Source organism: Bos mutus, chromosome 4 (assembly GCF_027580195.1).
Source record: "Bos mutus isolate GX-2022 chromosome 4, NWIPB_WYAK_1.1, whole genome shotgun sequence".
Lineage (NCBI taxonomy): Eukaryota > Metazoa > Chordata > Mammalia > Artiodactyla > Bovidae > Bos > Bos mutus.
This window is the reverse complement of record NC_091620.1, coordinates 60,668,144-60,812,322: the sequence shown is the minus strand read 5'-3', so window position 1 is coordinate 60,812,322 and position 144,179 is coordinate 60,668,144.

The window sequence follows — 144,179 nt, the reverse complement described above, 5'->3', positions numbered from 1 at the left end:
GCTTATCTCTTACCTTCTCAATGAAATTTTTCCCAATATTTTTTTAAATGACATAATTCAGAGCAGGTCCACCTGTGAAAATCAATGGAAAAGAGACTTTAATTAGAATGACTAACGATAAACTGTACCTTTGCTTTCTGCTGAAGACTGTTTAACCACTGAGTTCACAATGAGAAGTTTTGTGAATACCTCTGCTCTGAACATTTGTGAATGTTGAGATGATTTTGGTCCTTTATTTATTTATTTTTTTAAACAGTTTTGCGAGTATTTATCTAATATCCTTATGGAAAGCTTAAGCATCCTGAGGCAGAGACCTTGACAGTCTCCTTGTTCCACATCCTATTTTTCCCCCCATACTTTCTCATTGAACTTCTAGCATAATAGCATCCAAAGTGACCTTGACCATGCCTGTATGCCATTTAGTATTCTGTTTGCTGTTGCTTACCTGGTGTGTGTGTGTGTGTGTGTGTGTGTGCGTGTGTTTGAGTGTGTGTGTGTGTTTATATGTGACATACATAGTTTCTAAAACTCTGTATTGTTTCTGAGGTAGTTGATACTTTAAGATGCTGAGGTTTCCTCTCTCCACGCCCCCTATAACTCATTACTTTTCACGTACTATTCTTTTGGCAGTGATGGCTTTCCATAGGGTCCATTATGAGTTTGAAGTTGATATGGTTTAAGAAAAATAATTCAATGAAAAAATTTGTAATAAGGAGCCTAATAGTGACAATTGAATGGAAGCCTGTATTTCCAAGATCCAAATAACTCAGAAAACTATTTGTTTTTTGTTTTGGCAGCAAAACTTGACCTAATTGAACTCATTTGGCTTCAAAGAATGGTATTGGTTTATTTATAGTCTTTATTTATCTTTCTCACTCTGAATATCCATGTAATTTTCTACAGCATTTTTAGTGTTGGAACTTGGGATGCTGTCCCAGATTCTGCTAGGGTGCTGTGACAGTAAATGCATTTTATTACCTTTTTAGTATTTAGAAAAATACAACATTTGAAAGCCCACCTGACCTCAGGAAGCTCAAATAAAGAACTGTAGACTGAAGAACTCTGGTGAGAAAAATCAGCTACACACACACACACACACACACACACACACACACACACACAGGCTTTCTGGTGGTGATAGTGATAAAGAACCAACCTGCCAATGCAGGAGACGTAAGAGACAGGAGTTGGGAAAATCCCTTGGAGGAAAACATGGCCACCCACTCCAGTATTCTTGCTTGGAGAAAGAATCCCATGGACAGAGGAGCCTGGTGGGCTACAGTCCATAGGATTGCAAAGAGTTGGACACGACTGAAGCGACTTAGTGTATATACACACAAATATATATATATATGTTTTCTTAAGTGTTTTTTATCCTTTTATTAAAAAGTTATGTTTGTTTATTTTGGTATTGCTGTGCAGCATGTGGATCTTAGTTCTCTGACCAGGGATTGAACCTGTGCCCCCTGCAGTGGAAGCAGGTAGTCTTAACCACTGGACTGCCAGGGAAGTCCCAGCAATATATTTTTAAATTGAGTACTGGGTTGAAGTGACTTTAATGCCTCAGTGGAGTCAAGTCAGAACTATTTAGTTCAGTGCTTTTCTTTCCATCTCATTTCATAATTGGTAACATCTTAGCACAGTTTGGGAAATTCCTTGCCTAGGGAGAGAAAGGAGATGGGCTAGAATATTCTCTAGAGAAGAGATTATTTTCTCCTTGTTTTTCTTTTTCTTTCTTTATCCCAGCATTATATTTTATTATGGAATGAGTGTAGAAACAATACTGTATCAAATTTAATAATTGTTATAATGTAGTTTGTATTGAAAAATTAGGATATAATAAAACAAGAGAATATTTAATATTCAGACTGATTAAATTACATACAACAAATATTTACAATACTTAATGGTCCTCTACTGCAAGAAAGAGCATGTGCTGGCCTGAAATTTTGCATGCAATAGAAGAAAATCTGTATTGTTCAATCCCTCCAGGTGCAGAACCTTAGTTCTAAAATATGGCTGAGATCGTGCATAGGATTGATGCAGATTTTGTACTGTGGTTCTGGTCATTGAAATATTCTAAGTTAGGTCCATGAATCAAGGCAAATTGCAAGTGGTCAAACAAGAGATGGCAAGAGTGAATATCAACATTCTAGGAATCAGCAAACTAAAATGGACTGCAATGGGTGAATTTAACTCAGATGACCATTATATCTACTACTGCGGGCAGGAATCCCTTAGAAGAAATGGAGTAGCCATCATGGTCAACAAAAGAGTCCGAAATGCAGTACTTGGATGCAATCTCAAAAACAACAGAATGATCTCTGTTCGTTTCCAAGGCAAACCATTCAATATCACAGTAATCCAAGTCTATGCCCCAACCAGTAATGCTGAAGAAGCTGAAGTTGAACGGTTCTATGAAGACCTCCAAGACCTTTTAGAACTAACACCCCAAAAAGATGTCCTTTTCATTATAGGGGACTGGAATGCAAAAGTAGGAAGTCAAGAAACACCTGGAGTAACAGGCAAATTTGGCCTTGGAATACGGAATGAAGCAGGGCAAAGACTAATAAAGTTTTGCCAAGAAAATGCACTGGTCATAACAAACACCCTCTTCTAACAACACAAGAGAAGACTCTACACATGGACATCACCAGATGGTCAACACCGAAATCAGATTGATTATATTCTTTGCAGCCAAAGATGGAGAAGCTCTATACAGTCAACAAAAACAAGACTAGGATCTGACTGTGGCTCAGATCATGAACTCCTTATTGCCAAATTCAGACTGAAATTGAAGAAAGTAAGGAAAACCACGAGACCATTCAGGTATGACCTAAATCAAATCCCTTATGATTATACAGTGGAAGTGAGAAATAGATTTAAGGGCCTAGATCTGATAGATAGAGTGCCTGATGAACTATGGAATGAGGTTCGTGACATTGTACAGGAGACAGATATCAAGACCATCCCATGGAAAAGAAATGCAAAAAAGCAAAATGGCTGTCTGGGGAGGCCTTACAAATAGCTGTGAAAAGAAGAGAAGCAAAAAGCAAAGGAGAAAAGGAAAGATATAAGCATCTGAATGCCGAGTTGCAATGAATAGCAAGAAGAGATAAGAAAGCCTTCTTCAGTGATCAATGCAAAGAAATAGAGGAAAACAACAGAAGGGGAAAGACTAGAGATCTCTCCAAGAAAATTAGAGATGCCAAGGGAACATTTCATGCAAAGATGGGCTCGATAAAGGACAGAAATGGTATGGACCTAACAGAAGCAGAAGATATTAAGAAGAGATGGCAAGAATACACAGAAGAACTGTACAAAAAAGATCTTCACGACCCAGATAATCACGATGGTGTGATCATTGACCTAGAGCCAGACATCCTGGAATGTGAAGTCAAGTGGGCCTTAGAAAGCATCACTACGAACAAAGCTAGTGGAGGTGATGGAATTCCTGTTGAACTATTTCAAATCCTGAAAGATGATGCTGTGAAAGAGCTGCACTCAATATGCCAGCAACTTTGGAAAACTCAGCAGTGGCCACAGGACTGGAAAAGGTCAGTTTTCATTCCAATCCCAAAGAAAGGCAATGCCAAAGAATGCTCAAACTACCGCACAATTGCACTCATTTCACACGCTAGTAAATAATGCTCAAAATTCTCCAAGCCAGGCTTCAGCAATATGTGAACTGTGAACTTCCTGATGTTCAAGCTGGTTTTAGAAAAGGCTTAGGAACCAGAGATCAAATTGCCAACATCCACTGGATCATGGAAAAAGCAAGAAAGTTCCAGAAAAAACATCTATTTCTGCTTTATTGACTATGCCAAAGCCTTTGACTGTGTGGATCACAGTAAACTGTGGAAAATTCGGAAAGAAATGGGAATACCAAACCACCTGATCTGCCTCTTGAGAAATCTGTATGCAGGTCAGGAAGCAACAGTTAGAACTGGACATGTATCAACAGACTGGTTCCAAATAGGAAAAGGAGTATATCATGGTTGTATATTGTCACCCTGCTTATGTAACTTATATGCAGAGTACATCATGAGAAACGCTGGGCTGGAAGAAGCACAAGCTGGAATCAAGATTGCCGGGAGAAATATCAATAATCTCAGATATGCAGATGACACCACCCTTATGGCAGAAAGTGAAGAGGAACTAAAAAGCCTCTTGATGAAAGGGAAAGTGGAGAGTGAAAAAGTTGGCTTAAAGCTCAACATTCAGAAAATGAAGATCATGGCATCTGGTCCCATCACTTCATGGCAAATGAATGGGGAAACAATGGAAACAATGTCAGACTTTATTTTGGGGGGCTCCAAAATCACTGCAGATGGTGACTGCAGCCATGAAATTAAAAGACTCTTACTCCTTGGAAGGAAAGTTATGACCAACCTAGATAGCATATTCAAAAGCAGAGACATTACTTTGCCAACAAAGGTTCGTCTAGTCAAGGCTATGGATTTCCTGGGGTCATGTATGGATGTGAGAGTTGGACTGTGAAGAAGGCTGAGCACCAAAGAATTGATGCTTTTGAACTGTGGTGTTGGAGAAGACTCTTGAGAGTCCCTTGGACTGCAAGGAGATCCAACCAGTCTATTCTGAAGGAGATCAGCCCTGGGATTTCTTTGGAAGGATTGATGCTAAAGCTGAAACTCCAGTACTTTGGCCACCTCATGCGAAGAGTTGACTCATTGGAAAAGACTCTGATGCTGGGAGGGATTGAGGGCAGGAGGAGAAGGGGACGACAGAGGATGAGATGGCTGGATGGCATCACTGACTCGATGGACGTGAGTCTGGGTGAACTCTGGCAGTTGGTGATGGACAGGGAGGCCTGGCATGCTGCAATTCATGGGGTCGCAAAGAGTCGGACATGACTGAGCGACTGAACTGAACTGAACTGGAGGATACAGGCAATTAGACAAATTACCCAATGTGTTACAACAATTCTTATCATCACCATAAACACAAAGTGAAATTGTACCACAAAAGAAAAATTACTGTTGGTTTACAAGGAGATTTTCCAGAGATGACACTTTACCGAACGATCACAAAAGGGATAATATAAAGAAATACGAAGGAGAAAGCCTGGAGGAGTCTGGAGAATAGCTGAACTAAATAACTTTGTGTACTCTCTCCAAACACAGTGTTCTCAATTCTGTGATAGTATTTTCAGATTCAAAATAGAGCAGTTTTATTTTCTCAGTCTGGTTTTCCAGAATCCATTCATTTGTTCAGTAAATATCTGTTGAGTATCTTTCCTGTTCTCTGCTAGGTTAGAATATGGAGCATAGTGACCCAGTGTTTGTCACTGAGGAGCTCATTGTCCCATCAGAGAGAGCAAATAAACAATTGTAGCATGGTTTACAGGGACTGGGCACTGTGATGACATTTTGGCTAATGAGCCATGCCAAATCCTCTAAGTTTCTATTGAAATACCCCTGAATGTAGATACATGAATCTAATTTGGGCAGCAGTGCTACAAACTAAAGAGAAGAACTAAGTTGGTGTCTGGAGAGATTTATAGAAAACTCTGTACTTTACATGCTCTATCTTCTGACCTAGAACATCCCAAATTGCTGTCCCTAAGTTTGAAACTCAAGGATGTTATCAGGTGGAATTGCATTGGAACTGTCAGATTGGTCAGAATAAGGCTCATTTTTTTACAACTATTTCTCTCACATTTTTGGTTATTTTGGACACCCCATACAGCTTTCATAATCTTAGTTCCCCAATGAACCTGGACTCCTTGTGTGGAAGCTTGGACTCCTAACTGCTGTGCCACCAGGGAGTTGCCTACATTTTCTTATTCTATATTGGTTTTCAGACTGTAACGCCTAGGATTCAATGCATATTAGTCAGTGTTCTTAGTGACAAGCAAGAAAAATGAATTCTCTTGTCTTAGACAAAGCATGCACTAGAAGTTTCTTGTATAGTATTTCCTAGGAGGCTTTGAAACTTACATGAGGAGATAATAATGCTCCTAACCAGAATTCCAAACTGCTGCTATTACCTTTAAGCACTGGACAGTGCAGCTTGTACCCCTGAAAATAATGAAATGGGGCAGTGGACACCATCGCTAACATTACACGGAAACATGTGTATTAATAACAGCCAGTGAGGGCTCTCTGTCTAGTTTTTGCTTTATCATGGTAACAGCAACTTTTCTTACAAACATAGTGGGTCTGTAATGCAGGGTTGGAAGAGTTGAGTAGCCAAATAGAAGACAGTGAGTCCATCTCAAGATTAAGGAACAAAAAGAAGCTAGTAACCAGGGCTAGAGGAAAAATGGGTGTTACCAGAGCCCAGAAGAGAGGGAGATTTGATTGAAACTAAAAACAAATGAAAGACTGCCTGGATAAAGTTGAGACCCTGAGGGATAAATCTCCCCAGGAGGTTGAGTTATGGGTGAGATGTGATGGAGACGCTGCCTGAAATAGAATGAGAGAGACACAATTACCCTGCCTAGCTTCTCCATACCTTCCATGTTCCAAATATCCATCATTGCCTTCCATTGTCCTAACCTCTCCTGAAGTTCATTGTAATTTCTTGTGACACAGAGCTAGCTGAGCAGAGAACGGGAGGAAATGGATCTGAGAGAAAATGGGCAAGTCATCTGAACACTGGGAGAGCAAATAGCTGAAACAGTCAACTTCAGTAGAAGTCCTGAGCTCTTCCTCTCACCAGGATTCAAAAGGTGAGAAATTCCCCATTTTAAAGAAGGGATCTAGGTGCCAGGCAATTAAAAAGAACAGTGTATATATTCACTGCACAAACCACCAAGACCATAAATAAGTGTTAGTACAATGACAGTATCTCCTAGGAGAGAAAGTCAACCCAGGGAGAACGTTGTCAACAAGCAAAAGGTCAAGAGTGGGGTTGTGTGGAGTCAGTGGAGCAGTGTTTTGGGATATGCAGTCCTTTGTTCATACAGAACCAAAGTACAGACTGCATGTGACTTACTGGCTTGGTTTAAGAATTCCACAGTCAGAGGCTGTTTGTTTAGCATTATATTCCTATTCAGGGATTCAGACTGACAGTGGAAAATGCCAAGACCATAGTGGTCAGTGAGGATTCCCTCATCTGACTGATGTCACTCTCCATACCTCATTGAAGAATTAATAAAGCAAGAAAAACAATCACGGTTCTGTAGTATGAGGGAAAAGAATAATATCCCCAGAAGATTCAAAGGAGGAACACACTTCTGAAGATGATTTTTTTTTACCAAAAAATGGTCTAACCTTTGCCAAATCCAAATATCATCATCAGTTACTAAAATTGTCTATATTTGAAGCTGTTGACCATCCCTTTTGTCTCAAAACTCTACTGATACTGTGCCATTTATTCATCATGTTCTCTGATTTTTTTTACCTTGATCTTTAATTCTTAGTGTTCTTCATATTTATGTTTTCTACTCATTTCTCCTCTCATGAAATTGTTGAAAAGATATAATTTACTCTCATGTTCAACAGTCACAAATATTTAGTTGACTTCCAAATTAATATAGTACCCTGTTTTCCACCTGCTGTTCTGAAGTCTAAATTCCTAAGAACATGTTTAATATCACTAATTCTGTCCCAAATTAAGCACATTTCCTCTTCTAAAACTGGCTTTTCCTGTGTTTCTTCATTCAGTTAGGGATCCCATTGTCTTCCATTCACTCGGTCAACCTGGAATCCTCCATGTCACTCATTCCCAAATCCAGTCATTTGTAAACTGTTACCCACTTGTTGAAACCTCTTTTCCTGTCTAGTCTTACTCCTATTATCCTAGTCCAGGCCTTTAGCATCTCTTATTGGGTAATTTTTATAGACAACTAACTGAACCTGCATTGTAGGAGACACATGTTTGACCCCTGTCTTGAGAATCAGATCCCCTGGAGAAGGAAATGGCAACCCACTCCAGTATTATTGCCAGAAAAACATCACAGACAGAGAAGCCTAGTGGGCTACAATTCAAAGGGTCACAAAGAGATGGACACAACTGAGCAACTGAATACACATACAAACTAGACCTCCTACCCTTAGGCTCGTTTCCTGATATATTCAGACTTACTAGAAATCTGTTGGAAAAAAATACATTGTCAATCTTACTTTCTTAAAACCCTTTGAGGGAGAGGGTGGGATGATTTGGGAGAATGGCATTGAAATATGTATAATATCATGTATGAAACGAGTTGCCAGTCCAGGTTCGATGCACAATACTGGATGCTTGGGGCTGGTGCACTGGGACGACCCAGAGGGATGATATGGGGAGGGAGGAGGGAGGAGGGTTCAGGATGGGGAACACATGTATACCTGTGGCAGATTCATTTTGATATATGGCAAAACCAATACAATATTGTAAAGTTACATAAAAAAAAAAAAAAAAAACCTTTAATAGTTACTTGTAATACCAGATAAAAACCCTTTCATTCAAATTCCTCAATTGCCCTAACTCTCCAGCTCACCCACTTACATTTACTGTCTCATGCCTCTTCTGTCTTTCTGAAATTGGGTCTACTGTCCTTCCTGCCCCATGTTGTTTTATCATTTGGGAAAGAATATTCCTATCCCATTCCTATAGATTTTACCTGGAAAACTCCTGTTGTCCTTAAAGACTCAGTTCAGGATGGTAGTTTTCAATAGTTCTTTCAGACTAGGTCAAACAGAATTAAATGCTTCTACCATTTCCCCACACTAAGCATAATTAATAATATACCAACAGATTGTGAGCTCCTGGAGAGGACAGGACAGGCCTCATTCATCTTTATATTTGCAAATCCTATCAGAAACTGGTGCATACTGAAAGTTAGATTCTGAATATCTACATATGTGTTCTTTTTCTGATATTTATCAGCTAAGTGACCTTAGGAAAAATAACATTTACCTCTTATTATCTCACTTTTTCTTATCTATCAAATGGTTTAATAATAATTTGTATGTACTTACCCTGTGTGGTTGTTATGGTGTTCAAATGAGATACATATCATACAGATATAGGTCATATTTAGATATATGTCCTACAGACATATCTTTAACAGGTCTGGTTCCAGACCACTGCAATAAAGGGAATATTAAAATAAAGTAAGTCACACAAATTTTTGGTTTTCTGGTACATATAAAATTTGTGTTTATACTATACTGTAGTCTATTAAGTATACAATGGCATTATGTCTATAGAACAATGTACCTACCTTAATTAAAAAAGATACCTTATTGCTAAAAAGTGCCATCATCTAAACCTTCAGTGAGTTATCTTTTTGCTGGCTTCTGACTGATCAGGATGGTGGTTGCTGAAAGTTGGGGTTGATGGGAGCAAGTTCTTAAAACAAGATAACAGGGAAGTTTGTGGCATCAATAGACTCTTCCTTTCATGAATGATTTCTCTGTAGCCTGTAATGCTAATAGCATTTTACCCAAAGTAGAACTTCTTTTAAAATTGGAGTCAGTCATTTCAAACTCTGCTTCTACTTTATTAACTAACTTTATATAATATTCTTAATCCTTTGTTGTCATCTCAGCAATATTCACAGCATCTTCACCAGAAGTAGATTCCATCTAAAGAAATCATTTTTTTTTTTTGCTCATTCATAAAAAGTGCCCTCTCATCTGTTAGTTTTATCATAAGATTATATCAACCCAATCACATCTTCAGGTTCCACTTCTAATTCTAGTTCTCTTGCTTTCCCCACCACATCTGCAGTTACTTCCTCCTTGAAGTCTTGAACCCTTCAAAGGGTTCAAGCATTGAACCATGAGTATTGATTTCACCTTCTTCCAAGTTCCTGTTAATGTTAATATTTTGATCTCTTCCAGTAAATCACAAATGTTCTTAACGGTATCTGAAATGGTGAATCCTTTCCAGAAGGTTTTCAATTTATTTTGCCAGATCCATCAAAGGAATCACTATCTGTGGCAGCTATAGCCTTACAAAATGTATTTATTAAATAATAAATAAAACTTAAAAGTAAAAATGATTCCCTGATCCACAGGCTGCAGAATGGATGTTGTGTTGACAGGTATGAAAATAATGTAAGTCTCCTTGTATATGTCCATCAGAGTTATTGGGTGACCAGTTGTGTTGTCAATGAGCAGTGATATTTTGAGAGGAATTTTTTTTTTTTTTCCTGAGCAGTAAACAGTTGGCCTAAAATATTCAGGAAACCATATTGTAAACAGATGTGCTTGTGTCTTCCAGGCTTTGTTGTTGTTTCATTTATAGAGCACAGATAGAGCATAGGAAGTATAGACTTAGCATAATTCTTAGACATCCTAGGGTTTTCAGGAATCGTGAATGGACTTTGGCTTCAACTAAAAGTCATTAGCTGCACTAGCCCCAAACTGGAGTGTCAACTTCTCCGTTGAAGCTTCAAAGACAGGTATTGACTTCTCTCTTGCTATGAAAGTCTTAGATGGCATCTTCTTCCAGCATAAGGCTATTTCCTCCTCCCTGTAAATCTGTGACTTAGTCTAGCCACCTTCATTCATTATCTTGGTTAGATCTTCTGGATGACTTGCTGTAGGTTGTGTATAAGCACTTGCTGCTTCACCTTGCACTTTGGTGTTACAAAACAGCTTCTTTCTTTCAACCTCATGGATCAAACTTTGCTAGCTTCAGATTTTTCTCTGCAGCTTCCTCACCTTTTGCAGCCTTGCTAGGACTGAAGAGGAATTAAAGCCTTGCTCTGGATCAGGCTTTGAGAATGTTGTGACTGGTTGATCCACACAGGCTGTTTTGCTTTCTCATTGTTTATGTACTAACTGGATTAGCACTTTTAATTGCCTTAAAGAAAATTTCCTTTGCAGTCACAACTTGGCTAACTGTTTGGTGTGAGAGAGGCCTAGTTTTCAGCCTATCTCAGCTTTTGATATGCCCTCCTCACTAAGCTTAATCATTTTTAGCTTTTGATTTAAAGTGAGAGTTAGGGTTAGAATTACCAAAACATGACACAGAGACACAAAGTGAGCAAATGCTGTTGGAAATATGGAGTGAGTAGAGTTCCTCAAAATAGAGGTGCCAGAAAGTTTGTAAAAAATCTCAGTATCTGTGAAGTATAGTAAAGCAATGTGCAATAAGACAAGGTATGCCTGTATACTACCTGAAATATTCATATATTGGTTGTTTTATTACCATTTGTAAATACTATAGTATTTACAACTATATAATTGTATATAAATTGTAAATACTACAGTATTTACAATTACTAAAAAATTATTAAGAACTTGAGTTTAAACACATTTTTTTGAAAAATAGCAAAGGCAGATATTTAACTTGGTAAAAAAGAGAGAGAGAATCGATTTTCCTATTGCTATAGTAAAAAAGAATTACCAACAAAAGTTAACATATATATATATATAAAACTGATAAAATGGATATATCAAAAATACACTTACTTTTAGGAGTCCTGGAAAACTGATGACACAATACAATTTATAACTTGGCTACTTTAGATTCTAGGGAATTATTTAATTTTTCTTCAATAATAATATGGCATCGAATTTATGAGAAAGAAGCCAAAGTGTAAGAAGAAATGGAGCAAACAGGATTTTGTTGGTTTGACCTAAAGCCTTTGAAAGAAGAACACCATTTATCATTGTGATGGTCAGAAACTAATGCAGCTATCTGTTTACATATCCAAGAAGTTACTTTCAGGCTTTTCAATATGCTTTTTGTCATCCACTTTATATCTTATTTCTATATAAACAGACACGAACAATTTGGAAATGATAGAATATACATGGCATCATTATAAGGGATTACATGCTCAAAATTCATCAATTAAAGAAAACAAAATAAAATGCAAAATGCTTTTTTAAATAAAATGTGTATTTGTCCCATTTGCAACAATTTTAACAGGATCAAATAGTATAATTTCAGAGGCGATTACTATAAGGTAGTTGGGATATTTTTATTTTTACAACTCCGAAGGACATGTTATAACTTTGATGTCCTCAGTAAACCATTTTACTAAGGTTGTTTGTGCAAAAACAGGTTAATGACAAAAGGAAACTCTATAGTTTAACAGTTTTATCTGGTAAGAAAACAGACTGCAGAGTCTGACAGATCATTTCATTTGTATTTTTTTTAAAGAATATGGGCTATGGGTAGCAAAATCTTTCTGAATAAGCTCTGTTCCTGTTAATGAATTGGTCTTAGAAAATGTTCCAAAGCAATTTTGTTAGGAATCTAAGACAAGGTATTCCTAAGTTTTCCTACTCTGCCCCTCGAAGTCACAACTCAGCCTAAGGAAAGAAAAATCATCCTATTTTCACTCTCGCCAATACCACTTTCATTTTACAATCTTCTCTCCTAGTAATAAGACTTTACAGTGAATTAAATGGTGGGGGGAGGATAAAGGGAGAGAAGTAAGGTATAGGCAAAGCAAAAGAAATGAAGAATTAAAGTGACAAAACAAATGTTCAAGGCACGATTTTCAATAAATCAAGAGCTACATACTTTTATGCATGAGTCAATAAAATTAATTGCTATTCAAGCTGCAGCTTTGGAATTATACTACCCGTATTTTGCTTGTGCCTGTCCCCATTACCAGTTTTCTCAGGAGTGCATTTTGCTTCACATAGCTAAATATGTAAGAGCATACTCATTTTCTTGCTTTGCTTTGTTACAAAATATCACATTTTCATTCAAATAAACTCATTCCCCTTATCAGGTTTAGAGTATATGCTTCCTGCTTGAATAGCTGAAATAAAGGAGTCACAAAAGCACACACACGGATTTTTAAAAGTAATAGCAATGCTTTTTGAAACCTAGTTCTCGTATGGTGATAATTATCATATCCCCACAGATCATCATGGGTTAATTGCAGATTGGTCAGAATAGATAAGGGCTTCCTAGGTGGCTCAGTGGTAAAGAATCGGCTTGCCAATGCAAGAGATGCAGGTTTGATATCTGGGTCAGGAAGATCCCCTGAAGAAGGGAATGACAACCCACTCCAGTATTCTTGCCTGGGAAATGCCATGGACAGAGGAGCCTGGTGGGCTTACACGTTCGTGGGCTCTCAGGGTGAGACCCAGCTTAGTGACTAAACAACAACAGAATATATAATGTTGTCACTATATAATAAAACAAGGAATTTCAATAAGCAGGACATGACCTATTTTCCTATAATAATTGGAATCATGAACAATCAGATGGAGCCCTAAAATGTTGCTGGTAAACAACTGGATTTGGTTGAGAAGGACATTTTACATAGTTCCTCTTGTTTTTTGAAGATCACAAAATATACTCCAAATATTATCTGGTATCTGCTTGTTCCCCTGAAAAATTATGTCGCTCGGAACCTATTTCTCATGCTGCTGTCTTATTGACTTGATTCAGGAAATGGTGTTCTTGTAATGGCACAGTTAGAGCTCTCAAGAAGACCCTGGTGCCTTTTCAATTATTTCTGTTAAAAATAAGGCTTGGCTGTTGTGGGGAACAGTTTTTAAATTTATCTGAGGGGCACATGGCAGTTGATGAATCATTTCACGTACAAACAAACACACAGAAACTGTGGCTGAGAAATCAAACAGCCTTTTGAAAATGAGTTCAATAAAGAACCACAAAAAGAATCTAATCCTTCAGAAGAGTTGACTTTTCTAAGTCTTATAGATTCTTGTTTAGAAAATGAAATGGAAGTGAAATAGATCCTTCCTATAAAGTCAAGAGTAATCTTTCCAATTTGATTATTACTGATGATCTTTCAGTGGCATCTCTGAAGGACATCAGATAACCTTTGAGGATTAAAGGAATTATTGCCTGGGACCCTATCTCTGTCTTACAGAATTGTCATTCCACAAAGTACAATCAAATCACTATAGGATAAGTTATTTCATGAGAGGGCCATTCATGGCACAACTCCTGCAGGGAGATCCAAAGTATTTGAGCATCCAGCCCACTCCCACCCCTACTCCTCTTTTCTCCATGGTATTAGCAGGATTAACTGGAGCCAGAGGGTGGGGAACTTTGGCAAAATTTTGCTTGTAGGCTCAGAATACACACTTCTGTCACTACTTTAGAGACTGGAATTATGCTGACTTCTAGTGTTTCTAGTTATTCTTATTTTCTTTTTGCTTATCAAAGCTCTTAAACGCTAAGACCAAATTCTAGACTAGTGGAAAGCTAGGTTGCTCCTGACTCATCTGAATATCCACTGGGCCAGATTACCCCAAACCAGATCCAAGTGGGAATAGAAAATCTAAGTCTTGTAGAATAAGATGGAATAGATATTTTTTAAGGTATTGTATTGATTTTGAGTAATTTATTGTACCTGAAGACCTTTTCTTCAGACAAGTTAGGTGTGGATGATTTCCACGTATGTACTCACTTTTGTTTCAGCGCCTTCTTTGCTGTTGCTGTTCAGTTGCCCAGCCGTGTCTGACTCTTGGCAACTCCATGGACTGTAGCAACCAGGCCTCCCTGGCCCAAGTCTGTGTACATTGCATTGGTGATGCCATCCATCCATCTCATTCTCTGACATGCTCTTCTCCTTCTGCCTTCAATCTTTCCCAGCATCAGGGACTTTTCCATTGAGTTGATTGTTCACATCAGATGACCAAAATACTAGAGCCTTCACTTGAAGAGCTTATGGTTATGTGAATGTTAAATTTTCTTATAGCAAACAAGAAATGTCAAGTAGATTATTTTTAATAATCCCAAAGTATAGTCCTGTTTCTGTAATATGATGATGTAAACAATAGAAGATTATTCTATTAATTTTATGCAGGAGTATTTTTAAACCAAACAAATGATTATCAATTGAAATAGTTGCTATCTGAAAGGAGATTTATAAGATGATAGAAAAAAAATACTTCTTGTTTTCTCTCCAATGGAAATAATTGAAGGGTTTTAATTTAAAAAGATATACTTATAAATCTTAATTCTCTCTCAAAGTAAGCCCTAATAATACATGCATGTATATGAGATCCAATATTCTGTTTATTTATTTAGATAGTTAAAATAGCAAATTTGATCTTAGCTTGTTCAAAGGCCAGACAAATTTAAAAGACAGAATGAAAATGAATTTTGTTTTCTAAATTTAAAGTCATAAAGCATTTATATAGAGATGTTAAACAAAGAAATTTTAAAGTTACCCTTAATAAGCGATCATCCTCATTCTCCCATTCAATTTCAGTATGTATTACTGAATACATGAGTCAAAGATGGAAAATCTTTTTATCCATCCCTCTGCAAAAGTAATTGCACAAGTTAAAGCAAGGAAAACAGTGATAAAGATATAAAGTTCTAAGGTTCTTAGAATTATCATGGGAAAGGCGATGGTGAACAGTTCTTAGGCAAAGGAAGAAGATTGCATTCAAGTAGTCTCGCTTCATCAGTCCTGTCCCTCTTTATGGAACCCCAGTGTCTTGGAAAAGCCATGAACTCTGCTGGGAATCCTCTCTCTCTCTATTCAAGATCTAAGCCCTCTCACATGGTGTACTTTTCAGTGGCCCTCTAAAATAGTCTCATATGAATCCCTTGGGAGGACTGATGCTGAAGCTGAAGCTCCAGTGTTTTGCTCACCTGATGTGAATGGTTGACTCATTGGAAAAGTCCCTGATGCTGCAAAAGATTGAGGGCAGAAAGAGAGGAGGGCGTCAGAGGATGAGATGGCTGGATGGCATCACTGATGCAATGGACATGAACTTTGGAAAACTTTGGGAGATGGTGAGGGACAGGAGGGCCCGGTGTGCTGCAGTTCACGGAGTCACAAAGAGTAGGACACGACTGTGAATGAACAACAACAGCATACCAAACTAAATTTTATATTGGGTACCACTGCTTTTTCTTTCTACTATTTCAAATACAATGAATCCAAGATTAGTTAATTCTTCCCTAAGTATTTTCTTACTTACTTTATACTCTTCATTAAGATCTTATGGTTGGTAGACTTCTATGATGCCTTCCAGGATTCCCATGCCTTGGTGAACACAACCTATAAAAATTGTTTCCCCTTTAAAGTGGGCAAGACCTGTGTGTATGATAGGGTATCACTTCTATGTCAGTTGACCCTGAATTAATAGAAAATGAGATTAACCTGCTTGCCACTGACTAATCAGGCAAGCCCTTTAAAAGAAATTTAAAGATAAGAGATACTTTCTTGCCCATAGATGAAAGTGACAGTTATGTTGAGAACATTTGTGAACTTCCTATAAAGAAGGTCAAGGATCTGGTATAGGAGAGTGTAACCTGAATAAACTTGGAAAACAAAAACACAAGCTCCAGAAAGGAATTAAGGCAGGCTAAGAGAAGCAGAAGATATAAAGAGGAGGTGGCAAGAATACACAGAAGAACTGTACAAAAAAGATCTTCATGACCCAGATAATCACAATGGTGTGATCACTGACCTAGAGCCAGACATCCTGGAATGTGAAGTCAAGTGGGTGTTAGAAAGCATCACTACGAACAAAGCTAGTGGAGGTGATGGAATTCCAGTTGAGCTATTCCAAATCCTGAAAGATAATGCTGTGAAAGTGCTGCACTCAATATGCCAGCAAATTTGGAAAACTCAGCAGTGGCCACAGGACTGGAAAAGGTCAGTTTTCATTCCAATCCCAAAGAAAGGCAATGCCAAAGAATGCTCAAACTACAGCACAATTGCACTCATCTCACACGCTAGATAAGTAATGCTCAAAATTCTCCAAGCCAGGCTTCAGCAATATGTGAACCGTGAACTTCCTGATGTTCAAGCTGGTTTTAGAAAAGGCAGAGGAACCAGAGATCAAATTGCCAACATCCGCTGGATCAAGGAAAAAGCAAGAGAGTTCCAGAAAAGCATCTATTTCTGCTTTATTGACTATGCCAAAGCCTTTGACTGTGTGGATCACAATAAACTGTGGAAAATTCTGAAAGAGATGGGAATACCAGACCACCTGACCTGCCTTTTGAGAAATTTGTATACAGGTCAGGAAGCAACAGTTAGAACTGGACATGGAACAACAGACTGGTTCCAAATAGGAAAAGGAGTACGTCAAGGCTGTATATTGTCACCCTGTTTATTTAACTTATATGCAGAGTACATCATGAGAAATGCTGGACTGGAAGAAACACAAGTTGGAATCAAGATGGCTGGGAGAAATATCAATAACCTCAGATATGCAGATGACACCACCCTTATGGCAGAAAGTGAAGAGGAACTAAAAAGCCTCTTGATGAAAGTGAAAGTGGAGAGTGAAAAAGTTGACTTAAGGCTCAACATTCAGAAAACCAAGATCATGGCATCCGGTCCCATCACTTCATGGCAAATAGATGGGGAAACAGTGGAAACAGTGTCAGACTTTATTTTTCTGGGCTCCAAAATCACTGCAGATGGTGACTGCCGCCATGAAATTAAAAGACGCTTACTCCTTGGAAGGAAAGTTATGTCCAATCTAGGTAGCGTATTGAAAAGCAGAGACATTACTTTGCCAACAAAGTTTCGTCTAGTTAAGGCTATGGTTTTTCCTGTGGTCATGTATGGATGTGAGAGTTGGACTGTGAAGAAGGCTGAGAGCCGAAGAATTGATGCTTTTGAAGTGTGGTGTTGGAGAAGACTCTTGAGAGTCCCTTGGACTGCAAGGAGATCCAACCAGTCCATTCTGAAGGAGTTCAGCCCTGGGATTTCTTTGGAAGGAATGATGCTAAAGCTGAAACTCCAGTACTTTGGCTACCTCATGTGAAGAGTTGACTCATTGGAAAAGACTCTGATGCTGGGAGGGATTGGGGGCAAGAGGAGAAGGGGACGACAGAGGATGAGATGTCTGGATGGCATCACTGACTCGATAGACAGTGAGATGGTGAGTCTCGGTGAACTCCGGGAGTTGATGATGGACAGGGAGGCCTGGCGTGCTGTAATTCATGGGGTCGCAAAGAGTCGACATGACTGAGCGACTGATCTGAAATGATGTAATATAATTGTTGTTCAATTGCTAAACATGTCCAACTTTTTGTGACCCACCACAGACTGCATCATGCCAGGCTTTCCTGTTCTTCACCGTCTCCTGGAGTTTGCTCAAACTCATGTCCGTTGAGTCAGTAATGCTATTTAGCCATCTCATCTTCTGCCACTAAGTTGAGCTGATGCCTCATTTTTAGCCTTGTGATTCAAAGCAGAGACTCCCATTAAGCCAGGCTTGGAGTACAGAGAATATGATACCAAATGGATGTTATTTTAAGCCACTAAGTTGGTGGTTAAGTTTTTACACAGCAGTGAAAAACTAATAGCATACTGTAAGTGTTTGAAAAATCAATGGTTCCCTTTTTTAGCTTTGAATGCTCACACAGACTTTTTCCTGTTATTTTATTTCTTTAATTACTTCTGTGAGAATTTAAAATAAAAGAGGACTTGAAGAAAATGACTTGATATCTGGTGATCTTTTCCATTAGTTTTCAATCTCACTTTTAACAGCTTAAAATTCATGATAAGGAAGGCCTGGTGTTGTGGTGAAAAATATTTAGATGCTTAGTATGGTAGAATATACCAGACACATTGCTGTGCCTTGTTGGAATATCCTAACCATAGTGACAGTTAACCAAAAATGTTGGTTCTGTGAGTTTTCCTAAATAAAATACATTGCAGGATTCTCCATTAGTTCTTCTATCAGTGTTCCTTGGAAATATGGCTTGAGGAATGTAGCTGGCATATGGTTTGTCATATGGCGAACATTAATATGTTGTACTTGTTCTCTTTTCTTTCCATAGTTTTCAAACATTGATTTTGATAAAACCACAGATCTTCCAGGAAGTCAACTGCTCCCACCCTTGAGATGAAGGCAGTTGCTGCAATTCCAGGACACAGTTGTGCTACTTGGCAGCCTTTTAGTGTCACACTAATCCCTCATTTTGAACAAGACTTTCATTTTAAAAGCATCTGCCAATGGCTGACATACCTCTAATGCATTCTGTGGAAGCCTGTAATTTATCTTGCTTAAATTCTCTAGGGAGTTAACCCAAGTCTTCTCCTATATTATCTATGGATTGACTGTTATATCTGTTGTCTGTGCCAATTTCTAGTTTGACTTAATTTTTCTTGGATAAAAGTAGTGAAGTAGTCAATTTGTGTAGTGCTTAGAAAGTTCTTAAATAAGAATGAATGTTGCTGCTTTCTGATTGTCTGTGTGATCATACATGCACATATGTATAAAAATCATGTTAGTATTCATAAAATGTAGGTATTTGAGAATCCTAAATTGTTAGTTTCTGAGGAGAATTTGGGGATAGAAAATGGGATATGAAAGTGGTGGAAGTTGTTGATTGAATATTTTCAATCATGACTTTTTCTATAGTCATTTTGTGTTAATTAATTAATACTAAAACATTTTACATATGGATAAGGTCATACATACCATATTGTTTCTTTCTGGAAATTTTGTGTATTAACCAGGAGATCATGAGAAAGCTTAACTGTCCTACTATAGTGAGCTATAACTGGTAAGAAGGCTTAGAATGATATTAAATTCATCATTTTTCTTTGTTTCCCACAATAGCAATTCAAGGTCCAACTGCAAGCTAATATTGTTTTTGTTATTTTCTTCACAAGAAGTCTTTCCTTATGTTCTTTGCCCTTGATGGTCTTTGCCTTTATCCTCAAACAAAATGCATTAAAAATTTTTCCTCCTATGTTTTCTTTATGGTTCTAAGGTTATGTACCTTTTCAGATTTGTGTAATTTATTGATAATTACTACTCCTAAAAGAACTCACTTTTTTTTTTTGAAAGAAGTAACAACTTTAATATATGTCCATATATAAAATGTGTTTTGGATAAAATTTACATAACATGAAATGAACCGCTTTAAAGTGAACAATTCAGTGGCATTAAGTACATTCACAATATTATGCAACTACCACATCTATCTATCTATTAAAATGTTTGTGTTATTTCTAGATAAAATGTCATACCCATTAAACACTTACTACCTACTTCACCCTTCCCTCAGTTTTCATTCGGTCTTTATGTATTTACTTATTGTTAATATTTCAAGCAAATGGAATTATAAAATATGTGACCTTTGTTTTTGAAATAGACATTAGTTTGGTGAAAATTAGGTCTCTCTCTCTCTCTTTTTTCTACATCCCTCATACAAATCAGAGGCATCAGTTTAATTACAGATATTTGGGAAATCAAATAATATCATAATAATGAAAATTAAGATTGACTTTTAACTTTTATAACTTTACTTTTGAGTAAATTAACCTATTATATTAATTTATTAAACAAATCTGAGGCCATCGGTTACATTATTATTTAGGAGAATCTTGACAATACAAATATCATAATAATAGCCTCTGCATCTAACCATGACAGAACAGTTTGTATCAGATGAGGTTTTTCACAAAGGTAAAATAGAACAACAGGAGACACAATAGAAAAGAAATGTTTGAAAGCATAAGAGATTGACTGAGGTTTCCAGAACTTGGAGGGAGGTTTGGTTTCCTTTCAGCTAGAGAGATGAGAAATACACTGAGTGATTTTCATATTCACGTATTCTTTTCCCTCAGGGAAATGATAATTCTTAATGCAGGGCCTAAACATAAATCCAAAAGCATGTTGCTTGGGGTCTGAAGCAACATGGGCAGAAGAGACAGAACATGGATTTCTAGATAGTCAAGGCATCCAGGATGTCCAGGGGCTGAAATCTCAAAGGGAAAGAAACCATAAAGCAATGAGCTCAAAATACTGTTCACTGTTTTCCCTAGAAGGTCTGTTGTTTCTTTCATATGCAAGGAAAACTACATGTGCAAAGACCTCTGTAAGAAAAAAAGTAGACATCATCAGGTACATAATTAACAATATGATCCCATACATAAATGATCTCACAATGTTGGTAATATGTAGGTTGAATTTTAGAACCTTTCAAAAATACAGGAGCCTTACTAAATACTTCAAGCTTTTATCTTAGACTACAGAGTCACAGAGTAACTACCAAGTCTTAGAGTAAGAATAAACATTGAGAATAGTGAAAACTGGAAATAGTGCAGCCCAATAAAAGGCTAAAATCCAACACAGCTAGATCAAAGTGATCTTATTTTTTTATCTCTCTGCTAAGAGTAAAGTTAGTACTATCTAAAGGAAGATAATATCATCATCTCTATAATATTTTTCCTATAAGACATTGCCAATTCAATAAAAAAGTTACCAACTTTAACAGTAAACAAGACCAAAGGATACAAAACCAAAATAAAATGAAGAAAAAGGAAATCTAGATGTTGAAGTTTTCTCTCAGAAAATAGAACTATGATAACATGTTATAAAAAAATGGGAAATTTTCCCCAAATATCTATAATCTCCTAAAAAATGAATCAGATAGAAATTCAATACTAAAATATGCAATAAATATTATTAAGAAATTTATTAAAGTGCTTCAAAACACATTAGATGTGACAGAAAACAATAGAGAAAAGGAAATTCAGTCAATAAAGAGTCTCCAGGTTGAAGAAAGCAAGAAAAAAATATGAAGCAAAAACAAATAATATATGACACATGGGTAGATATTTCTGATATATGTATAGTTGAGAGCCTAGAAGCAGAAGAGACAGAATTTGACAGAATTAATATTTAATAAAACACTGAAAAATAAGCTTTGAACACTAATAAACCAATCCATAGATACAGTATGGTCTAAACTGTGCAGTTTAGTATATGACAGTGAAGACCATGAGAAAATTTTTAAAGCAGCCTGAGAAAAAGTGACATAGTACTTTCAAGAAAATAAAATAAGGCTAATGAAAGACTATTTAACATAAACAACACGAACTAGAAGACAGTGGAATCACGAATTTATAAAGCACTTAAATATCATTCAACTTGAATTCTATTTTCACACAGAGCAACACTTAAAGAATATGTAATCAGAAAAGTTGATTATATTAAAGGGATCAGTCAAGAAAATTGGCCTTGCCAGGCACCCAGAAATGTAATAAGAGAAACAGAAATGAAAGAGAAACAGGAAAAGTGAGTATGGGGTTAACTTTAAATGAGAGCTGGGTATTTAAAATAATAACAGTGTAAGGTCTTCTCTGATTTTACAATACACATTTAGTATATGGTGAGAACATCAATAAGGCAGAAATCATGTATATGGAGTAAAAATGCTATAATACTTTTGCATTATTTGAAAAGTGCTAAAATTATTAATTTAAGATAATAAAGAGGCATAGAAATTACTACTAATTTCCCAATTCTCCCACCCCTGGACCCAGAGGAGGATAATATCCCATAGTCTCTGTGATGTTGGCTATCATATTAAAGATATAGGTGAACTGTATGTCATATCCACATGGTGGAAGTCAATTGAAATCCAGCAGCTCCACTCTGTGTCTAGAATCTCCTGCTCCTTTTGCTCTCCAAATACATTGTGGTCCTCTTTTCTCAAATCTGTTGTATCACAGGAGAAGGCTTGTGTTTTATTGCCTTATTATTCTTTTTAGATAGAGTTAAAGGAGTACGTGCTTAATTACTTTAGCTCAATTACTTTATTGTCCTCCTGAAGATTACTTGGTAAACAAAAATATTCTAACCAGTTCTGGATTATTGTTACAGAATTATGTCTGCTTCACAGAATATTCCATTGTAAACCAAAATATATTTAATATTTAACTTAATATGAGATATTGCAAACAGAAGTCGGAAAAAAGGCTCTACAGAAATCTAATTTAGATATAAGGTAATGTAAATCAGCAACTTGTTGAAAGCTGGGCTTGTGCTGTGCTCAATCATTTCAGCCGTATCCAACTCTTTACAACCTCTGGGACTGTGGAAGCTTCTCTGTCCATGGGATTTCCCAGGCAAGAATACTGGAGTGGGTAGCCATGCCCTCCTCCAGGGTATCTTCCTGACCCAGGGAAAAAACCTGCCTCTCTACATTGCAGGCAGATTCTTCACCACTGAGCCACCACGGAAGCTGGAAGGCTGGGTTTAGGAAGTCCCACACCAGGGCATGGCTGGAGCACTTAAAAAAGAGTAGGAGTGAAATTATATATACTCATATAAAAGGCATTTATCTGATTCATTCATAAAGCCATAGTCAATTAATTAATTATTACATTTGTGAAGTACTAGTTAAAATTTAGCCTTAAACTATTGGAGGCAGTAATTATAGAAAGTGAAAGTGAAGTCGCTCAGTCGTGTCTGACTCTTTGCAACCCGTGGACTGTAGCCCACCAAGCTCCTCCATCCATGGGATTCTCCAGGCAAGAATACTGGAGTGGGTTGCTGTGGCTTAAAAATCCATGAGTGCTCAACTGTACTTTTTTTTTTTTTTTAATGTTGCAACCTTAAAATAGTAGTTGAGACAGAATCAATTCCTTGTAGAATGCATTTCTAGACAGTTTGGATTGCTGAAACCTCATCTAGTTTAGATGACAGTTACTGACACTGCACCATGCATTCTCACATTGCCCAGTGCATTTTTAGACTATAGTAATATTAATTTTTATAATATGGAGGAATTCTTCATTCTTCAATACTTCCAGCTAGTCTGTTAAACTGATTTGTCTAGATGGATTTGTGACTTCTCTTTAAAACACTTAAAGTTCTAAATGATCATTCTTTTTTAGCTCAGCCTTCCTCTGACTTTTGAATGTGAAGTGAAAGTGTTAGTTGCCCAGTTGTGTATATAGCTTTTTGCGATTCCATGGACTGTAGCCTGCCAGGCTCCTCTGTCTATGAAATTCTCCAGGCAGGAATGCTGGCGTGGGTTGTCATTTCCTTCTCTAAGGGATCTTCCTGATGCAGGGATCAAACCCGAGTCTCTTGCATTGCAATCGGATTCTGTACTTTCTGAGCCACCAGGGAAGCTCTTTTAGCCTATAAATTTGCAGAAGAGACTGGTCCTGTCTAAGGGGTCTGTGAAGTTTGTTAGCATTCCCTCTGCCTGGATGGATGAGTGCGTCTAAATCTGGGAGTTCAGAATTAGAAAACCCAATTAGCTGAGCATCTGATACATGTCCTTTCATGTAACTTTTGTCAGAAATAAAGCTTACTTTTGGAATTCCATTTATCTGATGCCTGTATTTACCTCTCAAAATCAGTTTTGAATTTGAGAAGAATGCCATTTATTGGATCTTCTTTACCCTGTAATTATCTTAAGTATTCTTTGCTGATTAACTTATGAACTCTTTGTAAGGAAGAGATCAAAGGAAGAAAGGAATTGACAGAAAGTTCAACTCTCTACTCTTCTGCAATCTGTCACTGTCAGAACTCACCCCAAATCAAGTTTTCAAATAGAGTTTGGAATAATATTAATAGATTTTCAATTGTTTCTTTTTCTCAAATACAGAGTTTTTTTAACTAGAGTTTTGTTCTATTACGTCAGCAAGAAATACTGAGTTATCAAATACTGAATCATTGCTCATAGATGAAATTCAGAGTTAAGTCACTGTGAGCCTCTGGTTGCAACATATTCTTCAACTGATCAATACATAAACATACTTTATGTGTGTTTCTGTTTAAAGGCACCTTATTTAATAATGTTGCTGATTTATTAAAATTAAACTCAAGACCAGTAACACTATAATCATGCCTGGATGCTTATGCTTAGTTTCTCCTTTGGGCATGTCACAGTAGAGGTAGATTAGCAATTTGCTTCAGGCCCATTTAAAACAGTGAACTCACCAACAAAATGCACATAACAATGTGGAAAATAGGGCACTAAATAGATTGTGAGAAGGATACTTGTTTGCAAAATGGGCTGAAACAAGAAGGCAGGATGTTGCCTTGTTTGACCTCAGCTGGAAACATATACATCCTTCAGTTCAAGTTTTTCACTGGTTGCATCAGTGAATGTCCATGAAATTGCTCTGAGCATTGCTTTTGGAATTACAAATTTAGTGAGTTAGTGTATTCAAAAATATGGAGTCTGAATAATGAGGCTTTCGTGTATGTTAGGCAGAACCCCTAATAATATATTATCTACTTTCTGAGAGTTATTTTGCCTACCTCCAAAATATTCTACTAGAATTATAAATACATGTTTTAAACGTGCTTAATATTTTTTATTCAACATAGGAGCCAGCCAAATGAGGGTCCTTATAAAATTTTCTATCTCTATCTTTAGAGAAATAAACAACTAGAGAAAACAAAACTAACATATGTGGAAGTAAAATTCCAACACAGTTCCAAAACTTAAAAGAATTTTATGAAGTATTTAACCCATGTATGGATGTGAGAGTTGGACTGTAAAGAAAGCTGAGCACAGAAAAATTGATGCTTTTGAACTGTGGTATTGGAGAAGACTCTTGAGAGTCCCTTGGACTGCAAGGAGATCCAACCAATCCATTCTAAAGGAGATCAGTCCTGGGTGTTCATTGGAAGGACTGATGCTAAAGCTGAAACTCCAGTACTTTGGCCACCTGATGCGAAGAGTTGACTCATTGGAAAAGACTCTGATGCTGGGAGGGATTGGGGGCAGGAGGAGGAGGGGACGGCAGAGGATGAGATGGCTGGATGGCATCACTGTCTCAATGGACGTGAGTCTGAGTGAACTCCGGGAGTTGGTGATGGACAGGGAGGCCTGGGGTGCTGCAATTCATGGGGTCGCAAAGAGTCGGACACGACTGAGCGACTGAACTGAACTGAACTGAACCTGGCAGGTTTGTTTTGTTTTGTTTTTTAATTTCAGAACAGTTTTGTTGAGTGATAAAAATGAAAGAATTTTTATAACAGGTTTTCTCTGATGACTATCCACTTTTTATTTCCCCTGTCTATCAAGCAGAATCCAGTTGTGCTATAGTTGCATTACTTATAACTATCGTTTTCCATGAGGTGGAAATTACCTTCTGTCCTTTCTTATGATTCCTTACAGTAAACATTTCAATCAAACACCTCTACTCGAAAAGAGAAAATGAATGTAACACCTCAAACCAGTCACTTCTCCAAATCAAAACAAGAGTTAGCAAATCACCTCCTATTTTCTTTGCTAATTCAGGAAGCAGTTTTCCTTGTGTCTGCTGGCTGTTCTCATTTATTCAACAAATCCTTAAAAAGCAGTAATACTGAACTTTGTTTTACTTATTATCTGTCATATATAAATCCTCATTATTATCAGTGAATTTTTTTGTGTGTTTGTAATTTGTATCAGACTCAAATTGTATGCCTTTTCTGAAATTCCTCGGTATCTCCTGAGCTCCTTGCTCTGCTTCAAGTGCCTAACCAACTCCATTGGGCTGAGAAGTCTCCACCATGTGGTGCTCACCAGTCATTCCCCTCGGAGGGCTTGGCTACTTTCCTTGCTGCTACTGCTGCTAAGTCACTTCAGTCGTGTCCGACTTTGTGTGACCCCATAGACGGCAGCCCACCAGGCTCCCCTGTCCCTGGGATTCTCCAGGCAAGAACACTGGAGTGGGTTGCCATTTCTTTCTCCAATGCAGGAAAGTGGAAAGTGAAAGTGAAGTCGCTCAGTCGGGTCTGACTCCTACTTTCCTTAGGTGTCCCCATACAGCACAGTGGCCCATCACATGCCCTGAGATGCTATTAGCTTCCACTGTTTTTTTTTGGATTTGGATGAACAGACACATCATAGAACATGATATCTGACATCTGAAATGGTAGCTAAAAGGGCCTGATGCTGTAACATGGATGTACAGGGGAATTACTTCCCAACAGTGCAACTTCAACCAGTGGGAAACGAGAATGGGAGAACTGAGAAGATACAATGCGTTTCTTTCCTCTTTCATGGGTGACTCTTGAGGCCAAGTGCATGTCTTGGCCGGGTGACATGCTCCGCCCCTCTCTATGGCTCTTTGTAAAGCAGTAGGCAGCCTAGTAGTATATAACTACATATTGCTTCATATCTTCCTTTATCTCATTTCCCCTTTTCCTCACTCTTGCTGCCCTGGGTTACACTTTCCAAATAAAGTGTCAGAGCATTCGTTATCCCTTCCAGCTCTGTTTTCCCCAGAATCTAAACTAAGAAAGTTCTTAAATTTAAAGCTTCATCTTTCTCTTACCAAGAGACAGGGCTAATAAGAGTTTATGGTTTTTCTATTTTCTATTTCTCTTAAAAATAGAAAACCAAATTATTTAGTCACCATGGAAGGCTTCTAGTATTAATAAGGAAAAAAATCTCCATGGAATTGAATGTATGGTTTATATACCACATCGATACAAATTTCAATTTGTAGACTTTCTACTTAAGAATAAAAAAAGAGGGGCAGTTAATTTATCTTGAAATGCTGCCAGTACATATGCAGAGTGAGGGCCTTTTATAAGAATTTTAGTGATATGATTCACTCCGTCACGTCTAACTCTTTGTGATTCCTTGGACTGCAGCCTGCCAGGCTCCTCTGTCCATGAAATTTTCCAGGCAAGAATGTTGAAGTGGATCTCCAGGGGATCTTGCCCACCCAAGGATTGAACCTGAGTCTCTTGCTTTTGCAGGCAGATTCTTTGCCATCTGAGCCACGAGGAAAGCCCAGTGATATTATTCTATCCCCGTATTATTTAGCACAGCGAATGCATAAAGTACAACTCAGGTGACTAGTGATATCATGCACACTTTCACCTTCTCTTCTGTATCATCCTGTGAAATGCTTTTCCCAAAGCTCTATGCAAAGAAGCAGAACAGCAGGGGCTTCTACTTCACCCAAGCTGCTAAAGAGAAATCATGCTATACACGTCTCATTTAGAAATAAGAAATCTGGACTAAATCCAGGGAAGTGAAAATCCATTAGATAATTGCTGCTAAATGCCTTGAATTTTAATATGAGGATTTTCCGTGTCACATTCCTCTTGAAATGGCAGTATAGTTTACAGAGCTCTGTTAAAATCTTGATGTATATAAGTGTTTAGAATAGTCATCATTACTATTTTTCCTGTCATGTTAAGTATTCATCAACTCTGTGTATTGCAGTATGCTGTGGTAACCTTTTCTCCAGGTGCCTAGAGGTTCATTATGAATTTTAGGGGGAATATTTAGCAGCAATTTATACCTGTTTTATAACTAGTCAGCTTGGGACTGAGGGATATAGTAGTGGATTTACAGGTTCTGTCTGGACAGGAATCAGCCTTTGAATTTAAACATTCTGTTTGCTTACAAGTTTCTGCCCTTTTTTTCTGCTGAAGCTTCAGAAGTATACATGACTACATTCAAGTGTGGCAACAAACTCAGCTATTGCAGCTTCTGTCATATGTTAGCTATTCCACTACTCTCTTTCCCTTGCTTTTGGAATCTGCTCATTCTGCACTATGTACCTGTTTCTTAACAAAGTATCATTGCCCTGTCCCTCTTACCAAAATATAACCATTTAATGTTTTTAGTTTTTAAAAGCAGCCTTTTAGTTTTCTCCACATTCTTTAATAATTATTCTCAATTTCTTCCAAATACCTAAGATGTTTCCTCCAACATTCCCAGTCTCATTTGAAATTGCCACTATCCTCATTATAAATCAAATCAAGCATACGAAACTTTCTCCATCACCCTTTATCCTAATTTTAATCTGAAATATTACATTATCTGTTATTTACTTCAGATACTTTAAAAAATAATAGTCTATATTTGTTCTTGGGAAATCACTTCTGATATATTTTAAAGGTTCCAGTATATCAAAAATGTGATTAATGCGTTAGAGACATATGTGCTTTTTAAAAAATAGAGATCTATCCTTAACTTTTTTCCTATGAAACGGTTGCCTAGTTTCAGTTTTGGAGAGTTTGCTTGGGGAGTTCTGGATTTGACATATGGCTCTTACTCCTCTGTTCTATACTGTGTTGCCATGAGTAAGTTAGCTTTTTGAATATTTGATTTTTCCATTTACATAAAGAAGACAAATATTTGTTTTCTAGGCAATTTGGTTATTTGCTGCTGCTAAGTCACTTCAGTCGTGTCTGACTCTGTGCAACCCCATAGACGGCAGCCCACCAGGCTCTCCCGTCCTTGGGATTCTCCAGGCAAGAGCACCAGAGTGGGTTGCCATTTCCTTCTCAAATGCAGGAAAGTGAAAAGTGAAAGTGAAGTCGCTCAGTCGTATCCGACTCTTAGTGACCCCATGGACTGCAGCCTACCAGGCTCCTCCATCCATGGGATTTTCCAGGCAAGAGTACTGGAGTGGGGTGCCATTGCCTTCTCAGATTTGGTTATTTAGGTATTAAATAATTAAATGATTTAAATTTTAATTTAAATAATTATATATTTATTTTATAAAAATTACTGTAATAGTGACTGGAATCAGGTATTCACTTGGAGAAATGATGACCGTAGTTCTAAATGGTATGACCCAATGATGCAATTACAGTTCTATTAGAAGGCTATTTAAATCACTATTTTTAGTAATCAGATGGAGGGAGGAATTTGGAGGTAAGGGTTAAAACATATAGAGGTAGCAGTATATAGAATGCTATGCCCATGTGAAATGGGCCTAAACAATTTTAACTCTGATTTCTTGGAGTAGACATTAAAAAGTCTTAAAAGTGCAAAATATATTGTCCTAAGTTTCACTAAAGGATACTATTAGGACCTTTTGAAGTAAGACAGAAGCAGTTTACTAGGAGATCTCCCAGAGTCTCTACTTGCCTTTATTTATCTATAAGTTTAGGATAGCCTTGATAATAACCCTAAAAGATAGAATAATGGTTATGTTAATTAGAATTAACACCATGGATTTGTGTATCTGTGTGTGTGTGTGTTTGTGAGTGAGTGTGTGCGTGTATATGTAGATTTGCATTTCAGTTCATTAGTCCTACTTCAAAAAGACCTGATTAAAATTTTGGTATCAGGTACATTTTCTGAAAAATCTTAATTGTTAAACAAAAGCAGATAAAGAAACAAAGCAACCCTTTGTTTTCTCATTCATTTCCTTTGTACAGTTTAATCAGTTCTTTAGCCGAATTGTCTTGTAAATAGTATACTTATATCTGGACTGAAGTGAACAGTAATTTAGTTAAAATTACTAACTGAGAGACTCATTTTATTTAACTGTACTACTTTGTTGGAAAACTGGAAAGATGCCAGATGGTAATTTTTTTTGCTACTTATTTCCAAGAGTATAATAAATCATTTTTCACTTTTATAAATGATAATTTTAATAAGACTAATCATACCTCCTGGATCCAAGAGAATACTTCTGTCTATTCCTCCACAGACAATTTGTAAGCTAGGAAGGTATTAAAAATAGCTTAACAGAAGTATCCTCAAGTGACTGAAGGTGTTGTAGCTTTCATTACACCATGCTTCTTGCTGTGTAATTCTTAAGGACCCTTGGGAGTAGAAAATGTTTTCTCTTTCTCTTTTTCTTCAACTAGTTTACCTTTCTAGTTACATGATCACAAGCATATTCTGAAAGTATTTTTTGCTATTCTGTTTCTCTACTCATGACTATCATAATTAAATAACTGTGATTATCTGTTTAATGATTATTTTATTTGTTAGATCTTAAAATCCATAATCACAAGAATTTTACTATTTTGTTAAAATCTCTATTACTGATGCTTAGCAAAAATGTCACAAATCTGGTAGAAGCACAGAAAGTCTTATCAATTAGGCTGATGAATAATGTGACATTTTGTGAAGTTGTAACACATGATCCATTATCTGCATGTATTTTATCACCATATCTCTAAAAAATGATGCCAAAGTCAGATATATGTGGAAATGCCTCTCACTTCCTGGGCTAGTCTTTACCTGGATGCTTTGAATTTTTGAGATAGAAATTTTAGGATATTTGGAGGTATGAGTCAGAGAGTTTTATATGTCTTTGCTGCTACTGCTGCTGCTAAGTCGCTTCAGTCGTGTCCGACTCTGTGCGACCCCATAGACGGCAGCCCACCAGGCTCCCCCGTCCCTGGGATTCTCCAGGCAAGAACACTGGAGTGGGTTGCCATTTCCTTCTCCAAGGCAGGAAAGTGAAAAGTGAAAGTGAAGTCACTCAGTCGTGTCTGACTCTTCGCGACCCCATGGACTGCAGCCTACCAGGCTCCTCCGTCCATGGGATTTTCCAGGCAAGAGTACTGGAGTGGGGTGCCATCTCCTTCTCCGATATATCTTTGAGTTTCTATCAAATAATTAGTCATGCAGAGGCTAGATTCCCTTCTTTCAGCCCTTCACATGATGGTAGAAATCTTCAGCTTTCTTATATGTCATGTAGTATGTCATAGCATGACTCTGGGAGCAGGTGACAGACGGGGTGGCTAGCCACTGAGGTTTTCCAATATTGATTTAAAAAATAGGGGTATGTTTATTGTATATTGAAATTAATTACAACTTATGCTCAATGTTAAATCAAGTCATCTTTGTAAAAAATATTATAATTAACTTTTGTCTCATTTACCATACCAGTAGGCTTACCTATTTAAGGATATGCACAATATATCCCTAAATATATGCATAAAAAGTGAAAAAGAATGTGTTAGTTGCTCAGTCCTGTCCATCTTTTTGGGACCCATGGACTGTAGCTCACCAGGCTCCTCTGTCCATGAATTCTCCAGACAACAATACTGGAGTGGGTAGCCATTCCCTTCTCCAGGGGATCTTCTGCGTTTCCAAACTGGGTCTCCTGCATTCCAGTCAGATTCTTTACTGTCTGAGACACCAGGGATATATGGATATAAATCACTCTGTGTATGTGTGTGTGTATCCTTGTGTGTATATTTCAGAGCATATAAGAATTAGGAGAATATCAAGTTATAGAGGGCCAGAGATAGGGTTCTCTTAAGGTTGATTGACTCGGACTTCAAAGATATTACTGATGATCTAGTATTTTTTTCCATCCTCAATTTGGTCAGTTTCAGTGATGGCTATCAATTTAAATGCATAGCAAGATGCTGCATAAATTCCATACATTAAAGTCAGATATGACACTTTCTAGAGGGATAAAAGTGATAATTAGTCCCTTGATTTTTCACTTAGAGACTACTAAACTTTTTTGAGAAGCCCCTCATTAAGCTTTCTGTTGCATCTCATTGGTCAGAATTGGGCCACATTACCATTTCATTAAACATAGACCAACCAGTTAGGCCCACTTCTCGAGATAATGTGTTAGTTCAGATTCCCATGAGACAATATGAAAGTAGGATGAGTGTCTGAAAACAAAATAAGATTTTTTTTTTTAGGAGGTACAGAACTAAATGGGTGTACCATAAGAAAACAATAATATTTTATATATGTATACTATTCCTTGTTTTTGGAATATTCCTGGCTTAATTTTAGATGATACAGTTCTATTCATTTTGCAAAATTTAGCTGAAATTTCTTCTCCTTTGTGTTCAGTTCAGTTCAGTTCAGTCACTCAGTCGTGTCTGACTCTTCATGACCCCATGAACCACAGCACACCAGGTCTCCTTGTCCATTGCCAACTCCTGGAGTTTACTCAAATTCATCTCCATTGAGTTGGTGATGCCATCCAACCATATCATCCTCTGTTGTCCCTTTCTCCTCACACCTTCAGTCTTTCCCAGCATCAGGGTCTTTTCCAATGAGTTGGCTCTTCGCATCAGGTGGCCAAAGTATTGGAGTTTCACCGTCAACATCAGTCCTTCCAATGAACACCCAGGACTGATCTCCTTTAGGATGGACTGGTTGGATGTCCTTGCAGTCCAAGGGACTCTCAAGAGTCTTCTCCAACACCACAGTTCAAAAGCATCAATTCTTCGGCACTCAGCTTTCTTTATAGTACAACTCTCACATCCATACATGACCACTGTAAAAACCATAGCCTTGACTAGATGGACCTTTGTTGGCAAAGTAATGTCTCTGCTTTGTAATATGCTGTCTCGGTTGGTCATAACTTTTCTTCCAAGGAGTAAGCGTCTTTTAATTTCATGGCTGCAATCACCACCTGCAATGATTTTCAGATCAGATCAGATCAGTCGCTCAGTCGTGTCCGACTGTTTGTGACCCCATGAATCGCAGCACACCAGACCTCCCTGTCCATCACCAACTCCTGGAGTTCACTGAAACTGTCCATCACCAACTCCCAGAGTTCACTGAGACTCACGTCCATTGAGTCAGTGATGCCATCCAGCCATCTCATCCTCTGTCGTCCCCTTCTCCTCCTGCCCCCAATCCCTCCCAGCATCAGAGTCTTTTCCAATGAGTCAACTCTTCGTATGAGGTGGCCAAAGTACGGGAGTTTCAGCTTTAGCATCAGTCCTTCCAAAGAATACCCAGGACTGATCTCCTTCAGAATGGACTAGTTGGATCTCCTAGCAGTCCAAGGGACTCTCGAGAGTCTTCTCCAACACCACAGTTCAAAAGCATCAATTCTTCAGTGCTCAGCCTTCTTCACAGTCCAACTCTCACATCCATACATGACCACTGGAAAAACCATAGCCTTGACTAGATGGACCTTTGTTGGCAAAGTAATGTCTCTGCTTTTCAATATGCTATCTAGGTTGGTCATAACTTTCCTTCCAAGGAGTAAGCGTCTTTTAATTTCATGGCTGCAGTCACCATCTGCAGTGATTTTGGAGCCCAGAAAAATAAAGTCTGACACTGTTTCCACTGTTTCCCCATCTATTTCCCATGAAGTGATGGGACCGGATGCCATGATCTTCGTTTTCTGAATGTTGAGCTTTAAGCCAACTTTTTCACTCTTCACTTTCACTTTCATCAAGAGGCTTTTGAGTTCCTCTTCACTTTCTGCCATAAGGGTGGTGTCATCTGCATATCTGAGGTTATTGATATTTCTCCCGGCAATCTTGATTCCAGCTTGTGCTTCATCCAGCCCAGTATTTCACATGATGTACTCTGCATATAAGTTAAATAAGCAGGGTGACAATATACAGCCTTGACGTACTCCTTTTCCTATTTGAACCAGTCTGTTGTTCCATGTCCAGTTCTAACTGTTGCTTCCTGACCTGCATACAGATTACCTTTCCTGATTTCATGACACATACTCCTTTTCTAGGATCACCTAGGGTATAGTGAATTCCCAAAATAAATTATTAATATTTAAATGACATTATTTTTGTCTTCCCATCTATAAGCTTTCAGAAAATACTAGCAATATCAATTATCTTTCCTTACTCAGCATAGAACATAGTGCCTAAATTTAGAGGAAAAGACACAAAATTTGAACTGGATATTCTTCAAGAATCCTAGTAAATAGTTCAGTGTGTCCGTTTTAAGCATGAAAATCCCTAGGTTCTACATGCAGTTTTTATACTTTTTATATGATTGGCTTAAAATAAAAGGTGATTTACTTAGCATGTAATAATTCAACTTGAAAAAAAAATCAGAGGGCCATATGGATGTAAAATATTTCACTCATCTGGCATACGTAATAACTTGACAGAGAAAATGTCAGACAAAATTATCCTTAAATGGTTCTGAGTCCCCCATGGAAATCATGTAGCTCTACTGCACCTCTGTTAAAAATTCTATGCCTGGCTTTGATGAAATATTTACTACAAAATAAACATCTCATGGAGAATATCACTGAAAGTCACTGACTATATCATCTAAATCCAGTCTAAATATAGATTATCACTTCAGGTGACAATTCTAATGGACATCTTTAGTGTTTAAATTTATTCCGAATAAAATTTCCTAAAAATATTTACCCTAATTGTACATACTCTACACTCAAACAGACTTTGACATCTTTTGAATTGATCTTTAACCAAGAGATGAATATTTGACTTCAGAGATTGCAATCTATACACTATTCTAATGAATAAAAAGTTAGAGATGGTAGCATCAGGGAAAATGGCAAAAACCCCAGAAACTTCACTCCTTTATGCAGCAACAAAATAAACCTGGCAATAATGGCCAGAATCAACTTTTAGAGAACTCTAGAAATTAATCAAAGGCTTGCAATGACGTGGGGACCACTTGATGAGGATTATGGTGATAATAATAAAACTGTCAGCCTTTTGGTTAAAACAGATAGCTTTGTGGGTTTTAACTTGCCTTAGTTTAATGTCATGCTCCTTTGCTTTGCAACAGTCTTGAAAAATAACAGCTCACATTCCCAGTCTTGGAAGGAGTAGAGCACTGTTGTAGTGCTCTCAAACCCTTATTCTGAGGAAGGTGTCATTATTTGACCCTTCTTGTAGTTCCCTGAAAGTTTCCACATGAAAGTACTGACTTTGTTTATTGGCCTATATTGAATGTCTTGACATTAAACCCTTTGAAGCCATGGGACAAACAGTACACTAACCAAAATGGATATTCTGTGGATGAGATGTTCATAGGTGCCTTAGGAAACTCAACATTTTTAGGAGTCTAGAAGGTCACATCACTTTATGGCAAATAGATGGGGAAAAAAATGAAACAGTGACAGATATTATTTTCTTAGGCTCCAAAATCACCATGGACAGTGACTGCAGCCACAAAATCAAAAGATGCTTGCTCCTTGGAAGAAGAGCTATGACAAATTTAGACAGCATATTAAAAAGCAGAGACATCACTTGGCTGACAAAGGTCGGTGTAGTCAAAGCTACAGTTTTTCCAGTAATCATGTACAGATGTAAGAATTGGACCATAAAGAAGGCTGAGTGCTGAAGAATTAATGCGTTCGAATTGTGGTGCTGGAGAAGACTCTTGAGAATCCCTTGGACAGCAAGGATGTCAAACCAGTCAATCCTAGAAAGATCAAACCTGAATATTCATAGGAAGGACTGATGCTGAAGCTGCAAATACTTTGGCCACCTGATAGGAAGAGCTGACTCACTGGGAAAGACCCTGATGCTGGGAAAGATTGAGGGCAAGAGGAGAATGGGGCGACAGAGGAAAAGATGGTTGGATGGCATCACTGACTCAATGGGTAGGAGTTTAAGCAAACTCCAGCAGACTGTGAAGGACAAGGAAGCCTGGCATGCTACAGTTCATGGGGTCGCAAAGAATCGAACATGACTTAGCAACTGAACAACAACAAGAAGGTCATGTCCACTTATCGGTTTGTATCCTGTTCAGAAGAGATCTGAGAAGATTCTAATCTCTTTTGCTTCTGATTGACCTAATAGCTTTTAACAAACTGAAAGTAGAGGCAAATAAAGAATTGTAAAATACCTGGTTGAGTGTGGAAAGCATACCCAATATCCACCTAAACTCTTTGGCAAAGACTTAAAAACTCATTGGTTTTAGATATGTAAGGAAATATCTGTCCAATAATTAACTGACCACTAAACACTCATTTCACATGGTAGCAAGGTAATGCTCAAAATCTTTCATGCTAAGTTTCAGCAGTACTTGAACTGAGAACTTCCATATGTCCAAGCTGGATTTAGAAAAGCCAGAGGTACCAAAGATCAAATTGCCAACATTCACTGGATCATGAAGAAAGCAAAGGAGTTCCAGCAAAACATCTACTTTTGCTTCATTGATTTCATTAAAGCTTTTGACTGTGTAGATCACAACAAACTGTGGAAAACTCTTCAAGAGATGGGAATACCAGACTGAGAAACCTGTGTGTGGGTCAAGAAGCAACAATTAGAATTTGAACATGGAATAACTGATTGGTTCAAAATTGGGCAAGGAGTATGTCAAAACTGTATATTGTCACTCAGCTTATTTAACTTCTATGCAGAGTATATCATAAGAAATTCTGGGCTGGATGAATCATAAGCTGGAATCAAGATTGCCAGGGGAAATATAAACAATCTCAGATATGCAGATGATACCACTCTAATGGTAGAAAGTAAAGAGGAACTAAAGAGCTTCTTGATGAAAGTGAAAGAGGAGAGTGAAGAATCTGGATTGGAACTCAACATTCCAAAAACGAAGATCATGATATCCAGTCCCATCCCTTCATGGCAAATAGAAAGGGAAAAGTGGAAGCAGTGACAGACTTTATTTTCTTAGGCTCCAAAATCACTGTGGATAGTGACTGTAGCCATGAAATTAAAAGACACTTGCTCCTTGGAAGAAAAGATATGACAAACCTAGACAGTGTGTTAAAAAGCAGAGCCATGTCTTTGCTGACAAATGTTCATATAGTCAAAAGGATAGTTTTCCAGTATTCACATTCCAGTAGAGTTGTGAGAGTTGGTCCACAATGAAGGTTCAGTGCTGAATTGATGCTTTCGAATTGTGGCTCTGGAGAAGACTCTAGCGTCCTTTGTCTGCAAGGAGATCAAACCAGTCAATCCTAAGGAAATCAACCCTGAATATTCACTGGAAGGCCTGTTGAAGCTGAAGCTCTAATACTTTGGTCACCTAATGTGAAGAGCTGACTCATTGAAAAAGACCCTGTTGCTGGGAAAGATTGAAGGAAAGTGCAGAAGGGGGTGGAAGAGGATGAGATGGTTAGATAGAATCACTGACTCAATGGACATGGATTTGTGTAAGCTCCAGGAGATAATTAAGGACAGGGAAGCCTGGCATGCTGTAGGCCTGGGGTTGCAAGTGTCAGATGCGAATGAACAATAACAAAGGAAGCTGAATACGGATGTTAGTGGCACACTTAACAAATATACAGTTCTTGGAGGATTGGTTCAGGAATTCCACTAAATGAGCAACAGCAATTACAACAAGTAGCAATACAAAGCAACCTTGGGGTAGGGATAATCTGACTTCCTGAACTGCCGTATTTTATTCTTTAAAATGTCCAGTGTTCAACAAAATTATGAGACATGAAAAGAAATAAAAAGTTCTGATCTGTAAACAGTGTCCTAAGATAGCTACAACAATCTGGGAAATGAAGAACAACACTGAAAGACACACTTGTCAATTTTAGAATCTACTACACAGCTATAGTAACCATGACAGCATGGCAATGAAATATATATAAATAGATCAGTGAAATGTAATTGAGAGGCCAGAAATAAACTCAACAGTCCTTAATTGATTTTTGATATGGGTTTTAATAACATTCAATGAGGAGAAAATAGTATTTCAGCCAATGATATTAGAATATCCACATGTGCAGGAATGAATTTAGACTATTTCTTCACATTATATGAAAAAAAAAATCCAAAATGAACCTAAAGCTTAACTATAAAAAGTTGTAATCATAAATCTATTAAAGGTATAAATAAGGGTAACTTCATGGTCTAGAATTAGACAAAGCTTTCTTAGATTTGAAAGCAATAACACAGTCAACCAAATAAGCTATAGATAAATTAAGACTTCAACAACAAATAAAATTTTTCATGTTAAAGTACATGATCAAGAAAGTGAAAAGACAATCTGAAGAATAGGAGAAAATAATTGCAAATCATATTAATATATCTGATAAGGGTTTAGTAGCCAGTTATATAAAGATCTCTTACAACTTAAGAGAAACATAACCCAAGTATAAAATGGGCAAATAATTTGCATAAACATTTCTCCAGAGAATATATACAAATGTCTGATAAGCACATGAGAAGACACACAACATCAGTAGTTGCTAGGGAAATGGAAATCAAAACAGTAGGATAGCACTTCATACCCACAAATATGGCTATCGCTATTTTTTTAATTTATTTTTTTATTGAAGGATAATTGCTTTACAGAATTTTGTTGTTTTCTGTCAAACCTCAACATGAATCAGCCGTTGGTATACATATATCCCTTCCCTTTGGAACCTCCCTCCCACCTCCTTCTGTATATCACCCCTCTAGGTTGATAAAAAAGCCCCTGTTTGAGTTTCCTGAGCCATATAGCAAATTCCTGTTGACTATCTATTTTACATATGGTAATGTAAGTTTCCATGTTACTCTTTCCATACATCTCACCCTCTCCTCCCCTCTCCCATGTCCATAAGTCTGTTCTCTATGTCTGTTTCTCCATTGTTTCCCTGAAAATAAATTCTTCAGAACCATTTTTCTAGGTTCTGTATATGTGCATTAGAATACGATATATATCTTTCTCTTTCTGACTCACTTCACTCTGTATAATAGGTTCTAGGTTCATCCACCTCATCAGAACTGTCTCAAATGCATTCCTTTTTATGGCTGAGTAATATTCCATTGTGTATATGTACCACACCTTCTTTATCCATTCATCTGTCAGTGGGCATCTAGGTTGCTTCCATGTTCTAGCTATTGTACATAGTGTTGCAATGAACAACGGGAGCATGTGTCTTTTTCAACCCTGGTTTCCTCAGGTTTCTTTCTATGCCTATAAGTGGGGTTGCTGGGTCATATGGCGGTTTTATTCCTCGTTTTTAAGGAATCTCCATACCATCTTCCATAGTGGCTGTATCAATTTACATTCCCACCAACAGTGCAAGAGCGTTCCCTTTTCTCCACACCTTCTCAAGCATTTGTTGTTTGTAGACTTTTTGGTGATGGCCGTTCTGACCAGTGTGAGGTGATATCTTATTGTGGTCTTGACTTGCATTTCTCTAATAATGAGCGATGTTGAGGATCTTTTCACGTGTTTGTTAGCCATAAAATAAATGTTGGTGAGAAAGTGAAGAAATTAAAACTTCATCATTGCTGGTGGAATGCACTATGATACGAATTCGGGAAATAGTTTGGAAATTCCTCAAAAAGTTAGGGTTAGCATATGACACAGCAGCTCCACTCTTTAAGTATAAATTCAAGCACACTGAAAACAGATGTTGAAACAAAAACTTATACACAAATGTTTATAGCAGCATTATTTTATAATTACCAATAAGTGAAACCAATCTATCTAAATGTCCATCAGCTGATTAATAAACAAATGGTGATACATCTGTACAATGAAATATTATTCAGCCATAAAAAGGAATTAAGCATTCATACATGGTAAAACACAAATGAACTTTATAAACACTATGCTGAATGAAAAAAGCTTGTTATAAACGGTCATCTATTGTATGATTCTATTTACATGAAATATACAGAATATAAAGTCCATAGAGATAGAAATTATATCAGAGGTAGTCAGGGGTTAGTAGCGGAGGAATTGGAATTAACTGCTAATGGGTACAGTGTTCTTTTCTAGAGTAATGAAAATGTTCAGAAATTAGATAGTGGTAATGTTTCATCTTGTGACCACATTAAAAAACACTGAATTGTATATTTTCAAATGGCAAATTTTATGGTTTGCATATTATATCACAATGATTTTTTTTTCTAAAGACTTTCATATCTCAGAAATGGCCATATATATGTATGTGTGTGTATATATATATATATATATATATATGAATATATATATATATGAATGTTCTTTATGTCCTCTTTAACAATGGAATATAGTACTCTGTGTCTTTGGAAATACCATCAAATGTCTTGCTGTAGGTTAATTTTCTGAAATATATTTGTTCAATGATCAGTTCACCAATGTCCCAATAATAGAAAAAATGTAGACAGAGACCTACATTCAGACTGAAGATGGTTAATCATGATTTTGCCACCAGGGAGGAGGATTCAGATTCAGTTTCAGATATAGTATATAAAAACAGAGAAAATGCTAACATGCTTCTGAGGCAAATCCCATCCATTCACACGATGAAAAGCATTAAATGTCTGAGAACGGTTTAGAGTCTAAAGTATAAAATACATGTAAAGTTAAAAGTTGAACCAAGCTGGACCGAAACCCCCTAGCTAAGTTTTTCTGGTAACATGGATATAGTTGTGAAAAAAAAAATAAACCATAATTCAGACTTATTTTTTCAGTAATTTTTTAGCCAAATGGGTGTGAGGAGGAGAGTTAACTTGTGTTTGTAATACAAACACACTGAAGACTAAAGTTTGAATCCTAATTGAGTAAATTTCTGGAAAGAAGGAGAGTCGTATTCAGACACCAGATGAATACAGTGGATCATTCTTGGGATCAAAACCTAGAGAGCACCAGTGTAACTGTTTCCATTGCATTTCCTTATGATTGCTTTGTGTATGTATAAAGGAACTTCATAAATGTTAAAACCAAGAATAAACTACTTAAAGCAGAGAACACTCCATAACAAGTAGAAGGACGTGTGTTCCAAGTTATAGGAACCATGGGGACAGACAATAAAAGAGATGTGGTCTGTCATTTTTAAATTAACACTTATTTAGGCAAGTGGCCTTATTACCATGACAGTGGGAGATTATTAATTGTCCTGTTCAAAGCAGCAGTGATGCCTTTGTTTCTAAACAGCTGCGTTCTGCCTTGTTCTCAGAGCCTTTTGAGGCACTTGAGTTCTGTTTGTTATGCTGCGGGAAGTGTGGCAGCATGTACAACCTCCAGAGGTCCACAGCTTCAAATGGAAGCAGCTGCTTTGTAGATAAAAGTGTTTGTAGAGCCTTTTGTCTAGGAGCCAGGGGGCTGGGGGGATTATGTCTTTGGCAGAAGGGTGGCAATATAATGCAGGGATATATACTATGGCATAAAGTAGTTGAGATTCACTGCTCTCTTGGTTTCAGTGAATCAATAGAATTAGGCTAAATGGGCCACTTCTTCCTCCTAAAGGATGTAGAGCTGTTGAAAGCCTTAAGGTGCTTAAAAATGTCATGTTTTATGCTGAGCAAGTCTAGAAGAAAGATGCTGTAAAATATCTTTAGCAGATTTTCAGTTAAAATGACAGTGGTGTCATTACTTCTCAATACCATTTTATTAAATACTTAGAAATAAAACACACACAGGGGAACCAATTTTTTTTTTTAATGCCATTTAGCCATAAGACCTGAATAAGACAAGACAAAATCTGTAGCATAGAAAGGCTCTTATTAATACTTGAATTTAAAATAAAAGGAATCTCTTCATTTCTTGTAACTAACAAATAACATCTTATAACTATGTTTTTTAGGCATTTTGGGAGAATGACTCTAGAGTAGCCCTTACTCAAGGTCATGATCTTTGTATCCAAGGCATAACCTTTCTTGTCTCCTAATGCAGGGTATGTGAACAAGGTTGGCCCATTATACAACACTAATGATCAGACTCATAAGGAAATAGAGCTCACAAATTTGCAAAATTTGCTAGTGTGAGAAATAGACAAAGCACAGGTCCTATCTGGAATCATAACAGAATTTCTTGGACCCATTTTTCCTACATTAGAATTGCTCTGACCTGGATGTAAATATAAGGTCTCTTCATAATGTATGTTGGACACCACTTAACCTAAAAGGGAACACTTTCAGTTACAAAATATTTTCTTTTTATAATTACATATTTTATGTGACATTTACCAAAAGCCAGGACTCAGATACATTTTGCTTTACATTTTTCGTAGGTAAGGGCGCTCCTGCTGGTTCATACAGTTAGCATGTCTTCCGGAAGGTTTTTACTTCTGCTTTAAACATTAGCATGTTTACTGAGGGTCTGAGTTGTCTTTCTTTCTTATCTAGGTGTCTTCCAAAGGAAAAGAAAGAATAAATTGCAATCCTGTTCTAATTTTTTCTAGTCTGAACTCTTATCTTGGCCAATATGCCCTTGCTACATATTTATTTCTCAGGTTTATTTTAATCATTTTTGCACTATTTTTCTGAAAAATTTTGTGCAAAAGAATAATCTTATAAACTTTCCATTGAACATTAGTGTTTGAACTATCCAACTTACTTTCAATGAGTAAGAATTCTAACTCAGTTATTCTTTTAATGTCATCATCTGTAGTTATTGAAACCTTTTAGTGTGTGTTAATGTAGATATTTAACTGTATGTATAATTTTTGTAAGGATGCCATGGTAATATTTATATCTTTCATGAAATACATGGAAAATGCATTCTGTCCGTACATACATTTGGTAGATGAAAAGGAGCAAATCAAGCTCTGATATATTGAACATGCAGCAGCAATCCATTTCCTATCATTACTGTCTTAGCAACATATCATCATAAGTTATGACTTGGTAAAGTTCAGAAACTCTGGTGTTCAGCATCCATCATCTTACATGATTTACTGGTAATTTCTCTTGGATCATCTGGAAAAATATTCATAATAATAAATATAGCCTATAACATATTTTACCAATGATTGCTATATATGGCTATGAGTGTGTTGTTATTGAAAGTTATTGAAATCATTGTCATTATTTTTCTTCAATATTTTATGTTATTTTTTGGCCAGTAAATGAATTATTAGGAGTCCAGTGCCTTTCTGAGGAAAATAGGTATCTTGAAGGCAGGGAGAGGTTTTTTATTTGTTTTTTCCATCTTAACAAATAATCAGTTCGGGATCTAAGATGTAACAGAAAAAGTACTGTTTTCTTTCTCTGGACATTCTCATAGAAATTGTGTGGATTAGTTCTGGCCAAGAAATATAATGCACTTATATTTTGTTTTCTATTATCAGCCTATTTATAATTGAGCCACACTTTTCTCTCATGGTTGGTGTATATTGTTGTTTTCGTTCAGTTGCCAAGTTGGGTTCGATTCTTTGAGACCCCATGTACTGCAGCATGCTAGGCTTCTCTGTCCATCACTATCTCCCTGAGTTTGCTCAAACTCATGTACATTGAGTCAGTGATGCCATCCAAACATCTCATCCTCTGTTGCCCCCTGCTCCTCTTGTCCTCAGTTTTCCCAGCATCAGGGTCTTTTCCAGTGAGTCAGCTCTTCACATCAGGTGGCCAAACTATTGAAACTGAGCTTCAGCATCAGTCCTTCCAATGAATAGTTAGGATTGATTTATGAATAGTTAGGATTGCCTGGTTTGATCTCCTTGCAGTCCAAGGGACTCTCAAAAATCTTCTCCAGCACCACAGTTCAAAAGCATCAATTCTTTGATGCTCAGCCTTCTTCATGGTCCAAATCTCACATCCAAACATGACTATTGGAAAAGCCATAGCCTTGACTCCATAGACCTTTCTCAGCTAAGTGATTTCTCTGCTTTTTAATACACTGTTTATGTTGGTCATAGCTATTCTTCCAAGGAGCAAACACCTTTCATTTTGTGGCTGCAGTCACTGTCACATTGATTTAGGAGCCCAAGAAAACGAAATCTGACACTGTTTCCATATTTTTTCCATCTATTTGCCGTGATGTGATAGGACTGGATGCCATGATCTTCGTCTTTTGAATGTTGAATTTTAAGCCAGCTTTTTCACTCTCCTCTTTCACCTTCATCAAGAGGCTCTTTAGTTCCTTTTCACTTTCTACCATTAAAGTGATATCATCTACATATCTGAGGTTGTTATTTCTCCTGGCAAACTTGATTCCAGCTTGTAATTCACCTAGCCCGGCATTTTGGGATGTATAGCTTAGCTTAATACTTAACAATAGAGTTTACAGTTATAGCAGACTCACTATCATTTTTCTTTGGCTTCACCATTGGGCTGATATTAAGTGTGACAAGGGAAAATTCACAAGATGGTTTCTAACTGCTTGCTGATGGACTAAGTTCACCATTTGTTCTAATTTGATGAAAAGTAACATTTTGGACACAGCCTAAAATACATTATAATTATTTGACATCAAATTTTGTGATATGAATATGGTGTTTTATTCATATCACCTTCCTTGGGTATACTATAACAGACAGAACCAGAGATTCTGTGAGTCTTAAGAAAAAGATACACAGTTGCATCCTCCCCAGACCCTTTATTTTCAACACTTAATTTTAGAAATCGTATTAGTGGAGTCTTCTATCTTCTTTGTCTTCATACTCAAACTAATGACAGTTTAAACAATGATGCCAAACTTTCAAATCTTTTTTATCACCAGTTTTAATAACTAGTTTTATAGTTTCCCCTTCCTGTTTTTTATGATGTTGCTACTCTGATGATGAATGGTTGGTTTGTATAATGTATTTCCTTGCCCATAGTATAAATTGGTAACAGTAGACTATGTTTTGTCATCAAGAGTGATATATGCAGTTAGACAATATTTTCTGAGATTGCTTATGTTACATATGGTAAGGAAAGCCTAGGTTAGAGGCTTAATCTTAGCTAACACCTTGCACTCCTTTGACTAAGCAGACCAACAAAATTCACTTGCCAGATGTACCAGTTCTCTTGATCATGGTAAATCTGCCCTGTGACCATTTTTACGCAGTTATTTTTCACTGACACTGGAAAAGTTCTTTCTCACTTCAGTTGTTTGCTTTCTTTTCCCATTAGTGCATAAACTAAAACATTCACATGTTTGCTTATTTTGCAAACTCAGGTCATTCATAAAGTAGCTCTAGGGATGTGACTTTCACAGATTTGATGAACTCAGGTAGCTAAGGTAGATCTAGAGATGTGACTATCACAGTATATATCAGCATCAAGGGCACTAAATTAGAGATATCTGTTCATTAAGGTAGGGTAGTGTCTACGATGTTCATGATATTCTTGCTGCTTAGGTAGGAATATTCCATTACAGAACTGATGATGGCTGGGACTTCACTCTCTCAGGTTAAATCTGCCAAATTCCTTATTTCACTCATTTCTAGTGAGTAAGTTGTCATACCATCAGAAGCATCTACTCACAAAAATTTGTTGTCATTTACCAGTCTCTAAAATTTGTGATAGTCTCTTCAATCATTAATTCTCAGAACTTGTACCAGTAATGATGAATCAAGTTTCTGATGATATCTTTTGTAAGTATCTTAACATTTATCAGTATAATCTCAGGATTCTATGGGTATTTCTCTGGGGCTGCCACAACCTGTATAGTTTTTTTTTTAATTAATTAATGGTCTTTAATTACTTGGTGAGTGAAAATCACATCTGCCCAGCTAGCCACTGAAGCCTGAAAATACTTTCCAGAAATAGGACAAAACTGCCTATAATGTTATTTTTCCCACTGCTTCAGTTTCCTACTTCTGAGGTTTAAATTTTATCAGGGCTGCTAGCAAAAAACAAGTAATCGAAATTTTCACTTGCCTAACACATTCCAAATATCCAGTAAATTAGTCTCATGTTTCTATATTCATTTCCTCAAAATCCTATTGGAAAGACTTGTCCCCATAATTGAAAAAAAGATTTTGCTGCTTTAAACAAAGAATTTTTCTACTTTAGAAAACAATTACTAGACTGCAATCTTGGCACCAAATTCTCACTTTTTAAATTCTTTTCTTTGTCAAAAATGCCTAGCTTTTATGATTCCTGGGACTGAAAAAAAAAAATTCTGATTCCAATGCCATTTGGAGTTAATATGAAGACTGGATTGTTGAATCAGATTCACATGGATCAAAGATCTTACCCTGTTAAACTCTTTTCATCATTTCAAGGATAAGGTGCTTGAGAAAAAAAAAATGATAGAGATATCCTGGAGCATCTATACTGTTCTCTAGAGCCTTTCTTGATGGGTTAGTATACATTCTGTCACAGACTTAGTGTACGAGGACTGTCTATAGTTACACATGAAAGACACAGGAGAACTAATTTGGTCACAAAACATCCCCATATGGGGGGCTTCCCTGGTGGCTCCGAGGCCAAATTTGCCTGTTACTCCAGGTGTTTCTTGACTTCCTACTTTTGCATTCCAGTCCCCTATAATGAAAAGGACATCTTTTTGGGGTGTTAGTTCTAAAAGGTCTTGGAGGTCTTGATAGAACCGTTCAACTTCAGCTTCTTCAGTATTACTGGTTGGGGCAGAGACTTCGATTACCGTGATATTGAATGGTTTGCCTTGGAAATGAACAAAGATCATTATGTCGTTTTTGAGATTGCATCCAAGTACTGCATTTCGGACTCTTTTGTTGACCACGATTGCTACTCCATTTCTTCTAAGGGATTCCTGCCCGCAGTAGTAGATATAATGGTCATCTGAGTTAAATTCACCCATTCCAGTCTATCTTAGTTCGCTGATTCCTAGAATGTCGATGTTCACTCTTGCTATCTCCTGTTTGACCACTTCCAATTTGCCTTGATTAATGGACATAACATTCTAAGTCCCTATGCAATATTGCTCTTTATAGCATTGAACCTTGCTTCTATTACCAGTCCCATTCACAACTGGGTATTGTTTTTGTGTTGGCTCCATCCCTTCATTCTTTCTGGAGTTATTTCTCCACTGATCTGCAATAGCATATTGGGAACCTATTGTCCTGGGGAGTTCATCTTTCAGTGTCCTTTTTGCCTTTTCATACTGTTCATGGGATTTGGAACTATACACGACTATCCTATCTTTCTGCATTTTCATACAGTATATGGGGTTCAGAAGAACTGTACAAAAAAGATCTTCATGACCAAGATAATCACAATGGTGTGATCACTCACCTAGAGCCAGACATCCTGGAATGTGAAGTCAAGTGGACATTAGGAAGCATCACTATGAAAAAAGCTAGCGGAGGTGATGGAATTCCAGTTGAGCTATTTCAAATCCTGAAAGATGATGCTGTGAAAGTGCTGCACTCAATATGCCAGCAAATTTGGAAAACTCAGCAGTGGCCATAGGTTTTCCTTCTAATCCCAAAGAAAGGCAATGCCAAAGAATGCTCAAACTACCGCACAATTGCACTCATCTCACACACTAGTGAAGTAATGCTTAAAATTCTCCATGCCAGGCTTCAGCAATACGTGAACTGTGAACTTCCTGATGTTCAAGCTGGCTTTAGAAAAGGCAGAGGAACCAGAGATAAAATTGCCAACATCTGCTGGATCATTGAAAAAGCAAGAGAGTTCCAGAAAAACATCTATTTCTGCTTTATTGACTATGCCAAAGCTTTTGACTGTGTGGATCACAATGAACTGTGGAAAATTTTTCAAGAGATGGGAATATCAGACCACCTGACCTGCCTCTTGAGAAATCTGTATGCAGGTCAGGAAGCAACAGTTAGAACGGGACATGGAACAACAGACTGGTTCCAAATAGGAAAAGGAGTACATCAAGGCTGTATATTGTCATCCTGCTTATTTAACTTATATGCAGAGTACATCATGAGAAATGCTGGGCTGGATGAAGCACAAGCTAGAATCAAGATTTCTGGGAGAAATATCAATAACCTCAGATATGCAGATAACACCACCCTTATGGCAGAAAGTAAAGAAGAACTAAAGAGCCTCTTGATGAAAGTGAAAGAAGAGAGTAAAAACATTGGCTTAAAGCTCAACATTCAGAAAACTAAGATCATGGCATCTGGTCCCATCACTTCATGGCAAATAGTTGGGTAAACAGTGGAAACAGTGGCTAACTTTATTTTGGGGGGCTCCAAAATCATTGCAGATGGTGACTGCAGCCATGAAATTAAAAGACGTTTACTCCTTGAAGGAAAGTTATGACCAACCTAGACAGCATATTAAAAAGCAGAGACATTACTTTGCCAACAAAGGTCCATCTAGTCAAGGCTATGGTTTTTCCAGTGGTCATATATGGATGTGAGAATTGTACTATAAAGAAAGCTGAGTGCCGAAGAATTGATGCTTTTGAACTGTGGTGTTGGAGAAGACTCTTGAGAGTCCCTTGGACAGCAAGGAGATCCAACCAGTCCATCCTAAAGGAAATCAGTCCTGGGTGTTCATTGGAAGGACTGATGCTGAAGCTGAAACTCCAATACTTTGGGCACCTGACGCAAAGAGCTGACTCATTGGAAAAGACCCTGATGCTGGAAAAGATTGAAGGCTTGAAAAGAAGGGGACGACAGAGGATGAGATGGTTGGATGGCATCACCAACTCATGGACATTGGTTTGGGTAGACTCTGGCAGTTGGTGATGGACAGGGAGGCCTGGCGTGCTGTGGTTCATGGGGTCACAAAGAGTCAGACAAGACTGAGCCACTGAACTGAACTGAACTGGTGGCTCAGTGGTAAAGAATCTGACTGCCAATGCAGGAGACATGGGTTCCATCCCTGATCCAGGAAGATCCCATATGCCACAGAACAGCTAGGCCTATGCATCACAACTATTGAGTCTGTTCTTTGAGTTCAGGTATCACAACTACTTAGTCCATGCCCTACAACTATTGAAGTGTGTCCCCTAGAACCTGCTCTCCTCAACAAGAGGAATCACCACAACCGGAAGCCTGCTCACCGCAACTACAGAGCAGGCCCCCACTGACTGCAGCCTAGAGAAAAGCCTGCACGCAACAAAGACCCAGCACAACCAAAAATACAAGAGTGAAATTAGTTTTTAAAAATCCCCTTTTTAGTCACTGATAATTAACAAACCTTAAATAACACTATTTCAAGCAGTCATTTTCTACAAATATACAGATTTTAGGGTTAAATTTTATGAACTATCTTAGTCGTTTCAGGTACATTCTGCTAAATGCATTCCACAGATAAGGACTTTTTTACTCCCTATTTTCCAAGTAATAATATTATTACCATATTTGCAAGGGAATGTAACTGAATTATCTTTCTTTACTGCAATGTTTGTGATCAAGAAAAAGAACTTTCTAATTTTCAAACTGAAATTTCAGCATCTCTCAGACAAACTGTACTATATCTCTTATTTTCTCAAACTGTTGGAAGCTTTTCTCTGATTGGCCTGTGGTGAAATTTTCCTGACACATAGAATATTCTTTTTTAGTGTATAGATTCATGTTGTTTCATTTCTGTGATACTTTCTTAATTATAACTGTAAATATTTTTCATCATCAATATGATTATCTCATAATAACAATTATGAATACATTGGTTTTTCTTTCCTTGACATCTTTGATGTATCATACTTACCTTTCAAATCATTTCAAATTAGTCACATGAATTTAACATTTTATTCCTTTTCCTTTCATTTCTATCCACAAATTACCTTACTTCAGTTTTCAGCAATGTTTGTTCTCTTTAATGCTCCTTTCAGTTTAACTTTCATTTCTATAGTGGTTTTACTTTTTCTTTCTCTTCTTTCTTGAGCTGTCACTGCATTTATTAATCCTTTATTTAACAAATAGTATCTTTGTTAATAATATGGATTTTACAGAATTTTTATAACAGATTTAAAACAACTTTCAAAGCTAGTGGTACTAAATATTTGGATTCTATGAAGTCAATAGGAATTGAGAAAGAGGACTTATATAAATAAATCTTTACTATAATTTTGTTTTTACTTTTGAAAAACTAAAGATAAAAACTATAATAGATCTTTTTTCATGGGATTGTCTTTGAGCTGCTACAATACATAATTAAATTACATTGACTTTAGTTATAAACTCTGTGTAGGATTAATTGGTACATTTTATTTGACAATCTTAAAATTCATGAAACCTCATTTATTTAATCTATATAAGGAGTTTTCTTATGGATATAAGAGAGAATGCGCAGAGAAGTTAAATGATTTAATTGAAATAATTCAGTAAGTTCACAGAGGAGCAAATATTATAGATGTTGAGCATTGGATCTAATATTTTAATGCTAATAATTAGTCATTGCTATCTGCAAGCATCACACACACACAAAAGAAAATGATAGGAATTCTGTATAATAACCTGGACAGTACAGTATACTTGTTAAGCTAATCGTTTCCTGTACTACATTTAAAACTGTTGATTGCATACAGAATTTGAACAAGCTAGTCATTTGGATACACTCAACTAAACACCAGACTATAAAGGTTATAACTTCTAAACCTACTTCAGAGTTCCTATTAAGAACTCTAGGTTTCAAATTTATTGTAACAATATAAAATATTTTTAACAAATCAAAATCTTAACAAATGTTAAGTATTTCATTTTTTTCCTTAAAAACCCCTAAGAGGGATATGGAAACTAACATTCTTAGTAGACTAGAATGCAGTGGGAGACACACTTTTAGGGTAAGGAAATATTGAAAAGCAATAAACTTTTTTTTTTTTTGAAAAGCAATAAACTTCTTGAGGAAAATTTTAATTTTAGAAAAATCAGAAGAGGTTAATGAAAGTGAACATTTAGGTGAACAGTAAAGGATTATGATGTTGTTGCAGAGTACATTTTCTAATACACAAAAAAGCACCTTAATTTTTTTTGTTGAGACATACTCCCTAATGCTATTTATGAAAACTAGTTTGATTTCCTGAAAAACTGAAGTACAGAAAAGTTTTGTTGTAAGATTATTGGGAAAAATGAGGTTCAGTTTTGTATTTTGTATATGACTTTATTTGAAAATGCCACTCATTAAATGATAAGCATTTCCTAAGATTGCAATTAAACTCAATAATAATAACATTAATAATAATAATGGTCACTATGGAAGTAAAAATCACTCAGTCGTATCCAACTCCAATTCTCCAGGCCAGAATATTGGAGTGGGTAGCCATTCCCTTCTCCAGGGATCTTCCCAACCCAGGGATCAAACCCAGGTCTCCCTCATTGCAGGCGGATTCTTTACCAGCTGAGCTACTAGGGAAGCCTAAGAATACTGAAGTGAATAGCCCTTCTCCAGGGGATCTTCCTGACCCAGGAATCAAACTGGGGTCTTTATCAGCTGAGTTCAGTAAAGTGAAATGAAAGCTCAAAGCTCATGAGAGAAAACTTTTCACTAAATGTATTTTAGATCATTTGATTTAGAACTACAGCTTATGATACTAATATTTCTGTGTGTGTTTGTATGAGAGGGAGGAAGATGTTTTTATACTCGGGGCATTTCATTAAATAAATAATCATAAAATTTTTGCAGTAATGCATCACTTGTCTTCTTAGGCACATTCAACAAACAGAGCAACTTGTATGTTCCACGTGAGACCTTTAAATGCTTCAGAACATTTTATAAACCTTAGTAGGACTGGTAACCAGGGAAAATAAAAGATATTTTGATATTAGGAGGGTTGTCAAGAGAGTGATTCAAATGTTTACTGTTTCATCTTAAAGGGAAAAGGACTGTCTGCTTCAGAAATGATAAATAGTGATCCCTTAAACAGCAGATCATAAAGATCAGTTCATCCTTTTCTCTCAGGAGCCTTGCCTGCCTACCTCAGTCCAACTGCAGGACCATGTTCTGAAGGAGAAGGCAATGAAATCTGCATGCAGTTTGCACTTATAAAGGTTATCATTAACATTTTTGGAGTGTTACCACCGAAGGTTTTAACTTGACTATATCTTAAATAAATTGCATATTTAAAAAGCCTTAGAAGCTACTATTTACTAACGAATCTACTCAATACATCTCTTGCTGGTTAAATTCCATATGGAGCTCTGTAAACAAGTCAGAGAATAACTGTCCTGTTACCCAAAATGAATTTGGAGCCTGTACTAGTTTGCTAGGGCTGTCATAACACAGGACCACAGATATGGTGGCTTAAACAACAGAAATTTGTTTTTATCACTGTTCTGAAGGCCAGAGGTCTGGGGTCAAAGTATTAATATTAACAAGGTTGATTTCTAAGGCCTCTCTTTTTCCTTCTACATGTCTGCCTTCTCCTGTGTCTTCACATGGTTTTCCCTATGTGTGTTGCTGTTCTAATCTCTTTTTATAAGGACATCGGTCATGTTGGATTAGGTCCTGTGCATATGACCTTGTTCATTGCCTCTTTAAAGGTCCTGTCTCCAAATACAGTCACATTCCAAGGCTTCCTGGGGACTAGGATTCCAACATATGAATCTTGGAGAGGCACAATTCAGTCCACAGATGGTCCCGGTTTTAATTCCGATGTGTTCAGAAGTCTTTGAAAATTACATGAGATTACTGTATCATTGTCTTCTAATAGGTAGTAAATGATTTTGTCTTTGTCATATTAGGGTTGTCCAAAGAAATAGAATCAATTGGTTGTGTGTGTGTGTTTATGTGTGTGTGTGTGTATATGTATGCATGTAAACACACACGTATGTATGTATATATATAAAGGAATTGTCTCAGGTGATTATGGAGACTGGCAAGTCCCAAATATGCAGAGTGGCCCAGCAGACTGGAGATTCAGGAAGAGCCAGTGCTATGGTTTAAGTCCAGAGTTCATCTTCTACAGAATTCCTTCTTGCTCTGAGGAGGTCAGACTATCTGACCTTCAGCTGATTGAATGATGCTCATTCATATTATATTTTAAAGGCCAATCTACTTTACTCAAGGTCCACTGATTGAAATGTTAATTTCATGCAAAAACACCTTCACAGAAACATCCAGAGTAATGTTTGATCAATCATCTGGACAGTTGTCTAACCAAGTCTGCACATACCGCTAACCATCACAAATACAGATTCAGAATAGTAGCTAATATTTATAATCCACTACAGTGGGGCAAGCTGTAAGCTAAACAGGCAAGAGATTGCATTCAAATTTTCTACCAACAGAGATATTTGCCCTTGAAACCATACCAACCTTCCTGTGATACCAATTTTCTACAAAGATTTGCATGAATTACTTTCATATTAAAATAAAAGTGGATATATAATAGAGCACTTTGTAGTATATATATGTTGTTGTCTTAGTAGTCTTAGAAAGTCATGAGACCTGTGACTCAGTAATGTTTTGACATCACAACTTTTACTACAACTCTTAATACTACATTTGCTCCTTTTCTATTCCTTGGCATCTTAAAACTATAGGAGTTACCAAATAAAAGAACCTTCTTGTTTCTTGTTCATACCATCATGTTCCACATAGTGTATACTTCTGTTAACTCTCTATTTCATGCCGAAGTTATGCATAGTATGCTTCCTATAATATTTTAGTACTTTATTGTGAAACACTGCAATTGAAGATGTTACATAGTATTCTGTGTTCTGATTGCTTTTCAAGTAAAATAGTCCTCATAGGTTATTGCTTATAGAGTAGTTCAGTTCAGTTCAGTTGCTCAGTCGTGTCTGACTCTTTGTGACCGCATGGACTGCAGCTCGCCAGGCCTCCCTGTCCATCACCAACTCCAGGAGTTGACTCAAACTCATGTCCATTGAGTCAGTGATGCCATCCAACCATCTCATCTTTTGTTGGCCCCTTCTCATCCTGTCTTCAACCTTTCCCACCATCAGAATCTTTTCCAATGAGTTAGTTCTTTTAGAGTGAAGACTTGAGGGAATACCTCAGTGCTTCATTTTTCATAAACAAATGGGGAACATTTGAAAATAAATTTTATTACAAACTAAAATCATTACTCTTTTTTTTTGTTGTTGTTGCCTTAAATGGTACTTTATAAATCAAAACCATGCAATTAATTCAGTAATCTTGTGATAATTTTTAAATGAATTGAAACTGTTCAGTGTTTTGTCAACTAGAGTCATTAAACGGACTTAATGACTTATTTTAAATTACAAAGTCAAAACATAGGTGAGGTTCAGAGTTCTAGAGATTCGAAGATACGAAAGTGAAAAGATTCATCTAATCTTATAACTTATGTATGAATCTTTTAGTTTCCTTGGTCAGAAATATGTTTTTGTTAGCACATAAATATTAAGGAAGATTGGGAAATCAATAATAATGATTTAAAAAAAATCCATCAGCTGCAGAAATCTTGTTGGAGATTAAACACAAATACAGGCTGAAAGTTTTGAGCAAAATGATTCTGTCAGGACTTCGGCTTGAATATTATAAATATCTCAAAGTAGTTAGTTTAACTGAATAGTAAATTATCTGGCACCTTACTCTTGCCTAAGTTGAATGATAGCTTTTAGCTTTCAATTAAAATTTATTTTTTATGATATAAGAAAATACTTGCTGAACTACCTATACATAATTCAAATAATTGGCAAAGTGAAAATGTGATTTGAGATGTCTACATGTTTCTCTAGCCATTCATAAATTCATAAAGTTCGTTAAGTAGTAGTGCCTTCTGAAAGCTTACTTGCTGAGTGATTATAGAAAGATGTGTCTATAGACATATTATAGAGCAGAACAACTCTCAGGGATTATTTATGAATAAATCATTATTGATTTACACATTTTATAGATAACACATACACACTTATATAATGTTTTAGAGCGATAGTTTCCAACTTTTTTGGTGCATATGTTAGTCCAGTTGCCACCAACCTTAGAATTCTTTGCCTCGCATAATTTTTCAATTTCCTAGTCTGCTGCTGCTGCTGCTGCTGCTAAGTCGCTTCAGTTGTGTCCGACTCTGTGCGACCCCATAGATGGCAGTCCACCAGGCTCCCCCGTCCCTGGGATTCTCCAGGCAAGAACACTGGAGTGGGTTGCCATTTCCTTCTCCAATGCATGAAAGTGAAAAGTGAAAGTGAAGTCGCTCAGTCATGTCTGACTCTTAGCGACCCCATGGACTGCAGCCTACCAGGCTCTGTCATCCATGGGATTTTCCAGGCAAGGGTACTGCTGGGTCTCCACAAAACTTTAATCACTGATAACTCCCTGTGGCTCAGTGTGCATAGTGTCCCCTAGGTCTCATTCCCAAGCTCACATAGAACTTTGAACAGCTTCTTGAGAGCTTGCCCTCTCTAGGTGTACTTTATCTCTTTGAACTACTGGAATAAATAATTATCCATCTTCCCCAATTAAAACATCCATATTGAGTCGATCTCTTATTTTCTCTAAGAGTTTTCTTGGAGATGCATCCTTCTTAGACTACAAGTTACCTTCAACTACTATCAGAGGTGGGCTTCCCTTGTAGCTAATCTGGTAAAGAATCTGCCTGCACTGTGGGACACCTGGGTTCGATCCCTGGGTTGGGAAGGTCCCCTGGAGAAGGGAAAGGCTACCCACTCCAGTATTCTGGCCTAGAGAATTCCATGGACTATATAATACATGGGGTTGCAAAGAATCGGACAAGACTGAGCTACTTTCACTTACTTACTTACTATCAGATGTCTCTCTTCTATTGTTCATCATCATATGAACATTTATTACTTCACTGAGTTGTACAACCTCCAATCCAGACTCTTCTTCTACCCACCTCTCTTCCTTCACCCACAAATACTTCCATAGTCCTCTTTGGAAACCATGCTTTTTAATCACAAAGCAGCCCTATTTTATAAACCGTTCTATTAATAGTCCCTTCACCAGTGTTCTCTAGTTAAAGTGTTACTGTATCCCCCAAATATTGCTCCCTGGAAATTATTTCAAGAGGTATTTGCTTTATTTCACTGACAGCACAATTATTCCAAAGCATCATTTTGTGGTAATAAAAATCTTTGTTCTTCATCATTGCTTTTAAGTAACTTTTCCTCAATACTTCAATAATCCCAGCTCTTCTAGAAAGTTGTATATTCAGAACTTTTTTCCTATTGCCCTTCCTTGCTATCATTTACAGATGTCTTCTTGGTGACTTCCTTCCTGTGTTAGAGTTCTCTAGATAAACAGAACCAATAAATATTATAAGAATAAATATTATAAGGTGTATTTTTATAATACATAAGTGATGTTCCAAAAGACATCACTTTTGTAACAAAGGTTTGTATAGTCAAAGCTATGGTTTTTCCAGTAGTCATGTATGTGAGAGTTGAGATGTGAGAGTTGGACCATAAAGAAGACTGAGCACCAAAGAATGAATACTTTTGAACTTTTTTGGTTGGAGAAGACTCTTGAGAGTTCCTTGGATAGCAAGGAGATCAAACTAGTCAGTCCTAAAGGAAATCAATCCTAAACATTCATTTGAATGACTGATGCTGAAGCTGAAGCTTCAATATTTTGGTCACCTGATGTGAAGAGCTGACTCATTGGAAAAGACCCTCATTCTGGGAAAGGTTAAGGGCAGGAGGAAAAGCGGGCAACAGAGGATGGCATCAGTGACTCAATGGACATGAGTTTGAACAGACTCTGGGAGACGGTGAAAGACAGGGAAGCCTGGCATGCTGCAGTCCATGGAGTCGCAAAGAGTCGGATATGACTGAGTTACTGAACAACAGCAGCAACATAAAAAATTGACTTATGTAATTTTAGAGGTTGAAAAGTCCTCAAGATCTACATTGCTAGCTGGAGATCCAGAAGAGCTGATAGGGGTAAGTTCCATTCTGGAAGCTGGTGTGTTTAGAATCCAAGAAGAATCAATTTTTCTTTTTGAGTCCAAAGAAAGGAAAATACTGGTGTTTCATCTTAAATAGTCAGGCAGGAGGTATTTCATCTTAGCCTTTTAATTTTTTTTTTTTTTTCTATTCAGGTCCTCAATTGATTAGATGAATCCCACCCATAGTAGAGAAGGCAATCTTCTTTACTCAGTCTACCAATTCAAATGTTAATTTTATCCAGAACACTCTCACAGACACACATAGAATAATATTTGACCAAATGTCTGGGCACCCTATGACCCAGTCAAGTTGCCACTAAGAATTAAGGATCATACTCTCCTAATTAAAAATTTTAGATCCATATCACTCTTTTTCTAACATTTTCTTTCCTTATTCTCCATGATCAGTCTTGGTGATTATTCAACTACCACATAGATATATTTTTAACATCCTAGTTTCTCATTTACTTATCTCTGTACTTACAATATTTTCTAGTCACCCCACTTTAACCCTTGATGGCCACTTCAGACATAATTCCTGAGGACTGGATTTCTGTGTCCAAGATCTAAGTATTAGGGCAATGCTCCTCAAACATCACCTGTGGACCTGATTGCTATTTAGCCTGATTTAGTGAGTTAGGAGTGGGATCTTAAAGTGTGTAGTGTAGCATCAATGCTGCTACTCCATAGTTTGAGAAGCAAGGTGTTTGGGTACCTATTAGCAGCTGACTTGATCAAAGAACACAATTGCCACTGCTTTCAAGAAATGTTTATTTCTTTGTCTCCTAATACAAGGTAGATGGTCTGGTTTGGAGGGTCATCTCTGCCTGTTGGGTCACTCAGGGACCCAGGTTTTTCCATGGTGCCATTACACCATCTTCTGCAGTGGTGTCCTCATCCTTGGGGTGGAAACTTTTCACATGTCTGCATTATAGACTACAAGAAGTTATTTTTTTGAGGTGGACAGGGTATTGTCCAGGGAGGTAGTTTTCTCTCAAGGACGTGATCTAGAGGTAGCACCCATCAACACCATAGCCATAGATAGCTTCAGAGAGGGTGGGGAAGCATAGACTGTAGTTTGGTATCCACATGCCTAGATGAAACTGAAGTAAGTGTGCTGCTACAAGAAAGGAGACAACAGTTTTGGGGGAACTGTAGGTATTCACTGTGGGCTTCTCAGGTGATGCTAATGGTAAAGAATCCTGTGTTCTGTCCCTAGGTCAGGAAGATCCCCTGGAGGAGGGCATGGCAACCCACTCCAGTACTCTTGCCTACAGATTCCTATGGACAGAGGAGCCTGAAGAGCTACAGTCCACAGAATCAGACATGACTGAGGTGACTTGGCACACAGAATGTATGCAGGTAGTTACTAGCACTTCACTGTAGTGGTTAACTTTGTGTGTCAACTTGACTGGGCTAAAGATTCCCAAATAGATAATAAAACATTATTTGGAATGTGTCTGAGAGAATGTTTCTGGAATAGATTAGCATGTAATTCAGTAGGCCAAGTAAAAAGATCTTCCCTCACTGATATGAATAGGCATCATCTAATCCACTGAGGGCCCAAACAAAACAAATGATGGATATATGGAAAATTCTTTCTCTCATCTTGAACTGGGACCATCTTCTTCTACTCTGGGACATAGGAGGTCCTCGTTCACCGGTCTTTAGACTTCAGGGAAGTCTTACCCCATTGGCTCCACTGGTTCTCATACCACAGATTCAAACTGAATCATACCACTCACTACCTTTAGTGGTTCTCCAGCTTGCAGACAGTAGACCCTGGGACTTCTCAGTCTCCACAACTGTGTGAGCCACTTCCTATAATATATCTTCTCTTATGTATGTTTTCATATCTATATATCCAAATCTGTATAGTCAGCTATCCTATCTGAGCATTTCACAAACAAACTCAGATGAAAAATATCTTTTAAAAAGTTCCAGAAAGTTCCAAAAAGCAAAACTTGAATTTTCTCTGGCAACTATTTATATACTATTTACATTGTATTAGTTGTTATAAGTAATCTAGAAATGATTTAAATTATACAGAAGAATGTGTGTAGGTTATATGGAAATACTACACCATTTTATATAAGGAACTTAAATATCCACAGATTTTGTTATCTGTGATAGGTCCTGGAATCAATCCCCTGTGAATACCAAGGAACAACCTCTATCCCTATATATCTACCTTTCTGTCTGCCTGTCTATCTGTCTATCTATCTATCATCTATTCATTCTGTTTTTCTGGAGGTCTCTGACTGATACAATCACCAATAAGACTACTACCTCTACTTGTGGATATTCTAATTAGGCCATATGTAATGGAGTGGTGTAACTATCTCCTACATGTTCATTGAAGAAACATGAAGCCTTTGGAAATTAAAAAAACAAAGAAACAACACTACCTCTCAAATCTTGAATTCAACCAGTCTATACTGTCTAGCATCTCCCATGTTCCTAGCCAGCTGACTATGGCTCCAATAATTCTAATACCTCCCGTCTGTTGTCCCCACTACTTGCTCATGGTCAATCACCAAACTGTGCCAAGAACTCACAGATTTCCTTCTTTGCCATCATAATATACTCTGAAGTTGAGCCTTATAATTGCTCTCTGGAAATACCCTTTGTGCCATTTTCTCTTCTCCTGCTGTCATTATTATTTGAAAAAATTGGAGCCCAGGCCACTCACAACACAGTTGAAATATCAGCTTATCAGGGAAGTCTTATTAGAACACTCAACCTGAAATAGCCCACCCTCCCAGGCATGGTGGATTTCCTAATTCTGATTTTATTTTTTTCATAATAAAAAAAGTTACCACTGCTTACCAAATACTATGCATCATGTCATATGTTTATGTATTTGTTTGTTTTCTGTCTTCCTCTTTAGAATGGCACATAGAGATTTCATTCTGTTCACTGGTGTTTCTCCAGTGTGAAAAATTACCTGGCCTAGAATAATACTTGATAAATACTTTTTAAATGAATGAATTAGTAACACTGGAAGGAGTATAAAAAGGTAATTTTATTCAGTCAGTTCAAATATATACTGATATGTAATGGTGCAGTGATAGAGAATCTGCCTGCCAGTGCAGGAGACACGGGACTCGAGTTCAATCCCTGGGTTGGGAAGATCCCCTGGAGGAGGAAATAGCAATCCACTCCAGTATTCTTGCCTGGAAAGTCCCATGGACAGATGAGCCCGGCAGGCTACAGTCCATGGGATCACAGAGAGTCAGATTCTACTGAGTGATTGAGCACATGCAGATGTAATAAGTAGCCATTTTCTTATCCAGGAGATCTTCATGACGCAGGGATCAAACCCAGGTCTCCTGCATTGTAGGCAGATTGTTAACCATCTGAACCACCTGGGAAGCCCAATATATGTATTCATTAATACTCACATTCAAAGAATAGAACTAAACAGTCCTTGAAACTTCTTTAGCTAAATTAATGATACAGTTTAAAATAAAAGTTGGATAAGCTTCTCCATGCTATCTTTAAATGAATACTGCAGTTCTTATAGAGCGATGAACACACCCTTGACCAGAATTCTTTTTAAAAAATGCCACTTAACATTAACTAAAACAAGGAATCAGATTATTAAAACATGAATCATATAGTTTCATGAGACAAAATATTGACAACAGCCCTGAAAAGGCAGGGAGCAAAAAGCAATGGGCTGATCAGCCACATGGCCCCAGGGCTGAGTCTTCAGTTTCTGCCACAACTACAATCATCTACCTAGTCCCAGTTCATTCAGCATAGGAAAGCAAGGATTCTCTGAATAAATGTGTCTACTGCTACACGGAAGAACACAAAAATAAGCATTGGGGAACACAAAAGATAAGCATTGGGATAGTCTTCACCATGGACCTATCTCCTCTCATTGATGCCTCATACTCAGAAGACTTCAATTCAATTGGCAAGCTTCATTTAGTAATGTGTATTGAGATTTTTATTCTTGCCTTGAGAACCCCATAAACAGTATGAAAAGGCAAAATGATAGGATACTGAAAGAGAAACTCCCCAGGTCAGTAGGTGTCCAATATGCTACTGTAGATCAGTGGAGAAATAACTCCAGAAAGAATGAAGGGATGGAGCCAAAGCAAAAACAATACCCAGCTTTGGCTGTGACTGGTGATAGAAGCAAGGTCCAATGCTGTAAACAGCAATATTGCATAGGAACCTGGAATATCAGGTCCATGAATCAAGGCAAATTGGAAGTGGTCAAACAACAGATGGCAAGAGTGAATGTCGACATTCTAGGAATCAGCGAACTGAAATGGACTGGAACGGGTGAGTTTAACTCAGATGACCATTATATCTACTACTGCGTGCAGGAATCCCTGAGAAGAAATGGAGTAGCCATCATGGTCAACAAAAGAGTCCGAAATGCAGTACTTGGATGCAATCTCAAAAACGACAGAATGATCTCTGTTCATTTCCAAGGCAAACCATTCAATATCACAGTAATCCAAGTCTATGCCCCAACCAGTAATGCTGAAGAAGCTGAAGATGAATGGTTCTATGAAGACCTCCAAGACCTTTTAGAACTAGCACCCCAAAAAGATGTCCTTTTCATTATAGGGGACTGGAATGCAAAAGTAGGAAGTCAAGAAACACCTGGAGTAACAGGCAAATTTGGCCTTGGAATATGGAATGAATCAGGGCAAAGACTAATAGAGTTTTGCCAAGAAAATGCACTGGTCATAACAAACACCCTCTTCCAACAACACAAGAGAAGACTCTACACATGGACATCACCAGATGGTCAACACTGAGATCAGATTGATTATATTCTTTGCAGCCAAAGATGGAGAAGCTCTATACAGTCAGCAAAAACAAGACCAGGAGCTGACTGTGGCTAGAACCATGGACTCCTTATTACCAAATTCAGACTTAAATTGAAGAAAGTAGGGAAAACCTCTAGACCATTCAGGTATGACCTAAATCAAATCCCTTATGATTATACAGTGGAAGTGAGAAATAGATTTAAGGGCCTAGATCTGATAGATAGAGTGCCTGATGAACTATGGAAAGAGGTTCATGACATTGTACAGGAGACAGGGATCAAGACCATTCCCATAGAAAAGAAATGCAAAAAAGCAAAATGGCTGTCTGGGGAGGCCTTACAAATAGCTGTGAAAAGAAGAGAAGTGAAAAGCAAAGGAGAAAAGGAAAGATATGAGCATCTGAATGCAGAGTTCCAAAGAATAGCAAGAAGAGATAAGAAAGCCTTCTTCAGTGATCAACGCAAAGAAATAGAGGAAAACAACAGAATGGGAAAGACTAGAGATCTCTTCAAGAAAATCAGAGATACTAAAGGAACATTTCATGCAAAGATGAGCTCGATAAAGGACAGAAATGGTATGGACCTAACAGAAGCAGAAGATATTAAGAAGAGATGGCAAGAATACACAGAAGAACTGTACAAAAAAGATCTTCATGACCCAGATAATCACAATGGTGTGATCACTGACCTAGAGCCAGACATCCTGGAATGTGAAGTCAAGTGGGCCTTAGAAAACATCACTATGAACAAAGCTAGTGGAGGTGATGGAATTCCAGTTGAGCTATTCCAAGTCCTGAAAGATGATGCTGTGAAAGTGCTGCACTCAATATGCCAGCAAATTTAGAAAACTCAGCAGTGGCCACAGGACTGGAAAAGGTCAGTTTTCTTTCCAAAGAAAGGCAATGCCAAAAATGCTCAAACTACCGCACAATTGCACTCATCTCACATGCCAGTAAAGTAATGCTCAAAATTCTCCAAGCCAGGCTTCAGCAATATGTGAACAGTGAACTTCCTGATGTTCAAGCTGGTTTTAGAAAAGGCAGAGGAACCAGAGATCAAATTGCCAACATTCGCTGGATCATAGAAAAAGCAAGAGAGTTCCAGAAAAGCATCTATTTCTGCTTTATTGTCTATGCCAAAGCCTTTGACTGTGTGGATCACAATAAACTGTGGAAAATTCTGAAAGAGATGGGAATACCAGACCACCTGATCTGCCTCTAGAGAAATTTGTATGCAGGTCAGGAAGCAACAGTTAGAACTCCACATTAAACAACAGACTGGTTCCAAATAGGAAAAGGAGTTCGTCAAGGCTGTATATTGTCACCCTGTTTATTTAACTTATATGCAGAGTACATCATGAGAAACACTGGACTGGAAGAAACACAAGCTGGAATCAGGATTGCTGGGAGAAATATCAATAACCTCAGATATGCAGATGACACCCTCCTTATGGCAGAAAGTGAAGAGGAACTCAAAAGCTTCTTGATGAAGGTGAAAGAGGAGAGTGAAAAAGTTGGCTTAAAGCTCAACATTCAGAAAATGAAGATCATGGCATCAGATCCCATCACTTCATGGGAAATAGATGGGGAAACAGTGGAAACAGTGTCAGACTTTATTTTTTTGGGCTCCAAAATCACTGCAGATGGTGACTGTAGCCATGAAATTAAAAGACGCTTACTCCTTGGAAGGAAAGTTATGACCAACCTAGACAGCATATTGAAAAGCAGAGACATTACTTTGCCAACAAAGGTTCGTCTAGTCAAGGCTATGGTTTTTCCTGTGGTCATGTATGGATGTGAGAGTTGGACTGTGAAGAAGGCTGAGCGCCGAAGAATTGATGCTTTTGAACTGTGGTGTTGGAGAAGACTCTTGAGAGTCCCTTGGACTGCAGGGAGATCCAACCAGTCCATTCTGAAGGAGATCAGCCCTGGGATTTCTTTGGAAAGAATGGTGCTAAAGCTGAAACTCCAGTACTTTGGCCACCTCATGCGAAGAGTTGACTCATTGGAAAAGACTCTGATGCTGGGAGGGATTGGGAGCAGGAGGAGAAGGGGATGACAGAGGATGAGATGGCTGGATGGCATCAGTGACTTGATGGATGTGAGTCTCAGTGAACTCCGGGAGTTGGTGATGGACAAGGAGGTCTGGCGTGCTGCGATTCATGGGGTCGCAAAGAGTCGGACATGACTGAGCGACTGATCTGATCTGATTGAGATTTTAAAAGACCATATTCCTTGTTTACCCCCAAGATATATCTTTGTCCTCTTATCTATTGCACAAAAGTCAGCTTGCTAACATGAGATACCATTTCATCAGAAGCAAGCTCAAAGTAAATTTCAGATTCCTTTCTCACCAACATCATCACTACAGATTTTTTTGTTCAGAAGTTTGAGCCTCTGTGCATTTGTCCGTCCTATTCCCAGTGCCAAAGATTCCATTTTTCATTCCTCTTTGTATTTTCTTTTTCCCAAATGTCTTTTTTTTTAATACAGATTCCCTAAGTAAAATAATTTGCTTTGTTGTGCTCACTTACCACTTGTAAATAGACATCTGTTTTGATATTTTTCATGCCATTTTGTAATTATTTGATTACTGTATCTAATTATCTAGCTGGAGCTTGAATTTCTTGAGGTAAAAACACTATCATATGCAGTTGTTTTTGGTAGCAGAGCTCCTTATTAAATTCCTTCAATGAGTAAGTTTTTGGTTTTTTTTTTTAATTTCACAGTGAGAAATTAGAAGACTATGTCTGAAAGTCTTTATTGATTTAAAGCCTAATAGTTGCTTGAGATAGAACCTTGACTGGACTTAATTTGTAGTGAAAAATGCTCATTTAGTTACCAACATGTCCAGTTTATCCTCATTACAAGAGTAGGTGGATTCTGGGAGGAGAAGGGCATCAAAGACCAGAAATTGTTGGAAAAGCACACCAGAGGATGAACTGTAGCTATGCTGACTTGGTATGACTTTCAGGAACGTGATTATTCCTGCCAAAAGAATTATTACTTTTAGAAGATTCTGTAATCAAGTAATTACCCTAGATAATAGCTGGGTCACATTTAAATTAAAATTTAATAAATTTATTCATTCATGTTTTGAAAGTTTGAAGAGTACAGAAAAACAAAAAGGTAAAAATTAAAGTCTCATAATTCCACCTCTCTGTCACTATACTGGAATTCTGATTTCTTTACTTTCTAGTATTATTCAAATCAGAGTCAATCTGTAAAAATTTCCATTGATTTAACATTGTGAATTAACTTTTAATTTAATTTTGTAAGTTTGTTAAGCAGAATGGTATTGAATAACTATTTTAATTAATAGCTATAGAATTTAAATTTCCAATATATTTTTGCAGTTAATTAGATTATTCTGCATACATTATTCTCAATTATCCCAGTTTTTCAAAATTGTGAATAAATTACTACAAAATATTCTGGTAATAAAACTATAAATCTTCTGAAATTAGAATATTATATAAAACAAAAAGACAACTGATTAAATTAAAGCTGAGCTTCAATGGAGATTAAAAGTAACTCCTAAGAAGTACATATTATAGTATGTTTGTAAAGCAAAATACATTAGATACTTCACAAAGCAATTATGCATTTCAATACAGAAAAACATTTGAAAGCCTAGAGTATTTTCTCTCTCATACTTCTCTGCTATTCCAAAAACTCTATCAGGACCTCCCAAATCATGTGTTGATTATAGGGACTTCCAAATCTCACTGAGAGTCAGAGAACATTTTATGATTAAAAATAGAAAGATTTAAGATTCCCCATAAAGCTATAAAGCTTAGTATAAAGCAAGACTACTGGGCTTCCTAGGTGACAGAGTGGTAAAGAATCCACTGGTGCAGGAGAATCAACTTCCCTGGCTCCCTGAGTCTGGGTCTGGAAGATCCCCTGGAATAGGAAATGGCCACCTGCTCCAATAGTCTTGTCTGGAAAATTCCATGGAGAGAGGAGCCTGGTGGGCTACAGTCCATGGGATCACATAAAGTTGGACATGATTGAGGAGCTGAGCATACATAGTCTATAACCTAAAAATCCTAACCATTGTTAGGATGGTTATATAAAACCCCTATGTAATTTTACTAGAAGTCAGAGGGTCTGGGATTTATGTGATCTCATTTAGAAAGGAAGAACTATCCCCTAATTTCTAGTATGTTGTTATTTTGTGAGTTGTGTTACACTCTTTGACGATACCCCATGGACTGTAACCCACCAGCTCCTCTATCCATTGGATTTTCCATACAAAAGTACTTTCCAGACAAGAATTCAGGGATCTTCCTGACCCAGGGATTGAACCCAGGCCTCCTGCATTGCAGGAAGATTCTTTACCATCTGAGCCACGAGGGAAGTCCAATTTCTAATATAGAGTGCCAATTAATTAACGGGATCATTGGAGATCCCCAGAGAAGTAAGAACAAATACCATGCCTTAAGATTGAACACTTGAATAGTTTATAGGAAAGAAAGTAATTTTATAGTTCTGCTTCAAAAACTAAGCTAACTTGAATTGCTCTGTTCAAGAAAAAGAACAAAGTTTTGTAAAGCATAAAATTTAAATTTTTTTATATGTTGATATTAGGGCCAATACTGAAGGTGAGATAAATCTCAGTTTAGTCTTTTGATTTTCTAGGTAACATGGGCTAATCCATAGCAACATGTGTGCTTTAATTTCTTACATAAAAATAAATAGACAAATAATTGATTACATTGGTAGAGCAGTTGTTAATATCTATAGTATTCTTGATGACAACTTTTATGTACCATAATTTTTTTCCTCAAGAGAAAGAAATCCATGACCAGAAGTTATAAGCTCATTGATTTAAAGGTCATATGTTAAAGTATCTATTTAATTTTTAAAAATAAAAATCAATGAACAGTATGACTAACTGGTATATATAATTCATTTAGTCTCTCTTGAAAAAACTGGATCCTCTGAATTCAGTGTGTTGCTTTTCCTACTGGTGTTATATGCAGTGCACCAGTCATTTGGCAACGTACCATTTTCCTAGTACTGGTCTTATTCTGAGGATTAAGGATCTGTTAGTCACTTAGGGAATAGGGGGTATATATCTTTCTTCAATGGAGAGCAATTTAGGGACAGAGGTATTTGTGAAGAAATTTCAGGGCAATACACCACAAGGATTGTGATCATATGAGCATAAAATAGGGTCAAGGAGGGGATGGGCATGAGGCATGGCAGGTCAGGAAAAGAGAGACAGAATAGACTTTTTTTCATCTTGCTCTGCCTGTCACCCTGTGGCACATTTAGTATCAGGCCAACCAAGAGATGTAATTGAAAAGCACCGGGCCAGCAAATGTGAATGTTCTGCACATTAAAACTGAGAGGCCATGCAAAATGGATTGGATTGAGGAGAACGTCAACAGGCAGCGTCACTGGGTATTTGGCAGTTTCTAGCCCTCCTCACAGCTCTTCCCGGTTATGTTCATTTTTCATGGAGGGATACATTACTTTTGTGTTAATGCTATCTGAATATTATGTTGTCATCTTTATGTAACGTTAGGACACAAAACTGTAAAGGTTAACTTATTTTTTTCACTTACCTGTTGGAAATTTGGTTTTTAGATTAAGATAGTAGTATTTCCCCACCTGAATGACCGAGATAGTTTAACAAATAAATTTTTTCCTGATATAATCCCTGTGACACACGATACATGTGTGAGTATTTTTTTTAATACTCTTTTCTGCTGCGAGTTTCCAGTTGCAAGTATTTCTTCTTCCATTTTTCAAAGACAGGACAGTAACAAAGCTTACGATTCTCTAATAAGGAAGCCATGGATCTCACTGGAATATTAAGAAGGAATCAGAGCTGACGTCAAAATAAAATATATCAAAATAACATAGTGAAACAAAATACAAAACTGTAATATTCCTGTTTCCTAAATTTGCAGGTAAGAGATTTACCAATTTGCTAAAGATGCTTCACTTTGCTTCATTTTTGGCAAGAGGGCTGTCACCAATCATAGCCATAAAATTTTAGAAATATAATTTGTAGCATAGTTAAGACCTCTAAGAATTGTTTTATTTGAAAAGTTTTGAGATTCTTATGTGGTTGATCAGGAAGAAAATCTCTTATTTTATCAGTTATCCTCATTTTCTCTCTGTTTAATTCCCCTTTGTAAATAATAACCTAATTTGCTTTGCCTTGTGTTTTTCTGTGTTGGAATATATCACAGACTCATCATTTATTATTTTATAGGCAATGATTACAGTATAAAATAATGAACAACTGATTCTTGAAAATATGGAAATATAATCCTCCAAATGAATTTAATATTCATGAATGTTGTATACATGTGTATGTATATGTATATGTTTGTATCTATGTATATACGCATTGTATGTAATTACATATATTTACATATTAATTTTTATATTTATTAATATATTTGATTTCATATAAATACATATTCCTTCTCTTGATTCAAATATTTTGAAACTGCCCTCAAAATAAGATAATGAGAAAGAAATGATTCTCATTATTTTATAGTTAGAACAATTAAAAAAATCAACCTTGTTTGCCAAGATTTATTCAAAGGGCTTTTTATTGTTGAAAAAAATTTAGTTTACTTTTTAGTTATACAATAAAATCATTTAATAGACTAAGAAATGTACTGTAGGTAGGGTAAAAGAAAGAATATTTAAGACTAAGGAACGGATGCCAGAGTTTGGTATAGATTCTTCGCTCTCTCACTTTATGACCTTGAGTAAGATATTTCATCTCTCTGCCCTCAGTTTCCTCATCTATAAAAGCAAAAGACGATTGAACTAAATTGATGCATCCACTGACTTTTAACTTCTAAGATACTAGGATTCTGGGTGTTTCCTAGAAAAACTTAATAGACCACATAATATTGTACTTACATCTTATTGTTTGAATCCTCAAATCATTGTTTCCTTGATTTTATATAGTCTTCACAAGTTTAAAATTAACTCTCACGTCTATTGGTATCTAATGCAATATCTTATTTGCTTATATGTTGCCTCAAAACTGTCATGCAAGGAACTTGTATGAAAGGAGCATATCATGGTCACAAGTGGACTCTGAAATGCAGTGATTTGTTGTCATAAAACACAATATGCTTCTTTTTTTTTTTGGTTAGCTTTGCATTGTAGATGTCAAAATGTCATCGGAAATCAGTATTTCTTTTTTGCTAAAACACCTCATTTTATCTGGTTAAGGTGTACATTTTGGTAATCACATCGGCCTTGCAATAGTCTATCAAGGACTCATCAGAGACACTGTGTTCTCTCTAAGAAGACATATAACCTGCAGAGAATCATTGATCTACTTTTTCATGAAAAAGCAACTCTGGTAACATGAAACCCTAACACAGGACACTGGGTTTAAAATGAGGGATTAGTCTAAATTATACCCACTTTCATCATTCCACCTCATTGGGAATATATAGTTTGGGGATGTTTTGGTGTAAATGCAGCTACACTTAAAAGCCCCTTATTTTGGTAGATTTTTAAAACTTGAATTTTTAAATTTATTTCTAAGCAGGTATACGTCTATAGCAATTCAACTTATGGAGTCACTTTTGTTCTCATTGTTAAATGGAAATAGGCATAGATGAACGTGGCTCCTCACAATATTTTGTGTATTGGAACAAACTCTGACCACTGAAACCAAGAGTAAAACCACATAAATGGAAAAACTTAGTTACTAAATTTTTACACATACATGTTAAATATACCAGAACATAGCAGTCTAACTTGATAATACATCCTATGCTTACTTTCAGAAAAGGCAATGGCACCCCACTCCAGTACTCTTGCCTGGAAAATCCCATGGACAGAGGAGCCTGGTAGGCTGCAGTCCATGGGGTTGCTAAGAGTTGGACACAATTGAGCGACTTCACTTTCACTTTTCACTTTCATGCATTGGAGAAGGAAATGGCAACCCACTCCAGTGTTCTTACCTGAAGAAACCCAGGGATGGAGCCTGGTGGGATGCCGTCTATGGGGTCGCACAGAGTCGGACATGACTGAAGTGACTTAGCAGCATGCTTACTTTTAGAATGGAAAAATCCTAATTATTGCATAAAAAATATTGACACAATGAAAAATAGGCTAGACTCTGTAGACTATCCCATAATTATGCTGGACCTAATATTAATCCTTTCATTCTGGAATGCCAGTTGTTGGTGAGACCTTAGCTGTTATGACTGAGCAAAACAGTTGTATTATGTGGTAATGCTGTTAAAGATTCATTTTCCTTAAACATGAAGATTACTTAATAAAAATATTCTGATTTTATGGGCATGTATGAGGAAAGCATTTATTATAGTGTCCTACATTCTGTGCATATTTATTATATTCAATTACATGCAGTGTCTCACAAAAACACATGGGTTTTCTAGAATGATGGTCTCCAGAATGATGCATGAATACCTCAGGGAATGAGCAAGATGATCCACAAAGGTACAGAAAGAAAATATTAGATCTGTCTATTGCTAGTGTTTATCATATTCATTTAAAATTTCTACTTTGGAAAGTTTCTTAGTTTTCATCATCTACATAAGAGTAGTATATTTTATTATTTGTAAATCATAAAGTAGAGTAGGAAAAACAAACACTTTTTACTAATGGGGTGCATGGTCAACAATTTGGAGGCTGCTGTTGCAGCAAATGGGAGATTAATGACATCCCATTTATAAAGGCTAGCAAGTGAGAAAGATGCTGTCAATACGAAGTTCATTTATCTGCTTTCCTATGTCTGCAATAAAGCACATTTACCTGAAATGTCATACTCTGGAAAGACTGCCAATGCTAAACATACATAAATGCCTACCTTGTACTAAGTAGCTGTATTGATTTGAGAGGCTACATCAAAGCAATTGCCTATGTGTAATTATTGTCTTTCTTCTAAAATGTCTAACCTAGCACAATGTAAAGTTTAAATACTTGGTGTGTGTGCTTTTTATTAAATATGTTCAATAATGTTGAGCCTTTCTTTCTATGTTTGATCTATAAACAAATGACTAGAAAATGAGCTTAATAAATCATTGGTGGCAGGTTCAAGAGAGCCCTGCTGTTTCTTTTAGCTGAATGCTAAATGAAAATGGTTTAAAATATAAAAGAAGCACAAGAAGGTGAAAAAAGTGGATAATGAAGGAACATTAAAACTATGAACTGTTTGTAACCTTTGTAGTTTTTTAAAGTAAATTTTAATGAAAAACCATTGCTATGTTTGTCACAGTGAGATCGGTATAATCAATTAAATCGCACACAGTTTTATATTTCTCCTTCAGGTGTTTACTTGTGTGGCCCATAATTCATTTCCCAAATATACATCTGGGAGAGGGCTCTGTTTTGTATCCCTTTGAAGGGTGATTTATTGGTTTTTACTTCTTGATGTTAACATCTCTAGTGTAATTTTATCAGATCCACTAATTCATATTTTTATAATCTATTACTGAAACGTAACATTTTTACTTTCAAAGTAGTGTATATCTCAGAGCCATAGTTGAAAAGAATTGCATCCAAGTCTCATTTATTTGTTTCAAAACTGCAGTACATTAAAGAAAAACAGCTCTGTAAATGTATGCCCTGAGATTTCAAGTTACATAGCTATAGCATCAAGTCATTCTTCATCAGTTTCTCTTTCTGCCATTAGTCATTTTTAATTGCTTTTAAATAAATGTTCTGTTTACTTTATATATAATATTTTAAATTCTTAACTTTCTCATCTGAGAAAACAGATTATTTCATGTTATTTTAACAGTATTACAAGAAAGGTCAAGATTTCTTTAATCAGGTATTTAATTATAGATTTGATGAAATGAGGATGAATAATCTTTATTAAAGCTTAACATAAAAGAATAAAATAAATAACCTTGGTAGTGTGGTATGACTGTGGGAGCAAATAGCAAGCAAGGGAATACTTACTGAATTTTATGTTTTACTTAGGCCTTGAGGTGGTAATAGATTTTCACCACAGTGGGACTTTGTGGAGCATGAGGTTAGGACAATACTTTGAGGGAAGAAGCTGGAGTGAAATGTGTGTATGGGGCTGACATTTAGGAAACATCACTTAATCTTGTAATTTAGAATATATGTAAAGAGATGAACTTAGAATCATTCCTGACTTTAAAATTTAGCCTATTAAGTTTAGTACAAACTATGAATAAGAAAATCAAATACAAAGTTAAGTAGAACTCAGATAAAGCCAAACACCATCACTGTAAGATAAATGAACATTGTTGAAGAGTTTGAGCTCTTTTACAGATAACCATGGTTGCCTGGGTGGCTCAGTAGTGAAGAATCCACCTGCAATTCAGGAAATGCAGGCTGAATCCCTGGGTAGGCAAGATCTCCTGGAGTAGGAAATGGCAACCCACTCCAGTATTCTTGCCTGGGAAACCCCATGGACAGAGGAGCCTGTCAGGCTACAGTCCATGGGGATGCAAAAGATTCAGACATGACTTAGTGACAAATAGATAACCATGTGGATGAAGAAACTGTATGAACAAACATAGGTAAGCATTATATTTATGTGCGATTGGATCACTGTAAACTTTTTCAAGTGAGAGGAGGCTTTGCCCATCACCTGTACAGCTATAAACATGAGACCCAGGTCCTGCATATATGTCTAGTGTGTTGTCTGTCTGATCTGACACTGAGCCTACTTGAAGGCTAAAAGGAAAACAGTCCTTTGAAAATCCCTGACTTCTAGCCTATACTTGTGCTCCTTTGGGGGAATAATCCCATGGGCTGAATTGTTTAAAAATCTTAAGTGGAAATTATAAGGAGATTCTGGATTAACATTTTTCCTACCCATTTCAGTATTCTTGCTTAGAGAATCCCATGGGCAGAGGAGCCTGGCAGGCCATAGTTCATAGGGGTTGCAAAGAGTTGAACACCACTGAGGCAACTTAGCATGCATGCATGCATGAGCTTCCCTGTAAAGAATCCACTTGCCAATGCAGGAGATATGGGTTCCCTCCCTGAGTCAGGATGGCAACCCAACCCAATATTCTTGCCTGGAAAATCTTATGGACAGAGGAGTCTGGTAGTCTACACTCTGTGGGGTCGCAGAGAGTTGGACAGAGTGACTAAACAACAATGACATATACAGCTATATATACTTATAATTTGTGAGTTTAGTGGGCTATCTCAATATAAGATCCAAACACAAGTTAGTTGCTTTTCCATAAGGAAAAAAGAAAAGTATATTTAGTAGATGAAATATATGAATGAAATCGATTGGCATTGAAAAATGCCACTAACTATAAATATAATCAGAAGATTTTGAGGATATAATTTATTGTTATTCTTATGATTACCAAAGGGGAAATCAGGGAGAGAAATAAATTAGGAGTTTGGGAGTTTTATATTTGATGCTATATATGCCATTTCCTTCTTCAACGGATCTTCCCAACCCAGGGATCAAACCTGGGTCTCCCGCATTGTAGGCAGATGTTTACTGTCTGAGCCACCAGGGAAGTTCATATATAAAAAACATAAATAAGGTCTTGCTGTATTGTCCAGGGAATTATATTCAATGTCTTATAATAACCTATAATGAAAAAGAATCTGAATATATATAATTGAATCACTTTGCTGTATACCAGAAACTAATACAACACTGTAAATCAGTTCTGCTTCAAATGAAAACAAAATCCACACATTTCCAACAAAACAGACTCTTCACGTCCCCTCTTACAGCAGCACCTAACTCCCTCTCCCCAACTCTTAATCGCTGGCAGTCACTAATATCAATATGTGCTCTCAAGCTCTCTATGTCTTTTCCATTTCAGGAATGTTTTATGAATAAAATCACACAATATATTACCTTTGGGGGTTGGTTTTTCTCAGCTTGGTTCTCTTGAGATTTATCTAGGCTGATGTGGGAAGCAATACACTATTCCTTATTTTGAATCTATGTGTTGAAGGATGATATCCGTATTTTTAATTTTTAGCTATTATAAGTGAAATAACAGTAAACATTTCTGTAAAAGTTTTTCTGTGTGCATAGTTTTTATTTCTCTATTATAAATGCTCAGCAGTGAAATTTCTGGATTGTATAGCACTTGAATGTTTAATTTTTTTTTCTAAGGAAACTGTCAGCATAGTTTCCAGAATAGCTATAACAGTTTACAATCTCAAATAATGTATAAGTAATCTATTTTGTCCATATCCTCACCAGTATTTGATATTCTACTTAATTTTTTTAAGCTATTTTGATAGGCAAGTAGTGATTATCTCACTATGGTTTTATTTTATACTTATCTATTGGCTAGTGACATTTAGCATCATTTAATTTTCTTATTTACCATCTATATTTCTTCTTCAGTGAAATATTTTTCATATATTTTTTCCATATCTAATTGTATGTTTTTCTTCCTGTTCACTATATATTCTAGATACTAGTTCTCTGTTGGATAAGTGGTCTGAAAATATTTCTCCAACTCTGTGGCTTGACTTTTCATGATTTTAACAGAGTCTTTTACATAGCAAAATTTTTAAAATTAGTGAAGTCCAATTTATCTATTTTTCCTTTTATAGATCATTCTTTAAGAATCAAGTGGTGTAAGAACTCTCTGACTAACCCTATATACTAATAATTTTCCCCTATGTTTTTAAATAAAATTTTTGAATATTTTACATGTAATTTTTCCCATTTACATTTGAGTCTGTGCTTCCATTTTGAGTTAGTTTTTATATAAACTATGGGACTTGGTTGTCTGGTTTGTTCTGTGTATCGTTGAGAGAAGGGTACTGAAGTCTCTGACTGTAATTGTGGGCTTCTTTATTTCTCCTTTTAGTTCTATCAGTCTTTGTTTCACATAATTTGGACTCCATGGTTTCCAATGAGAAATCTAGTGTTATTTGAGTTATTTATGACTAGAAGATAGGTGATCTTTTTCATGGTTTTAAGGCTTTGTCTTTACTTTTCAAAGCTTTGACTATTTATGTGTCCTGGTATGGATTTCTTTAGATTTATTCCATGTCTTATATTCATTTCTTATGCCTCCATATTTAAGTTATTTAAGCAGGTGAATTTTAATTTAAAATACTTAATATTAAGAACAACTGTTAATCAAAACTGCTAATCACTGTAAAGGAAGTTATCAGGCAGAGTTGAATCTATGAAAAGATACTTGTAATGCTAATGACTGACAAAGTGTTGTACTCAGAATATATAATTTGTCAAATAAATGGGAATATCTCAATAGAAAATTGATAGAAGGACAAATAGACAATTCATGAAAGAGACACTAAAGTCTAATAAATAAAGAAATATATGTTTAGACTTATTAATGATGCTAATTAATAATTAAAAGATGTGAGTTAAACTTGCAAGACTGTCAACATTTAAGCTTTTCTCATTAAGTGTTGGTGAGGATGTGAAAAAAGAGGAAAACCCATACATTGTAGGTAGGGATATCGTTTGTTAGCAGTGCTTTGGAAAATGAATTGATATTACTTAATAAAGTTAAACGTGCATCCTACAACCTTAAAATTCCACTCATAGATAAATGTTCCAAAAGAACACTTTTGCTTGATACAAGAAGGTATATACATGTTAACAGCAGAATTATAAGTAAAAAGGAAAAAAAGCAACTTCAGATAATCAAAATATTCATTGACAGAACTAACAAATAAATGATCATGTGGTCATATAATTGAATGTTATGTGACATTGAAAATGAATAAACCATACAACAATACAGACGGATCTCAAAAATATAATACTGATTGAAATAAAGTACTAAAGTGTACATATTATATGATTCCATTTTCAAAACCAGGCAAAACTAAATGATACATTGTTTAGCACTGACATATATGGTAAAATTATAAAGAGAAACAAGATGATAATTTACATAAAATTTAAAAAGGAGAATGTAATCATGAGGAAAGAAACTGGCATTTTTAATACTTATTTTACTTTTATCCCTATTCATTAAACAGTCACAATCATTAAAGGTTTAAAATAGTTAAAAAATAGAAATTTCAGTTAATATCCATAATACCAGGTGCAGACTAACTCTTAAAACTTGACTTTTCTTGTGTCTTTAATATTTTTACCATTCTTTTTATATAGATTTCTCAAAAAATAATTTTTCTGTAGACATGTGTGCATATTTATTAATCAAAAGTTCATCCTCATTTAGCAATCTGTCATTTCTTTTTTGACTACAACAGATGAAATATCTTTCAACTGAATCACATTAGTAAAATGATCTCTGTGTGAAAATCTAACATATTTTCTGTGGAACTGTAATTAATCATTTTAAAAACAACTTTATGGCATGTGGAGTGGAGAAGTAGAATAAAAGCCAATATAATCCTGGAAGATTTGAAACATACATTAATATACTCCTTTAACTTTTAAAACTTTGATTCCTTTACTTTTAAACCAAATCATGTCATAAAATCGAAATTTCACCAAAGCATTAATTAGAACTTGGAAGAGTATTATACAGAGGGTACTAAATACCTAAGCACAAAAGCATGAAAAAAAAAAAAAGGGCAGTGTTTTTTTTGTGTGACTGTGCATGTATATGTATTTCTGTTTGTTTGTTTGTCTGTTGTTTAGTTGTCTTCTTATTCATTTGTGTACAGGCCTCTCAATAAACCTATTGCTTGGTTTAGTTGTTTAGTTTATTTCTTGAATTGCCCCCAGATATTTATTTTTGTGAATAACGTCAACAGTAAAGTAGGAGAATTGACACATTTTTACTTCCTTTGTTTTTAATCAAGACATTGCATGTTGTCAGTCCAATTCTTCTAAAGTCTTTAAAGACTCTCTCAATGGTATCTGAAACTAAGCATTAATATTAAATATGGATCCCATGATCACCTCCTTCAAGCTATAAGAGATTAGTCCATGCAGTGTTAATAAACAGTAGTGCTAGGGAGAAGTAGAGCTTTGTTTAATGTGCTTTCCCCTCGATGAATAGAAAGGGCATGTATATTTGACATACGGATTCTCATTTGATCTTTTAAATGTACATTTTGTATTTTTTAATATTTCATATAAAATGTACATTTTATATTTCAGTACAACAGTACTGAAATTTCTTACTTTGTTAAAAATCCTAACAGATACTCATACTTCACTTTAGTTGTGTCCGACTTTTTTGCGACCCTGTGGACTGTAGCTTAGCAGGCTCCTCTGTCCGTCCCATGGGATTCTCCAGGCAAGAACACTGGAGTGGATTGCCATTTCCTTTTCCAGGGATGTTCGTACTTGCTCTATTTTTAAAGTTTGTATGTTCACTACACTTGCATTCCTGCAGAAAGGATCGCTTTTTAATATCTTAAAACATGCTTACTAACTTCTTACATTAGTTCTGACTTAAATTCAAAGTATGTATGTCATTTAAAATGAAAGTTTTGTCATTTTCCTACCAGCCTCTCAATAGTTACATGTGTAAATGTCCCTCTTTTCTTCTCAAATATTAAACTAATTTAAAGTAGATTTTTAAAAACTTTCTCCCTATTAATTCAGCTGTTTGATTATTGAGTATTTTTAAACCATGCAGAAGGGCCTGTACCTCTTTTTGAGCCTTCACATCAACTTTGGCAGGGTAGGGAGGTACTCAGACTTCTGCACAATTCTGGCATGGCCCTCTGTTTTGCTCCCTCTTCCCAACTCTCACAGCTTCACTGGAATGACCCACAGTAGGATCATCATGACTAAAGCAATTAAGTTGAGTATGTCATTTATTTTAGGTTTTCTTAGTCACCTCAAGAAGTCAAGGACTCCAAGGTTACTTTCCTTTCTTAGAATGACATCTCCTGATGGCTGTCTGTAAAATGAGACATCTGCCACTCTCTGTCACCCATTCCCAAGCACCTTCTCTGCATTATTTTTCTCTGTAATGTGCGTCATTCCCCCAGTTTCTTTGATTATCTTCTGACCCTAGCCTCCACTGGAATGTGAGCTCCAATAGTGCAGAGATCTCTGTTTTGTTCTCTGTTCTATCACCCCAGCCTGGTAGAGTTTTAGGCATATTGTAGGTGCTCAATAAATGTTTGTTAGATGAAGCATACATGAATGAATGTATAAAATATACAGAGGGAATATTATGCTTCCTTGGCACCAATTTGAAATTAGATATATTTTATTTTAACCCATTTGAAAACAAGAAGACAGTTTTCATCCTGTTTTCCTTATTAAGGTCTCTACTGCTATTGACCTTTGATTTATGAGCTTGCTTTCTAAGAATTAATTTGTAATTGTATCACTTAACATTGGGAATTTTCTTTAGATAGCTCTAAAAACAGTAAAAAGACCAATGGTAGAATCTGCATTGCATTAAACCATATATTATAAATATCTGTATTGGTTCACAGATGAGGGAATGGAGTGAAAATTAAAGGAGGATTTGTCATATCTGCGTAAATGAATTACCACTCTCATATTCATACAGTAGTTGGACCTGATATTGAATTATGGCATTTTAAAGCAATAAATAATTTCCTAATTTTAAAGATAAGGGATGTAGTCCGGAAAGTTTTAATAATAGCCACAAGTGCTTAGGCAGATAGTAGTAACAGATTTAGGGCTAGATTCTGTTTTCCAACACAGTTCTGTCTGTAGGCCACCATTGAGGGCCTATTGATTCCTTAAAAAGTCCTAGAGATTCCATATAATATGCTTAGGGAACTCTGTTCAGTGTTATGTAGCAGCCAGAATAGGAGGGGAGTTGGGGGAGAATGGATACATGGCTATGTATAGCTGAGTCTCTTTGCTGTCCATCTGAAACTATCACAGCATTATTAATCAGCTGTAAGTATAAAAGTCACTCAGTTGTGTCTGATTCTTTGCGATCCCATGGACTATACAGTCCATGGAATTCTTCAGGCCAGAATACTGGAGTGGGTAGCCTTTCCCTTCTCCAGGGCATCTTCCCAACCCAGGGATTGAACCCAGGCCTCCCACGTCAGCTGTATTCCAATAAAATAAAAAGTTTTAAAAAAAGACTTATAGGTTAATCCACACCTCTCACAACCTGAAACTCCTCTTAATACCATGTATGCTTTTACATGTCTCAAAAGAAAGCCTTCTTAGGGCACAGACAATATTCTGAGGAATTTTTAGCTATAGATTCACAGCTCATGTTTCTTACTCAGCTTTGAATAGGCCAGTAACCTTCCATGGCTTCCTGCTAGAGCCTTCTGCTTCTGACCCTGTGCTGGATCCTGACAAACCCTGGATTCTGGCTTTTCATTCGTTGGTTCACTTCTTTCTTTGGGTCTAGCCTGAACTTTTCCTCAGTGAACAGCTTCACTGAGAAGCCCGCTTTCTTACTTTTCTTATTTCTCACCCAACTTTTGAACACACTGAGTTTCTAAAAGTACCCAGCTTTGAGACCCTCCAGCACATTGGATGCCAAGGGGATATATAATTTAAAATGCAGTTTCACCACAGAGTGCCTGGAGAAGTGCCTTCTCTTCTGAGCCTAACCTTCTCAAAATCTCACACCTCATCACACTATTCCAAATCCACTGTGGATCTCATCAATCAAATGTGAGTTGGGAGAGAGGCACTGGGGAAGGCTCGGAGTGCAGAATTTCACTTTAGTGTCACCTCTATTCAAATACCTATTTCACAAGAGAGGATCTTCTCATTTAATAATTGATTCACATTAATTTATTATTATTTATAGAATGTTTTCTTCTTTATTTTTGTTTTATGGGCCACTGTTTGGGTAAGGATGGTAGCAATTGCAAGACACTATCACTAATATTAAGCTTCCTTAGTTGCTCAGTTGGTAAGGAATTCGCCTGCAATGCAGGAGACCCTGGTTCAATTCCTGGGTTGGGAAGATCTGCTGGAGAAGGGATAGGCTACCCACTCCAGTATTCTTGGGCTTCCCTGGTGGCTCAGCTGGTAAAGAATCCACCTGCGATGAGAGAGACCTGGGTTTCGATCCCTGGGTTAGGAAGATCCCCTGGAGAAGGGAGCGGCTACCCACTCCAGTATTCTGGCCTAGAGAATTCCATGGACTGTATAGTCCATGGGGTCACAAAGAGTTGGACATCACTGAGCCACTTTCACTTTCTTCACTAATATTAATGCTAAGATAGCAGGATCCCTTTTTGTCCAATAGTAAGTGCAGAATTTGCCAAGAATGAGAATCAATCCATAAACAAAGTCCCAAATTCCATTAATGGTGGGGATTTGCAGTATATATTCTACATTCCCTCATCTAAAAATGAAAACTCTGAATTAAAGGGGCAATTGGTAATGTTCACAAGTGAAGTCGCTCAGTCGTGTCCGACTCTTTGTGACCCATGGACTGTAGCCTACCAGGCTCCTCCCTCCATGGTATTCTCCAGGCAAGAGTACTGGAGTGGGTTGCCATTGCCTTCTCCAGGGGATCTTCCCAACCCAGGGATGGAACCCAGGTCTCCTGCATTGCAGGCAGATGCTTTAACCTCTGAGCCACCAGGGAAGCCCAGTGTTCACAAGAGGTCAAAAATAGGTCCTGTTCGCTTTACGCACATAGCTATATCCTCATGCGAAGCTGCCGTGGTCATCACAGAGTGCCTAGAATTTCCTGTATGTGTATCATTCAGAGTTGGATGTAATGACTCAGAAAGTCCTACAACTACCTTTAAATAACATGATATTTTTATTTTCTGTGTGAAAGTGAAAGTTTCTCAGTCGTGTCCAACTCTTTGCTACCTCATGGACTATCGAGTCCATTGAATTCTTTAGGTCAGAATAGTGAAGAGGGTACTCTTTGCCCTCTGCAGGGGATCTTCCCAACCCAGGGATCGAACCGAGGTCTCCTGCATCGCAGGTGGATTCTTTACCAGCTGAGCCACAAGTGTAACCAGTAATTATTCATTTTACCTAAGTGTAACACTGTAAGTTTTAGGAATTGATGTTCTTAAAGAAAAAATAAATATCATAATGATAAACTCGGTACATATGCCTACTTATATTTCCCATTCAAATTGGTAGAACAAAAATTCAACTTTGCTACTGAAATGACTTTTCTCTATTGACCTGCCATTGAAGCATTTTTTACACATACTTTCCTAGTTTCAGGCATCCTTGAAATTAATGTAAGAGTTAGAGTAGATCACAAGTACTTTGGTATTCCCATGTATATACTTACCCTTGTTACATATTACATTGCTATTATTACCATCTTTATTTTACTAATAGGGGAACTAGAGTTTGGTGTGTGAATTCTCTGGGTCAACTTTACTGGTACACAAGATGCCCACTTATCTGGTTAAACATTTCTGGGTGTGTTTGTGAGGGTGTTTGCAAGAGACTAGCTGAATGAGTGAACTGAGTAAGGCAGATGGTGAGCCTTATCCAGTCACTGAAGGCCTGAATAGAATGAAGAAGTGGAATACTGCTAAATTTTCTCTCCACCTGACTGGCTGAACCAGAACATTGATTTTCTCCTGTGCTCTATGCTCCTGATTGTCAGGCCTTTAGACTTGGACTGGAATCCTCAGCTCTCTGGTTCTCAGACCTGCAAACCACACTACCAGCTTTCCTGTGTCTCTATCTTACAGATGGCAGGTTATAGGACTTCTTAGCCTCCATAATTGCATGAGCCAATAAAATAGAATCTCTTTTTAGATCTGTCTATCTATCCATCCATTAATCCATCCAGCGTATTGGTTCTGTTTCTCTGAAGAACCTTGACTAATAAAGTGTATTTTGGATACCTTCAACCCTCAAGTGGAAACAGGAGTGCATGTTTAATGTACTAAGTATGAGTGCGTGTGTTAATATGTGCATAGAATATGACAGAATTAAGATTCATATGCAATCTTTAGTATTCTCAAAGGGACTATGAAGCCCTTAGGAAGCTTTTGTTTTCTTATGTTAAACAAAACAAATAATAGTCCTGTGATTTGCATGTTTGTGAGTGTTTTATAAATGAATAACATCACGACGATGAAATGTTAGAATTGGGGCTTTGGAATTCAATGGATCAAATGAATATGTGTATATTCTGTGTACAATGCATGTGTATAAGTATGTATCAGTTCAGTTCAGTTCAGTTCAGTCGCTCAGTCATGTCCGACTCTTTGCGACCCCATGAATCGCAGCATGCCAGGCCTCCCTGTCTATCACCAACTCCCGGAGTTCACTCAGATTCAGGTCCATAGAGTCAGTGATGCCATCCAGCCATCTCATCCTCTGTCATCCCCTTCTCCTCCTGCCCCCAGTCCCTCCCAGCATCAGAGTCTTTTCCAATGAGTCAACTCTTCGCATGAGGTGGCCAAAATACTGGAGTTTCAGCTTTAGCATCAGTCCTTCCAATGAACACCCAGGACTGATCTCCTTCAGAATGGACTGGTTGGATCTCCTTGCAGCCCAAGGGACTCTCAAGAGTCTTCTCCAACACCACAGTTCAAAAGCATCAATTCTTTGGCGCTCAGTCTTCTTCACAGTCCAACTCTCACATCCATACATGACCACAGGAAAAACCATAGCCTTGACTAGACAGACCTTTGTTGGCCAAGTAATATCTCTGCTTTTGAATATGCTATCTAGGTTGGTCATAACTTTCCTTCCAAGGAGTAAGCGTCTTTTAATTTCATGGCTACAGCCACCATCTGCAGTGATTTTGGAGCCCAAAAAAATAAAGTCTGACACTGTTTCCAGTGTTTCCTATCTATTTCCCATGAAGTGATGGGACCTGATGCCATGATCTTCGTTTTCTGAATGTTGAGTTTTAAGCCAACTTTTTCACTTTCCTCTTTCACCTTCATCAAGAGGCTTTTTAGTTCCTCTTCACTTTCTGCCATAAGGGTGGTGTCATCTGCATATCTGAGGTTACTGATATTTCTCCCGACAATCTTGATTCCAGCTTGTGCATCTTCCAGCCCAGTGTTTCTCATGATGTACTCTGCATAGAAGTTAAATAAGCAGGGTGACAATATACAGCCTTGACGAACTCCTTTTCCTATTTGGAACCAGTCTGTTGTTCCATGTCCAGTTCTAACTGTTGCTTCCTGACCTGCATATAGGTTTCTCAAAAGGCAGGTCAGGTGGTCTGGTATTCCCATCTCTTTCAGAATTTTCCACAGTTTATTGTGATCCACACAGTCAAAGGCTTTGGCATAGTCAATAAAGCAGAAATAGATGCTTTTCTGGAACTCTCTTGCTTTTTCCATGATCCAGTGGATGTTGGCAATTTGATCTCTGGTTCCTCTGCCTTTTCTAAAACCAGCTTGAACATCAGGAAGTTCACGGTTCACATATTACTGAAGCCTGGCTTGGAGAATTTTGAGCATTACTTTACTAGTGTGTGAGATGAGTGCAATTATGCAGTAGTTTGAGCATTCTTTGGCATTGCCTTTCTTTGGGATTGAAATGAAAACTGACCTTTGCCAGTCCTATGGCCACTGCTGAGTTTTCCAAATTTGCTGGCATATTGAGTGCAGCACTTTAACAGCATCATCTTTCAGGATTTGAAATAGTTCAACTGGAATTCCATCACTTCCACTAGCTTTGTTCATAGTGATGTTTTCTAAGGCCCACTTGACTTCACATTCCAGGATGTCTGGCTCTAGGTCAGTGATCACACCATCATGATTATCTGGGTCATGAAGATCTTTTTTGTACAGTCTTCTGTGTATTCTTGCCATCTCTTCTTAATATCTTCTGCTTCTGTTAGGTCCATACCATTTCTGTCCTTTATCGAGCCCATCTTTTCACGAAATGTTCCCTTGGTATCTCTAATTTTCTTGAAGAGATCTCTAGTCTTTCCCATTCTGTTGTTTTCCTCTATTTCTTTACATTGATCGCTGAGGAAGGCTTTCTTATCTCTTGCTATTCTTTGGAACTCTGCATTTAGATGCTTATATCTTTCCTTTTCGCCTTTGCTTTTCACTTCTCTTTTCACAGCTATTTGTAAGGCCTCCCCAGACAGCCATTTTGCTTTTTTGCATTTCTTTTCCATAGGGATGGTCTTGATCCCTATCTCCTGTATAATGTCAGGAATCTCTTTCCATAGTTCATTAGGCACTCTATCTATCAGGTCTAGTTCCTTAAATCTATTTCTCACTTCCACTGTATATACATTTTTATTTAAACATCTACCTATTGATCTAATTATTTAATATGCTAGATCAGAAGACTGTCTTTAAAGCTTAGACTGAAGAGCCCAGGATAGGAATTTAATGTATCAAGAGACAAATGTGAATAGTTTAATGTGTGTGTGATAATGTGTCAATTTGGCTGAAATAAAGGTTACTTCCTCCCAGATTTCAACACACATAGACCATGTCCTTGGGCCTTTATTTCTATCTGTTCAGTACATGAAGTGACAGTATTGTGTTATATGCAATGAGAAACTATTACAGTAATCCTTTTGCCAAGCATTTATTCTTAGTAACCTCACAGGTGTTCTGTGGCTTACTTATTAATGTAAAGACTAAAATAAGTTTTTGAATGCAAGATTTATTCAGTGTGAAAATTCTGTGCCATTTAACATATCTGGATTGACAGTGTTAAAAGGAAAAATAGAAGAATAACCAAGTATATCACTATACTGGTAATCAATGGAAATTAAACTTGACTCAAATTTCATCATGCCTTATAGCAATTGAATAATAGGTTGGATGATCAGGGAGCTTCATTAATTTTCCTTAAGATTCAGGCATCATTTTATTGTTTATTAATCATAACCTGATGCTAAATGCTTATTTCATATGAGAAAGATCTTGTTTATTTGTTGCCAAAGGAGTTAAGAAATAATTACGATAAATACCCTTCAGTATTCCCATGGCATTTTCATCCCAGTTTATTTTTTCCATTAGAATAACTACAAGGATAAAGAATTTCACAATAAATAACTATCAGAATATAAGTACACTGTGAATACAGCCAGTGGAATTTTTCTCTAAGCTACTAGTTCTGGGAAAATAGGAAATGTTTGTCAGACAGTTTGGTCTATAGTGAGAGATTAAGTTAGAGAATGAGGTAGATCTGGACTTGAGTCTTGCACTTCTTACTTATTAGTTATGTTGCATTTGGGCCATTTATTTATTTTCTCCTACCTTTACTTTCCTTTCCCAAGAAATGAAACTAAATATTCTTAATATTTAGGGTCTTTTAAAGAATATTGATCTCCTTTAAAATGGACTGGTTGGATCTCCTTGCAGTCCAAGGGACTCTCAAGAGTCTTCTCCAACACCACAGTTCAAAAGCATCAATTCTTTGGCGATCAGCCTTCTTCACAGTCCAACTCTCACATCCATACATGACCACTGGAAAAATCATAGCCTTGACTAGATGGACATTTGTTGGCAAAGTAATGTCTCTGCTTTTGAATATGCTATCTAGGTTGGTCGTAACTTTCCTTCCAAGATGCTGGGAGGGATTGGGGCAGGAGGAGAAGGGGACGACAGAGGATGAGATGGCTGTATGGCATCACCGACTCAAAGGACATGAGTTTGAATAAACTCCGGGAGTTGGTGATGGACAGGGAGGCCTGGCGTGCTGCAGTTCATGGGGTTGCAAAGAGTCGGACATGACTGAGCGACTGAACTGAACTGAACTGAAAGAATATTTGACTATATCTTATTTGTAATCCTTAAAAACCAATAGATTATTATTAGAAGTATTATTACTAAATTAGATTTGGTTTACTTTGCTTATCATCTTGTTTATTGTTAATACACAGTTGTAAGTCATTTGTTAATTTATCTGTATTGCATCCCATATATTCTTTCAATTTCAGTGACATTAAATAGCAGTATTAGAGCCTGAAAGCAAATTTGGAAGAGTCCCTTGGACATCAAGGAGATAAAACCAGTCAGTACTGAAGGAAATCAACCCTGAATATTCACTGGAAGATTGATGCTGAAGCTGAAGCTCCAATATTTTGTCCACCTGATGCAAAGAGCTAATTCATTGGAAAAGACCCTGATACTTGGGAAGATTGAGGGCAGAAAGAGAAGGGGACAACAGAGGATGAGATGGTTGGATGGCATCACCGACTTGATGGACATGAGTTTGAGCAAACTTTGGGAGAAAGTGAAAGACAGGGAAGCCTAGCGTGTTTCAGTCCATGGGGTTGCAAAGAGTTGGACATGACTTAGCAGCTGAGCAACAAACAACAACAGAGGCTGAATGACAAAGCCAGTTTTATTTGATAATTAGAAATGGTTGAATTTAAAGAAATTGTTACTACCAAATCACTATATTGAAATGAGCCTGAAACATACTATTATATCCATTGCATATAAGGACATCTTGTAACAAACTTGACTTGTAACTAATAGCTATCGAAATGAAGCTCAATAAATCAAATCCTTAGTTTATGCTTAACAAGCATTAGGATGAATGCTTTACATACTTTATCTCACTTAATTCTCAAGAAAAACCTTGTGAAATAGAAATAGCAAGATAAAATCTTGACATATTTATCTTCATGCTTTCCTCATTTCCAGAAATTCTAGCTCTTTTAAATGTTGTCTAGAGCAGAATGTAATTAAAAAGAAACTATTGTAGGTCATGTTTAAAAAAAAATCTAATTAGGGTCTTGAGAATCAAAGGAAGTTGATATAGAAGATTGAAATAAAAATCCCAGAGAGAATATACTGATGACACTCCTTTCCCTCTTCCCTCACTTAACAAATAGAAAATGAGGTAGATGAACTAGAATGGCGAGGAAAAACAAGTATGTATGTTGGTAGAGGCTTGCTTTCTCTTCCTTTCAGGAATCTGAGTTAAAATCTAGCTTGACAGATGTGAGTTAGTTTCAGGAAACACTGATAGATTGCAGTAGCTGATCTCAGAGGCTCCATCTTTCAAACAAGGCCAGTTCCTCAATCAGAAACATTTATAGTCTTTCAGATGTTCCTTGTCACCAGACAAGTCTGCAAAGCATCAAAATAGTCCCTCCACCCAGGAAGACATCCCATGGTTTGTCCATTACAGACAAACATCACAGAGACTGCTGCTGTGTTTGAAAACAAGAACTGGAGTGCTGGTTATCACAAGGCTGCTTTCCTGATGGTATATATTTTCCTAATACATTCTCTTCTACATTTACTCCACATGACTATACATATCTCTGCTCAACAAGACAGGGATAGGGGAAAGAGCTTACCTTTGGAGAAGAGGATGTGCTGGGATGGGGATCTAAAAAGCCAGCAGTGTTGCTAAGTTGAAAAGATTGAATCACCTACAAAAGCCCTCCAGGGAGTGCTTGGAAGCAATCATCTGCCTAGATACAGACCTTTGCGCTTCGAGTCTGGTCTGCTCACTGATCCTCTTCATTTGCAGACTAGGCCCTTCAGTGTGTGTGCTTAGTTGCTCAGTCCTAGCCAACTCTGTGACCCCATGGACTTGTAGCCGGCTGCCAGGTCCCTCTATCCATGGGGATTCTCCGGGCAAGAATACTGGAGTGAATTTTTATGCTCTCCTCCAGGGGGGTCTTCCCAACCCAGGGATCTAAACCAGGTCTTCCACACTGCAGGCAGATTCTTTACTGTCTGAGCCACCAGGGAAGCCCACCAGCAATGTCTCCCTGCTCCTTCTCTCAGGTGAGAGTGACCTAGGACACCCGAGAGAACACCTGAGACGTGGGAAGGAGCCTCACAGGGTGGGGGTCATCCCAGCCACCACTGGGTGCCTGCGGTGGGGAGTGAACAGGGTAGAAGACCCCCACTGCCTCGTAATGCGAACCCTCAGTTTAGCCAGAGACCAGAGGTGGCATCCCCGGTTGGGTCAGCCAGACACACATGCAAGAGCCTGTACACAGGCCCAGGCGGGTGGCCTCTGTGGCAAGGGCCAAATCCAGCACCAGGTTGCTGTCCAAAGGCCAAGAGCCTTGCGGGCATCCAGAGGGCCAAAGTCCTTGTTGGCAGACACCGAAAAAGACCATGTCAGCCCTTCTAGAGCCATCAGTGTATCATGTCTGTCTACATTTCAGAGCTTTGTTGTATTAAAGTCTGAGTTGTCCGGTATTCACATACCCTCTGTGCTTCTGCCAATGTCAAGATTGCACACCTTGATGTGCAGAGAACCTGTGATGACGTGGAACAGAGATAGTTCCAACATACTTAGCTTTGGTAGTGATGCACACTATGGAAATGTACTGTCATTGCTTGTTATTTAGCCACTATAATTACTCTTCTTTTGATCACAAATCAATTGAGAGTAGAATAAATTGCCTATGGACTTGTGCATAGGGTTCATCAGAACTAAGATTTACATATACACCTATAGGATTTGAAAAAAGTGCGTCAGAGTCTCCCCCATGGTCACATATGATTGTAAAAGTTGGACTGCAAAGAAGGAAGAACACCAAAGAATTGATGCCTTTAAACTGTGGTGTTGGAGAAGACTCCTGAGAGTCTGTTGAACAACAAGGAGATCAAACCAGCCAATCTTAAAGGAAATCTGCCATGAATATTCATTGGAATGACTGATGCTGAAGCTGAAGATCCGGTCTTTTGGTCACCTGGTGCAATCAGCTGACTCATTGGAAAAGTCCCTGATGCTAGGAAAGATTGAGGGCAGAAGGAGAAGAGGGCATCAGAGGATGAGATGGCTGGATGGCATCACCAATGCAATGGACATGAACTTGGACAAACTTCGGGAGATGGTGAGGAACAAGGAGGCCTGGCGTGCTGCAGTCCATGGGGTTGCAGTGTTAGACATGAATGGGTAACTGAACAACATCTTAAAAGAAACATACATTCTTAAGAAAATACAAACAACAATTTGTAAAGAAAGTGTTTTACAAATTGATGATAATAGTGAAGCAATGGTAAAACTCAAGCTTCAGAATGCAGTAGCATGTGTGCTAAGTTACTTCAGTCGTGCCTGACTCTTTGTCACTCCATGGACTGTGTAGCCCACCAGGCTCCTCCGTCCATGGGATTCTCCAGCAAGAATACTGGAATGGATTGCCATATCCTCCTCTTAGAATGTAGTAGAGTAATCCATAATTTGCCCATGGGTTTCTATTGCATGATCGTGGATTAGAATGGACAATGATAGAAAGTTGTCTTTTATAATATGGATTTAACAGAGGTCTGCTTTATCTTGACAGCTTCCTGGGCAGTCTGATAGACCGCTAGATGACACTGTAGTGATGACATGTATCATTACAACTAGTTAACTAAAGTTAACAGCAGACATATAGTACTAAATATATATGCTTCAAAGGTGGCAATATTTCACCAAAAGTTCCCTGCTGTCAGTAAAGCTGAGGAAAAGGCCCTAAAATATAATTGAATATATACAGAAAACTTATGATTATTAGTATAAAGTTGACCAATAATATTTAATTGTGTCTATGTGCTTAGTCATGTCCAATTCTGTATGACCCTTTGAACTGTAGCCTGCCAGGCTCTTCTGTTCATGGCAGGAATACTGGAATGGATTGCCATTTCCTTCTCCAGGGAATCTTCCTGAACCAAGGATCAAACCTGCATCTCCTGTGTCTCTTGCATTGCAGAAAGATTATTTACCCACTGAGCCATCAGGGAATTAATATTCAATTAATATTCTTTTTAAAGAAGGAATAAATGAAGAGATGTTTTAGCAGTAGAGGATAAGAAGAAAGGGTGAAAACTAACAAGATACAGGTACATTCACTGTGGATGGGAAGTTCTGCAAAGACCTTAGGTACTCCTCTGAAATCTAAGCCCATGTATCTGGCCTTGTACCTCTACTCTACAAGGGCTATGAAGAAAAGTTACCCGAGATACTTCTTTGTATTATATATGAACACAGGAATAATCTTGTGGCATTGTAACTGTGTATAGTAAGTATCTAAGAAAGATAAGCCAACCATTTAAGGGTTACATGTGTCTTCAAAACAATTGTTTTTGGCAATTGAGAATCAAAACCATCAGACCAATTGTAGAGAAGTGTAGTGATTGAACAAATTCTTTTTCACTCTATAACCTTATTCTCTATAAAATTCAGAATATTCTCCTAAAGGATGCTGTGTATAATTTGAACTAGAAGTCAATATAGGATTATGTTTCTCTCAGGACTAGAACGCACAGGTCCAAGAGACACGAGCCAGGACCTAGAGAATTCCCTGTGGAACTGTTGATAATTTTTATTACCATTTTGGACTCTGTTAACTTGGAGATCACTTTTAAAACTGAGTTGGTCAATCTATCCCTAGCTCTGTTGAGAACAGAGATCATGAGATTTTAAGTTTGATCGATGAGCACCCATAATCACACCTAACTCATAGTAGTGATTCAATAAATGTGTATTAAATGAATGAATCCTGCTATAAACATAACTTTGCTCTGTTTGTAATTTAATCATTCTCACATCATCTGGAGTTAATATTTACTTACAATTCTGAGCTGCTTATCTTGCTTTTTGCATCTGTTATGCAGTTTCACAGCCTAACTAACGTGTCACCACATTGTATCACAGTGTCGCCAAGATGATGCCCACATCAACTCTGTTTATGTTAATACCTGGGAGCTAGTTTAGAAGCTGAATCTGCCAAGAAAACTGATGTGCATATGTTCCGCACCTTATTTTATCATAACTTCTAAAAATATACATTAAGAAAATTCTTGCTGACTAAATACTGACATCAAGTAGTCTCTTTTGAAATAAAGTGAAAAAAAATGACAACAAGAATATACATATAACAATAAACTGAAAAATATTTTTTGTGGAAGAGATTGAATAGTTGCTACATTTAAAGTTTACCTCCCTCCAGCATGTGTCATCATGGTGGGGAAGATGAGAATTTTAATAAATCATTTTTAATATGTATTAAACCTTATATCCCTAGCATATAATATACACTCCAGAGTGATTTACTTTCTTTGGTAAGTTCCGGTAATTCTTTCAATCCATCGTTTAGAGTATAATTATATATAGAGTATAAACCAATAATTTATTAACTGATAGCTTATGTTATATACTCAAATTATCAGATATTTGTTGTTGGTAGTGTTTTTGTGCACCAGCTAATTCTTAGGAAAAATTTCATTGTCACTCCAAATGATGTAAATACTTCGATTATTTTAAGATGCACGTGTTAATCTATAGACTTTTCTTTGAATTTGGAACTAAATATTTAAGGTTGCTTGGAGGCAATATTTAAAATCATTGTATTTTATTTTAAAATGAGGCTTATGAATGAAGTACACTTAATATTTCCCTATAGCTGACAAAATTTAGTATTGTGTAAATAACTGTTCTTATCATTTTATGCATTTTAATAAATGTTTCAATTATATTTGTGCCCTAAGAAAGTATCATAGTGGATACTCTGGGGAAAAAAACTAAGAAATAAAATTAAAGAAACATTCCTAGTAACATTCTTATATTAGAGAAATCTCCCATTAATGTGCTTTTAACAGGCACTTGGTTTAAAGAATAATGGTAGTATATTTGTCTAATAAGACAATTATTTCAGTTGTTGTTTTAACTGCCAAGTCATGTCTGACCCTTTTGCAACCCATTGGACTGTAGCCTGCCAGGGTCCTCCGTCTGTGAGATTTCCCAGACAAGAAGAGTGGAGTGGGTTTCTATTTCCTTCCCCAGGAAATCTTCCAGACCCAGGGACAGAACTCATGTCTCTTGCATTGGCAGGCAGAGGGGCACACAATCTATATTACAGCAAATACAGAGAGCAAGGGTAATGAGGAGAGATAATAAAATGAAGCTGCAGAGTTGAATGGGGTCCACTTGTGTGAGCAGGTGAGGGTGCTGACCCAGCCCAGAGAGATCAAACACTGACTGAGCCAGATTATGAGCAGAGACAAGAGTAGGATTGCCTCAGGGCATCCATCCTCGCATTTTATCTCCAATTGTCACCTGGTTCTGTCATATCCCATTTGCCTTCTACTTTATGTCTTCCCTACTAATTCTGATAGTTTTCTGTGTGCCTACTTAAACTCATTCAACACAAATGTACTGAGCACATGTGACATATCAAACATCAAGCCAGATTTTAGAGGCACAAATATAGAAAAAAAAATATTCTCTTCCCTCAGGAAATTACAATTCAAAGGGGAATGAATGCATAAATAGATCATGATGGTGTAATGTTAACATTGGAAGTGAAAGTGAAAGTCGCTCAGTCATGCTTGACTCTTTGTGACCCCATGGAGTATACAGTCATGGACTTCTCCTGGCAAGAATACTGGAGTGGGTAGCCTTTCCCATCTCCAGGGGATCTTCCCAACCCAGGGATAGAACCCAGGTCTTGCACATTGTGGGTGGATTCTTTACCAGCTGAACCACAGGGGAAGCCCAATGATAACATTTCCATTGTGGAAAATGATGAATGAAAATAGAAGCTATTCCTTAGTGAGCAAATACTGTGTACTCGCTGCTGTGCTGATTATGCACATTATTTCTTGTTTAACTTTTACAGGAATGAGGGAACTTACGCTTTCATCATCGCCGCGTGTGTGTGCTCAGTCGCTCAGTCCTGTCCAACTCTGTGACCCTATGGACTGTAGCCCACCAACCTCCTCTGTCCATGGAACTTTCCAGGCAAGATACTGGAGTGAGTTGCCTTTACTCCAGGGGATCTTCCGGACCCAGGGATCAAACTCATGTCTCTTGTGTCTCCTGTACTGGCAGGTGAGTTCTTTACCACTGAGCCATAGGGGAGGCCCTTTATCATCCCTCAGTACAGTTCAGTTCAGTTCAGTTCAGTCACTTAGTCATGTCCGACTCTTTGCGAACCCATGAATCACAGCACGCCAGGCCTCCTCGTCCATCACCAACTCCCGGAGTTCACTCAAACTCACGTCCATCGAGTAGGTGATGTCATCCAGCCATCTCATCCTCTGTCGTCCCCTTCTCCTCCTGTCCCCAATCCCTCCCAGCATCAGAGTCTTTTCCAATGAGTCAACTCTTCGCATGAGGTGGCCAAAGTACTGGATTTTCAGCTTTAGCATCAGTCCTTCCAAAGAATCCCCAGGAGTGACCTCCTTCAGAATGGACTGGTTGGATCTCCTTGCAGTCCAAGGGGCTCTCAAGAGTCTTCTCCAACACCACAGTTCAAAAGCATCAATTCTTCAGCACTCAGCTTTCTTCACAGTCTAACTCTTACATCCATACATGACCACAGGAAAAACCATAGCCTTGACCAGACGAACTTGTGTTGGCAAAGTAATGTCTCTGCTTTTCAATATGCTATCTAGGTTGGTCATAACTTTCCTTCCAAGCAGTAAGCGTCTTTTAATTTCATGGCTGCAATCACCATCTGCAGTGATTTTGGAGCCCCCCAAAATAAAGTCTGACACTGTTTCCACTCTTTCCCTATCTATTTCCCATGAAGTGATGGGACCTGATGCCATGATCTTCGTTTTCTGAATGTTGAGTTTTAAGCCAACTTTTTCACTCTCCTCTTTCACTTTCATCAAGAGGCTTTTGAGTTCCTCTTCACTTCTGCCATAAGGGTGGTGTCATCTGCATATCTGAGGTTATTGATATTTCTCCCGACAATTCCAGCTTGTGCTTCTTCCAGCCCAGCATTTCTCATGATGTACTCTGCATATAAGTTAAATAAGCAGGGTGACAATATACAGCCTTGACATACTCCTTTTCCTATTTGGAACCAGTCTGTTGTTCCATGTCCAGTTCTAACTGTTGCTTCCTGACCTGCATACAGATTTCTAAGTAGGCAGATCAGGTGGTCTGGTAGTCCCATCTCTTTCAGAATTTTCCACAGTTTATTGTGATCCACACAGTCAAAAGATTTGGCATAGTCAATAAAGCAGAAATAGATGCTTTTCTGGAACTCTCTTGCTTTTTCGATGATACAGCAGATGTTGGCAATTTGATCTCTGGTTCCTCTGCCTTTTCTAAAACCAGCTTTATCATCCCTATTACATAGTTAAAACCTAGTGATAGAAAAAAACAAAACTGAACTCACCAAGGAAGTGAAATAGTGTGATATTTATCAAGATGTAGTTACACTCAATCATCATTTAAATCACCATATGTTCTTAAATTCAGATTCCTGTGCTCCAACACCAGACACTCTGAATTCACATTTCTGGAGAAGGGTCCAGGGAATTTGCCTCTTCTGACATAAATTTTCTTTCTTTAAATGAGACAGCAATTTTCAAAGCTAAAGTAGAAAATTTATTAGAAATTTAAAGCTTTCATTTTAGTTATGCATGCATGTGTATGTTTGTGTGAGTATAGAGAGAAAGATGTAAAACCACAAAAATAGGTGATCATGCATATTAATTAATAAAAAATAGAAGGTTTCTTAGAAAATGTGGCCTTATTTATGCTTTGAAATTTAATTTAAAACTGCATAAAAAGGAAAAGACAAATCGACTAAATTCTGGTACACTTACCCAATTGACTTCTTTATTTAACAACCCACATTGCATTTTATTTTGTTCCAGTTATTGTTTTCAATAAATTTAGTTTGTCATTTGTACTCTTCCCTGATAACAAACTTTTCAGTATATTCTTATTCATGTATTCCATTTTCAATTAAAATTTTTATCTTCCATGAAATAAGTTTTCCTTTAAAGGATATATAGCAAATCTAATTGAATTGTCTATTGAGTTCTCATATCTTTTTGTATGTGAGGATATGTGCAGGCATTTCTTGCATCAAACTTTGTTGTCCCTTAACATCTCAAAATAACTTTATGATTATGAAGTTAAACAGGTAAAATAAACAAAATTTTGGTAACAAAAATGAATTGAAGAAAACTTTATATAGAGAGTTAACTAGGAAGTAAGATTCCTTCATTCAAGCATAAGAAAGAAAAATTGAAAATGAGATATGTTTGAGACTAAAGTGGAAAATCAATGACAATAACAGAAAGATAAATGATGTCTCCAGCCAAACTTCAAGTATTTATTAAGAACTTAAGTAGGCACTTTGAAAATAAATGTGTGTTTTTTTCTTCTATTTCATTTAAATTGGAATGCAAATTAGATTTTGTGATAAAACTGAGCAAGAAATATACAGTTGTTTACAATTTATATTAAATTACAAATTTCTAAATATAACTAAGAAAAGTTTGCAAGCGACAATAGGTAAAAGAATTTAACAGATATTACAAAAAGCTATAAAGTCACTATAAACAGATCAAGACAGTGTTGGGTTAGGATGAGAGTACAGAAAATAATTCAGCAACAGCTTCCATGATATACAAAGTTATTAAGTGATGTGGATGGCACTTCAACTAAGTGGGATAAAAATAGATTAAATAGTATTAGCACAACTGTCTGCTGCTGCTGCTGCTAAGTCGTTTCAGTCGTGTCCGACTCTGTGCGACCCCGGAGACGGCAGCCCACCAGGCTCCCCTGTCCCTGGGATTCTCCAGGCAAGAACACTGGAGTGGGTTGCCATTTCCTTCTCCAATGCATGAGAGTGAAAAGTCAAAGTGAAGTCGCTCAGCCGTGTCCGACTCTTAGAGACCCCATGGACTGCAGCCTACCAGGCTACTCCGTCCATGGGATTTTCCAGGCAAGAGTGTTGGAGTGGGGTGCCATTGCCTTCTGGGTATCTGGAAATAAAGCTGTGGACAGTATGACATTTTAAAAGAGTGAAAGGATATGTGTAAAAAATATAAGATGTTTAAAAATTAAAATGGAAATTTGCAATCTATGTAGGAAAAGAGATACATATTTGATTACACTGCCTGACAAATCAGTATGAATAGTAACTCTCCGTCTCTTTAGGGACTGCTTTAGCTCCTATTTTACCTATGAAAAATATGAAGTTGAGAAGGACTGGGAACTTGGCCCATGTGTCACACAACTAAGTGGTGGTCTCAAGATCTGAACCCTGCTTCACCTGACTCCTGGATACCAAGTTATATTCTTTTTTGCATGAAACAAACTGCCATAAGCAGAGTAGATTTCTTTTTTTAATCATTGTATACCTATGCAAATCTACTTTTTTCTGTTACCAGTAAAGTTTTGGTCATATGTTTTTTGTCAAAAAATATTGCCAGTCTTGAATAAAAAGAATCATCACTGTCTGAAACAGAGACATTTCTACAGTGTGTTGATGCATCTTAACTCTAAACACAGATTTCTCAAGGATGTTTATTATCTGATGATATGAAAACAATATTTCTTCCAAATATGAGTCAGAGAGTAAGTAATAAAACTAGATTTGTGTCCTTAAGAAGATTTCAAGACTATATACAGAAAATAAACAGGATGATTATGATAATGTCTATATTTAGTTAAAACCAAAGTGACCAATGGAAACAGTGGCAGACTTTATTTTTGAAGGCTCCAAAATCACTGCAGATGGTGACTGCAGCCATGAAATTAAAAGACGCTTACTCCTTGGAATAAAGTTATGACCAACATAGACAGTATATTAAAAAGCAGAGACATTACTTTACCAACAAAGGTCCATCTAGTCAAAGCTATGGTTTTTCCAGTAGTCATGTATGGATGTGAGAGTTGGACTATAAAGAAAGCTGAGTGTCGACAAATTGATGCTTTTGAACTGTGGTGTTGGAGAAGACTCTTGAGAGTCTCTTGGGCAGCAAGGAGATCCAACTAGGATCTTTTCCTTTAGTCCATCCTAAAGGATATTAGTCCTGAATAGTCATTGGAAGGACTGATGCTGAAGCTGAAACTCTAATACTTTGGCCACCTAATGCAAAGAACTGACTCATTGGAAAAGACCCTGATGCTGGGAACGATTGAGGGCAGGAGGAGAAGGGGATGACAGAGGATGAGATGGTTGGATGGCATCACTGACTCGTTGGACTTGAGTCTGAGTGAACTCCAGGAGTTGTTGATGGACAGGGAGGCCTGGCGTACTACAGTCCATGGGGTCACAAAGAGTCGGACATGACTGAGCAACTAAACTGAACTGAACTGACTGAAAGTGACCTTACATTTTTAAGGTCACTAACACTGACAAAATTTTGAGATTAACTAGCTAAAAGCCAGAAAGAACGTTTTAATTATGTAATACATTTGGTTTATCAGAATAAGGTATCTTGAGTGATCATCACAGTTTTGAGAAGCCTAAATTTCCAAAGAACTCAAAAGGTAACAATTTAGGCTGGACCATGGACTCAAATAAAAGTGTCCTTAGGTTAATGGAAAAAAAAAACAGCAAAAGGAATGAAGTGTGGCAGGGCAGTGGGGCGAATAGGGGAGTTGCATTATAAGTAGTCTGTACAGATAAAAGATGCCATGGTGGCATAATAGTCACCAAGCAATTATTTAAGAAGGACATGTTTATTAGTTGTTTTTAAAATGTAGAGCTGATGCCCATGTGCCCTGTGATTCTGTGCTGCCGCTGCCCTGTTGCTCCAAGTGCCATCCTGTCTTGCTCACTCATGGGGATTTCCAGAGTCCAGCCCTCACTAGGGCCTGTGTCTTCAGGACCCCTCAACTCGTGAATTGGTTAAGGCAGTTAATAAAACAATGTTTTCTGTGAAAAAATAAATAAAATGCAGATCGAGTAATAACTTCAAGCTGTCTCCAATAAAAGTTAAACTCAATAAAACACATTTTAATTTTCAAAATCCTATGCTTAAAATAAATGCAAAACTCTGAAAGAAGAGCCCCAGGCTAACTGTGAAAGTTACAGCTGTATAAATTAATTTACATGAAAGAGCCATCATGCATCCTTTTGAAATGGCTCGCTACTAGAAAACACAATGCAGCCCAAATCTTCATAAAGACATTCACGAATTCAAGCAGGAGGCCCTGACAGCTGCAATCATTTATTTTTCAAATTCCTGGTCATGTTATGGCATGCCTGCTAGATATAAAGAAGGATGGTAAAAGGAAACAAAAGAAGTTGATGAAAGAAACAGCCAGAAGGCCTTTAATACATTTTCACACACCTACTGTTCAGATGTCCTTGAATTTTAAATCAGAATCATATCATTGGAAATTAATTTCATGTCATTAAATTTCCCACATAAATATTCCCTTTGGTGTAGCCATTGCATTTAATAAAATTCACACAAAGAGAATTTTAAAGTTTTAATTAATTATAGACAAAAAAAAGGACTCTAATTTCATGGTACATTTGTAGAAACACTTTAATGGTAAATTGTGACTAGCATAGGGCCCAGTTCTTTAATTCCACTTAAAAGTTATTAACTGGGGTTCTACCATGTTTTAGGATTATGCTGGATACCTAAGTTGAGTAAACTGTAGTCTAAGGTCTTAGATTGCTTGTTTTTGCTTTCATTCTTTTCATTTGCTATAATAGGACATTATATCGAAGGAATTGGTTCCTCTGCTAAAGTCCTGATAGCCATCCCCTTTTCCATAGGAGACCTTATGGGCAGACATGTCAACCTGGATTGTCCTGGACCACCATGTCAATTCGGCATCTTAAGGTACAAGTGGTCAGAACTCTATCTCAGGAGCATCTTTTAAAAATTCTGATGTCACATTATTTTTATTCTTGTTAGACTCATTTGAAGATACAGTTCTATTTTTTATTAATTTCCCATGACTCTTAAAAGCTCTGGAAGCATTGACACAATATATAAACGTATGGGGATTTGCTTTCACTCATATATGTATATATACATACACATGTGTACATTTTTTAGACATATGTCTATGTGTTTAAAAAGTTTCAGTATTTGTGAGTAATTTTTTCTGGTATTTCGCTATCCTTAAAATCTTGGATTTCAGGTTATCTTCACCCATTCTGAAATTTCAAATAATATATTCAGCCGAGTATTTATGTGGTAGATAGAATTAAGACCATGTGTGTATAAGAACGATTTTTGTCTTCAGTCATGAATAAGTGCTTGCTAAATATAGTGCATTAAAAATTTTAAAAGCTTATTTCTGCTGATTGTGTTTCCTATTATTTCTTCTCTTCATTGTTAAGTGATTTAAATGCAAATGATCTATAGCCCTTCTCCCTTTCCTTGTCCTCCCAAATCTGTTTTGTCTTTAACCCCTTCATGGAGCCTGCAGCGTTGGTCATCACAAATGATCTCTCATTAGTAAATCCCCTTCTTTTTGTTAAGGCATCATTATCCATATATATTTATGGTTTGGATCTCCCACTCTGTATCTTCATCATTTTTCATCATTGTGTCTCTTTGGATAACTCATTATGACCTAAAATTCAACTTTTGTAGTGTACATGTTCTTACTTCTCAAGAGAAACATTATTTTCTTTATGAATGATAGAGACACTTTTTAGTCACACACGAATAAAACCCAAAATTTTCTGTTTCACCCCACCATTCTAAATCCTTCATCAAAATTTGCCAGTTTTTCAGAAAATATGTGTTGAAAATATCCATTCCTTCCTTTTCATCTCTTGCATTTAAGAATCACATATAGTTTAGGTTCTAATCATATTAGCTAGAGAGTTTGAAATAGTCCCTGAGCCCTTTTTTTTTTTTTTAATCTCTAGTTTCTCTTCCTAATTTTAATTCTTTAAGACTAATTATCATAACATTTTCTCCAAAGTAGTTTGTTTAAAAAAAAACATTCCATGGTTTCTCATTTCACATATAATAATGCAACCAAACATTTCTTAACTAGTAACAAAAAACTCCCCAGAATCTGAATTTAACTTACACTGCAAGTGAATGTGTCAGTTCTTCTCCTTTCCCTGATGAGTCCAGTCTTTCCTTGTCACTTAAATATGTTTTGGACACACTCTCAGTTCAGTTCAGTCACTTAGTCGTGTCCGACTCTTTGCAACCCCATGGGCTGCAGCACACCAGGCTTCCCTGTCCATCACCAACTCCCAGAACTTGCTCAACTCATGTCCATCGAGTTGGTGATGTCATCCAACACTCTATTTTAACCCATTTCTTATTCCGTTTTCTAGATCTACTAAAGTTCTGATTCTATTTGAAGTTTATTCACGTTTAAGGCATAACCTAATTCTAATATTGTCTGTTAAGCTTTTCCTAATCATTTCATTCCATGGTGACATACGTGTAACCTGACATCCTATTGTGCTAAGTAACTAATTCACTTATTTGGTGCTTAAAAATTTTTTGTGTGTGTTTGTGATTTTAGTGTCATATATGTCTATGTATTAACACACTAGTCATAAATGCATTACACATATCATATTGTTAATATATAATTTATATATAAAATAATACAAATAAGTTTAAGTTCGTTGAAGAAAATAGTGTATTTCAAATTACTACAGAGCTCTCCTGTTCTTTAGGACAAGTTGTGTACAACTAATGCTTATTGTATGCCTGTTAATGAATAGATACTTTAAAACACATAAAAATGAAACTAGGTTATGAGATGATATAGTTGATAAAATTGAAAGAAAAATTATTCATCTAATTGACCTTTAGATAATGTAAGAACTGTATAAGAAAATTATCTTAAATTCCCATTAATACAAATTCTCATCTTATAAAAAATTGTTCTACAGCAGAACATTAGTCATTGTTTTTAGTTTATACTGACTGATTCAAAGGGATGAAAGGTCCTGACTTCCTTCATTTGTGTTTGAGAAAAAAATTAAGGTGATTTTTTTCATGTATTAATTCCAGCTATAAAGAAAACAGATTTAAATATGACATCAATGATTCTTGTTATCATTATCTGCACAAATCTTTAGAGTAACCTCTTTCTTATTTGATGATCTGTAAAGACAATTTTGAGAAACGCTGTGCTGGATGAAGCACAAGCTGGAATCAAGATTGCCGGGAAAAATATCAATAACCTCAGATATACAGATGACACCAGCCTTATGGCAGAAAGCAAAGAAGAACTAAAGAGCCTCTTGATGAAAGTGAAAGAGGAGAGTGAAAAAGTTGGCTTAAGCTCAACATTCAGAAAACTAAGATCATGGCATCTGTTCCCATCACTTCATGGGAAATAGATGGGGAAACAGTGGAAACAGTGACAGACTTTACTTTTGGGGGCTCCAAAATCACTGCAGATGGTGACTGCAGCCATGAAATTAAAAGATACTTGCTCCTTGGCAGAAAAGTTGTGACCAGCATAGACAGCATATTAAAAAGCAGAGACATTACTTTGCCAACAAAGGTCCGTCTAGTCAAAGCTATGGTTTTTCCAGTAGTCATGTATGGATGTAAGAGTTGGACTATAAAGAAAGCTGAGAGCAGAATTGATGCTTTTGAACTGTGGTGTTGGAGAAGACTCTTGAGAGCCCCTTGGACTGCAAGGAGATCCAATCAGTCCATCCTAAAGGAAATCAGTCCTGAATATTCATTGGAAGGGCTGATGCTGAAGTTGAAGCTCCAATACTTTGGCCACCAGATGCGAAGAATTGACTCATTTGAAAAGACCCTGATGCTGGGAAAGATTGAAAGTGGGAGGAGAAGGGGACGACAGAGGATGAGATGGTTGGATGGCATCACCGACTCAATGGATATGAGTTTGAGTAAACTCTGGAAGTTGGTGATGGACAGGGAGGCCTGGCGTGCTGCAGTCTATGGGGTCACAAAGAATTGGACATGACTGAACGACTGAACTGAACTGAAAAGACATTTGGTATTATTGCTAGAACTCCTGTCTCCAGAGTAATTTTGAAACTCTAACATACATTCACATACCTATAATGCATATAAATTAGTTCAAAAATTTAGAGTTGGAAAGAACCACACAGATCATATAAGCCAATATATTAATAGATAACACTGAGAGTTATAAATATACTCCCTTCAGTGAACAATTGAGCTCTATTTGCTTACTGGGTTATGTTTTAACAAAACTTTTTGAGGCTTGAGTGGATTTGCGAAAGTAAACATCTGTCAAATCATCAATGAATGAAAATAATATGTCTTTGGATTTCACTTTTCTAGATGTGTCTGTTCACACTGACATCTGTAGACATAAGGTGATATATATTTTTAAGACTTCTCACTTCATGGCATAATATATACTGCAGAGTACTCTCTTCATTTATGTCCTGTTAAAGCAAGAGTCTTGCAAGAGTGCTGCATCTAGTTTTGTCTACTTTTGCCCCTAAATAGAGATCTTTTTTGGAGCTGGTATGTCAAGAGCAAAACAAAATTGTGGTAACAAGAACCAAATTTTTTACATATAAAAACTACATACATAGGTAGCAGGAGATATAAATAAACTTCTAATGCCTCCACACTAATGAACTCTTGAAATATTTTAAAGAACTAGTCTTTATTCTAAGCTAGTTCATATTTCTCTTTTCTTTCTGTGGAGCAAACCATGATATTTTCTGGCATTCTATTTCCCTTTCTTTCTGTCTCTTACACAGGCATGGTATGCAGAGACACACATAAAATAACTTTGCTTTTATGCAGAAAGTTTTTGGATTTTGTTTATGTACTTGCTCAGCTTCATTCAGTTTCATTCTGAAATTGTACCAACATTTGGGCACACAGAGCTTCCTTACTTCCAACTGACAGCAACATTCTGGCTCCCTGGTCAGTTTCATATTACTCTAGGATGATTCTTCTCTATATTTTGGAGAAGCCAAGAGTTTTTGAATGTCTCTCACCTTTGATCTCGGTGTTAAGGTCTATAAACTGCATTATGTGGTCTCTCATCTGACCTAAATCTTTGGTGAAGAAAACTAACATACTGACCACATTCTAAGTTAAAAACTAATCTTCTCCCTGACTCCCATCTTGTTGTTGTTGTTCAGTCGCTCAGTCATGTCCAACTCTGCGACTCCATGGACTGCAGCATGCCAGACTTCCCTGTCCTTCACAGTCTCCTAGAGCTTGCTCAAATTCATGTCCATTGAGTTGGTGATGCCATCCAGCCATCTCATCCTCTGTTGTCCCCTTCTCCTCCTGCCTTCAGTATTTCCCAGCATCAGAGACTTTTCTAATGAGTTGGCTCTTCAAGTCAGATGGCCAAAGTATTGGAGCTTTAGCTTCAGCATCAGTCCTTCTAATAAATATTCAGAGTTGATTTCCTTTAGGATTGACGGTTTGATCTCCTTGGAGTCCAAAGGACTCTCAAAAGTCTTCTCCAATAGCACAGTTCAACTCTCATCTCCCGGCAGAATATTGTCTCTGTAGCTTGGCAGGATGTCATTAAGCATCCTGTTTGGACTATAGCCATACCCTATTAGACATACATTCAACCATTGTGTTCATAATGTCTTGAAGGCTATAGATGAGGACAACTGTTAAACTGTAGTCCTCTAAACTCTCTAGGCTTTAAAGAAAGTGAAAATGAAGTTGCTCAGTCTTGTCCAACTTTTTGTGACGCCATGGACTGTTGTCTACCAGGCTCCTCTGTCCATGGGATTTTCCAGGCAAAAATACTGGAGTGGGTTGCCATTTAAAGGACTCTATAAAGATCTGGTTCTTTCAAAAAGAAGTTAGATTCTTATAAGTCTGAAAACATGATTTTTATAGTTAACAGGTAGCAATCATAGGTTGTGTTGAATATATAGATATAGTCAGATCAAATACATAGAAGCAGTCTGTATAAGGACCCTCAGTAAAAAGTCTAATGTGGAAAGAATACACAGAACAAGGTGTCAGAATGGTGCTGAAATTTCATCTGACAGTCTACTTTAGCTATATACTGAATAATAAGTGTACTGAATAAAAAGTTGTACACTGAATAGAAAGGTGATAAAAGACTGAATATAAATCAACCGACACTTAGCCTCTCTCAGTTACTGTTGACCAGCAGGGTGGTTTCTCCGAGATGTGGGTTTAGGCAGTAGCTCTGTCTGGTAGCTCCATCCTCAGGTGGCCTCTGATGGGGATATTGGTGACTGTATTTGTCATTATGAGAAGATCGAGCCATACATCTTCCAAATCTGAATCACTTTGCCATACATCTGAAACTAATACAATGTTGTTAATCAGATCAGATCAGATCAGTCGCTCAGTCATGTCCAATTCTTTGCGACCCCATGAATCGCAGCACGCCAGACCTCCTTGTCCATCACCAACTCCCGGAGTTCACTCAGACTCACATCCATTGAGTCAGTGATGCCATCCAGCCATCTCATCCTCTGTCGTCCCCTTCTCCTCTTGCCCCCAATCCCTCCCAGCATCAGAGTCTTTTCCAATGAGTCAACTCTTCGCATGAGGTGGCCAAAGTACTGGATTTTCAGCTTTAGCATCAGTCCTTCCAAAGAAATCCCAGGGCTGATCTCCTTCAGAATGGACTGGTTGGATCTCTTTGCAGTCCAAGGGACTCTCAAGAGTCTTCTCCAACACCACAGTTCAAAAGCATCAATTCTTCGTGGCGCTCAGCCTTCTTCACAGTCCAACTCTCACATCCATACATGACCACAGGAAAAAACATAGCCTTGACTAGACAGACCTTTGTTGGCAAAGTAATATCTCTGCCTTTCAATATGCTGTCTAGGTTGGTCATAACTTTCCTTCCAAGGAGTAAGTGTCTTTTAATTTCATGGCTGCAGTCACCATCTCTAGTGATTTTGGAGCCCAGAAAAATAAAGTCTGACACTGTTTCCACTGTTTCCCCATCTATTTCCCATGAAGTGATGGGACCGGATGCCATGATTTTCGTTTTCTGAATGTTGAGTTTTAAGCCAACTTTTTCACTCTCCACTTTCCCTTTCATCAAGAGGCTTTTGAGTTCCTCTTCACTTTCTGCCATAAGGGTGGTGTCATCTGCATATCTGAGGTTATTGACATTTCTCCCGGCAATCTTGATTCCAGCTTGTGTTTCATCCAGTCCAGCGTTTCTCATGATGTACTCTGCATAGAAGTTAAATAAACAGGGTGACAATATACAGCCTTGACGTACTCCTTTTCCTATTTGGAACCAGTCTGTTGTTCCATGTCCAGTTCTAACTGTTGCTTCCTGACCTGCATATAAATTTCTCAAGAGCCAGGTCAGGTGGTCTGGTATTCCCATCTCTTTCAGAATTTTCCTCAACTATACTCCAATATAAAATTTTCCAAAAATGATTTAAAAAAGAGATTAAGCCATACATAGTGATAAGACTAAGAATCACATATGGCATAACCCACAGCCAAGTGCACAGAAACCTTTGATGTTCTAGGCCTCACAGATACAAAGATTGATGACATTAGGCCTTGGTCCCAGAGGACCTTGGAGGTCACTTGGGAAGAATAATATGGAATAGGAAAAGTAAAAGCAAAGTGCTCAATGCTACCAACTAGATATAAACAAAGTGCCGAAATAAAACAGAAGGTCAAGCCACTGTCTTTGCCTGACCATAATGAAGTTATAAAATTATTTTCTGACTAGGGATCGGAAACCCAGTAACTTTATACAAAATCAGCTGTTTACAATGGTGGGTGTAAGAAAGGCATTAGTGACTGTGCACAAAACTTTTTGAGGGACTATACATGAAAATTGTGCCCTGAGAGTGCTGGAAATATGTGCTGGTGGATGATTCTGGTAGAAACTACAAATGGGATCCCTGCAGTGTGAGCTGCATAAACTGTGTCAGGAGCCAGCTGACGATGTCGTCTTTGTAAAGTATTTTTATTTATGCTATCAGGTCTGTATTTCTCTATACCTTATATCTTTATTGATTTTAATTTTCAATCACTTGCAGGTTAAAGTCTGTAATCTTCACTTTGTTCTGGGGAATTCATTTATTTATGAAATATGAGCTGATTCTTAACAGCAATAGTCTTGGAGAACCGAGAGAACCATCCAACACTGGATGTTAAAACAGTGGAATTGGAGGTCAAGAATTGAAGAGGAAAGGTTAAAATCTTACCTCCTTCTCTTTCTGCTTCTGTAACTCAGCTTGCTCCTTGCAAAGTCTAGATCATGTAGGTCTCAGAAAGTGGGGACTCACAATACTAGGGACTGGAGCTTGTCTCATTCACTCTTGTCCTGCTCCTTGCAATCGCCCTAGCCCTTGCAAACCCGCAAACCTGCTTAATCATGCCTGCCCATATATAAAAACTCTGTGACCCCTTTGTTCAGGGCTCAGAGCTTTGAGCATTAACTCCTCTGGGCCTGCCAGCATAATAAACCTGAGTTCTCCAACTCTCCAAGTATGGTGCTTGGTTTCTTGAGTACTGGTTTCTGCAACAGAATGAGGGGATGTTGGTGAAGGGAAAAAAAGAAAAACTTTGTTCTTTGAACTCTCTCCAGGGTAAAACTGAAGGTATTTCATTAATATGTACGTAGATAATTTTACATTCTTACAGTGCATATTTAAATTTGGATTTAAAAAATTACCTACATCACAAGATTTTGTATCATCTAAAAGAATATTTTAATTGGTCCATCTGTCATTTGAAATAATACTCTACTTATTATAAAGCAGGTGTTAGACACCTCTGAATATTCCATCCTTAATTAAAGCATAAAGAAAGTAAAATTACATTTTCTATTTTAAAACTTAAAAATCTAAAATTCCTAGGCATGAATAACAAAACATATGGAATCATATGATTTTGTAGATTAGGTAACTAATGGTTAGACATTGATTCTTGACATTTAATTCTTGACATACTTTTGTTCTAAATTTGAGACATGTAATAGATAAGAGTTAATATTTGGAGACTGTTATATTCAAACTTTGTTTATGTATACTGAGAAAGTTAAGTACACTCTCTAATATCATACAGCTGAGCAACCATTTACTCTTGAAATGAGATTTCACCATAGATTTGATGGTAGTTTAGGGAACTTTTTCCAAAGAAAAATAATTTATTGTTTGATGCCTCAAAGGCAAAATGCACTATGTGTAGCCTGTGTATAAATAAGTGATTTTTAAAAGATTATCTTGGGTTCATTTAAGCTCAGATTCTGTCACTAGTTTGCCAGCATTTTGAAATAATTTAGTGATCATTTGGAAAGTCTATATACTATCCCTATTAAAATGAAAATCAAGTTTGAATCTTCCTTAAAATCTGTATAGAGAAAATAATTGAGATTTTTTCTCCAAAAAGATTGAGAAAGATAATAGCAGTGTTATTTGAAGTATATAGAAGGTTAAACAGCAATGAATAAAGAGTATGCAGCAAAGTTAGGAAGATTGAAACATCTAGTGGAAATCCAGGGTTATTGTTTGCCAGTTCTATTCGAAACATCTATTAATGTTTAGCTAAATAAATGAAAAAGATAAGGTGTCCATATGTGCGTGGATTTATCTCTGGGCTTTCTATTTTGTTCCATTGATCTATATTTCTGTCTTTGTGCCAGTACCATACTGTCTTGATAACTGTGGCTTTGTAGTAGAGCCTGAAGTCAGGTAGGTTGATTCCTCCAGTTCCATTCTTCTTTCTCAAGATCGCTTTGGCTATTCGAGGTTTTTTGTATTTCCATACAAATTGTGAAATTATTTGTTCTAGCTCTGTGAAGAATACTGTTGGTAGCTTGATAGGGATTGCATTGAATCTATAAATTGCTTTGGGTAGTATACTCATTTTCACTATATTGATTCTTCCAATCCATGAACATGGTATATTTCTCCAGACAATCGCTTTAACAAGTGGTGCTGGGAAAACTGGTCAACCACTTGTAAAAGAATGAAACTAGAACACTTTCTAACACCATACACAAAAATAAACTCAAAATGGATTACTCAAAATGGATTAAAGATCTAAACATAAGACCAGAAACTATAAAACTCCTAGAGAACATAGGCAAAACACTCTCTGACATACATCACAGCAGGATCCTCTATGACCCACCTCCCAGAATATCGGAAATAAAAGCAAAAATAAATGGGACCTAATTAACCTTAAAAGCTTCTGCACATCAAAGGAAACTATCAGCAAGGTGAAAAGACAGCCTTCAGAATGGGAGAAAATAATAGCAAATGAAGCAACTGACAAACAACTAATCTCAAAAATATACAAGCAACTCCTACAGCTCAACTCCAGAAAAATAAATGACCCAATCAAAAAATGGGCCAAAGAACTAAATAGACATTTCTCCAAAGAAGACATACAGATGGCTAACAAACACATGAAAAGATGCTCAACATCACTCATTATCAGAGAAATGCAAATCAAGACCACTATGAGGTACCATTTCACACCAGTCAGAATGGCTGCGATCCAAAACTCTACAAATAATAAATGCTGGAGAGGGTGTGGAGAAAAGGGAACCCTCTTACACTGTTGGTGGGAATGCAAACTAGTACAGCCACTATGGAGAACAGTGTGGAGATTCCTTAAAAAACTGAAAATAGAACTGCCTTATGATCCAGCAATCCCACTGCTGGGCATACACACTGAGGAAACCAGAAGGGAAAGAGACACGTGTACCCCAATGTTCATCGCAGCACTGTTTATAATAGCCAGGACATGGAAGCAACCTAGATGTCCATCAGCAGATGAATGGATAAGAAAGCTGTGGTACATATATACAATGGAGTATTACTCAGCCATTAAAAAGAATACATTTGAATCAGTTCTAATGAGGTGGATGAAACTGTAGCCTATTATACAGAGTGAAGTAAGCCAGAAGGAAAAACACCAATACAGTATACTAACGCATATATATGGAATTTAGAAAGATGATAACAATAACCCTGTGTATGAGACAGCAAAAGAGACACTGATGTATGGAACAGTCTTATGGACTCTGTGGGAGAGGGAGAGGGTGGGAAGATTTGGGAGAATGGCATTGAAACATGTAAAATATCATGTATGAAATGAGATGCCAGTCCAGGTTCAATGCACGATACTGGATGCTTGGGGCTAGTGCACTGGGACGACCCAGAGGGATGGTATGGGGAGGGAGGAGGGAGGAGGGTTCAGGATGGGGAGCACATGTATACCTGTGATGGATTCATTTTGATATTTGGCAAAACTAATACAATTATGTAAAGTTTAAAAATAAAATAAAATTAAAAAATAAATAAATAAATGAAAAAGAAACAAGGACCCTGTATCTGTGTTGAAGAGCTGTGTAAGCCCTCCAGCTTCACTTGTATGGGGAATTCTCTCTACAAATAGGCTTTACAGGTGACAATATGCTTCAAAATAAAGCAGATATTAAGCAAAATTCTATGCAAGGAAATCAGCATTTTTAATTACACAACACATGGTTATCGATTCTTTAGAATCTTAAAATTCTAAAATGGAACTTGAATCTTGTATCAGTGTATTCAGATGCCAAGAGAGAAAAAAAATAATGCTCTGAAAAATAAACTGTGTATCAACTTTGTATATAAAATATTAAAATGCCTGTGTTAATTGAGATAGATGATAAAATTAAGATTCACAATAAATTCAGTAAGCCTTCAGCCTTTAGTATATATGATTATACATCATAAATAATGATGGCAAAAATACTGAATTAGGAAAGAAGTGGTTCAAAATAAGTTTTTATGAATATCTGGAAAGGTTTAGGTCAGTTTGACTAGTTCATAAGCATTAAACCAATATTTGTTGAGAAGTAAAGCACTGTGCTGTCTTAAGAAATACAAGGAGGAGAATGCACTAATCCTGTCTTGAAGGGATGCACCTATATGTGAATGATTTATATGCAGGAATATTCATAATAAAATATATAGCACCTGTCTTATAATTGAATGAACTAAAGTTAAACTAAAAATAGAGGCACATGACAGAATTAATTTTACTTTGGGAGAATTTTCCACAGAAAGTTAGCTTTGAGATGGAACTTAAAGAAAAAAAACCAACACAGTATTTCAAAAATTAGATATGAAAGGGAGAATGCTGCAAACCAGCTCTGTCCAGTAGAATTTTCTGTGATGAGAGAAATGTTATATATCTATACTGTCTACTGTGGTAGTCACCAACTACTTATGGCCTTTGAGAACTTGATATTTTTTAACTGCAATTTTAAACTTACTTAATTTTTATTTAATGGCTGCCATATTGAACTGCACAAGTTGTGGCTGAGAAACCAACCTGAATAGAAGCACTGAAGATTGAGATGCGGGGCTTTGGAGGCGGCCATGTCCCTGAACCAACTGGAGCAATGTGAAAGGTAAGATGGAAAGAAAATATTCAGGTAAGATTTTGCCTATTAGACTAGTATAGAAAATGCACTGAAAATTTATGAGCAGGCTTGAGTCAAGTCCAACCCTGGATTTTAATAAGAAAGCTGGTAACAGTATGAGTTGGAACCAAAGAGATCCAGAAAGTGTTTACTGTCAAAATGCAGGCAAGTGAAAGTAAGATATTATTATATTAAGACAAAAGAAGAGAAAATTATACCAGAAGGAGGTTCATTTATCAGAGATTCATTTATTCAGAGATTCATTTATCATACTGTAGTAGTTTGATTTCCCAAATTAAAGAGGAAACATTTGAGTAAAAATTGCAAATGCCAGTGGCCCTGTTAGAGAGTGACTGGACAAGGAGGGAAGTGATCAGGGATATCCAAGTGGGTGACTGGGGTTTGTTCCCACAGGGAAACTCAGGGGGATGGATAGCTCGCATGGCTCAAAATTATTCCAACAAAGGAAGAGGGGCAGTAAGACTCTACACATACTTGATTCCCACCCCTCACTGGCTGAGGGCGGTTTCCAGGGGATATTAATTCCTAGGACATCTGGCCTGCAATAGTCCTGCATGGTTTCAGAAAAAAACCCACAGTGGAAGAGATGCAAATAATGGGATTTGGAAGCCTTCTAGAATATGCTGAAATGGCTGCACCTAAAGAATTTAGTCAGGAATATGACAGCGTCTGCTAAACGTGTGGAATATTATGCTGGGTACACCGCACATCCTACAAAGTGATGTTAGAATATAAGTTGGTGTACTAACAGCTTTACTTGTTAAATATGAAGGTAGATAGTATTCAAGAAAAATAAATAAGAACAAAAAAAAAATACATTCATATTGGAAACCAAGTATGTCCATAGAGTACTAATTTGTTAATTTAGTCTAAAGAACGTACATTCAATTAATTATAGACCATTCACAGTGGAAGCAAACTATGTTGTTTTTGGAGCCAGTGGTTGTCAGAAAGTTTTCTGTGGCTCTTTGATGTCCTGCCAAAGCTTCATAGTGTGTATGATTTTGATGAATATGTGAAGCTTATTATTACTAAATTTGAGTATATGTTCTGTTATATGACAATATGTGATGAGCTAAAATGTGAGTGATGAGGCATAGCATATTATGAAGCCTAACACTAGAAAAAAATGTTTATTAGAACATATGATAACTCTTCCCCATGAGCATGGGCTATAATTTGGTCAATGAAATAAAGATTTTAACTTAAACTCTGTCACAGTGAAAGATAACCAAGCTTAATAAATAAACAACTGGAGATGCTTTTATAGACACCAGGAGTTATTATTGTCCTGTAGTAAGGTCAGTGTCCTAGTTATTACTGAAATTTTGTGTGGTTTTAATCCCTTTATTGATTTGTCACCAAAACCATAATATGCTAAAGTGGACTGATTAAAAAAAAACAAAAACAGTTGGAGAAACAGTTTAAGTTGGGGAATGTGTGTGTTGTGTTGATATATCAAGTTGTGAATCATTTTATGAATATGAAGAATTTAAAATATATTTATTATTGTGAAGTATGTCATAAGTAAAATATTGAAATATTTGTTTAGTACTGATTTTTCCAACAGACACAAAAGTGTTACTAAGGTATATTCATTGCAAATCAGTTGTGGAATGTTGGCCAGTACTGGGATTAGACAATCAAAAATACACACTTAATAACCAGGTCATACCTCTTCAAGCAGTATATTTGCTAGTGATGCAAAGAAGTTATTTTGCTAAAAGTTATATGATAAATGGATGTCTTGTTATAATTAATGAATCATGATTCATGATAAGTTGTCAATACTGCTTTAGCATACATATTACCAAGTTAAAATAATTGAGGCCATTCAGGGATAGAATTTTGCCCTTTGTCATCCATTCCTCTCTGTTATATCAAGGACCGAGTAACACATGGATAAAAATGTATATGGTGCTGTGGTGCTTTTTATATCAACTCTTTGTGAAAGTGAATAGTCTTCCATTGATACTAGATGCTTCATTTTTCTATATGAATTTCTTCACAATTCATTGGCTATTAATGCCTGTTTCTGCCTTTAACATAGAACATTGAAAAAGTCTACTTCAAAAAATAGCATCTCAAGCTTACTACTTATCAATGACCACTAAATGTTTAATTAGTATACATGCTCTGTATGAAAGATTGTTTTGAACAACGATGACTACATTCCTCTTCACGTAGTGTAACTATCAGTCATTTATTTACATTCACTTTAGCCATATCCGCTACCACCCATGCCTAATATACTGATTTAAATTGCCTCAGTCTTTTTATATGGAAGAATTTTGAAAAGGAATTTATGTCACACTGAAAATTGAACATGAAATTAATTTACTAGATAAAAGATAACATAAAAATGAAGGTGATAAACCTAAAACACTGTTACTTTATTTAAAATAAATATAAAAATAAATTTCATGTAAATAAAATATATATTCAAGGTACAAAATTAAATACCTGAAAATATGTTCCTCACTGGAAAGACTGCAGTTTTTATGATCAGTCAGTAATAAGTGAGGTATTCAATTTGATGTGTTTTTTATTTTATTCTTTATTAAAATAAATTAAATAATAATTTTAATACAATTTTAAATAAAATTTAATAAAATAAAACTTTAATTTTATTATTATTTAATATATATTAATATTTAATATATATAATTCTAACTGTTGCTTCTTGACCTGTATACAGATTTCTCAGGAGGCAGGTCAGGGGGTCTGATATTCCCGTATCTTTTAGAATTTTCCAGAGTTTGTTGTGGTCCACACAATCAAAGGCGTTGGCATAGTCAATAAAGCAGAAGTAGATATTTTCTGAAACTCTCTTGCTTTTTCAATGATCCATTGGATGTTGACAATCTGATCACTGGTTCCTCTGCCTTTTCTAAATCCAGCTTGAAGCTCATGGTTCATGTACTGTTGAAGCCTGGCTTGGAGAATTTTGAGGATTACTTTGCTAGTGTGTGAGATGTGTGAAGCTGTGTGGTGGTTTGAACATTCTTTGGCATTGCCCTTCTTTGGAATTGGAATGAGAACTGAGCTTTTCCAGTCTTGTGGCCACTGCTGAGTCCTCCAAATTTGCTGGCATATTGAGTGCAACACTTTCACAGCATCATCTTTTAGGATTTGAAATAGCTCAAACTGGAATTTCATCACCTCCACTGGCTTTGTTCATAGTGATGCTTTTAAGACCCTCTTGACTTAGAATTCCAGGATGTCTGGTTTTATGTGAATGATCACACCATCATTTTTGTCTGGGTCATGAAGATCTTTTTTGTGTAGTTCTTCTGTGTATTGTTGCCATCTCCTCTTAATATCTTCTGCTTCTGTTAGGTCCATACCATTTCTGTCCTTTATTGTGCCCATATTTGCATGAAATGTTCTCTTGGTATCTGTGATTTTTCTTGAAGAGATCACTAGTCTTTCCCATTCTATTGTTTTCCTCTATTTTTTTGCATTGATCACAGAGGAAGGCTTTCTTATCTCCCCTTGCTATTCTTTGGAACTCTGCATTCAAATGGATATATCTTTCCTTTTCTTCTTTGTGTTTAGCTTCTCTTCTTTTCTCAGTTATTTGTAAGGCTTCCACAAACAATCGCTTTGCCTCTTTGTTTTTCTTTATCTTGGGGATGGTCTTGATCACTGCCTCCTGTACAATGTCATGAACCTCTCTCCATAGTTCTTCAGGCTCTCTATCAGATCTAAACCCTTGAATCTATTTGTCACTTCCACTGTATAATCATAAGGGATTTGATTTAGATCATACCTGAATGGTCTAGTGGTTTCCCTACCATCTAGTCAAGGCTATGGTCTTTCTAGTAATCATGTATGGATGTGAGAGCTGGACTATAAAGAAAGCTGAGTGAGAATTGATGCTTTTGAACTGTGGTGTTGGAAAAGACTCTTGAGAGTCCCTGGACTGCAAGGAGATCCAACCAGTCCCTCCTAAAGGAAATCAGTCCTGATTATTCATTGGAAGGACTGATGTTGAAGCTGAAACTCTAATACTTTTGCCACCCAATGCAAAGAATTGACTTATTTGAAATGATCCTGATGCTGGGAAAGATTGAATGCAGGAGGAGAAGGGGACGATAGAGGATGAGATGATTGGACAGCATCACCGACTCAATGGACATGAGTTTGAGTAAATTCAGAGAGTTGGTGATGGACAGGGAGGCCTGTCATGCTGTAGTCCGTGGGGTCACAAAGATTTGGACCCAACTGAGTGACTGAACTGCCTGACTGACTGATCCAGATAAGAAAGGGGTCCAAATTCTGAGTCAATTGAATTCCTAAGGCAGATAGTTTTTTTTCTTTGCATATCATTTCATCTTTCATTAGCAATTGATCTCCACAATGATATCAGTATGTATGGTTGTACAGCGTAGTACCTGCATTTTCAGACCTTCTTTGCAGCTAGATTTTCTGTTTGACTGTTCTACTCAATGGAATCCACGTAGAAAAAAAGTTGAAAAGTTGTGTTCAGCTTCTAGAAAATATGCTTAAAGTGGGAAAATATATCCTTCTCCCTTCTTTTTTTCTCCTTCTGTCTGGCTAGAAGGCAGATGTGAGAGTTTGATCTAGAGTAGCTATCTCGGACTATGAGATGGAAACCAGGATTGAAATATGGCAGACCATTAAGAAAAAGGTGTGTATGTCTCTAATTTATAATAGTTGAGCCCTTACTCTTAATAGTGTCTGCGTTCATTTATGCATGAGTTATTAAATTGTATTTTTACTCAGTATTACTTTGGTGTTTTCTGTCACTAAAACTGTGTCAAACTTAATCTAAAGAGGAACTCACTCTATAATTACTTTCTACACCTAGTTGTGTTCTTAGAAAATTGATATAACTTTGCCTTAAAGGGTAAAGGTACATTTTACAAATGACCAAATTGTATCTAAAATACATATACTTATGTCAAGGACTATACTTTTTATATAGTGGCCATATAGATTCAAGATTTCATCTAAAAATTCATAAATATCCTCTTACAACTTGAATAGATATATCAGAATATTTCCCACAGAAAACAAAAGAGCTTCACTATGAAAACAATATTTGTCCATTCTAACTTCTTATATTTCTGCAGTACTAAGGAAGAAGGTTGAAAATTCAGGAGCCTTCCTTTATGTTATTGGAAAATTTTGCAATTTTATTACGTACTGAGAAATTTCTATGAACTCTTCATGCGTAGTTTACATTGTGAGAGTTGCTTGCTTGCACAGTAAGGAGTAAATTTTTGCATCTTTTCTGAAACAAAATCTTAAGTACATGTGACCCGTCCTAACAGTGGTTTTACTGTCAACACTACTTAACCAATAAATCACTCCCAGGCTGTTCTATTGTTTATTATGATAGTATCAATACAATAATTTATTGATATTCTGGTTATAACCAAGATGGAATATGTTGTTATTCAGGAATACGATAGTATCAGATGAGACAAAATAATATTCTTAGAGTTCCATGGCCATAGGGACTTTCTCTCAGTCTTTCTCTTTAGGTTCCAGCATGCTAAAATTTTTCTCTGCTCATTCTCTCTAATCAGATGCAATAATAAAGCAACCTGTTCAGTGACTTAAAGCAACAATTTTAATTCTTGCTCACTCTAAATGCCTATCACATCATTTTTCACTTGGAATCAAGAATAACAGTGTGACCTTTATCTGGGACATTTATATTCTCTTGGCAGTCTAAAAGAGATAAATGGCAAACTACAAGCTGGTATTAAAACTTTACTCAGAAGTGGCACACTTTATGTTCACTCACATTTTATTTACCAAAGGAAAATACATGGACAGTCCTGAATTCAGTGACACAGAGAAACATAATTCTCCCCAAAACAGTGTTGTAATATGGAAGAATGTATTAAAAAATCTAGTCTGTGACTTAATCACTCTATTTTACCAGGGGAAGCTTCTGGTCACATCTCCTTGGCAACATGATTACTGAATCTCTGTGTAAATAATGACATATACTAGGATGGGGGAGTCATTAGGGAAAATTCTTAATGGGGCACCATTGGCTAAAGATGACTTATAGTAAATGAAAACAGAATCTGTGGATTTATGAGGTACGCTGTGCTGTGCTTAGTTGCTTAGTCTGGTTGTTAATTGGAGATATTTCATAAACAAAATGTTCATGATAATAATACATGTACTGTTCTTGGTCAAGAATGCATGTTGAATATGCGGAGGAAAGACCCAGGGAGCTGCTCAGCATGTCTGAAGACTCTCTATGCTTTATCTGAATAGCTTGATTATTTGTATCCTTGCAATTATTAGTAGATCTTGGTATTGGATACAATGTCTGACTCACTTGAGTGTGATTTCACAATTCAATCTTTGTGTTACTCAGAAATCATATAGCCAGTCTTAATTATCAGTGAGAAGGGGAAGCAAATACTTTGAACAATGATGTAATCTACCATGCTCATTTTGCCAAAGAAAAGCAATGCCAAAGAACGTTCAAACTACTGCACAATTGCACTCATCTCACACGCTAGTAAAGTAATGCTCAAAATTCTCCAAGCCAGGCTTCAGCAATATGTGAACTGTGAACTTCCTGATGTTCAAGCTGGTTTTAGAAAAGCAGAGGAACCAGAGATAAAATTGCCAACATCCACTGGATCATGGAAAAAGCAAGAGAGTTCCAGAAAAGCATCTATTTCTGCTTTATTGACTATGCCAAAGCATTTGACTGTGTGGATCACAATAAACTGTGGAAAATTCTGAAAGAAATGGGACTACCAGACAACCTGACCTGCCCCTTGAGAAATCTGTATGCAGGTCAGGAGGCAACTGTTAGAAGTGGACATGGAACAATAGACTGGTTCTAAACAGGAAAATGGAGTACATCAAGGCTGTATATTGTCACCCTGCTTATTTAACTTATATGCAGAGTACATCATGAGAAACGCTGGACTGGAAGAAGCACAAGCTGGAATCAAGATTGCAGGGAGAAATATCAATAACCTCAGATATGCAGATGACACCACCCTTATGGCAGAAAGTGAAGAGGAACTAAAAAGCCTCTTGATGAAAGGGAAAGTGGAGAGTGAAAAAGTTGGCCTAAAGCTCAACATTCAGAAAACCAAGATCATGGCATCCGGTCCCACCACTTCATGGGAAATAGATGGGGAAAGAATGGAAACACTGTCAGACTTTATTTTTGGGGGCTCCAAAATCACTGCAGATGGTGACTGCAGCCATGAAATTAAAAGATGCTTACTCCTTGGAAGGAAAGTTATGACCAACCTAGATAGCATATTCAAAAGCAGAGACATTACTTTGCCAACAAAGGTCCGCCTAGTCAAGGCTATGGTTTTTCCTGTGGTCATGTATGGATGTGAGAGTTGGACTATGAAGAAGGCTGAGCACCGAAGAATTGATGCTTTTGCACTGTGGTGTTGGAGAAGACTCTTGAGAGTCCCTTGGACTGCAAGGAGATCCAACCAGTCCATTCTGAAGGAGATCAACCCTGGGATTTCTTTGGAAGGAATGATGCTAAAGCTGAAACTCCAGTACTTTGGCCACTTCATGCGAAGAGTTGACTCATTGGAAAAGACTCTGATGCTGGGAGGGATTGGGGTCAGGAGGAGAAGAGGACAACAGAGGATAAGATGGCTGGATGGCATCAGTGACTCAATGGACGTGAGTCTGAGTGAACTCTGGGAGTTGGTGATGGACAGGGAGGCCTGGCGTGCTTCGATTCATGGGGTCGCAAAGAGTTGGACATGACTGAGCGACTGAACTGAACTGACCATGCTCATTCCCTTGTAGTTCAATTCGTAAAGAATCTGCCTGCAATGCAGTAGATGCGGGTTCCATCCCTGGGTCAGGAAGATCCCCTGGAGAACAAAGTGGCAACCCACTCCTGTGTTCCTGCCTGAAAAATTCCATGGACAGAGGAGCTTGGCTTGTTATAGTCCATCAGATCAGATCAGATCAGTCGCTCAATCATGTCCGACTCTTTGCGACCCCATGAATTGCAGCACGTCAGGCCTCCCTGTCCATCACCAACTCTCGGAGTTCACTGAGACTCACGTCCATTGAGTCAGTGATGCCATCCAGCCATCTCATCCTCTGTCATCCCCTTCTCCTCCTGCCCCCAATCCCTCCCAGCATCAGAGTCTTTTCCAATGAGTCAACTCTTCGCATGAGGTGGCCAAAGTACTGGAGTTTCAGCTTTAGCATCATTCCCTCCAAAGAAATCCCAGGGCTGATCTTCAGAATGGACTTGTTGGATCTCCTTGCAGTCCAAGGGACTCTCAAGAGTCTTCTCCAACACCACAGTTCAAAAGCATCAATTCTTTGGCGCTCAGCCTTCTTCACAGTCCAATTCTCACATCCATACATGACCACAGGAAAAACCATAGCCTTGACCAGATGAACCTTTGTTGGCAAAGTTATAGTCCATGGTGTCGCAAAAAGAGTTGGACATGACTTAGCTATTAAACAGCAGCAAGCCTTAACTTTACTAGTTCAAGTTATTTTTCCTTAAACATATTCTTTAAGTTTTTAGCAGCAAGAAATTGTGAGCAGTTAACTCATTCTTCTGTCACTGAAAAATATTATTAATTAATCCTTAATCTTAAGTGATAATTTTTATAGAAATTTAGCCTGGGTATTACTATTCTTCAGTCTTTTAAAACTTGTTCACTTGTCTTTGGACTCTGTTTTTGCTGATGTAGTTCTGTTTCAGTTTGATTGTTATTTCATTGTACATATTTTCTGTGTATTTTCTCTAGCTTTTAGTGTGATCCTTCAACATCAGTGATCAGGATGCTCCTCCTTATTCCTGATAATTTTCCTTACTCAAAAGTCTGCTTTGTCTGAGATTAGTATAGCTACTCCAGTTTCTGTTTGTTTACTGTTAGCATGATGTAGCTTTTTCCATTTGTTAGCTCTTCTATTTGTGTGTTTGTATTTTTACTGGGTTTCTTGTGGATAGCCTTTCTTTTTTTAAGTATATTTAGACCATTGATGTTTAAAGTAATGATTGATATATTAAATTAATATCGGTCATATTTGTTACTGTTTTCTATTTAGTTGTCTTTTGTTTCTTTTTTCCTATTATTTTTCTGTCTTTTCTGCATTTAATAAGCATTTTTATGATTCTTTTTTGATTCCTTAGTGTATCAGTTATCTTCTTTTTAAATTTGTTTTAGTCATTGCCATCGAGCTTGTAATATAAATTTACAACTAATTCAAGTCCACTTTTAAATAATGCCATCTGACATTTCTCTCATTCATTTCAGTTATCCATTAGCTGTAAACACTGAATACATTGTGGCTATTGTAAGTGTGAATAAATTATTATTGTTAGATCAATTAAAATTAAGAAAAGTCAAATATTTTATCTTACCTTATTTATTTCTCCTCTAACAATCCTCCTTTTCTGGTCTGATAATTGCAAAATAATTGCCATTTCTATTTCCTCAAACTTTGTTTTTTGTCTTTTAGTATGCCTAGTATTCAGAGAAGGCAATGGCACCCCACTCCAATACTCCTGCCTGGAAAATCCCATGGATGGAGGAGCCTGGAAGGCTGCAGTCCATGGGGTTGCTAAGAGTCGGACATGACTGAGTGACTTCACTTTTACTTTTCACTTTCATGCATTGAAGAAGGAAATGGCAACCCACTCCAGTGTTCTTGCCTGGAGAATCCCAGGGACACGGGAGCCTGGTGGGCTGCCGTCTATGGGGTCACACAGAGTCGGACACGACTGAAGTGACAGCAGCAGCAGCATGCCTAGTATTTTTTTTTTTTTTAATGAAATCTGGACATGATGTACTGGGGAAAAGGAACTGAAATGAATAAGCTTTTAGTTTAAAGTTCTATGTTTATCTGTCCGGCTGTTGTCACATCTTCTTATTTTCTTTTGCCTCCTCTTTCACCTCCTCTGCTTCCTCCTTGTCCCCCCACCCCCTATATTCTTCTGTTTCAGCTTTCCTTGAACTTGTTTTGGATGTTTCAATTATACACTAAGTTCATTTGTTTTCATTCTCCTTTGTTCTTTGATAAATATATGTAAGAGTATGAAGCTTCTTTTATGCACTCCTTTGACTTACACATTTGGTTGCTAATTACTCTATTGTCACTTTAATTTAGAATACATTTACTTTGTATATTACCTTATGTATGATATAGATTTATTTGTATTATGACCTTTAGCTTCCAGAATGTTTAAAGCTTTTTTGTTATATTTTTACTGCTTGTTTAAATTCTAAGACACTATATAATATTGATTCATTCTAATTATTATGGCTTCTTTGATGGCCTTTATACCTAGCTGACATGTGAATATTTCATATAATCTCAAAGGTGATCTTTCTTCTCTGCAATATATATGATATCTATATTTATGTACACTCAATATGTTGCATATATATGACATATATAGAATGTTATATGTTGCATATAGAGAGATATTATATATGCATCATATATAATCTCCATAAAAGATAGTATGAATATATATTATTTATTTCTCATGATATTTGCTTCTACTTCTTCACGTATTCCTTGTTTCTTTGCTTATTTGTATCACTTTGCTGTGTTTCTTGTCTGACCAGCAGGTTTTCAGATGCATGTGAAATACCCAATTAAAATAATACATTTTTCTATCTTTCTATTTCTGTTAATGTGTTTAAATAGTACAAGGCTATAATGTTGGGTGCTAGTGTGGTTTTTATTCTATATTTTCTTGAATTACTGTTTCTTTTTTCCTAGTAAATAGGCATTTAAATTTTTCGTTTTGCAATATATTTTCATTGATATTACAGTTATCATTTATACTACCAAATTTCTCCACATGGGCATAGCACATCTGCCTTTTGTTCTCTTAGGTGTTTTTAAAATAGTTTTTATGTTATATTCAGGATATCAATTCCCTTTAGTTTTGTTTTATGCAGGATTGGACTTAGAGAAAGTAGAAAGAACCCATAGAATTTTTTTCAACTGAACAAGTATTAGGGGGCTTCCTAATACTGGCTCAGCAGTAAAGAATCCACCTGCAATGCAGGAGATATGGGTTCTATCACTGGGTGGAGAAGATCCCCTGGAGAAGGAAATGGCAACCCAGTCCAGTATTCTTGCATGGGAAATCCCATGATCAGAGGAGGTTGGTAGACTACAGTCCATGGGGTCACAAAAAGTCAGACATGACTTAGCAACTAAACAACAATAACAAGTATTAGAAGAACATAATTATCTTTTTATTTATATGATCCATTTTACAGCCTAGCATGATTTTTTCCCTTAAAATTTCTGTGACATTAAATGCATTAAAGTCCTCTAGTGAAACAAAATTAATAAGATATATCTAATATAAATATCTATATTTTTCACATGAGAGAGAATGTAAGAATTGTATATATAAGATATTGGGTTTTTTTATTTTATTTTTAAACTTTACAATATTATATTAGTTTTGCCAAATATAGAAATGAATCTCCCACAGGTACAGGTATACATGTGTTCTCCATCCTGAACCCTCGTCCCTCCTCCCTCCCCATACCATCCCTCTGGGTCGTCCCAGTGCACCAGCCCCAAGCATCCAGTATTGTGCATCGAACCTGGACTGGCGACTCGTTTCTTACATGATATTTTACATGTTTCAATGCCTTTCTCCCAAATCTTCCCACCCTCTCCCTCTCCAACAGAGTCCATGAGACTGTTATAAGGCATTGTAAAGAGATTTTTTGTAAGGTATTGGCTTATGCACTTATGGAGGCTGACAAGTTCCGTGGTCTGCAATCTGCCAACTGGAAACTCAAAAAGTCTGGTGATATAGTTTATTTATTAGAATCCATTAGAAGAGTAGAGAAAGTATTCAGGCCAAAAATTGACTTTCTGTCTGGCTGTTAAGTCCATTTAATATTCTCAATTCTCAGCCCTCCTCTGGGATAGGAGTTAAGGTCTCACCATAAAAGGGGTATACAATTTGGAACTTTTAGTTCTGGATTCAGATTGTTCAATCTTTGCTAGTTTGTACTTTTTGACCATCCATGTATTTGTATAGTTTGACCATCCATGTATTCACTCCACATTGTTTGGTGTGGTTTCACTGACCCTACTCATGCCAGAGACTGAACTGGTTTGCACTTTTCTCTTCATGTAATTGTCATGTCAAGTTTGTGAGCATGTATTATTAGCCCTGCATATTTGCTGAGGAAGTTGAAACTTGAGAATGTTAAGGATTTGCTCAGGTTTTTTAGACTAAGGTTTACCCCAGTATTTCTTCTTTACACCATGCCTCCCTCTGCCCTTTAGTGAGCACTTTAAGAATTAGTAGAAGGTTTTGCTTTTGCATGGGAGCTACACTGGTAGCTCAGATGGTAAAGTGTCTGTCTGCAATGCGGGAGATCTGGGTTCAATCCCTGGGTCGGGAAGATCCCCTGGAGAAGGAAAGGGCAACCCACTCCAGTACTCATGCCTGGAGAATTCCATGGATGGAGAATCCTGGTGGGTTATAGTCCATAGGGTCGCAAAGAGTCGGACACGACAGAGCGACTTCCCTTTCTTCCACTTTTGCTTTTACATAACGAAAACACAATGTAGACATGTGGTAATTAATAGTGACAGTTCTTTGGTAAATGTGTCATCTTTTTTACTGAAGTCACTTATTTCAGTAATTCCTTGTCTTTGCTCCTGCAAACTCGCTCTTTTATGCATCCATATCTAAACTCCTAAAGCAAGCAATCTATACAAGTTGCAAACTGTTTCTTTGCCACTCTGTGTTCCTCCAATTTGATTTCTAGCTCCAATGATTTCCTCAAATATTTTCTTTTCTTCTTTTGATCTTTTCTTCATCTTGTCCCTGCTTGACTTTTCTGTAACATTGTTATTGATTATCCACTCCTGTTTTTAGCTGCCTTCATTTACATGACTCTGGGTAGTTCCTATAATTGTCAAATGTCCTTTTGATCACTGACCATCCATGTATTCACTCCACATTGTTTGGTGTGGTTTCACTGACCTTACTCATGCCAGTCACCTCCTCATTTTAAGTAGGACTCCCAAAGCTTAACCTTAACCTAGAAACTCTTCTCTCTTTTCTGTGTGCTTCAGTTAAAATGTCACTTAAGAGGTATTTATTGAGTCACTGCTATGTTAGATACTCTATTGTTGCTGTAATAAATTATTACAGGTTTAGGTGCTTAAAACAACACACCTCATTTTCTAAGACAACACACCTCATTTTCTAAGAGTTCTATGGGTCAGAAGTCTAGGCATAAAGGAGCTGAACTGGCTGTTTACTCTTGACTTCATCAAATCAGCGTGTCAGCAGGGCTGCATTCTTTCCTTGAATCTCTGGGTTTAACATGCTTTCAAACTGACTAGAGTGTACTGTTGGAATTCATTTCCAAGCAGTTGTCGTTCTGAGAGTCCCACTTACTTGCTAGCTGTTAGCCAGGGATCATTTTCAGCTTTTAGAAACTTCTTCCATTCCTTGGAACATAGCTTCCATCCTCTGTATGCAAAGTCAGAGACAATGGATTGAATCATTCTCATGGTTCAAATCTCTCTGACATTCAGATCAGTTCAGTTGCTCAGTCATGTCCAACTCTTTGCGACCCCATGAATCGGAGCATGCCAGGCCTCCCTGTCCATCACCAACTCCCAGAGTTCACTCAGACTCACGTCCATCAAGTCAGTGATGCCATCCAGCCATCTCATCCTCTGTTAATCCCTTTCTCCTCCTGCCCCCAATCCCTCCCAGCATCAGAGTCTTTTCCAATGAGTCAACTCTTCGCATCAGGTGGCCAAAGTACTGGAGTTTCAGCTTTAGCATCATTCCTTCCAAAGAAATCCCAGGGCTGATCTCCTTCAGAATGGACTGGTTGGATCTCCTTGCAGTCCAAGGGACTCTCAAGAGTCTTCTCCAACACCACAGTTCAAAAGCATCAATTCTTTGGTGCTCAGCCTTCTTCACAGTCCAACTCTCACATCCATACATGACCACAGGAAAAACCATAGCCTTGACTAGGCGGACCTTTGTTGGCAAAGTAATGTCTCTGCTTTTGAATATGCTATCTAGGTTGGTCATAACTTTCCTTCCAAGGAGTAAGCATCTTTTAATTTCATGGCTGCAGTCACCATCTTCAGTGATTTTGGAGCCCCCCAAAATAAAGTCTGACACTGTTTCCACTCTTTCCCCATCTATTTCCCATGAAGTGGTGGGACCGGATGCCATGATCTTCATTTTCTGAATGTTGAGCTTTAAGCCAACTTTTTCACTCTCCTCTTTCACTTTCATCAAGAGGCTTTTGAGTTCCTCTTCACTTTCTGCCATAAGGGTGGTGTCATCTGCATATCTGAGGTTATTGATATTTCTCCCGGCAATCTTGATTCCAGCTTGTGCTTCTTCCAGTCCAGTGTTTCTCATGATGTACTCTGCATGTAAGTTAAATAAACAGGGTGACAATATACAGCCTTGACGTACTCCTTTTCCTATTTGGAACCAGTCTGTTGTTCCATGTCCACTTCTAACTGTTGCCTCCTGACCTGCATACAAATTTATCAAGAGGCAGATCAGGTGGTCTGGTATTCCTCTCTTTTTCAGAATTTTCCACAGTTTATTGTGATCCACACAGTCAAAGGCCTTGTCATAGTCAATAAAGCAGAAATGGATGTTTTTCTGGAACTCTCTTGCTTTTTCCATGATCCAGTGGATGTTGGCAATTTTATCTCTGGTTCCTCTGCTTTTCTAAAACCAGCTTGAACATCTGGAAGTTCACAGTTCACATATTGCTGAAGCCTGGCTTGAAGAATTTTGAGCATTACTTTACTAGCATGTGAGATGAGTGCAATTGTGCAGTAGTTTGAGCATTCTTTGGCATTGCCTTTCTTTGGGATTGGAATGAAAACTGACCTTTTCCAGTCCTGTGGCCACTGCTGAGTTTTCCAAATTTGCTGGCATATTGAGTGCAACACTTTCACAGCATCATCTTTCAGGATTTGAAAGAGTTCAACTGGAATTCCATCAGCTCCACTAGCTTTGTTCGTAGTGATGCTTTCTAAGGCCCACTTGACTTCACATGCCAGGATGTCTGGCTCTAGGTGAGTGATCACACCATTGTGATTATCTGGACTTTAGCCTCATTTCTCCTCTATCACTCTCTTCAGTACATCTCTCTGTGACTGCCTCTTCTGACTCATGTCATGAAACACGACCCACCTGAATAATCCAGAATATTTTTCTGAATTGAATTGATTAGAGATTTTAATTCCGTCTGCAAAATTTTCTTTACCATCATACCTAGATTACTATTTTATTGAATACCCATGAAATAGGAATCTTTGGGTAGAGGGCATCTTTAGAAATCTTACCAGATCAGCTACATATACTGTTAGCCCAACACTAGTTAAACATTTTCAGTTATTAATAAAATATTTTCACTTGAGTATTGTCCCAAAAGTCAGTACATCCACACCAAACTTAAGAATGTTATTGGCTCCTTTTTTTGTTTTTGTTTTTTTTTTTTTAACTGGTTTTCCTATTCTGCCAATGTAACCGTTCTGTAATCAGATACAGCCTCTCTGATTCTGGAAGTAGGATTAATTTTTCTATTTTCCTTTATTTTCCCTTTTTTTTTAATATCTCAATCTCATGCACCAGAATTAGCTACTTCTTTCTTTATGATAGCTCTCAGTTTAGCCCCTTCTTTATGCCAGATATTATTCTTTCTCAGGTTATCATTGGTTGCCTAGATGAATTTAGTGCAAATGCTGTTATCAAAACTCAATCTATTATCATATGCTGCAAATAAAAATCTCCTTAAATAGTTACTGTTTAAAACTTGAGAACATAAGTACAATGTTGATATTATAGCCATAATGCTTAATCATGTTTTTAACTTGCCTGAGCACATACATCCTTGTACTTATTTCCTTTTAAAAATCTGACCCAGTATCTTTTAAGTTATTTAGGAGATTTATTTGCCTTCTAAAATTGTCTTTTCCCATTTTTTTGCCAAACAGATAAATAAAATACATATTGTTTCTGAAAAATGACCAGTCCCTAAAGATAGTAGTCTTAGTCCTTTTTTGAATTGGCCTAAACATCAATCCAATGTAAACTATACCTATTTAATTATTTCTGTGCAATAAATGGGCTTCCAAGGTGGTGATAGTGGTAAGGAACCTGCCTGCCAATGCTGGAGACATAAGAGGGCAGGTTCAATCCCTGGATCAGCAAGATTCCTTAGAGGAGGCCGTGGCAGCCCACTCCAGTATTCTTGCCTGGAGAATCCCATGGACAGAGGAGCCTGGCAGACCATGGTCCATAGGGTCACAAGACTCAGACACGACTAAAGTGACTTAGCATGCATGCAGGAAGTAAGTACTGATTTAGGACTAAATATAGGATAGCGAATGGGCTTCCCAGGTGGTGCTAGTGGTAGAAAATCTTCCTGCCAATGTAGGCGATGCAAGAGACACAGGTTCAATCCCTGTGTCGGGAAAGATCCCCTGGAGAATGGAATGGCAACCCACTCCAGTATTCTTGCCTGTAAAATCCCATGGACTGAGGAACCTGGAAGGCTACAGTCCATGAGGGTTGCAAAAAGGCAGACACTGCTGAGCACACACACACAGGATGGTGAATAACTGAAATGTCTCAGTTCTTGTGGAGATTATAGGAAATTAAAGGAGACAAATGATATAATGACTTTCAAATATCAGTAAGCACAACAAACAAAAATCCAAACAAATGACTTTTTTTAGGCTGTAATAACAGAGATTAGATTTTATTCTATGTGTGATAAGTAATGAGGGGGGTGTTCCAAAAAAAGAATATATGAATGACTGACTGAGTAAACATATGAGAAAGTGTCTAGGTAAAAAAGTCATTTCAAAGTTAGTCTATGTTCCCAGAAAACATAGTTCTCATTTGTTATAGCAATTAGAGTATGGGTATACAGAGGTGAAAAGAAAGGGAAGATATTAATACCTTTGCTTTAGGCAAGATATTACTAATTCGGTGGTATCTCCTCAGAAAAAAGAAACGGTAAAATTGTTAGCCACTCAGTCATGTCTGACTCTTGGCGACCCCATGGGTCCATGGCGACCAGGCTCCTCTGTCCATGGGATTCTCCAGGCAAAAATGCTGGAGTGAGCAGCCATTTCCTTCTCCAGGGCATCTTCCCAACCCAGAGATCAAAGCTAAATCTCCCGTTATTGCCAACATATTCTTTACCTTCCGAGCCATCACCTCAGAACCCAGGGTCTAATCCTCTGCTCATCCATCCTGATTGTAAACTGAAGGTTTGGCTGAGGTCCATGACCCTAACTTGTGATTGATTATAATTAGAATTCTAGCCTATTAATTCATCATGATAAATGTATTTTACTTGAGAACCAAGGAATACCAAAGGCCATTTTCATGTAGAGGGGAAATCAAGATTTAAATTATACAAACTGATGCAGTAAGTAAATTACAGGTATCAATCAGTCAGTCAGTTCAATCGCTCAGTCATGTCCGACTCTTTGCGACATGCCAGGCCTCCCTGTCCATCACCATCTCCGGAGTTCACTCAAACTCACGTCCATTGAGTTAGTGATGCCATGCAGCCATCTCATTCTCTGTCATCCCCTTTTCCTCCTGCCCCCAATCCCTCCCAGCATCAGAGTCTTTTCCAATGAGTCAACTCTTTGTATGAAGTGGCCAAAGTACTGGAGTTTCAGCTTTATCATCATTCCTTCCAATGAAATCCCAGCGCTGATCTCCTTTAGAAGGGACTGGTTGGATCTCCTTGAAGTCCAAAGGACTCTCAAGAGTCTTCTCCAACACCACAGTTTAAAAGCATCAGTTCTTCAGTGCTCAGCTTTCTTCACAGTCCAACTCTCACATCCATACATGACCACAGGAAAAACCATAGCCTTGACTAGACAAACATTTGTTGGCAAAGTAATGTCTCTGCTTTTCAATATGCTATCTAGGTTGGTCATAACTTTTCTTCCAAGGAGTAAGCGTCTTTTAATTTCATGGCTGCAGTCACCATCTGCAGTGATTTTGGAGCCCCCAAAAATAGTCTGACACTGTTTCCACTGTTTCCCCATCTATTTCCCATGGAGTGATGGGAATAGATGCCATGATCTTCGTTTTCTGAATGTTGAGCTTTAAGCCAACTTTTTCACTCTCATCTTTCACTTTCATCAAGAGGCTTTTGAGTTCCTCTTCACTTTCTGCCATAACGGTGGTGTCATCTGCATATCTGAGGTTATTGAGATTACAGGTATAAATAGAATTAGATGTACTTAGGGTTCAGTTTGATATTTTTAAATGGCTGAAGGTACTGTGTTATTCATTTTTCCATTTATACAGTCACAATTCTATCTTCTATAATAATCCCTCGAATATTTACTGTTAAAGCTCTAGGTTGCTAATGTCAGAAACCTTACTATTCTTAGACTGCCATGCTGTGAAAAGACCAACTCACGTAAAAATAGTGTGTGTAGGTCTTCTGAACAGCAATCCTAGTGTTCCTGTTAGCCCAAGCTAATGCCAGATATGGAAGTGAACGAGCAGCAAATGGTTCCAGGCACACTCATCAAATTACTCAGTTTTAGAGTCTTCCTGACTGAGATCTCATACCATACAACAACAACAAAAATATACTGCTTCTATGGCCTATTTGAGTTCCTGACCCACAGGACCTAGGAGTATGGTGGATTGTCTTAAGCCATTACATTTTGCAATAATTTGTATACAATAAAAGTAAGGGAAAAAAGTATAATGGGGTTGTTTCCATTGTTTTCTCATGAATTACTGTGACTATATTATAGCAGTAGGAGATGCATTTTCATATTGACTTGTGTTTTTAAATACATTTACCAAATAAAGAGAACAGAGTAAAATTCATAAAGTAAAATTTATTAATATAATTCATAAGAATCTTTATCAAAAATATTTTATTCTATTTTGCTTTGAATACCTCATATAATTATTTCATATTTCTTTTTATTTTCAGGATACCTAGTAGAGTACGTGGTATATGGTAAAAGCTCAGTATGTGTTTAAGTACTCTCTTTTTAAATTGGCATTTCCATTCATGTGGCGAGTGCCACAAAATAGAGCCAGAAATGGAAAGGTGAAGCTCACAGAAAAGCAGTTTCTTTCTACATTTCTAAATTATTGGGAAACCTCTTTAATGGAATAGATAATTAATTTTTCACGTATTAACTAAAGTATCATCTATATCTCTCTGCATTACAGAGTGTCACTGAGCTATAATTATACTGATTTTCCACCTTTGTTTGAATGAAGAGAAAAGCCTTATACTGTCTGAGAGGAAATCAACTGTGAACATACTAATCTAATTTGCAATCAGAATAAAGACAAAACATTTCTGAGTACTTAATATTAGGGAAAAAGCAAATTATGCTTTTAAATTCAATTGAATTTATATACAAGGTTAATATGCAATAAAGAGAAAGATGGTTCCGTCCCTTTGAATATTGTATGTGATTTTCCTTTGACAGTATTCCTTAAACTACATCATGTTCACTCATTAAAGTATATTAACTGTATCTAAGTATTGTAGACAGGCTTATTTTAAGGCAACAGCAACCTTAATTAAGGAACTCTTGATCAGACTCCTAGTTAATATTTGAATCATCTTGAAACTATTGTAGTTTTCTTTTTCTTTTTCATGAATAACTGTGTCTATGTTACAGGAGAAGCAAGTGAATAGGTTAAAATGGGGAATATGTTGCTTTTGTTGCATCTTTGGATAAATTAAAAATGCAATATTCAATTGGAGTCAATCACATTATTCCTGGCCACTCAACTTCCACACCAATGCCTCATTTGGTTATGTCTTATCTGTGTCTAATGTGATTAGTAAGGGTTATAAATCAAGTAAAGGTGAAGTTGGGCAGAAACTTATTCACCCACTTATTTACTGTAAGATAAATATAGAGGTGACTCAACTAGCTGTTGCACAATTGGCATCATCCCCCAAGAGAGTGATTGTTGAAGTGACAACATGACGAATGTCAGTATGAAATGCCAGTCACACCTCATTACTTTATCTCATTCTTTTGCTCAGCTTTTTGAAGGCAGTCTTTCCTTTAGGTGCATTTGCTGTTTTGACAATTATGCCAACATTTGGGGGTTGCTCTTTCCTCTCCTCTTAGAAATAGCACTTATGCCATAAAGCATCCAGTGAATTGGTGTTTTTTTTTTTTCTTTTTGAAATGCTAGTGCTATCTCATCTAAGTGTTTTTTAATCAGATCTTGATATTTTTCAAAGAATTTTGGAAACAATTTCTCTCATATACCACACACACACACACACATTCCTTCATGTTTCACTTAATACTCAGGAAATTAAACTCTAAAGTAAAATGCTGGTAAAATATGCTTAAATTAATTCTGCAGTGCTGGTGAGAAGGAAAAATAAAAGCACAGCAATGAGGGCTTTGATTTAGCATATACTTTTAACATTGAAGAATAATTTGCCATTAAGCATCTTGAAAGAAACTAATTCTTTTAAGCACTGTTATCAAGAGTGAGTCTCATTCTTGCCAGCAGCACTCTAGATTTAAACCCTTTCTTCTAGAATCAACAAAGCACTGTGAGTATTAAAAAAAAAAATGATGCATGCAATCTGTTATTGAAATATCTTTCATTTGTTTACATGAATTTGAAAAGTTAGGAAAATAGGAAGAGATTTTAACAAAATGGCTGCAAAATTGCCTCCCTTTGCTGGTAATAACTATGTTTATTGCAATAGTAATATAAATCGCACTTGCTTAAAAAATTAGTCATTCAATTGTGGATCTTATCTGAACTCACTATGCCATTCTTGAATTCCTGGACTTATGAGAGTCTTTGGAAGGCATGCTGCTGCTGCTGCTAAGTCGCTTCAGTTGTGTCTGACTCTGTGTGAACCCATAGACGGTAGCCTACCAAGCTTCCCCGTCCGTCCCTGGGATTTTCCAGGCAAGAACACTGGAGTGGGTTGCCATTTCCTTCTCCAGTGCATGAAAGTAAAAAGTGAAAGTGAAGTCGCTCAGTTGTGTCCGACTCTTGGCGACCCCATGGACTGCAGCCTACCAGGCTCCTCTGTCCATGGATTTTCCAGGCAAGAGTACTGGAGTGGAGTGCCATTGCCTTCTCCGTTTGGAAGGCATAGTATCTAATAAAACTATCACAACTAAAAATTCTCCCCCTTGCTCAAAATTCTACCTTCTTTTCACAACATTCATAGAATTCCTCCTGTATTTATTAATCCATAGATTTATAATGAAATGAAAGACATAGTTTTACTTAAAATGTCAGCTTTTGGCATATTAAGAAAATAATCTTCAGTAAAGCCAAGTCCCTGTATCAACTATTGGTACAGAGTTCCTTATATTCAGCACCATTCTTTCTTAGGAGATGGCAGAATGAATAATAGAATGAAATGAGAGAGGAGAGAGAGAGGGAGGAAATGAGCAAACAGTAGTCAACATGAAAATTTTTGCTTGGTAAAAATGATGATGAGAATATGTTGTGTGAATTCAAATATTAGGGTTTTATGTATTTTGGAAATAGCCATAGGGTAGTATTACTAGATGACTTCAAGTTAGATAATAATATTCTTTAAGGGGGCTTTCCTGGTGACTTCCTTGGTAAAGAATCCACCTGCCAGTGCTGGGGACACGAGTTCAATCCCTGGATCAGGAACATCCCCCGAAGAAGGAAATGGAAACCCACTCCAGTATTCTTGCCTGGGAAATTCCTTGGACAAAAGAGCCTGGTGGGCTATAGTCCATGAGGTCAAAAAAGAGTCGGACACAGCTTAGTGACTAAACAACAACAAATCAGTTAAGGGGAAAAAGAAAACATTACCTGCATACATATCATTTCCTTGTAGCTCAGTCAGTAAAGAATCTACCTGCTATTCAGGAGACCTGGATTTGATTCCTGGGTTGGAAAGATCCCCTGGAGAAGGAGAAGGCAACCCACTCCAGTATTCTTACCTAGAATCCAATAGACAGAGGAGCCTGGCAGGCTACAGTTCACGGAGTTGTGAGTCGTACATGCCTGAGCAACTAAACCACCATACATATTATTAGGATGGTAGCCCAAATTTTGAGCTACATAAGAAATATAATTGCCCTATGTGATTGTGACTTCATAACACTTGCAGTGTAAATAGGTCTAGTTGTAAGAAACATCTCAATTGTGTTTAGCTTTTTAAAACAAATTTAAAGTAAAAAAAAATCATATACATCATGATCTTTTTCTATTTTTAGGAATACGATGGATTTGTAGTAAACTTTCTAATATAAATATTATCAGAGGTTCAAATTTTTTTTAGAAGATCTTATGATTTTGTGCTTGATCAAACAGCGTTAGGATTCATCTTCACTTTCTTTGCTAAGGTCTCCATGAGTTTTTGTGTATTATAATTTTTAAATAGCCCAAATCATATTGTCAACAACAGCTCCTGTGCATAATCCCTTCTCTAACACACTTGCATGTCTTCAATCTGGTAGGAAAGCTTTCAGTGTCCGATTGTAAAACAAAGCTGTATTTAAGTTTCTCCCACAGGCCCAGCAACAGCAGGCTCTGTCCAGGAGGCCAGGGGAGAAACACATTCTATAAGGTTAAGGCCAGTTGAAAAGCTTCTGAACTGCCTTCACTCAATTCACGTTTGAATGCACTCCGGGTTGCTCTACTCAGTGCCATGCTTAAATAGGTCCATGATAGCATTCATTTATCATTAAGACAAGGATGGGCCCAATGGTGAAATGGATATCTATCTTTACCAGGCAGGGAAAAGTTATGTATGTTTACTTAAATGATGAAAGTTGAGCCTCCTTAATTTACAATGATGTATTTCTTTACTAAGGAATATAAGGCAAACTTAAATGAATATATTCCCAAGCCACATCCTCAATAAATTGGCACAGACAGTATTTTCAAGCATACTTACTCTGTTAGTTGTGGGGTATATAAATTGTAGTTGGAGAGTTCAAGATATTGTGAAGTGAGGGTGTACTCATTGAGAGTTAATTACACTGAGATTGATTTGTTCAGAAAATTAGTAAAATCTAATGATAGCTTTATCCTAAAACTTGGAATATAAAATATTTTTATGCTCTTTAATAAAATGAATTAGTTTAATAAAGTGTGCACATATTCTCATGCTAAAATTAAGTAACATTGCTCAAAATTTCCATGGTGTGCTTTAATTTTACACGTACATAAGATATTGTTGAGTAATGCAAAGCACAACCTCACTCTAGTCGCTTTAGTATTTGGGGCTCTTTCTGCAGCTGATTTAAATGCCTATAGCAGAGTCAATCAATTAGGCATAAAATGACCATTAATAGGATTAAATATCATCATTGGAATGCAACTAATTTGCTCATTTCTTCAAAACAGGGCCTAAAGTAACTGTCAGTCATTTAGAATGATATCTTGCCTGTTATCTGTATTACTCAGTGGCAGTGGTTCTCAACCAGGGGTAATTTCATCCTCCCTACCCCAGGGGTCATTTGAAAACATCTGGAGAAATTTTTTATTGTCATGTGGGATTTGAGGGGAGAGGGGTGCTATCAGCATATAGTAGGTAGAAGCCTATGAGGCACAGGATCCCTCCTGACAACAAAGAATTATCCAGCCCAAAATATCAAATGTGCCACTGTTGAGAAACCATGGCCCGCAGCAAGCCTCACTTTGTGGAAGGAAACCTGACCGTAACATACTGGGTGACTTTTCTGAATCTGCATTTCATTATTCACAAAATGGAACTAAGAATCACCTCCTAGTGTGTTTGGGCAAATTTTAAAAACAATTATGATAATCAATTATTTTTTTTCTTGTTTCTCAAATATTCTAGGCACAGTCTTACATCAGGAGGTCAGGGGTTAAGTTTTCCCTCTACTTACAGTGCACTTCTCATAGATTTTGCAGGGCTTCTGTCCTCAGCCATTTCATGTTTCTGTGAAAACATAACTACCTTAAAGCGGCCTCCCCTGATCTGCTCATTGACAATTGTGATCTACCCCTTTTGCCTCCTATTAATACATTCCCTGTCGCTTTTCTTACTTTTTTCTCTATAGAGCTCATTAGCACCTGGGGAAAAATATGTTTTGTTCAATTTAAATCCCAGCACTTAGCAATTTACCACAGGACCTGGAATATAGTTGTGCTTAAAATGTAACAAATTGTTGTGGAGTTCCTTTTCTATCTAGCATTGTAACAGATACTAGAGACAGCACTAGGAAGGGAAAAAAAAAAAAAAAAAAAAACTTCTTCTTATGGAGCTTACGTTTTAGTGGGGAGTTGTAAAATAAGCCCTGCCGTGTGGCTTTCACCTCATCTACTTCTCTCTGTAAGACATCTCCTCAAGTTACCATTGGCATTCATGTTGTAGAACCTGTTGGAATCATTTCAGTAGTATTTAGTGGTTGCATAACTCTTCATTTTAGAAACACTCTCAGCTTCTATAAAACCAAACATTTTTGTGGATACTCTTTTCTATTACTCTTCTGGACATTCCGTAAGTATACAGATTTCTGATATTGGACACTCATAATTAAATCTTATTACAGCATTTCATCTAATGATTTCGAAGTAAAGTTGGTATTGAAATTCGATTGTACAGGTTTATTCTTCCTAGCACAGACAAATGTAAAAACGATTCCCTACCACATGTAGTATTTCATTTTAAAGGTAAAAATACTTTGAAAGTAAAGTTCTAAGGAAGTAGACGTAAGAATATAACTATTTCACTTATTTATGCTATATATATATTTTTTTTGCTATTAACATTTTATTTTTTTTTAGTTACCTCCTTTATTTATTTTTTTAAATTTTATTTTATTTAACTTTACAATATTGTATTTGCCATATATGGTTTTGCCATATATCAAAATGAATCCGCCACAGGTATACATGTGTTCCCCTTCCTGAACCCTCCTCCCTCCTCCCTCTCCATACCATCCCTCTGGGTCATCCCAGTGCACCAGCCCGAAGCATCCAGTATCGTGCATTGAACCTGGACTTGAGACTCGTTTCATATATGATATTATACATGTTTCAATGCCATTCTCCCAAATCATCCCACCCTCTCCCTCTCCCACAGAGTCCAAAAGACTGTTCTATACATCAGTGTCTCTTTTGCTGTCTTGTATACAGGGTTATTGTTACCATCTTTCTAAATTCCATATATATGCATTAGTATACTGTATTCATGCTATGTATATTTTTTATGTTAAAAAGATTTTCTTTAGAGCTCAGACAAGCGTCTGCTAAATGAACAACGTCTGAAAGATAGTTGTGTATAAAGTTCTCTGCTAAGAGGTAGATGATGCACAAAAACAGTAAATTTGAGTATGAAATATATAATTCCTCTCTTCCGAATGCTTATGCTCTCGCTGAGAAAGTTACATATGTGTACCTATGACCTACCTACCTACCGACAAACACATATAGCATACATACATAGCACAGTGGGCTCAGTCCATTCAGTTGCTCAGGCGGGTCTGACTGTTTGCCACCCCACGGACTGGAGCACGCCAGGCTTTCCTGTCCGTCACCAGTACTGCCAGAGTTTGCTCAAACTCATGTCCATCAAGTCGGTATGTCATGCAATAATCTATTCTTTCATTCCCTTTTCCTGTCTTCAATCTTTCCCAGCATCAGGGTCTATTCCAATGAGTCAGTTCTTTGCATCAGGTGACCAAAGTATTGGAGCTTCACACTTAGCATCAGTTCTTTCAATGAATATTCAGGACTGATTCCTTTAGGATTGACTGATTTGATCTCCTTGCTCTCCAAGGGACTCTCAAGAGTCTTCTCCAACACCACAGTTCAGAAACACCAATTCTTAGGTGCTCAGCATTTTTTATTGTCCAACTCTCACATTCATACATGATCACTGGAAAAACCATAGCTTTGACTAGACGGACCTTTGTTGGCAAAGTAATGTCTCTGCGTTTTAATATTTTGTCTAGGTTGCTCATAGCTTTTCTTCCAAGGAGCAAGCATCTTTTAATTTCATGGCTGCAGTCACCGTCTGCAGTGATTTTGGAGCCCCCAAAAATAAATCTGCCACAGTTTTCATTGTTTCCCCATTTGTTTGCCATGAAGTGATGGGACTGGATGCTACGATCTTAGTTTTCTGAATGTTGAGCTTTAAGCCAACTTTTTCACATTCCTCTTTCACTTTCATTGAGAGTCTCTTTAGTTGCTCTTTGTTTTCTGCCATAAAGATTATGTCATCTGTATATCTGAGATTATTGATTTTTCTCCAGGCAATCTTGATTCCAGCTTGTGCTTCATCCAGTCTGGCATTTCACATGATGTACTCTGCCTATAAGTTAAATAAGCAGGGTGACAATATATAGCCTTGTCGTATTCCTTTTCCAATTTGGAACCAGTCTGTTGTTCCATGTCCAGTTCTAACTGTTGCTTCCTGACCTGCATACAGATTTCTCAAGAGGCAGGTCAGGTGGTCTGGTATTCCCATCCCTTGAAGAATTTTCCACCATTTGTTGTGATCCACACAGTCCAAAGCTTTAGCATACTCAATGAAAAAGATGTAGATGTTTTTCTGGAATTCTCTTGTGTTTTCTTTGATACAATGGATGTTGGCAATTTGATCTCTGGTTCCTCTGCCTTTTCTAAATCCAGCTTGAATTCTGGAAGTTCTTCGTTCATGTACTGTTGAAGCCTAGTTTGGAGAATTTTCAGCATTACTTTTCTAGCATGTAAAATGAGTGCAATTGTTTGGTAGTTTGGGCATTCTTTGGCATTGCCCTTCTTTGGGACTGGAATGAAAACTGACCTTTTCCAGTCCTGTGGCCACTGCTGAGTTTTCCAAATTTGCTGGCATATTGAGTGCAGCACTTTCATAGTATCATCTTTTAGGGTTTGAAATATCTCAGCTGGGATTCCATCACCTTCACTAGCCTTGTTTGTAGTGATGCTTCCTAATGTCCACTTGACTTTGCACTCCAGGATGTCTGACTCTAGGTGAGTAATCACACCATCATAGTTATCTGAGTCATTAAGATATTTTTTGTACAGTTCTTCAGTGTATTCTTGCCACCTCTTCTTAATATCTTCTGCTTCTGTTAGGTCCATACTATTTCTGTCCTTTATTGTGCCCATCTTTAAATGAAACATCCCTTGGTATCTCTAATTTTCTTGAAGAGATCTCTTGTCTTTCCTATTCTATTGTTTTTGTCTATTTCTTTGTGTTGATCACTTAGGAAGACTTTGTGGTTTTTTGATAACCTACAGGACCTTCTAGAACTAACACCAAAAAAAGATGTCTTTTTCACCATAAGGGATTGAAATGCAAATGTAGGGAGTCAAGAGATACCTGGAGTAACAGGAAACTTTGGCCTTGGAGTACAAAATGAAGCAGGGCAAAGGCTAACAGAGTTTTGCCAACAGAACGCACTGGTCATAGCAAATACCCTCTTCCAACAACACAAGAGACAACTCTACATATGGACATCACCAGATGGTCAATACTGAAATCAGATTTATTATATTTTTTGCAGTTGAAGATGGTGAAGCTCTATATAGTCAGCAAAAACAAGACTGGGAGCTGACTGTGTCTCAGATTATGAATTTCTTATTGCAAAATTCAGACTTAAATTGAAGAAAGTAGGGAAAGACCATCAGATGTGACCTAAATCAAATCCCTTAATGATTATACAGTGGAAGTGGCAAATAGATTCAAGGGATTAGATCTGATAGAGTGCCTGAAAAATTTTGGATGGAGGTTCGTAACATTGTACAGGAGGCCATGATCAAAACCATCCCCAAGAAAAAGAAAGAAATACACAGCAGAAGTAAAGAACAAATGCAACATTACATATCAGCATGGTTTGTAACACTGAATTTCATGTGTGCAATATGAGTATGTATGTATTAGCATGCCAGTTAAGCAAGCTTTATTAGAAAAGGCTTAGACATTAGAATACAGATTTGAATCATTTCATTTCTTGCTAACTGTTTGATTTAGGACACATCTTTTAGTTCTCAGAGTTTTTATTTTCTCATTGTGAAATAATAATTCTTAGTTTCAAGAGTTCAAAGATGAGAGTTCAAAGTATGTTTGAGTTCTACAAGACTGAAAAAACTGTGACTGATATTTTTAGTATATAACATGAAAATACCTTACCACCCTGAGCAGCATAGAAAGTATCAATTTATAGTTGCTTTATTTTTTATAATTTGTTTGCATTTTAATTAGCTATTATTAGTTCATTCCCACAGAATGAATTAATGAGCAATATAGAGAAACTGTCAGAGAAGGCAATGGCACCCCACTCCAGTACTTTTGCCTAGAAAATCCCATGGACGGAGGAGCCTGGTAGGCTGCCATCTATGGGGTCGCACAGAGTCGGACATGACTGAAGCGACTTAGCAGCAGCAGCAGCAGCATAGAGAAACTGTTAAAGTTCCTTTAAATATGGCCAAATATGTTATTTACTCTGTTTACATTTTTGTTATTGAGGGGCTCTCTCCTTAAAGTCTTTTATATTTCAATCTAGACTTGTTCTACTTTTTTTTTTTTTAGACTTGTTCTTAACAAGTCTTTTCCAATGTTTGCCTTTTGCAGTCACCCTGGGAAGCCTTTTCACTTCTCTTCTGGGATTGAGACTTATGTTTTCTTGATCCCATGTTGTCTTTCTCAGTTTACCTTCTTGTTTTACTGGAGGGTAGCTTTGTCAAAAGTATGCAACAGGTAGGTTGATTCCTCCAGTTCCATTCTTAACAGCATTGAAACATGTATAATATCATGTATGAAACGAGTCGCCAGTCCAGGTTCGATGCACGGTACTGGATGCTTGGGGCTGGTGCACTGCGACGAACCAGAGGGAGGGTAAGGGAGGGAGGAGGGAGGAAGGTTCAGGATGGGGAACGCGGGTATACCTGTGGTGGATTCATTTCGATATTTGGCAAAACTAATACAATATTGTAAAGTTTAAAAATAAAATAAAATAAAAAAAAGAAGAAGAATGCAACAAAGACAAACTTTTGGAGAATTTGCAGTTCTGAAAGATTTTTTAAAAATCCACATGTGATTAATGCATAAGGAGACTATATAATATTGAATTCAAGATTGGAAAACATTTTTATTCAGAATTGTAAAGACATTTTTAAACTACCACTGTTGGTCTTAAAATATCTGATGTGTTCCAGTTCCTATTCCTCTATGTATGAGATATTTTTTTTCTCTCTGCAAATCATTAAGGTTGTCTGTATAGTCAGAGACCTAAAAATTACACAATAATTTGTATTGTATTGGTGCATGGCTTTTTATTATTAGTAATTTCTTCTTTGATAATTTTTCTCTCTCTCAAATTCTCTTTTCTTGGAGATATTTTTAGAATATTTGATCACCTGAATATGTCCTCTAATATTCCTAGTTTTTTTTTTTCCCATTTCAGAAAAGAAAAGAAGCAGTACAGACTTCCTGAGGCCCATCAGTTTTTCTCCCCCTCATAACAGAAAGAAAATCATGCCTTATGATACAAGCAAGATCTCAGTCTTCAAAAAAAGTTCTAGCTCAGTGATTGATTATACAATTGGTTTGGTGACAGAATCCATTCTTGAAATATACACTGGATCGTTTATTTCGGGAGCTTATTTTCTGATTTTGTTCACTATTCAGAGACTATGTTTGTTTTTCCCATTGGCATAGAATCTTTTATTTATTTCATAAGATAATTAAGCTGCTACTGTACTATCTCTATTTTCAGTTCAATTCAATCATGGGGAAACTTCTAATCAATGATCCAAAGATCACTGCATCCTAACACCATAGTCATGTAGCATTCACAATTAGAGAAGTTGTCAGCTTAACTTTCAGTCTCAGTCCTTCAGCAGAATCTTTCATGCCCCATTACCTTGGAAATATTGCCTAAATACTTTTTTTTCCTTTTTATTTTATTTAATGTTTCTCTAAGCAGTATATTTTCAGGTACTATCTTTTAAATATAGTGGCTTAGGAAAGCAAAAAAATCTACCAAAACATCATCTGAACATCCTTAATCTCCCTTTCCACACAGCATGCTGTCACTTCTAGTCTGCACTATTCTCTGAAGATATTAGACCACAGACTCTAGTCTCTGCTATAGAAGATATCAGCCATAGCTGATACGCTTTCATTCTGAAAGCAAGAATTAAGCAATAGTTCACAGGTTGAATGGGGAGAGAAATTCCAGTGGAGTTGTGGCCTTGTAAGCAATCTGGATATCTAGGGAAGACAAATTTAGGGAAATGGTTTATAGCTTCTCTAACATGGTCAATTGGCATTGCCGCATTCTCTTAAAATACTTTCTGTGTATTTGATTTCAAATGCAAATGTAATTAATGCTCATCTATTTCTGCTTTTTGATTAGCTTGCTTGTTAAATAAAGTCTAGTTCTGATAATCCCTTTAATATTTATGTGACCAGCAATCAAAGAATAATATGGGACTTTTGTTATTGTTGTTCATCCTGTTTCAGTTCATTTAGCTCTCCTATCAGCTTTTTAATTTGACATCTCATAAAGAAATGAATGAAATTCTTTATTCGGTTTCATTTACATTGCATATAAATGGAACTTTCTTTGGCTCCCATATTATTTATCCTATTAAATCAATGATGAGGAAAGGAATTTGCCTGGTAATTTAGTTCAGATACACACTTGTCTGGGTATTTTGTATGTGATAAGCAATATTTTATATCAAAGTTATAGCTCTCTGTGGTTGGAATATGCGACAGCAATCTGCACATGCAAAAAATGGTCCTATCATTATTTACCTCATTTCTCTCGGCTTGCAACAGTGGAATTGACTATCACAAGGGCTTACAAGGTAGATTTCTTAGGAAACAGACTCTGAGACAGAGATTTGCAGGAAGATTATTGTACAAAATGGGTGATTAAAAGAAGTTTGATTGAGCAAGGATTGAGTATGCCTCATTGCTCAGCTGATAGCACAGGAAGCTCATTTGCTGGGATATCTTTTCAGAGTTATCTGAAATCAAGGAAAAGAGGCAAGTTTTCATGCCTTCCAGTGGCCAGTCGTTAGGTTCAGGCTGCCCGCAAGAAGAGAAATTGACCCTGGCTGAAGTGTTTTCTTTAGGTGTGGCTGAACTCAAGTGAGATCTGTTATCTTCCAATACACCCAGTTGCTAGGAGAATGAGTGTTCCAGTCTAAGAAGTGGAGCAAATAAACTGCATACTCACCAGAGCACCCACCACCACCCACTGCTTGTGCAAAGCAGCTGCATGTGTGTCATATACGTTCTTGGAGAGTTCTTTCAGGATCGTGGTGTGATGCCTTTCCTGAAAAGCACACAAAAGGAAAAGTTGATCAGATAAACTGCAGACCTCCTATCCACATTCCACTGCCCTGTGTTCTTAAGCTGCAAGTGATAGTCTTCATCTCCCTCCCCCGTAACCCATTGTAGATTCCCCCTCACTTTTTCTGCCAGTTCTGCTGATCTAGGTGCCTTCACTAGTGGGATGGCACGGAATTTTATATTTATGGGATCTAAGCCACTGATCATTATACCTGCTTAAACCATGGCTGCTGTATTTGACTACATATTGCCAAAAGAGTCAGACACGACTGAACGACTGAACTGATTTGCAAAATTGGGCAAGTGTCATTGTAAGGGATCACTTAGATGTCAAACATATTTTTCTTTGCCCTCACGTCTTTGCCCTGTCTCCTCCTGATGGTCAGGGTCAATCAGTCACCTCCCCAAATGGTGACTCCTTTCCTTGTCTGGTGGTCTTGTGGAAAGAGAATCATGAGAAAAAGAGGTTGCAGCCATAGCTTGAAATATAATGAGAAGCTCTGAGTGTCCTCTTGTAGAAGTGTTCACTATCTGGAAACCTGGACTTATAAGTAACCTAGGAAACTCAGTTTCAGGGATGATTAGGAAAAATAGCTCAAGTGGATTCCTAGAAGTGTCAATAAGTGGAACCATTTGTATTTTTATGTTTTTGTCTCTGTACCCATGTATTCTACTTTAAAAGGACATACTGCCATGTTATAGGTGGTTGAGTTCGTGTGTTTACTACATTTTTGAACGATGTGTTTTTCTTCCTCCATCAGCTATAGTCAGTATCCCTCATATGGTAGTAGGCATGAACTGAAGGAAAGTTACTGGCTTCAAAAGTGGAGGCTCTGGACCTCTTAATCACCCCACTTACTTGTACTTGTCCATCTTGGTGACCCTGTTCATGCCTGATCCATTATTTCCACTGAACTTGTAACTTGGTGTGTCTGACAGAATACAACTCTTTTTTTTTTTTTTCCAGAATACAACTCTTGACCAGTGGTTTGGGCTACATGATATTTGATATCCCATGGTTAAGTGCCCTACTTTTTCAAGGTCAGATAGCTCCCCAAAAGCTATTTTTGAAAAAAGTTTGTCCTTCTCTACTGTGAGAGACCCTATATCCTGAACCCTGTGGGTGTATATTGTGATTCTTCTCCAAATGAGAAACCTGCTAGCTCTAGTATTTGAAGTAAAAGATGATGCTGTTAGAGAACTGCACTCAATATGTCAGCAAATTTGGAAAACTCAGTAGTGACCACAGTACTGGAGAAGGTCAATTTTCATTCCAATCCCAAAGAAGGGCAGTGTCAAAGATTATGTTCAAACTATCATGTAGCTGCACTCATTTCAAATGCTAGCAAGGTTATGCTCAAAATCCTTCAAGCTAGGCTTCATTAGTGCATGTACCAAGAACTTCCAGATGTACAAGCTGAGTTTCAAAGAGGTGTAGGAATCAGAGATCAAATTGGTCAACATTCATAGGATCATAGAAAAAGCAAGGGAGTTCTAGAAAAACATCTACTTCTGCTTCATTGACTACACTGAACTCTTTGGCAGTGTGGATCACAACAAATTGTGGAAAATTCTTCAAGAGATGGGACTACCAGACCACTAACTGCCTTCTGAGAAACCTGTATGTGGGTCAAGAAGTAACAGTTAGAACTGGACATAGAACAACAACTTTCAAAATTGGGAAAGGATTATGACAAGGCTGTGTATTGTCACCCTGCTTATTTAAGTTATATGCAGAGCACATCTGCATATAAATGCTAGGGAAATGCTAGGCTGGATGAACCACAAGCTGGAATCAAGATTGCCAGGAGAAATAACAACCTCAGATAGGCAAATGATACCACCCTTATGGCAGAAAGTGAAGAGGAACTAAAGAGCTCTTGATGAAGTTGAAAGAGGAGAGTGAAAAAGCTGGCTTGAAACTCAACATTCAGAAAACTAATATCATGACATCTGGTTCTATCACTTCATGGCCAATAGAAGGGGAAAAAGTGGAAACATTGACAGGTTTTATTTTCTTGTGCTTCAAAATCACTGTGGATGGTGACTTCAGCCATGGAATTAAAAGACACATGCTCCTTGGAAGGAAAGCTATGACCAACCTAGATAGTGTTTTAAAAAACAGAGACATGATTTGTCTGACAGAAGTCCTTATAGCCAAAGCTATGGTTTTTCCAATAGTTTTGTAGGGATGTGAGTGTTGGACCATAAACTCTGGTTTATGCTGAAGAATTGATGCTGAATCTGAGTGCTAAAGAATTGATGCAACTGAGCACTGATGATGCTTTCAAATTGTGGTGCTGGAGAAGACTCTTGAAAGTTCCTTGGAATGCAAGGAGATCAAAGTAGACAATCCTAAAGGAAATCAACCCTGAATATTCGTTGGAAGGACTGTTGCTGAAGCTAAAGCTCCAATCATTTGGCCATCTGATGTGCAAAGCCTCGTCACTGGAAAAGCAGTGGATATTGGGGAATACTGAGGGCAAAGGAGAAGAGGGTGGCAGAGGACGTGCTTGTTAGATAGCATCACTGACTCAATAGACATGAATTTGAAAAACTCTGGGAGATAGTCATAGACAGAGGAGTCTGGCATGCTGCAGTTCATGGGGTTACAGAGTTGGACACAAGTTAGGGATTGAACCACAACAACAAAAGAATATTTAAAGAAACTTAGCAAGTAGTGTCCTCCCATCATGGTGGGAGGTTTCCATTGAATTCATCACAGCATTTTTAATTTGTTGTTTAATATTCTAAAGTAAAAAAAATGACATAATAGTTAGCATACATTTTGCTGTTCATCTTTATATCATACAATGCTGGTTTTAAAGAGCATTTACTCATATGCAGAATCATCAAAATGGAAAAATTAGCATTTTGTAATTCACACATGCATATGCATTTTATTCTTACCAGAATAGCAGAAACATTCCACAAAACTAATTCAACTGTTTTTTTTTTCACTTCTTGATATTCGTACATTCTACCAACTCTCTCTCTTCAATTTATTGATCAGTAAGGAAGGACTGAAGGAAAAGGAAGCCATGTTGTTCTATCTTTCTAAGTCATTTTCAGCATTAGTAGTCGACACATACAGACAAGCAACAAGAGAAAGAAAGGATGTAATTGAGTTCCTTGGTCACTTGTGTTGCTTCAGAATGTCACTGCCTTCTTTCTGAGTTCAGAGCAAGTTCTGGTTCAGTTGAAAAGCGTGGTCTTTCAGGGACTCTTATTACCTAGTCATAAGGGCAACATGATTGTACTCACCCTGAATCTCACTGGATTCTCATGGGTCTGCTAGAATTCTCTTGTCATGGGGCATGACAACACTGCACAAATGGAATAGCAGGAATAGAAGGGCACACAGATTGTGCACATCCAATCTGCTCACACACAGGGTCCTTTGCTACATCAAACTTCACTTGCAAAGCACAGGTTCAATGACAGAATTATTAAGAATTTCAGGATGGTAACATCAGAGCATTGAGCCAGGGACAAGGCCCTTCAGAGCAAAGAGGAGTATCACAGCCCCCGAAGCTTGCCCTGTCTGTAGGTCATTTTGGGGAAAATCTGGGGAAGTTATTACACAGACACTTGCTGCAGGGTTGCAGGGTCCTTCCTCTTCAGGGCCTGGCTTTTCTTTAGGCCACTGGTTTCCAGATTGGAGATTTGGCTCAGGTCCTAAAACTGAACAATGTACTGTGACATTTTATTGAGATGGCTGCTCTTATGTTCCAAACCATCCATTCCTGAGTTTTTTGGTCCATTATGTTATTACAGATGGTAAACAGCCTCTATTGTGTACTCATTTATTTTGCTCCTAAGAACTCCATACT